The 144,179-nt window shown below is 39.7% G+C and overlaps 1 protein-coding gene and 1 long non-coding RNA gene across 7 annotated transcripts; both read right to left on the bottom strand.

The window, feature by feature from the left end:
- Nucleotides 1-28,051: 28,051 nt before the first annotated feature.
- ATL2 (atlastin GTPase 2) lies at nucleotides 28,052-71,189 on the bottom strand. 6 transcript variants are annotated; one of them, XM_016162523.2, is made up of 14 exons: nucleotides 71,042-71,189; nucleotides 54,639-54,883; nucleotides 42,907-43,041; nucleotides 42,543-42,647; nucleotides 39,636-39,686; nucleotides 39,268-39,324; nucleotides 37,758-37,850; nucleotides 35,484-35,622; nucleotides 34,568-34,695; nucleotides 33,443-33,499; nucleotides 32,463-32,534; nucleotides 31,387-31,818; nucleotides 29,864-29,878; nucleotides 28,052-29,765 (listed from the first exon to the last, which is right to left on the bottom strand). In XM_016162523.2, exons 1-14 carry the CDS (start codon nucleotides 71,157-71,159, stop codon nucleotides 29,658-29,660), a joined length of 1,755 nt encoding a protein of 584 aa, XP_016018009.1. In that variant the 5' UTR covers nucleotides 71,160-71,189; the 3' UTR covers nucleotides 28,052-29,657. The 6 variants fall into 6 exon arrangements, with proteins under 6 accessions (XP_016018009.1, XP_016018012.1, XP_016018010.1 ...); XM_016162526.2 differs by lacking the exon at nucleotides 71,042-71,189 and adding an exon at nucleotides 70,510-70,704; XM_016162524.2 differs by lacking the exon at nucleotides 29,864-29,878 and having other exon boundaries at nucleotides 28,052-29,276.
- On the bottom strand, nucleotides 60,126-70,503 carry LOC118605152. The gene is made up of 2 exons (XR_004951944.1): nucleotides 70,051-70,503; nucleotides 60,126-60,318 (listed from the first exon to the last, which is right to left on the bottom strand). It is a non-coding gene; the product is annotated as an uncharacterized LOC118605152 (long non-coding RNA).
- Nucleotides 71,190-144,179: the final 72,990 nt, after the last annotated feature.

Consider the following 144,179-nt stretch of genomic DNA (forward strand, 5'->3'; position numbering starts at 1 on the left):
AATTTACCATCTAAATATTTTAACTGATCACCATGTTCATGGCTACAAAAGTATAACTTTCTTTAAAAAAAACATGCTAATTGTGCTATAAATATTTTATGCAGAATGCTTTTTTAATATAGACTCACTTTAGACTCTCAAAACCTTACGCATGCAAGGAAAGCAAACTGAAAGTAAGAGTCGCTAAGTTTACACTTATTTCTAAAGCTAATTTCAACCTCCCTAGTTTTCAACATTCATGCTATTGTCCAGACTACTAGATACTACAAAGTAGGATTTCCTAAGTCACATAGAGAACCTGGACTAAATTACTGCAGAGGGCTATGGGCCATTTCTAAGATTGTGGTTTGCTTCACTGTGTTTAAAGCAAAGGTTATTAGACACTAATGCTGCACAGATTTTCTAAATATTTCGTGTTGCCAATGGCAGAGCCAGATGCGAACCACATCAGGAGAGACATGCGTGACAGAGTTTTCCTAAATGCCCATGATGAATTATAATTTGCAAAGGGGAAAATTGCAACTGTGTGGTGCCAAGATAATTTCCTCCAAATACCACTCTCATCAGGTCATTTTTCTCCCCAGGGACAGTCAGGGCTCCTTTTTTGCGTGAAATGTAAAGACCTCAGTCGTCTCCCTGCCCTACCTTGAGACTATCTGAAAAGATCCCAGCACCCTAGGACAACCTCTTTCTTCTCTGCCTATATATTTTGCTCAGGTGGCTCCCTCTGTGATCCACAGAGCTCTAACATCCTCCCAAAACTGGCTCTAACCTCACCATTTTTAAGGAGACTTCCTCGCCCAGCCCCTCTTTATGCTGATCCAGTCCCTGGATTTGGCATTCTCTGTAGTTATCTATAGTTGCTATTATGGCTATTGGTGGTGGCTGCTGGAAAGTTGAGCATCAAATTTGTGGCCCCTTAAAGCGAGTGTGCAGAACCGACTCCCTGCTGTGCATTTTCTGCTCTTCCTCCCTTTCACTGTCACTCCACAGCCCACCCTTGATTTTGCTTTGCTTTTTCATTACCTCGTTCTATCTTATCTATTTTAACATGATATCTTAAATCCTTTCTGGATCAAAGTAGAATGTCAGTGTGATTCTTTGGGCTATATAACCATGTGCTTTTCTCTCAACACATGTCCTCTCTGAGTGTCTTAGCTCCCATTACTTTATATGCCCCACTGAGGGAAAAATTATCTTGAAAGCAAGTCATTGTCTTCTTTTCTAGTTTTTGGAATTAACATTTTCTTGTTCCTCCTTTGGTTAAAAGATTACACTTGCTAGACCCTTTGTATGTATTATCTGTAACCCAGAATTATCCCATGTCATACCTGAAAAACCACTTAATTAGAAAGGTTAAACAGTTGGCCCAATGTTACCCAGCCAATAAGGCAGAGCCAAGACTCAAACCTACGTCTACTTGATTCCAAATCCCTCGACTTTGTATCCCCGAAAAGTGTCCAGCGCCATGACAGGCACTCAGTAGCTGTACTAATTGATTGTTGAAGTATGACCAGGACAACTTGGTCCAGAATTGAATAAAACCCTGGAGGCAAAGCTACCAAAAGATCAACTTCCATAATTGGTACAAACTGGCTTCATAAAAAGACTGAAGAGATTCTAAATAGGTCAATCTGGAAAAAAACGGGTTAGACGTATTAAGGTAACCAATACTTCAGGCATGAGGCAAACATGATATTTGAAGTGTCATGTGCTAATGTCCAATTTTAGATATAGAGAAAAAAACGTATGGTGCACACTGGTCTGGATTTAAGTCCAGGGCAGACTGATTTAGCTGTACAGCCTTCACAGCAACTCTAGCCCAACTCCCGGGTTTCGATGAGGAAGGCCTTGGTGGTTAACTCCTGAGGGCCTCTCACAAAATGGGATAGACAGACTTTTTACATGTGAAACCAGAATACAGAATCTTTGTTCACTGAGAATGTCCACACGTTACCTTCTCTATAATACTTCCCCTAACTCCTCCTTGGTATTTTATGTTTATGTAATATTTACCACATGGTATTATAGTAAAGTGTCTATGTCTGTCTTCTCCACTAGACCAGCAGCTACTCAAGGACTATAATATAATCTTTTGAAAATATCACACACATGTCACTTCTCCCCAAACTATTCTAAATATTGGACCCAATTCCAATAAAAAGCCAAAGAGAATTGAGGAACTGACCAATAATTCTCAAATTTACGTGGAGCAGAAAAGACCCAAGAATAAACAAGGCATCGCTAAAGGGAAATATCAAGACTTCAGTGTTTTACCGGCACAGATATAGACAAATTGCCCTATAGAATAAACTACAGAACCTAGAAACAGAGAGAAAGAGAGAAAGGGAGTGGGTACTTGAAATATGACAGACAAGGTATTGTGGATCACTAAGAAAAAATATCATTAATAAATGATGTGGCACCAATTAGTTATCTAAATAGAGAAAAAAAAAAACCTGTGATTAGATCCTGTATTGCACTGTAGAGAAAAATCAAATGCTGGTGAATTTAAGACTTAGATGTAAAAGACAAATCTCTAAAATTTTTGAAGGTTATATAAGAATATCTTTAGGACCTCAGGGTGACAAAGGTTTCTTAAACAAAACACAAAATTATAAACTATGAAAGAAAAGATAATAAAAGTGATTACATTCAAATGAAGAATTCTGTCTAATAGACCCCATTGTGATCAGAGAGCCACATACCAGGAGAAGGTACTTGCAGTGTGTGTACCAATCAAACACACATAATAAGGATTTATTTTTAAGTTGTCAAAGTCCAATAAAAAATTAATAAATACAAAATTAAACAGCCCGATAGGAAAAAAATGGACAAAAGATAGGAACAGGAAGTTCACAGAGCAGGAAACGTGAGTGGCCCAGACATGCATGCAACAATATACAACCTCATTAGTAATCAGTAAACACAATTAAAACAATAATGAGATATTACTTTTCACCCATTGTTTGGCAAAAACTGAGAAGCCTTACACTGTGAAAGCCAAGGTGAAGGCGTGAGTCAACTGGAATTTTTCTAGTCTGTTGGCAGGAGTCTAAATTGTTACTATCACTTCGTAAAAAAATAAGTTGAGCATCCACATACTTATAGCCAATCTTTCTTATCTCCAAGAATAAAAGTGTCTCCAAAACCTGGCAGAAAGCCTGACAATTTGTTGGCCTTCAAAATGTTTGTTAACTGTATATTATGACATTCTCAATGGATTATCCACAAGGTGTCTCTAAAGTGGTAAAAGGTACTTTTCTCTCCTGGTTCAATGGCTTCAACACCACCACCACCCACCCACCCCACTCTCCCCCACACCAAAAAAAAAAAAAAAAAGATTCCTGGAAGCAAAGCAGAAGAAACTATCAGTCATATCATTAACAGGCATTCCCAGAACTCACACCTGCGGCACACGGAGAAGAGATCTGAGGGAAGGGAGGGTAGAGATCTCTACGGTGGCCATGGATGTATTTTCCAGCTGGTCCCAGCAGGCCAGCCTCGCGTGACTGACTTCTCTAGCTTAAGGTGTAGAATTCAGAAGAAAGGAGCCAACCCCTGTGAATGTGTGTTTGTTGCCTTCAAGGCGAGGAGTTGCCAGGATCGGTGGTTTGGCTGTGGGATGAGCAGTGGAAGCACTTTTGCTTCTATTATAGCTGCCTAACAGGCTGGCCGATCCTGGCAACTCCTCACCACATTGTGTTAGTAAGTTCTTGGCAATGCAAGCGGTTTCCATCTTACTTCACTGATGGTTTCCCTGAACTTCAGATTTCCCCAGTCCCTGGTTGTGTGTAGTAAAAGTTCCCTTAGGTATCATTATTCTTCCTCCCTTGGTTTTCCCAGATCTTCCCTATCACCAGAAGGCTGAGCCAGGGTCCTCATTTGTGGGGAATGTGCAGCCAGCCTCCTTCTGCAACTTCTGCTGGAAGAATGCTTAGCAAAAGCTCTTGAAGCAGAGCCATGGACATGGCCTCCCCTGAGTGAATCTAGGACCCATTGTCCCTTACCGTGCCCAGGTGGTTTTCTGAATTGCAGTTAACAGTGACCAAGATCTCTGCTTTCTGAAGTGCTCTGTGTTGACAGACCAAGAATTTCAAGTCCTCCCATCCAGAAACATAATATACCTACCCCTTTACTCGAATCTTTTCTATTCCTCAATAAAGTTTCTTGTTTTCTTCACCAAATACCATAGGTTTCTCAATAACTATATTCATAGGTGTATTTTATTTTAGGTGACTTGGGCCAACAATCTAAAAAAGGCAAAATAAATAGGCTGCTTCTGCTCCGAGATACCTACTGGCTGCTGGGGATTCTAATGATGACTTTAGCCAGAATGACGCCATTTAGTCTCCAAAAACAAACCACTTCTCACCCATGAAGAAGCACCAACTTCCTGGTGGCTGTGTGAAGACCAGACACTCACTTGTAATTTCTAGTTTGTACAGGTCTTCCCCAAGGGCCTGTAGAGAGGGCACTGCTCACCATAGCAGAAGCCTGGGTGTGGTTCCCCCACACTTGGGTAATGCCGGGAGCACACATGACCACCTGGGCTGGTCACTGTCCTTGGCCCAGGCTGCCTTACTTACTACACATAGAGGGGCTGTTGGCAGGTGACAGGAAAGGCATTATTTGCAGCTGAGCCCACTGGATTCCTGTCCTGAGAAATACCAGCTTCAGCCACCCATATATAAGGACTGATTTATGGGTTACGCATATGGTTGTGTTTCTTGCTAAACTGAGTTTTTAATTTCCAGCACATTTGGGCTTCAACTTCTGCACCTGGTTTTTCGGATCATTGATCCCCACGGTCCAGTAATATCCACCTCATAAGATTGTGGCGAGGCACGAACGACCTTGCCAAGAGCTGTGCAAATGTAATGTGTTACAATTTTACTCTCAGACTAATAATAAATATACCATAAACACTTTATGTCAAGATGACAGTATTTAGTCCTCACCTGCAGACAGACTATGAGAGATTCTGATAGCACTAGAAAGTGATGACAACAAAAAACGACAATAATACAAGTTCATATTTTTTGAACACATACTACATTCCAAGCAGTTTGCTAAGACCTTTATATGAAGTGTCTCATATAATGTTCAGGCAGGTTATATTACACATCCATTTTCATCCAAGGGGGGGAGGGGAACAAGTTTAGCAAGTTTTAAAAACTTTCCCAAGGTCACAAAGCTTCTAAGTGGCAGAGCTGGGATTCAAACTCAATACATCAAAAGACTTGGGCCTTGCTCCCAAGAAGCTTCCAAAGTATCATGAAGACATATTCACAAATAAGACATAGTCACAGAAAAAATAAATCAAATTTACAAATTTATAAATAAACAAAGTAATAGAAGGTATACCATAGATAGTAATTTTTTACATGTGATAAAAAACACTGAATACAGGAATGCAAGTTCCTTGGAAATCAATGGACTGTTTAATATTCAAGTAATAGTATCCTGATTTTTTTATTTATTTGATTCAGGTGCAACTTGAGAACTATAAATTTTTGCTTTTCATTTAATTTTTTCCTCCCTCAGCACATATCCATAAGGAATAAGTCTGTATAGTAGAAATATTTCATATACAACATGTATTGAATGATATCCTGAACATATCGTTGTAAGGCAATATTTATGAAAGACCAGTCTTTAGTTAATAGAGCACATGCTTCAAAACACTGGCTGCTTATGCCTAAACTTCTCAAACAGGAGAGCTACAGATTGATCCCAATTCTCTAGAAAATGCTTGACTTTTGTGTTTCTGTGATGACGACATCTAAAAAAAGTTAAACAAGCATGTTATGGATTATCCAGATGAATCATCTTCTGGATTACTCGTGATTACTGTCCATAATTGCTTAGATCTATGTTCTACAGTTCAATAGATTCATTCAGTGCTCACCACCAATATCTTTATTTTCCTGTCGTCTTGTAACTGAATGTACTTTTTTTTATATAGTAGATTCCTTAAGAAGTGCTCTGGAACTATATTCCTTAAGGTCTTGCATGTTCAGAATGGGAGGTTGCCTTTATAATTGGATGAAAGATTGGCTGGATAAAAAATCTGTAGGTCCCATTTTCTTTCCAGAAGGATTTTAGAGTTATATTGTTCCACTGTTTTCTAGCACTGAGTGTTGCTGTGGAGAAACCGAAGGTCATCCTGATTTACTCCTTATAAGTGAATTGGCTTTATTGCTTTGATGACCAAACACAACAAAGATTCTGCATAGTAAAATGTTTACAAAAGCAATTTTTAAAACTGAACCTAAAAGCGACAAATGAACAGGATAAACAGAGACTCATGGACATGGACAATGGACTAGTGGTTACCAGAAGGGAGGGGAGAAGGGGGAGGGAGAAAAAATTTAAAAATAAAATGTTAAAAAAATAAAAATAAAAGAAAATGAAGACAAAAATAATAATAATAGTAATAATAATATATGACAGATCTTGTATCAATTTTTTTAGAGCTCTTTAAACTAGATTACAAAACAAAACAACATCTAATTCTATAACATATATAAGAACATAACTAAAATTTAAAAACATTCAAGGAGGTTAATATAAAAGAATGTCAAAATGCCAAGCAGAAAGGAATAAAAAGTTTTGATTATTCACTTCAGACAATACTCAAAGGTGTCTTTATATATATTTGAAACACAGAATATTTATTAAGATGTGTTTACATGTTGACCATTTTAGTCAATTTTCTCTGGGACCCAGCTTAACTTTTTAGTAAGTACATTCAAGTCATTTATTTAAGGAAAGTTTTATTAAATTATGTCAATAAATTTCTCAACTGTCCCATTAATCTGATGATTGTCTCTTGGCCCTTCAATTATGCAAAAGTTGGATCTCCTTTCTCTATCTTCCATCATTTTCTCTCAACTATCTTTTTAATTCTCAAACTTAAGAAAAAAGATGTATTACCTTATTTCCATTTTAAAAATCATTTAATTTTTACTTTTTAAAAGATTGGTCTTTTTAAATAAAGATGGCTTTTTATGTACTTCATATGCTGAAGATGATACTATAGATAATGAAACTTAAAAATTCATATATCAATTCATAGAGGGACAAAACTCATTTTACAGAAGGGGAAATGGACGAGTCTTTAGGGTACACAGATTGGTGTGCTTTAACCTTTGAAGCCCTTTTTTTTCGTCTTGCTCAGATCTTTTTCATTTATATCTTCCACTCTATATTTGGCAGTGCCTGTTTTCCTTCATGTTTTTTTCCAATATAGCTCTAATTTCAATCATAGGGTTTTTTGGTTTTATTTTGTTTTTTAATTCTAGTTTGTGTGCTTCTTGGAAATGATAGATGTTTGGCAGCTTTCTCTATTTCTTCTAATGTATTTAGTGTATATAGATATTCTGTCTTCCCTCGAACCTTCTTTGGTAATTTGTATTATTCTTATTCACATTTCAGCAACTTTTGTTATTGCAGCATATCTCCTCTGATCTGCATCTCTGCTTTGGGCTCTCGATTTGATTATTTTTTAAATTAGTGCCAAAATGTTTTGTCATAATTTTTTAATAAGCCGGAGTTTTTAGAGAAGTTTTAGGTCCATAGCAAAACTCTGAGTGGAAAGTACAGAGACTTCCCATATACCCACTGCCCCAACCCCACGCACACAGCCTCTCTGTCTACCAATATCCCAAACCAGAATGGTACATTTATTACAATTAGTGAACCTACAATGACTCATCATTGTCACTCAAAGTTCATAGTTTTCATTAGGGTTCACATTCTACGGGTTTTGACAAAGGAATAATGATGTGTATCTACCACTACAGTATCATGCGGATCAGTTTCACTGCTACGAAAAGTTTTCTGTGCACCACCTATTCGTTCCCCCCTTGCCCCTGATCCCTGAGGTTCCAGCAATCACTCATCTTTCTACTGTCTCCATTGTTTTGCCTTTTCCAGAACATTATCTACTTGGAATCATGCAGTAAGTAACCTTTTCAGACTGGCTTCTTTTACATAGTAATAATATGCATTTAAGGTTCCTCCGTGTTTTTTCCTGGCTTGATAGTCCATTTCTTTTTAGCACTGAATATTATTCCATTGTTGAGATGTACCACAACTTATTTAACCATTCACCTATTGAAGGGCAGTTTGGTTGCTTCCAAGTTTTGGCAATTATGAATAAAGCTATTATAACATCTAGTTGCAGGTTTTCATACAGACATAAGTTTTCAGCTCATTCGTGTAAGTACCAAGAAGTGCAATTGCTGGATTGTACTGTATGAACATTTTTAGTTTTGTAAGAAACTGCCAAACTGCATTCCCTTTGCATTTCCATCAGCAAAGAATGAGAGTTCCTGTTGCTCTACATCCTCATCAGCATTTGGTGTTCTCGGTGTTTGGGATTTGGGCCATTCTAATACGTGTGTAGTGGTATCTTACTGTTGTTTTGATGTCATCATTTTTGTCAACTAGACTGCAACACTTTTTTTTTTGAAGGTTCTGCTTCATTTGATATCTGTTCTTCTCATTCCTTTCCTTCTTTCTTGACGTAACATCTTTGTATAGTGTAAAATCTTGTAATGGTTTCTTTTTTATTACTTTTTGTAGAAACTGGATCTAAGGAAAGGAAAAGCTAGGACAACCTATAATTCTTCTCTTATGCAGTCCTTCCTTACTCACCAGGAAGCCAAAGGTATAGAGTGTAGGTAGAATGTGTGCATATCAAGAAATAAAGTGAAAACAGCTGACTTAATTGCATACAGTGTTCCTACAGCCCTAGTAAAAACAAAATGCATATGCACATACTCATTATAAAATATGAATTGTGTAATTTCAATGATTATGCATAAAACTTAAATGTTCTTATAGTTAATCATTAAAACTGCCATTGCACAATATAAAGATGAAGGCTAAAATTCATGTTAATATTAAATATTAACCTTTTTTACTTAGAACATTCAACAGCAAATAAAAAAACATCAGGACAAGTCAAGAGAGAGTGATACCACAGGAGAAAGAAAAAAAGCCTTTAATACTTTTAATAGCACTTTTTCCCTGATTTTTGAACAATAGCTTTGCATTTTCATTTTACACTGGATCTGACAAATTAGGTAGCTGGACCTACACAGGAAGTAGCACTGAAAAGACCCTAGAGATTATCTAGCTTGATCCCTTCATCATACAAGGAAGATGGGTCCTAGAGAGGTGACATTTTATTTAGGAAATTAAAAGTGAAGAGCAGAATGGAAGGAACTTTCTCCATCTTCGGGCCTTGGGCAATGAACTGGGGTTTCACTGAAACATGCTAAATCCATGGGAATCCACACTTCTTCGACATATCCCTATCCAGGCTCTCTAGCACTCACACCCTCCTGTGATGATCCCAGGGTTCCCAAAGGCAGGTATGTCTCCAGGGTTGGGGAGCAGTGGAGCCCAAGCTCCCAGCATTCTTTGCAGCTGTTGCATATTTTGGTCCCATTCCCACTGTCCTGGATTCCCCCGCCAGGCATCACTCCTACACATTCAACAGCTAGACAAGATCCTACACCCCCACTGCCACCCAGCAGCCCTGGGCGTCTGGGGACTTTCAATGGACATGTGTTTTATTCTTGAGAACATCTGGCTTCTGATAAATCCACAACACTTTAAGAGTTTGGGAAATGCATTGTTAGAAGTGGGATTTAGGGAAGAAGAGAGACTCCTGATGGACTGTCCTAAATTTGCCTCCCTTGGATAAAATTTCTCCCTTCCTACGGAGACAGTATGGAAGGAGAAAAGAAGAGAACGCTAGAACTGAATTGGGAAAGAGGTGATCTCTTGTCCAACTGCTCTGCTAAAAATCCTTGCTATGAGACTTAGAAATGTTGATTTTAAAAGATGTAACAATTTTTTCCAAGGCAACTGATTGAATAACACATATAACAAGAGGGGTTTTTTTTTTTTATAAGATGTCATGTCATCTGATATTCTAGCCAGCACCGTGCGCGCGCGCGCGCACACACACACACACACACACACACACAGAGTATTTTCCCTTCTTCAGGGACTGAGAAGAAAATCGACATTTTCTCAACTTACAGTGAGATAATTTTACCCTCCCCGACATTCCTAGAGCCCAAAGCATTCCAAAACACAGCAAAGCGATGTTTAAGAGGACACCATGTACCGTTTCAGGATTTTGAAGTCCGCTCTGCCTTCGCTCCACCTATATTAAAAACTCTGGACGGACATTTTCTTCAAATAACATGTTTTCTGGAAGTGCTTTGTGTTTCCTGAAAAGTACTTTCTTTTTCTTTTCAAATAAAGCTGTTCGGCACAGGCTATAGCTAGCCGTGGAGCGAAGGGATGGGGACTGTGGGGACTGGCCTCTGCCCAGGGACCACCACACCCTCGCCCAGCTTTCATGCTGCCCAAGCTTTCTCGGGGCACTTTCTTTCCGGCCACAACCGGCCCGCAGGTTGTAAGCCCCCCCCCCCCCCCGCAAAAAATCAAAAAACAAAAAAACGCAACCTCTGGCTTCTGCGCTTCTGCACTGTGGGGGCTGCTTCAGGCGCCACCCTCCGACCCTCTGGCCCTGCGCAGACCCCACCCCTCAGGCACAGCCCTCCCAGCTGACGCTCCTTGTTAGCTGGATTCTCTCTTTCCCCTGGTTCCTGGGTGCTGGACTTTTAGTTTCTCATTTTCCTGAGATTTATCACCAGGACTCAGAATTTGGTCTTCCTGCCCAGTTCTCCCCTTGCTCTTGCAAGAACCAATGTAAATGCACCAATCCAGGCCCTCATCGTCACTCTGGAGAGCCGGGGCCCTCCCTGGAGCATGGAAGCAAGGACTGGATTCTACCACATTATCTTGCTCTTGTGTTCCTTTCTCCCACTGAACTAGAACTCAGAGACAATGTTTTATTTTTCTATGCTTCCCCCTTCCACCCAAAGGCCTCATGCAGGACTGGTATGTAGGCACACATTAGGGGTCCAGTAGCAGATGGATGTATAAATTCAAGTTCTCTGCCACAAGCACAGCATTCTTTGTTAACACACCTGCACCAAAAACTCCCTAAACATATGTAGTAGTAACTTTGATTTCAGCTCAATAAATGTCTTCCGGTTGTGCTCTCACAAACCCTCCTCCATCACTGCGAAGGCCATAGGGAGGTGGTCGCACTCGTGAGATCTGAGACATCACATGGGCTGCTCTGCCCAGCTGTAGGGCACTAGGGGCTGTTGTTGAGCTTTGAACAAATCCCAGGATTATTTATAATTGAAAATCAGGCTCCAAGAGCCTTTATAGCCATGAAGGAGTTTATTATTCTCCACCCCCCACGTGCTTTCCCTCTGTCCTCTCGCCTTGCCCTCTGGCCTGACATCCCGCCGCACTCACAGCAGGCTCTCCGGCTCTCTCTGGCCTCAAAGCACCTGTGCTTGGCAAGCAGACGCCTTCTCACCGGGTTTGTTCCAGGAGTCAGAATCCCAGACCACCCTGCACACACCACACATACCCTTCAGACTGGGACGAAGCATCAAAGAGTGAGAATGGCCAGCTGAGGCGGAAACTGGGCGTGACTGACTTATTCCAGGCTTATCTCAGCAGGTTGCCTGCAGAAGTGAGGAGAAATGGAGGCCTCTGTGAGTGCCTTGGTGGGAATTTAGTCCTGTTTCCAACCCATGGGACCATTCCCCTCCCCTCTCTCCTCCACACTCTCGGCCTGAGCCTGTCCCCTCCCCAAACACAGCATGCTCTTAGACGTCTAACCGGCACAAGCTGAAGCCAGGTGACTAAGAAAGAGAAATAACAAAGAGCATTAGAGCTGGAGAGCCTGAAAAAGACCTTGTAAGCTAATGAATGCAAAAATATTTTAGTTGTAGAGCCTTTTCTTCAAAAGGACCTTACCAGAAAACCCAATGAGCAAAACCGATAAAACAGGACAGCCCACACTTGTGCTCTCCACTTTCGCTTCTACTAGGCCAAGGTGTTTCGTTTCACTCTCCTTCCTCAGCTCCCTTCCATTCCAGAGGCACCTGGCATGTCAGAGCGTAGCTATGTTGTGCCATCAGGCAGCCTGCTCTTGCCCATCCAGGAATGGTGTTTACGGAAAGTTGTAGAAGACAGGCATATTGATGAGCATGTTAGTCAGAATCTCTTTCTTGCAATTGGTGGAAATCCAACATAAACAAGCTTCATTAAAATGAGGCTTTATTTGAAGGATACTGGAGCATTCACACGTGTATCTGGACTCTCAGTGCCTAGAATTGGGCCTTAGTGCTGTGAAGATCCCTCTCTCTCTCTGTTTCTCCTCTCTCCTTATCTCTACTTGCCTTTATTCTCCCCAAGAGAAATGAGTTTTCTCTGTGCGACTGAAAACATTGCCTCTGGAACCCTAGAAGCCCATCCTTCCTTCCAATCTTCCTGAATTAAGATATCCTGACCCCTCGCTTTTCTGAGACCAATCCTCAGAAAGTCCTCTGATTGGCTCACATTCTATCATGTGCCCATCCCTGAACCAATCACTGTAGCCCGAGGATTAGACACATGCTTACACTATGGCCATGAGCAGGAAGTTCTGGGATTGACAGCACCTCAGAACCACAAGAAAAGAGGACTAAACTGTGAGAAGTACTTCCTCAAACAATCGGGAGCTCCTATTAGGTTAAAGATGGTGACTAGCACAGGTTCTTAACATTTTGTCAAACACTCTCTTAGAAACAATGCCCTTACCTAAAAGGAATGATCTCTGTGAGTTCAACTACAAGCATTAGAGACTGGGCAAGGAGAACCTTGCAGAGACCCTCAGACCACCCACAGAGGGAGCCATCTACACTCCCTCCCTACACAACCAGAGCTAAACCCAAGCTGGGAGCACGTGTGTTGCTTTTCCTTTTAAACTGAATTCACTTGTGCAAGTGAGCAAGGGAGAGTGTATCGGTTCAGTGGTGCAATAAATAACTTCTCATTATGAGAAATGTGATGCCTCAGTCCACTAAGCCATTTATTTGGGAACCATAATCTGACATTACAGAAGCTTTTCTTGTGAGACCAGAGATATCTGAGCCACTTTCTTTTTCAAACGACTTCAGCTAATGGCTTTCCCTGCTATTAGTGGCGTGAGTCCAAGTTATCTTTGATTTGTGGTCACTTGATTAGGTCCTGAAAGGGGAGGTTCGGCTTTGCAAGGAGGAATAATTGCCTGGGAACATTCAATTCCTGTGGAGTTGGAGGAACCACAAATCTGGAGGAACTTAAACTTCTCCGGAAAGATGAAAACATTTGTAAAGTCTTCTCACTTCCATGCTGGCCCCTTCCTCACTCTGACAGCTCACTTCGGCCCTCTCTGCCTCTCCAATTTTCCTGACACCGGAACGTTTTCTTAGAAAGTAGAGGGGATCTTCTCAGATCTTACTACACAAAACCAGAAGCCATTCAGAAAATGATCCAGCTGCGCAGCCTGGCTAACGGGTCACACCACCATGTCCTTAGGCAAAACACCAGTCCTCGGAGTACACCTGAAACTCTGCCTGTGGATTTCAAACTCTGGCTCCAGCTGCTGTAGAGCAAATAGAGTGGGAGGGCAACAGTGTGTGTGTGTGTGGGGGGGGGCGCTCAATAGACATTATCTAACTAAGAGGAAGAGAGACATCATTTTGTATAGTAAAATGGCATGACCACCTGCCTGCTTCTGGGCTAACCCATAGGCCATATCAGGAGTCTTCAGTACCATCTGATCTAAAGGAGAATGGCAGGCGTGAGCAATTCTGTGCTAAGCGCACCTCCCGATTGGGAGAAAGACACCAACGGGACATTTGTGTTGACATTGGAAACCCAGCTTCATTCTCAGAACCCTAACAATCAGAGGTTATCGCAGGCCTGGAAGGGACTTTTTCTTTTTAATAACTTGATTTGGGAATAATTTTAGATTTACAGAAAAGTTGCAAATATAGTCCAGAGTTCCCTTTCATATACTTTTCACCCACTTTCCACTGATGTTAACATCGCTCATTACCATGCTACATTTGTCAAAATTAGGAAATTGACACATACAATACCATCAAGTAAACTCCAGACAGAATCCAGATTTCACCGTTTTTTCCACTAATGAATGTTCCAGAACCCCACATGGCATTCAGTCAGCGTGTCTCCCTAGTCTCCTCTGACCTGTGACAGTTATTCAGTCTTCCCTTGTTTATCATGACCTTTTCGAGGAGTACTAGTCAGACATTTCATAGAATATCCCTCGATTAGAGTGGTCTGATGTCTCAGCATAGACCGAGGTTCTGGGTTTGAGAAAGAATACCCAGGGGCGAAGTGCCCGGGAGGGAGTCTTTTCAGAGATCAGGTAGCTTAGAAGTTACAAACTGATCTGCCTTCAAATCGTTTTTGTCTATTCTATTTGTATTTTTAAGGAATTTTGAGCTAAACTTTCTCAATTCAGATTTCCGGTTTTCCTAAAAAATAAAAAGAGCTGGTGTCTGCAGAATTCCACAGCAGAGGTGGGTGCTGAGAGGTGGTGGTTCCCTGGGGGGTGCCCCAGTGCTGTGGCCTCCCCAGTTCTGAGGCTCGGCATCAGCTGCCACTGATCATCATGGCCACAGTGTTGATTTTCTTACAGTAAAGAAGTGTCTTCTATATTTTTACCACAACAGAAATGAACCCAGAAGTCTCCATGCTTCAAGAGTAAGTAAGAAAGCAAGAGTAAAAAAATAAGGTAAGCTGAATCTCAAGGAAACTACATTTATCCTATTAACAGGAAAGGGAGTGAAGGCACACTCAGAAAACTGCATGTGATTCTCCGTGATTACTGTCCACATGGCACAGTCCTCACTGCTTATTTGGCAGCAGAAAGGAAGTTTATGGGTCAAGAGGGAAGCCAATTATAAGGGAAGTGGGTAGATGAAGGGGTAGAATGGTGAAAACTTCGCCTGCCCAGACTGCCTCTTAAAACCCTTCCCCAAGCCAAATTTATGTCATTGCCCGAGGATGGCCCCATCACCTATCTGGACACGGCCAACCAGTAGGGTCTGCACAGATGGGCAGGGATTTCTAATACTGACCATCCCACCTCAGGAGAGGACCTGAGAGCAGATAGAGGGTCTTCCATGTCCTTCATGTCCTCCCTAACATACGGGCCTGCTAGAGGCACTGCAAGGATCTGATTCCTCGCTATGCCCCACCCCTGCTGTCTGTGAGTCAGACATCCCCTGTCACATGGGCTAGAATCCTGAGCCCCAACCTCCCCGACCCCAGACCAAGTGATGACGGGTTTCCTAGCTCCTCTTCATCATCATCCACCTCCCCTTTCCCATCCCACCCCATCATCTCAGCCTTGAAGGCCTCAGGATCTATAGAATGTCACATCAGGTGTTGAGGTGGTGACCAAGCCAAATCTCCAAGTCTCCAAGCATCTCGTTAATGCTATGTGTCCTACACAATGCATCACTAGTGAAAACCTGGTGGGGTGGGGTCCTCAGGTGAAAGGAGTAAGCACTGGACCAGGAGTCAGAGGATCTGGATCCGGTCTCGATTCCAGTGCTGTGCAATGCCAGGCACATCACCAGCCTCTCTGAGACTGAGTTATCTCAGCAATCAAATCAAGTGACATTTTTAACTGCCTTGCTAATCTCGTTTCTGTGATGTGTAAAGACAATGAAGCCACTGAATAAGCTTCCTGACTTGTTCCCTTCACTCTCAAGCCTGAGTTATATCCTTCCCTATAGGTCCATAGCAGCCCTACTTTCTCCATCAATGCACTTACACCACATTCGCTGCTTGTTTGTTAACCCTGCACCCCTACTACTAATAGGATTGTCTTGAGGACGACATACTCATGCTAGGGCCTATTACAGTAACACCTATTCTAGTACTTGGTATAGGATATGTCCCTAAATGTTTGTTGAATGACCAAATTAATCAAGCAAGCAAGAAGATAACATAGAGCATATAAAAGTGCTTTGTAAACTATTCAGGCTTTATCTAAATATGAAGGGCTAGAGTTGGTACCCGGGTACTTCTTAGATAGCTGACCTAGCCTAACCAGCCATCCTCTCAGAGGATCTATTCTGGCCCACAGCCAATGCTTATTACCTGACCTAGCCTTCTGGTCAAAGGTGATTGGACCAGAGGTTGACACCTGACTTAAATCTGTCAATCTATTGGCTGTCAGGCCACCAGCCAGACTCTTCCAATCTTTTAAACTGTCACAGAGATTAAAAAAAAAAAAAATCATGAGATGAAGTGATTGAACTGCAATGTTGTGTAGACCCATGACTGGGGTAGCCACATTGGTTCTTTGCAAGCACCAGAAGCCACCCAAGAGAGATGACAGAGGTTATCTAGACCTTAGAACTGGAAAGGGAAATGTCAGTTCCCAACATTCTGGTTGCATTTCCAGTCTGCCTGAACTCTGTGTCTTCTGCTTGGATGTTTGAGAGAGTTGTCCTTGACACAGTATAATAAGTCCCTCTTTGCTTAGTTGGGGATGGGGTGGGGGTTGGAATATCTGTTCTGTATACCCAAATAATCTTTCATTTAGGTACTGGGAAAACAAGGCAGTCTCTTACTAACAAGCACACACTTACCTACGGGGAGAAGGAAAAGAACTCCCATAAGGGCTGAAGCATGAACACTTATCTGAGGCGGAGATAGGTCAGAGGACTCTTCTCTGGCCCAGGACAGACAGCTGATGATGGGAATGGTACCTCCCTGAGAAGACTTAAAGATGCTTCTCTCAGAGGGGCAGAGGAGGTTGAGCCATAAGTCAAAGAAAAAAAGCCTGGCGTGCTACTGCTGGAGTGGAGGGCCAAGAGTTAGTGGCCAGACCAAGAGGCCTCCTAGGACCCTCTGTGGAGATTGGCTGGCTCTGAAGGGCTAGGAATCCACCAAATCAGTAGAACGCCAAGCTCACAGTAGGCAAAAGTGCAAACAAATCACATGAGCCAAGTGATGAAACCAGGAGAAAGAAACAGCCAACTTTGGGCCTAGCCAGTCGGATCCTAGTGAGAAAGATTCCTCATCCAGAAACTTTAACTCGAATGGTGTTTGTCATAAGATTATGAAACACTGTGGAATTTGTGGTTCCTGTAATTTGTCTGCCTCAGAGGAGCTAATGTTTATTGATTTTCTTTTGCAAGAGGCAGAATCATCAATTTGGTTTGCCAGTATTGAAAGTTCTCAGGTTTCTGGAAGAAGCTTGAACCAAAAGAACTGAAATAGGCATTTCTACATTGGTTTTATTTTTAATCACTGAGCGTGTGATAACAGCCTTCACAAACATCGAAAATCGTGTTCTTTTTTAAAACCTCAGAAGTTGAAAATGATGGAAGAAAATAAGTATTTATTGACTACTGAGCATGTGTCAGGCACTGAGTTAGGCCCCTTTGTAAGACAGGAGTGAATTTAATCCTTTCAGGACCTCCAAAAATTATTGTACTCATTTCTCTGAAGAGAAAACTGAAATATAAAGAAGCAAGATAGCTTACTCCACATCTCACAGCTAATACGGAGCCAAATAGAATCTGCTCCATGTCCGTCTGTCTCAAGTTCCTGATCTTCCTGTGGCACATCCTGCCTCTCTGTGACAAGCTTCCCTTGGGGCCTTACAAAGAAAAGAAAAATACTTTGGCTGGTTGTTGAGTCCCCACTCCTGGCCTTCTAGCCTTATGCGATAGTCGTGGGAAAGGAATGAGGGAAAACGTCGAAACCTCAAATTTTAACTAATATTATCCTTTTATTAATGTCATTTTTAGATTTATAGTATTAATCCATTTGTAATTTATTTTTGAGAAAAATGTGACTTGAAGGTCTGGCTTTACTCTTGTCTTAATGGATGCCCATATATACCAGTACAATGTTTTTAAAGCATCCTTTTCCCACTAAATCGAAAATGACCCTATCATTCATTTTGTTTCTATTTTTTTGGGGTGTACCCCTGACTCTTCTTCTTTCTACCAGTCTATTCAAGCACCAACTCCCTACTGTCTAAATTTCGTAGGTTTGTTTTAAGTTTTACTTCCTGGTAAAGCAAGTCACCTTTCTTAATTCCTCCCAGACATTTATTCTTCTGTAGGAACATTAACATCTTTTCATCTATTCCCTGCCACTCACCCAAAATAAGCACTTTTGTTACAATTAAATTTTATTAAATATGTATGTTATATAGAATATTAATGAGAATTGACATTGTAAATTAAATATTATGTTGCACAAGCATAGCATGTATCGCCATTTATTCAATCTGGCCTTCTGTCCCTTAATATAATTTTATAGTTTATATATATATATATATATATATATATATATATATATATCTTCTACCCCTCTCATTAGATTTATTCCAAAGTATTTTGTAGTTTTTGTGTATGTTAAGAATGGGATTTTTTTTTATTTCTAACTGGATACACTCCTTTAGAGAAAAGTTATTGACTTTTTTGTTTATCATATTCAGTCACCTTATTAAATTCTTCTCTTCATTTTAGTAGTTTTTTAAAGTCGCTAAATTCTGAATATTTATATTTCCACAAAAAAAAATAATTTGTTTTTTCTCTAACATTTTACATATTGTATAATCCTACATTATTTGAAACTTCCAAAACAGTATTAAATACCAGTTATAATAGTCAACGATATTTGTTCCTGGTTTTCAAGTCGTTTCACTATTTCATTGTTCGATATAGTCATTATCATGTTTAAAAAGGTTTATTCTGTCTGTCCCTAATTTACATGGAGTTTTTATTAGTAACTGTTGCTATATTATATCAAAAGCCTTTTACCATCTGCTGTTATAATAATATAGTTTCTTCACTTTTAATCTAATATAGGAAATTTTTCTGTAAGTTTACAAATCTTAAACTACCTTTACATAACTGAAACAAACATGTATTCATTTCCTTTCCTCCTTTTTATAACTTTCTGTTGGATTTTGCTTACCAATTTTTGTTTAATGTTTTAGCTTCCATATTCGTAAGGGAAATTGTCTAGTTTTCTTTTATTTCTATCTTTATCAAGTTTTGATATTAATATTACTTAGGTGCTTTTCCACCTTTTTTCTATAGCTTACCATAGTTCAAATAATAACCTGCCATAGTTTCATGGATGCCGGCATGAAACTCCTAGATCAGAGACAAAAGACAGTTCATTTTTCACAACAAAAGCAGCAGTGAGAGATAAGAATTTTTGTGCCAATATCCTAAGCTTCGAATCCCACAAGGCAACGTGAACAGGACCAGATGTCACCTGCATGTTTAGTGGTTGGATTACACAAGAGAAATCTCAAGTAAAGGAACCTGATTGTTTTATAATTATGGTCATTAAGCATTCCTGCTCTTTGCTCCAGAGCGAGACACACTATCTCCTAAGGTTGAAACAAACCTGCCCTTTACTATGAAGGAAACCACTATCTCTGTCTTCCACAGTCATTTACTATATAAACATCCTCGAAAAGAGTTCAGAAGAAGGAACAGTCAGTAGTTCACTCACAGGTGTACAAAAAAGATGAAGGACTCATGGAGAATTATTTCCCAACAATGGATGAATGAAGCAAAAAAAGTCAAAATATTAGTAGTTGTTAATTCTTAGTCAATGGATACAGGAGCCATTACATTATTTCCTTTTTCTATATTTTTTAAGCATCTGCCTCCTCACCCCTTATAAAAAGAGAGAAAAAGAAACAAGAGCTGTCTAGTAATAAAATGGCTGCCTCAAGATTTGGTGAGTGCTCCAACCAGATGTGAGTGAGTTCCCTTTCGAGACATTATAGAATTCCTGAATCGGTTGGTGGAGCTAAGTAGGGTCCTTCTAATTCAAAGATCTACAATGTTGGATTGCAAGTGTGAAGGCATTTCAAAGTTCCTTAGCTATTTCTATCCATTACCTCTGCATTTTAATATATTAATAGGTAGACCAGGGACAGATTCTCTCTCACATACACACACACACACTTCCCAAACAACTCATGGCTAAGATTATGCATGTTTCTTAATCTCTTTGGTCTTTTTTTCATAAGGCCGATGGGAAAACGGTTACTTATGCGCTGAAAGCATTGGTATATGAAGAATGTCATGGGCACCGGACGGTCAATGGTGAGCAAATAAACATGACCCCCTTCCACAGAACTTACTATCTAATGGGGAAGACAAATAATTCAACAAAATAATGAGATGTGATGTGCTCTCAGATTCACTAGAAATTGACTTAGTCTCCTCCCCTTCCACATCTACTAAACCGCTAACTCTCTAGGAAGCCGTAGCCAGAGAGAGCCGATGCCATTTTCCTATGTTTGTCCCACAGAGAACAATAGAACAGGAGGGCTGGGGGGGAAAACATAGATTAACAAAAAAGCCAACAAAATACTGGTTGGCAAAATCTGTCTACTCAGGTAACTCTCTTCTCTCTAGTTCAGATTTTCCTTTTCATAAGAAATTCCAATACTAGTTTTATATTTCAAATGGCTACTTATTGCTTTAAAGCACCCAGAAAACCTAAAATAGCATTAAAAAGTCCCACATCAGAATATTCTCTTGAGGTCTTTGTCCAAAATGCAACACCCCACATCCCTGGTCCTTTCCTGTCCCCTGTATGTCTGATGCCATTTCTCATGGCCTGAACAGTATGTCACATACACACACACGACATTTGCTTTCTCAACATTTCTAAAATTTTTTCTTATTTATTCTGAAAGGCTGAGGATGTAGACAGGCTACTATTGCTGAAGTAGGAACAAGATTAGCAAATGAGCCTCATGGTCGGTCTCTTTTACCTATTCTCTTAGCAACGATAAAAACTCAGCTACAGTTTAATTTAAGCAAACATCTAAATGAAATTAAAAATTTATAGAGAATATTAAATTAATATTAAATCCATTGAATAGTCTCTATTCGAAAGCAAAATGTGAGAGAGAGTAGAATTCCTTTACTTAACAAGCTTCCTTCACTATTCCAGAAAAATTTGGCTTTTTCACAGATCCTATAGCAGGAGCACCTAAAACTGGATAAGAAATGAAGAAAATGCAAAATGAATTTCTAGTTCCCTTCTGAAGCTGAACTGAATGATAATTTTAATCCGCTGCATTTGAAATGCTAGGCTGTCACAAATGATTTTGAAAGATGGACTTCATCTGCCCCCTGCTGTATTCTAGGTAAATGACAAGACTTCCTAATTAAGTCTCAGGAGAGACTTGGCCCAGACTAACATCCCTTTCTAGATGCACAGGCTATGTCCAAATAGATGGTGCCTGTGGTTTACTACTGCATCCCAGAAGGTAGCACAGTTGGAATACATCAGGTACTCACTGTATATGTGCCAAATGAGTTACCATGCAGGTAAGGAAGGTGTGCTCATATACTGTTGTGTAGGCATAATAATACCAAAAGCATACAGCCCAAGAAAGAAAACAATGTAAAATTTTGTAATTCTCCGTTAAGTGTTTGAAATAAATCAGTGGAAATTGGACGTGCCTGACATCCTCTAATAATTCCACTGGGCTAAAAGATATAACAAAATTGGAATATCTAGACCGATGTCTAAAAATAGATCCTCTGTTACTGCCAAGAAATGAATCTTTGAGAGTTGAGGATCTAAAAGCCATGAGGGGTAAATATATATATAATTGTCTCCAAGATGGCAGAACTAGTTGAGAGATCATAAAGTTCTTTATGTCTGTCATCTTTCATCCCTTTCTCCTGAGACCCCTGCTGCTACCAGCCCTTCAGTGATTATCTGTATATCTCTTAAGGATTAATGAATGCAAGGATAGGAAAGATATGCATTGTCTTTAGCTGAGGTGGATTCATTTACTGAATATGAAAGAAATCACACTGGGGTAGAGATTTCTACATATGACAGATGTACCTATGCACCTACCCTGGAGAAGCTTAGGCTTCAATAAGGAGTCAACAAGTATTAAGTGCCAATGGATAAGATACAACAAGTGTGCAGGAGAGAAATGTTCCCACCAGGGGAATCTTTTTACCAGTTGAGACTGACAGTCTCTTGAAACACAATTCAACAAGCAAATGAAACGATTTTAGTGGAGGAAAATGATCCTGGGTGATAAGAAAAAATAGAACTGGTGCCACATGAGACAGGCAGAAAGGAATGCTAGGAATTATAAATTGCCTGTTTAATGCTGAAAGCCTCAGAGGGCTGGAGCAATCCTTGGAGAAGTAGAGGGCTACCACGAGTTCAAATCCCTCAGGAATAAATATTTTGTTCGCTCTACCAGGTAAAGCCAGACAAAGTTGTGGCTGAGGGCAAAAGGAACATGGAATGGGTAAATATCCCATTCACCTATTATTATTTTAAGGCCTCATTTTTCTCCTTCTTTAGTGAGTTATGTGCATAACTCATTTCTCCAATTATTCTCTATAGCCTGTGTTGATTCCTTGTACAATTTATCCATAGTTTACAGAGTATGAAGGTGGTACTATGTTTAAATTAACATGAGTATCACACCGAAATCCTGAATTTACATCTGACTGTGATAACTTGAAATCTTGGGCTTCCCTTTTTTGAGGAGAGAGTAGCATATTTGGTATAAAAGATAGTCACATTGTGTTAGGCAGATTGGAGGTTTAAGGATGGAAGAAGGATGTGTGTCGATGTTGGGGAGCCAGAGGGTAAACTGATGCGAACAATCCCCTACCCCAGATCTTTCAAACACTCTCTCCTCACTATTAATTCCTCAAGTATAAATGCTGCCTCCCTCATACAGAATAACTTTTTTAAAGGAAATTGAAATTGTGAATACAACAAGTGTATTAAATTTTACCCATGAGATATACATACAAGACTTTGTTTTGGAAGTGAATTTACCAAGAAAATGGTAAAGGTCCCCGTGGCTCTTTTTCTGGGCTGGAAGTAGCAAAGGCAGCTTGGTTATGAAGTCAGTGGTGACGGAGGCTGGAGTACTACAGCTGCTATAGCAGATCCCACTTATCCACAGAGGATACCTTCCAAGACCTCTAGTGGAGGCCTGAAACCAGATAGTACCAAACCATATATATACTGTTTTTTCCTATACATACATACCCATGATAAAGCTTAATTTATAAATTAGGCACAGTAAGAGATTAACAATAATAACTAATAATAAAATAGAACTATAACAATGCACACTGTAATAAAAATAATGTGGTCTCTCTCTCAAAGTATCTTATTGTACGGTGTTCACCTTTGTTGTGATGATGTGAGATGACAAAAGGCTTATGTGATGAGATGAAGTGAGGTGAATGGATAGGCATTGTGATGTGGCCCTAGGCTACTACTGACTTGACAATACATCAGAAGGATCATCTGCTTTAGGTGATCCTGGATCATTAAGTTATGATGACACCAATGGTTGAATGCTGGGAGCAGACTGTCGATGGTTGGGGAAATTGAATATTTTTGGACTGCAGTTGACCCAGGTATCTGAAACCGCAGAAAACGAAACTGAGGATAAGGGGGGACTACTGCCCTTTCTTGGTCTGTCCAAATGCATTTTTTTTTTTTTTTTTTTTTTTGTCTTCACCTTGCAAAACTCTGCCAGGGCAGGAAGCAAGATTGAAGCAGAAAGTTACTGAGCCAATAGCATGTTTCCTTGGTTCCTACATCTATCATTACAACTATATGAAGAATGAAAAGCTATTCCGAAATGCAATTTTGTTTGTGGTGGGAAGAAAGGAAGGGTACAAAGAGGGTTCTTTCATTTGATACTAAAAATGCCCTGTTAAAATCTAGAGCGACTTAATCTAGATGTGCAATTCTGAAATGATTAAAAGGTAAATGGATCACTTAATTTTTGAGGAAATCAGTGATGTCTAGAGTTTGTGCCACACAACGGGTATGAATAAGAAGTGCAAATTCTTATAGTGGATTGTCAGGGACTTTGGCTATCGTATGAAAATATTTACAAGACAGCTGGGGAAATGTAGATACTTTCTTGCTATTTAATATTAGTGATATTTTATTCTTTTAAAAGTCATGGGTATTGTGATTGCTAAAAAGAAGAGTCCTAATGTTTCAGAGATACATACTGAGGTATTTATAAATGAAATGATATAATACCTGAGATTTCCTTCAAAATAACTGAGTCGGGGTGGGGAGAGAGGAGTCGGAGTGTATAGATGAAACCAGATTGACTATGTGCTAATAATTACTTGTTGGGTGATGGGTACACAGCAGTTCACTATAGTGTTATTTGAAAATCTTTGATGTTTGAAAATCTTTAAACATCCCATTAAAGACTTTTTCAATAAGTATTCATTTGATCTACGCCTGGCACTACACTTCCTCAATCAAGAAAAACACAGTCCGTATGTCCAAATATGCACCAACAGTACGAACAACCCAGAGATGAAATCTTGATGTTTATTCAACATTACGGCTGTTTGCAGACACCTGAGTCAACTTCCATAGGAAATGCCACTGGAGGCAAATCAATGGAAGGTGGCCCGAGTTCTGCCTTCTTAATTTCTTTCTCTTCCCTCAAGCTCCTGCTTCACCCATTCTTCTTCCTGCTCAACCTATATTGTTCTTGAAAGATGTTAAAATTTTAATGTATGGACAGTATCTTTCTAAACATCAGAGGGTAGCTGCCAAATATTTAAGTATAGTTGACATAACACTGTTCTTTCCAATATTAATTTTAATCACTTCTCAAGGCCCCTCCAAGTTTGTGACATGGGGATGTTTACATGACTGTTCACTGTGGTAGAGATATGCAATTACTTCATCCAGTAGCCGTGACAAACAACTTAAATATGTTTAAAAGGAGTGTTTACAGTTTGACAATTCAGGTAATAATAGTGTGTTCTGACTCTACCAAGCACCAGGAGCTAGAAACATGATGGTGAACAGAGCATTCTTGCCCTTTAAAAGCTAACATACTAATACAGGAAGACACATAATTGTACATAAACAAATATTAGGACTGGATGCAAAAAATAGGGTAATACAATAGAGCCACTGGAGTAGCTGCTTTAATTAGATTGGTCAGGAGAGGTCTATCTGAGGAGGTTAACATTCGAGATGAGATCTGAGTAAGAAAGAAGATCTGGTGAAAGAATGTTCCTGGCAGAACTGAGTGAGCCGAGAAGATAGGCTGTGTGTTTAAAGAAAGGGTCAGTGTGGCTGGAGCACAGTGAATGAGAGAAAAGGAAGATGAGATCATAGAGATATGCAAGGGCCAGCTTCTCATCAACCATGGTAAAGAATCTGAGTTTTATTCCAGTAGCAAGGGAAAATCACTGACGAATTTGAAGCATCGAAGAAAGACGTATGCTCTGATTTACTCTTCAGAGTTAAGAGCATACTGGCCACTTTGGCGGGGAAACAGGAGGGTAAGCAGACCAGTTTGGTCTGCTGAGAGGTCATGGTGTGGTAGCAGGCAGCTAGTGAGCAGTCAGATTCCGGATATTTTCTGAAAGAGAGCCAGTGGGCTTACAAATGGGTTGAATATGAGCATAAGAGAAAAAGAAGAATCAAAAATAATGTCTAGATTTTTGACTGAGACAAAGAAAACTGGTGAGTGTACTGAACAGGGGCTGGGTGAGAATCAGTAGTTCTGCTCTGGTAAAAATCTGAAATGTACATATAAATGGAAATATTGCACAGATACAGAAGTCTGGGTGGGAGATATAAATGTACTAGTCATCAGTGTAAAAATGTTTATGGATCATCCAACAAAGGACACTGAGGAGAGACCAGTGATGTTAAAAAAAAAAAAAAAAAAGGTGGTATGGTCAGCTCTATCAAATGCTGCTGAGTACCGATATCAGATTTGTGGTAATGCAATTTATGGTATTTTAGTCAAACGAGGTATTTACCTCTGAGGTGTACAATCAAAGAGACAAGAAAAATTTCACTTCCTGCTTCATAGAATGTTCTCTGTGTAATAATATGGGTGATTCTCACCTTCTTTCAGTATTAATCTTTTCTCCAGCTTTTAGTGTTTTCCAGAATGCAGCCAAGACAGAACCATCAACTGGAGTTAGGCACATTACTCAGATATCTGTGTCTGAAACTCCATCCAATTTAAACCCCTAGAGGTGTGCAGCAGAGCCCTGGGTTTGAAGCCCAAGATACCTGTGACACTCTTTTAGGGTTTCCTACCCATCTCATAGGACTGTTGTATGAAAAGTGCTAACATATGCGGAAGTGCTTTATTGAGCTATGCAAAGGCTGTGGTCCTCTCTCTTAAGCCTTTATATATACAACTTTAGGGACTTCTGACCTACTCTACTGCTAGCTTTGGCTCTGAAGAGCTACAAAAGTCACAAACCTACAAGAACGTAATAGGAGTCTGTACTGTACTCAAGTATGTCAAAGGTAGATAAATTTCTCAGCCTACGTGCCAGCAAATTGCAAATCTGAAGGAGAAATCCCAGAATCTCATCTTAAATTTAGGAAGAAAAGTGGCAATTCTCTGTCCTGCTTGGAAAGGCCCTAACTTAGCTTTGTTTGCCCAGGAGATAGCTGGATGATTCCTCAAAGTTCTCTACGACAGAGGCTCCAGGCTGAATCCAAATAAGATAGCCATGTGATTAGCAAACGCTGGCCAAGGGAAGAGCCACCAGAGGCACAGCTGCTGGCTCTCCAAGGTGATTTTCATCATCACCCCACAACTATGACACAAATGGAAAAGCATTTAAGTCACAGATCAACTCTGGTCACAGCACTGCAATTCAGGCCACGAAAAACTGCTGAAACCTAAAAGTGTGCAAGAGGCACAAGCAACAAAGGCTTGCAGACAAGCAGCTAGTGTAAAAAGCCAATATCCTAAAAGACTAAGCAACTGCTTAGAAACTTTCCAAAAGGCCATTTCGAATATTTATATGGTCTACCACCAATGGCAACATCACAGTTTTCTGAAATTTTATGGTATATTTGTAATAGGTTCTTAACCCAATTAAAACTAAATCTTTTTTTAAAATTCCATAGTGATGAAACAATGTACACTAAGACCAACAGCACTTATACCTCCTGCAAGGGTGAGGTCCCTAACCTGACCAATTCTGGAAGTAAAAAAACTAAAGCTGGCCCAGCTCGGAGTTCTCTGAAAATATAACCCATAAAAGTGAAATACAGTGATTCAATTCTATGAAAATATTTTCACTGAAGCAGAGATGACTATCTTCATGAGAAATACGTAAAGCATGCTCAACGGCAGGATCACAAATGACTGCCCCTTCCACAAAAGTAAATTTAATTAGGAAGGTCAATTATTTGTCCTCGAGTATTTTTCTAAAATCCTCCCTTGTTAAAAAACTGTTACCACAGAAAATATACTAACAACAAAGATATTCAGTCAACAGTTTTGAGTTGTCTTTAATCCCTTTTATTGTTGCTTCTTGCTCAACAAGGCTCAGAATCTGCCAGGTGAAACCTAAGTGCTTCCTTGGATCCTTTAGAGAAGTCTATATTCTTTGGAGAAAAATACATCCTTTCCAACAAGAAATACTAAGAAATCCAATGGTCTAGATTTCGCAACTCTTAGGAAAAAAAAAAAAAAAAGGTAAGCTATATGTCTTTCAGAATTGCTATTATACAACAAACTTTTTATTTTTTCATTCGTAAAAACAGTCCACAGCATTCATAAAACAGGGTGGTAGAAGAAATAAAGAGACACTTTCAAGTGGATTTTTTATGTTTAAGAACAGTTGAGTTGGTAGCAATTTAATACAGATGGAAACAAGTACAGTCCATATAAAAACAGGAGTTGAAGGGGGGGAGAAGGGAGATATCAACCAAAGTAAATTTAGAGCTTTCAGGCATGCAACTCAACATCTGAATTTTCTTCACTTAAAAACCAAACTAGTGCTTTAATAGGTGTTCATAAAGGCTACAAAAGTATTGCAAAAATGTCAGCCTTACATATACCACACAAAAAGAAAAAAATATAGCCCCAGCTACACCTAGGCTAATCACAAGTTTTCCCTCACAAAGAGAGACACAGAGAAATAACTTTTTACAAGCTTAGCTCCAAGGTACAATACCTTAGAGCTCTCACTTGGGAGTGTCCTGCTCATGCTCTTTTCAGTATAAACAAATATGATTTATGTAATGGAATACATACTTGAAGAATTCCTTAAAAAAGAATCACGAGTTTCATTTTATATATACAACAAATTTTTAATTATGTACTGAAAATAAATTACAGGAAATAACTTTAAAATGCAACAGAGGACAGTCACGATAAACATTCCCATTGAATTCCCGGGGGGTAGGGGTGAGATTGCAGTGCTCAAGATAAATATCACAAATATATCAAAAACTTCAAATTGTCTATGCATTCACACACTGACATGAGCCACAAACGTTCCTTCACAGAGACTGTACTTATTAGCCTACCACAGAACCAGATTTTGCCATAAACTACAAAACTTTTCATACAAAATTGTTATTTATATATTTATAATTCATATACATGCCCTATCTGTGATTTTAGAAAATAAAAGCTACGCAACTGTACAGACACTCTTAACTCATAGCTGTAGGCAATATTTTTGGATGGAATTTTTCCCCCAATAAAATTAATGGCATATTTTATGTACATGAAGGCTAAACTGTATAAATGACAGTTCAGTTTCCCAGATATGCATCTCCTTTTAGGGCAGGTTTATAAATTTAAAAAGGCAAGACAAATGTACACCTCAGAATCACTTTCTCAGCTACAAGAGTTGTCATGTAATTTCTGTGAAGTTTCTGATACATGCGTTTTATGTAATACTGGTACTGAAGGCAGTAAAGCAATATATACTTTTAATGTAGTGGCTCAATAAAGGCTTCAATGTCATTCCAATCTGATTCTTTATACAGTGATTCATAACTTCTCTAAAAATTAAAATTTCAACGGGATACTGTGTTAGACTCTAAATAGATTTCTTAAAATATTTCCCTGAAATATCCTTTTACATAAGACAAATTTTACTAACATTAGATTAAGTAAAAAGAAAAACAAAGAATTAAACATGGCACAAATGTGCATGATAAACTAATGCTCCTCAGCCAATCTCCATGCCTTAGGAGCCATGAACAGAATGTTTAAAACCAACAAACAATTTTCACACTCTGTGGCAGCCATCTGTGAAGCCAGTTATACTAAACTACTTCTACAGTTGATTGTAAACTTTGGTTTATTTTTATTTGAGTTCTCATTGTACAGCAAGCATGAAAAAAAGGGAGAGTGAAGTCCATGAGGAGATGAACTGTCAGTCTGTCTTTAATCGGGCATGATGAGACACCTGGTCAGTCAGGCCTGCTTTGATAGAGTTTGTTACAGACTGCCTTATGTTTTCCTCCATCAAATTATCACCCAGGGGCTTCAATACCTGTGGTATGAGAAATGTGCAAAACAAATAAAAACATGAGGTAAAAAAAGAGTTACATATAAAAATAGATATAAAAATTCAATCCAAAGCAATGAAGAAAATAACCAGGAATGTGGGAAATAAAAAGATGCTTCTCCCAAAAAGTTATGATGCTACAAATAATGCAGTTAGACAATTTTTATAATGCAACAAAAATCACTTTCCTCTTATTCAAACCATTTACAATTCCTATGAGATGGATGTGCAATTCCATACCCTATATGCAGCATCAAATCTGGTATGTACACAGCATTTATGCAGACCGGCCCAGACGGTCCTGCTTATTGTCCTACATGTATAAGTGTGAACACTTCAGATAGAGAAAAAAGCTTAAAATACTGTCTAATTTTTCTTCTTGTTATTGTTGGATGACAGTCTCTGTCGCTGTGCTGATGAAAGAGCACGATGAACCATTCGACGTCTAGTAACTTCAAACAGTTTGGAAAACACCTAAAACATGGAGTGATTTGTTAGGAGAATGACTCAAGAGTGCCTTGAAGTTAAAGAGTTTAAGACTATAAGAATTTGAGACTTTGTAGGTTCCTCACCTTCCTGGGACTCCTCTGAAGCAAAAGAAAAGAGAAATGCAAAAAAATTTAGACAAGATATGTTGACACAGATCTTCTCTGACTAGTGAGCACCTGACTTCAACTATACTGAAAATAATTTCACATGCTTTATATTCTTCCAGCTAATTGTTTTGTAATAATGACATCTCTAAAATCCTAGAATCAATGCTGTACAGATGACTGGTTTTCAAATGAAAACACTGTACAATTACTGAAATTCATGTTGCAAAAAATTAGTAATGATCCAAAATTTTAAAGTAGATATTTTTTTTAAAAAGTGAGTTTGTGACAGCTTTTAATCCATCTTCTATTAGAAGATACCAAAGGAATATGAAGAGGTTTTTGAGATAAAAATTTAAATTTTACAAATATCCAAGCACAAGCTTGCAAATCAGATCTGAATAAATAAGAGCATTTCTATAAAGAATAGAAACGAAATCCAAATATATATAGTGGGTCACTCTATAAAGTAATAATGATGTTATTACAAGAAAAGTTAACATCCAATTAACTTTCTTCAAAAAATGACTTCATCAGTCTTTGAATTTAAAGCCCAAACATTGGACCTGCATAGTCTAGATATTCAAATAAGCCCAATTCTTCACTAGCCCAGAAATGGTATCTGAAAATGTCTATTATACTGTCCACCAGTAATAACTGTAGCTTTCACTCTGGTCCTTGACATGATGCTCAAGTTGTTCATGGTGATCATTTTAAGACAACTTCCTTAAGTGCAATTTTCTGAACACAGGCAATTCCAACACACAGCTGGCCAACACAAAACACGGCTTTCCTTAGTAGATACTGTCAGGCCCAACTTTGATTTCTGGTTTGAGGTAAAGGGTTATGATGTGACTTCTGGTTGAAGTAAAGATTATGATTAAGAGAAGCTGGTTCTCTGTAGCACTTTGCTTTGTTCATTAGTATTTCCATTGTACAGAGGTCCTACAAAGTTTTTTTGGTGTAAGAAATTTTTACAGGATTGTTCCTTGCAGTACATCAGTAAATCACTACTATCTTCATGGAAGGTAACGAAGACCTGAATATCATCTGATATTTTTCCTGGAATATAAGTATGCATTGCTTTTTCCCAATATTAGTAAGAAATTTCTTTTGCTTTCCTAAAACATGCACTTCCCAACTTCTTTTTCTTACCTTCATAACTCTTTCACCAACTATATTTTCTTTTCTCAAAGAAAAAAATCCTTAGTCTCACCCTATCCATTGTCTACTATAGTCAAGGCCTACAATTAAGAATCTACCCAAAGGATATTACAGATTTAAGCCAACCAAAGCACTCTATAATTATGACTTTAAATAAATAAAAAAAAATCACTCTCCTGTTATATTTTATATTCAGATTACACATCCAAACAAAACAGAAAACATCCTTTTGACATTCCTCATACAAGGGAAAAGTAGGTGTGCAAATACTGTGTGCAGGGGAGGGGGAGTCACAGGGATGAAATTAGTCACTGAAAAACCAAAAGATAGATACCAACCTGTTCCCATAGTGTTTCAGCAATCTGATCAATCATTGTTCCAATTTCTCTGAACTCCCCAGAGTATTTAACATATGCCCAAGTACAAAGAGATGTCAGTGCTAACCCCATGACAAGGTTACACAAGACAGCTATAGAGTTTAGGCCAACGAAGCCAGTCAGTCCTGAGATTATATACATAGCAAACATGACTGCAAAGAGTGTGGCAGGGGTACGAGCAGCATAGAAGATATTTTTGCCATCATTGTGCTTTATAAAATTTGCATAGGTTTCTTCAATTTCAGCTTCAAGCTGGTCCTGATAACGACGGCAGAATTCATCTCCACCCATTTTTTTTACTGAACGGAACTGTTTAATCGCCACTTCCTTGAGATCCAAGTGTTTTCGCTCCAAATCTGAAGGTGCAATGTAAGGCTTGTCCCCACCACATACCTGCACAGACATGATTACAGTAAGACAGATTACATGCTAGAAATAATTCATAATTCAAGTATGAATTATTTCTCAAAGTTTTCAGTTTTAAGAAGTCAAATCACCTACATGGTTCAGTTTTAAACTTGTTCATAATACCTCATACATAATCAGAACCTATTTATATCTTGAATGCTTAACTGGCTCAGGCAAAATAAATTTCCAAATATGACTAATAAAAGATAGAAAAATTACACTGCAATTTGTACCTTTCACCTGACCAACCAATACACCCTAAGATACAAAAGACTGCTGACAAGAGAGTGAGTAAAAGATAATACAGAAAAGGTACTTTAATGTTTAAGTTAGCAAGCCAAGCATAGAAACTGCTACTGGCCTTTACCCTAATGTTATTTACATCAGAAACTACTAACAGCACTCTGAATCATGTATTAAAAAATATTTCAGTATGGTTCATGTAATAATCTACCACCCAAATCCTGCACTCTAACCATGTGAACCTAGTTTATTTCCAGCAGAGATGATAAAAGGGCATCAGGGAGTGACTGAACATAATGCTTAAGGAGCACGAAACAGTTCAATTATTTTAAATATAAAAATCTTCTATCTCACTCTAGTGTCAAATTTAAATTTTGGTTACAAACCTGTTCCATACTTTTGCAATAAATCTCTCTTGCTCCTGCTACTGCAGCAAGATTATTAGCTTCAGCTGTTGCCTAAAAAATAAAATACGTGCCAATTTTATGCAAAAATTACATGACAACCCCATACTTTCTGATTAACACAGTAAGTTACGTACAATGAACAAGTCTGAAAATGAACCAGAGAAAATATTATCGACATCCTGTTCTTTCCAATGGAAGGGAACACCAGTATAAAGAATAATTACTTCTAATAGGACTACCTAATTTTGTTTTGCTTAAGTTTGTTAAAATGGGTTTGTAGAAAATACCAGACATGCTCAGAAATTATAGAGAATAAAATAGCTACCCCCCTAAAACGTCTCCAGATGAAAAGAATCAAGAATAACCCATATGGTTCTCTCTCATAATCAGCATTACACAAGAGACATTTTTAAAGCCACAACAGCTTAGTGGGTGACTTTCATGAAAAAAATACTGTTAAATCACTGTAAAATTGAAAAACTGCCCAAGGTAGCATTATCTTTAAAAATATGAACTAGATTAAAATAACACTGTCCCCAAAAAAGATATTTTTAAAAAAGAAAAAACCCACATTCATTAGAAACAACTCTAAATCATTCATACCAAGAGAAAATAAGCCTATTTCAAACACTATTCACTGTCAAAGACTCAGAGAACAGAAGAAGCGTGGTTCAGAGAGGCCCATATTAAGCTATCTTCTGCAACACAAATTTTCATGCACTTTTTTGAACAGCTGAAGGGACTGAGAATTCTTATTTCTGGTGGCCTATATGTGTGCAAGGTCTTCAATCTGTAGTTACAAAAAAATCACATAAAAACTTCAGGACCCATGACATGTATTGCCTTAAATATCTAAAATTTATTTGCATGCAAAGAAGTACCACCCTATTTCCATCGCAATCTCTAAAGCAAGGATTTTTCTCCTTCATAAATAAATAAGTATACAATGCACACACTACCTGAAGCATGGACTTTGGATGTGGAAGTTCCTCTCCTTGATAAATTTTAATGTAAGCCTAAAAATAACAGAAGATCCATTATATTGGTAGTTTATGCAATCTGGCTCTACAACCCCAAAGAAAGAAAAATCATTAAATAAAAAAACGATTCACACTATTAAAAGAAATGTCTAGGCTTTAAAAATTATCCACTTTCATTTCAACAAAATTAATCCTATGCTCGACACTAAATGCATGTTGCTAAATAAAAACCTAGAGAAATGATTCTAAATACAATTACATAAAAGTTCTATCTCATATTTAAAAGTTACATATCAAATGTCTGTAATACTCCCTTACTGCCAATGTTTCAACTAAATATGTTAGATTCATATGTTCAGTATTTTACTTTGACTAGCTTAAATTATATTTCAGTTCAAGAAAAAATTTACATACTTGTGGTTTAAGAGTCAGAAAGCAAGATAGGAGTTTACAGTAAGTCCATGTTGGAATCTTTCATCTGAACTTCCTACTGACTCTAAATTCATTACAAAGAGAGTATGAAAATAATCAAGGATCCATAAAATGATCAAAAATATACCCTTAGGCACTCTATTTTCCCTTCTACCTATCTATAACTACTACGAATAAATAAAACCATTTATAAGGGTCATGCTCTGGCAATCAAGCTATAAGGACTAGAGAAGTGCAAAGGATAAAAAAAATATATGAATAATTTACTTAAGCTTAGAAACCAGTTTTCAACTGCTCTTATCAAGTCCTCAGAACTATAAGAGAAGGCTTTTGTGAGAATTCATGATGCAGAACTATGCTCCCAATACCTATTATCGTTCACAAATGATACAAATGTATTGCAATAATATGCTGAATGGTGCTCTTCTCTCCACATCACAGCTGAAGAACAAGTAGGATATTTCTGTAAACAAATGCAATCCCTATCTAGAAGATAAAAGTTGTCTGCTACTCTTAAATATCCTTTACTATTGACATACTCAGTTCAAGGCAGAAAAATAAATTATACATTTTATTCTTTTGTTTTAAAATAAAGATAACTACATATACATGAGTTTTAAGTCAGCTGTATTTCTAACTTAGACAAAGTCATTTAATGTTAAGTTTTCCTACCTTAAAGTATTCTACAAGATCTCTACAAGTGACTTTAGAGCCACTTATCTCTTTTTCTACCAAATTTTCAGGGGCAAGCAGCAATGGAACCAGATTTCGAAGCTCTCGTTTAAAGTCTTCATCAATATCTAGTGGACATGAAGTTAGTCAACATATTAGTCCAAAAAAAAAAAAGTAAAGAAGTCCCCATTGGTAAGAGTTCATAAAATTTTGTTTCATGAAATAAGAGTTCATTGTATCTATTACTTATGTATTCATTTTAAAAAGTCATCCGAACATATCATTATCTCCTAGAAAAATATATAATCCTCCCTACTCTACTACCCCATTTCACCTCATCCCCCAAGAATTCTTTCGGCTCAAATAATAAATAAAACAAATTGTGAACTACCCAAACAAATCCCACAGTAAGTATTTACTAGACTATCCTTTTCAGAAAGCAAATAATTCATGAAATTGTATTAAATTTTAATACTAGGTTTTGTTTTTCCAGCCATACTGTAAAGTTTCATCAATCCTCAAGCCTTTTACCATCGTGCTCAAAATAATCAAAAACATACACAAAAAATTATACTGTCACCTGTGAGAGGCTTAGATCTGATTACATCGATACAGCAGATCAGTAAAGCTTTTTAGCAGAAAGTAATCAGATGAAATAAAGAAGTGTTCTCAGCCTTTAGAATTTTAAGACATCAGTGCTGAGCAACAGACCACATTATAAAATATGTTAATATGCTAGCTGTTTGCAAAAAACAACAATGGAAAGCTAGAAAGACCACAAAGAGCTTTACAATCACATTAACAAGGCATCAAAATGTCCTCCAGAATAAGACAGAAAATTTAAGAATCCATGTATTTAAAAACTTTCAGCCCCTAAAAAATAAGTTCTGACTTTAGTAAGAATGGGAATTCCCACCTTTCAATCTCCCATCAAAACTAGGATTAGTTGCAACTTTAAGACCAGGATGTGGTAAAAGGAAGCAACCAAGATTTGAGAAACAATTGTGAATGTGCTTCCTTACATTCTGTAGCTCTTCATGTTGATTTTGTTTTACCTGAGGGCAGAAGGAGACAGAATGAAGGTGCAAACAGGAGAAAAAAAATTTTTAAAGAAAACATACTCACATACATGCCTTCACACTTAACTCAAATGCTACTCCAGATAGGTGTTTTTTGACAATATAAAATTTTACTATAGACCCACTTCTGACCACTCTGGTAAGACCCCACTTTGTCTTAAACCAGAAAAGATGTTTTTCTCCTGTTAGCTGCCAAGGATACAAAAATAATAATTAATAATTAATCGTATCTAACACCAGAATAACAAGTTGTGGTTGTGATACAAACTAGATAATTAAGAATTTGCCTTTAAAGTACTTATAATGCTTAAGAGAAAGACAAAGTATTAATTTGTCTACAAACAAAAAGGTCAGCCCCTGAGCAAAATAACAGCTTAGGTAAAAACATCCCAGTGCAGTCTAAAGAACCTTAGAAATTTTTAGGATTTCAGCACTCACTCCAAATGATTATTTATGATTAATGCTAGTTACCAGTGTTTGGGGAAGAGAGATTACTATGTATTTTCTGGGGAAAAAAAAATCCTATATTTAGATTTTTAATAACTACTTATCTCAATATACTCTTCTAAAGATTCTGATCAAAAACCATTTTAAAAAACACACACCATTCATAATTAACAAAACCTGGAAACTACCTAGATCTCCATCAAGAGTAGAATGGAAAAATCTTTGTGTATTCATGCAATTGAATACTGCATAACAAGAAGAATAAATGAACTAAACTATATGCAATATGGATTCGTCTTAGAAACATACTATTGGGCAAAAGAAGCTAAACAAAAATGAATACATACTGCATATAATTCCTTTCATAAAAAGTATAAAAACAAATCCTGTTAGAGATCAAGATAGTAGTAGAGGGTTTGAGGGGATCGGTGGATGGAGGTGGGTGCTTCTGGGTGCTGGTTTCATGGCTAAGTTCAATTTGTACAAATTCATTAAGCTGCGCACCTATAATTTTATCGCTTTCCTGTATCACTTCAATATTTTATTAAAAACCTTCCTGTCTTTAAAGTACATAATTATGAGTTTAGTTAGTATGCCTGATGTGCAATGTGTTAATTTCTCTGAACAAACCAGAGAAAACTCTTGACGACTAAAATTATCTGACAGTAAGCTCTGGAAATGCCTTTCAAATAATACAAGAAAGAGGAATTGGTCTTAATTTCACTTTAGGAGTAATAAAATTGTTTTACCCCAGGTCTCTCAATGTGGTTGAGAAACTAAGTGCATCATCACATAGGCAAATGAAATTTTATTAACCTAAAGAGAGAACCCTCCTATTTATGCATAAAGGAACTGTGTATGTGAGTAGATGGGTAGTATTTAAACCATCTGAGGGTTTCCCAAGTACTTCCATGGGAGGGTACCTTTAGAAATAAAGGATCATGTTAGTGAGGTTATTTTCCAGGAATGCCTCAGTGTGGAATATTGCATAGGACAGAAGTCTGGATATTTAGGTTCTGCTCCTAGTTATCAATAATCAGTTAAGTGACCAAAGGCAAGTCATTTTTCTAAGTTCCAGTTTTGTTTTACATATCTATCTATCTATATATACATATAGATATGTAAATATATATGTGTGTGTGTATATATGTATATATAGATACAGGTACACAGATATAAAAGAAAGAAGGCTGAACTAGATGACGTTTAAGATTCCTTTTCTAGCTGTATTCACTGTCATTCTGAGATAATATTCCTTGGAGAGAGGGTTTCACATCATCTATGTGCAGTGCATGCATGTTTTATTATTCAGTCTCTCCCAAATGTTCAGAAGCTCAGCTGGACCAGTAAGAGACATGCATGCAATCTAAGTAGGTCAAAAAGATTAGTCTCCTTCAAATTTGTATCCTTTAAATGTTGATTTACCGAGGAGACAGTTAACTCTTAAGAGAAATATTTGTTCCTTAATTTCTGTTTGAGGACACTGTCTCAGGCAGGTGTGCAACCAATTTACTTTTCATCAAATATATATGGAGTCCTTTGGGCTAACCCAGGATACTCAATTTATTCCAATAACATTTAGAGATTGGTAGTTTAAGCTATGGTCTAGGCAGCCCACTCCTTCACCTGGCTTGGTGTTTATGCTCTAAGAAACGGGGGCTTACCTGCAATCTCTTTTCAAGGAATTGTTTTCCACCTTCTAAACCATATGAATGTTCATAAGGATAACTCCAATCTCGAATCAAAAACATTAATGTCTATAGACAGAAAAAAAAATCATTTCTTACAAAATTTTACCAAAAAAATCATTACTTTAATAATTGAAGCCTTCCTTACTCCCCTAAACAATCCTTATCAAAAGATACAGTAACAAAATGGTCAATACTGCTTTAGTTGTATCAAGGACCTGCCTAAACCAACAACACTCCAAGCCCCCGTACCAAGCAATTGCCTCCATTTGCAAACCGCTCACTATGTAGTCACCACAAGCAATACATGATTTTTTTTAATGAACAAAAGGTATATCAGGGCATACAGATCATAATTTTAAGTCAAAGCTATATAACTAGAAGAATCGCTAACCTAATTCTAGACCAGCTAATTCTTTTCACAGAATTTTTTATTCATATAGGCTTAGGTTTCCCAACCTCAACACTACTGACATTTTGAGCCAGGGAATTCTTAGTTGTGCATGGCTGTCCTGTGAACTGTTGGATATTGAACAGAATTTCTGGTCTCTATGTACGAGATGCCAATATCATTAATGCCCCCTCAAAAAATAAAAAATAAACTATGACAACCAAAAATGTCTCCAGACACTGGCAAAATAACCCCAGTTCAGGAAAACTGAAATAGGCAAAATAGAGTATATTTCACCCATACACACAAAATGAAGCCATAACCTGCCCAAGTATTTCATAAAAGTGATCCTTTGAGACAGATAAGACTGGGGCAAAATCAACATAAACCCACCAACACTAAGAATCACCAGCAATGCTATGACACAGGAAGAACATCACATACCGACTAGCAAACAGGGTGGAGTCACTCTCTCCTGCTATAAAACTGACCAAATAGTACTAGTGTCAACTTATAAATTAGCTTTGTTTTTTTTTTTTTACCTCCGTCGTGAAAAAACACTACAAAAGCAAGTAAAGCTTCTAAAATAACTCCACCCAGGTTAATTTCTCACTTTATATTCTATATCTAGCATTTAAAAGGAATAAAAAAACATGGGGGAAGAGAGGCTAGAAGGAGTCGGAGACCTATAAATTCTGGAACTTTCTATATGAAACCAAAATAAAGAGTAACCGCAATAACTTCTACTTGTAATATACCACAAACAAGAAACCTAGTATTTTATAGTTTATCACATTAAAAGATATATAAGTGACTGTCCTAAGTTTTGAAATTAAATAACATTTAATTAAGAGAAATATTAGTAAGCTCTTAATCTAAAGTATTAAGAACCGATACATATTCATTTGTTCTATTTCCTGTCCTATAGCCTTCTACTGATATGTTGGTGATGACACTACTGTAAATCAGTATCAACTCTGCTAAATCTGTTGCTAAAAATGAGTTTGTTGTAATAGCTCACATCTTCAGAGTTACAAGATGAGGTGGTTTGATAGCTTTTCATAAGTAACTTTTAAAAAATAATAAATTACTTACCTGAAAGGGTTTCTGGTAGATTTCTTCCATTGCAAGTCTGCCATACTCTGTAAATAACTATTAAGTCAAGTTATTTAAAATAATGCCCCAAAAGAGACTGAAAGAAGACATCTGCAAGGCTGTTCTATATCAGACCACTAGATGTCAGAACCTTCAAATCATTTGAAAGCCAGGCATTTTAATTTTCTAACAGACTAGGTATATATTAACATTTAGTAAGTTTAATTAATAAAAAGTTAAGTCATACATCAGTTTAAAATTATAATATTCAATATGCCTCTTATAATATTATAGGCTTCTAGGTATAAAGTGACAATAAAGCAGAAATTAAATTTTCAATACTTTGGCATATATTGACACATACGTACTTGCAAGTGTTGAAGATCATCTTCTTGAATATTCTGAGACAAATTATATACCTGTTAAAACCAAATATTGTTGTTATTAGTGTTTTATTTTAAATATTCAGCAATGTATAACTTTACTTGTGGAATTGAAGGATATTTTATATCTCGGCACAAATGAATCACTTAGCCACTATTTTAACCAGTGGCACATGGAAAAGAGATTCTTTTTTTCCCTGAGAGTCCAGATAAAGCATTAAGAGGGAAGCAGTAGTAATAAGCTATAAAATTCATGAATATACACATATGGAGCCTAAAAAGTGGCAGACATTAAAAAAAAAAAAGGATATTATGTAATAAGTTTTTCTCCTTCTCAAAGTTACTTTAATGTTATAAAATAGTCATTTTAAGTGAAGTTTCCACATTATTTTTCTAAGTCAATGAATGTGAGGGGCATAACTCTACAAAGTTAAATCCCTCACTGATATACTCACAGTTATATAGTTTATAGTTAATTTAGTGGGTGATTCTAATATGGTTCTTTTTACTTAATTTTAAATTTAAATTCATCAGTCCAAACTATATGAAAATTTTACCAGCCTGTGGTAACTGAAAAAAAAATCACAGTAGGTGGCACTCTTGCCCTTTCCAGAATTTTTTAGGATGCTTTCCAAGGCACCCAGACCAGAGCTGACAATGTAAAGTCTAAGAACTCTAAAGGAAGGAAAACTGGAGGAAAGATTCACTAGATCCTGTCCTTCTGGCTCAGATCTTTAAAAGGCGACCTAGAGAAAAGGGGTGTCCACAGATGTCACCTCTGCTAAGAAATAACTTACGTCTAAGAAAATAAGGTCATTCCAAAGATAGAACAATTTGTTCTAACAGCAAATAAGTGTTAATCTAGCTAAATCACTTGGAGATCAAGAATATAAACAGTATGGCCAATATAGGTCAGCAAAATTGAAACAACATTCTCAGCTGACAAACTCCTGAGTACTTAAAAAGTAATTAATGACTGAGGTGATTAAACTCTAGATTTAAGCTTAAAACCTTAAAGCATAACCAACCTGTTTTTAACCATATAGACCTTCACTTTTAGAAACGAGGTCCAGATACTTTCGTTGTCAGAACCAGGTTGCAAATAGCAATGAGCGAAGACGATTTGTTTTTTCAGATCATTACTACTTAGCATACCACATTGTACTAAGAGGTGCTCAACAGATGTTGAATAATTGTATGTTGAAATAAATGACAAGAGTAATCAATCTATCACTGATCTATCAGAGAGCTTATGTAAGGAAGATGAGAAGTGTAACCTCAAAGATGAAAGCAATAAAAAATCATTTTAATCTCTGTGATTACAGTTTACCAAGCACTTTCTTATACATTACCTCATCTAGAGCTCATTTCTGACTGCACACAACCACCATGTGTGATATAGGCAAGATGGGTAAAATTCTCATTTTACAAATAAGAAAGCTGAGTGGCCTTAAGTGGTTGTCCAAACCAACCACTATCATAAAGTTGAATAAACAAGAGAATACCGAGGTACAGGTTTTAAGACAAGGAACTCCCACATTATAATTTGAGTCAAGCCACAACAAGCCAGCTAATCTGAAGGCTATAATGTAATAATATAACACAAATATGTGGCTTCTTGTGGCCTTAAGAGAATGGCAGTTCTACCACTTTGCAAAAGCAGAGAAAAAGAGGTAGAACGAAATGGAGAAAAGAGACTTTAAGAGTCCCCAATAGCATCATTCAGTTGATAGTGACAAATATTCCAGCCTTATAATAAACAGAAGCTAGGCAGAAAAGTACTCCTCTTTTACCTTATAATATCCAAAACTTCTTTCCATTCTGACAGCTAGACATATCACACTGAGAAAGGAGGAAATGGAAACTTAACAGATTGGTCTATCTTCCAGATATTACTGGTAAGCAGTACAAAACTTCCAACCAAGACACCGTGACAATATAACCTATAATCTACCACCGAGAAGAAATATTTCTTATGTCAGGATGAGCACATACTTTTTTTATATTTGCAAATATACTTCTTGATTCATTATCACCAGCTGAGCCTAACCACCATTCTTTAGTAATTCATATTTCAGCCAGAGGATTTAACCACAGATGATCTCAGAAATTTACAAAATGAAATTTGGTTTAACTCAGTCCAATTAGTCTAAATTATACAGAAAAGAGATGGCCTAGCCTAAAGAGACTGAACTTTATGGAATACCAAATACAATTAGATAAGGTATAAGATAAGGGAAAAACAGAAGAAATTTTACCCTTTCTAAATAAAACAGGTAATTTAAGTTCTTAGTTTATTATAAAAACATTGCTTAGGTTTCCCTAGTTAAATATGAATTAATTCTTATGCCTCTATCTCCATTAATTCAAATAATCAAGTACTAGATGTCATAAAGATCAAGTAGAAAACTATGTGGGGGTTTTTTGTTGGCTGGTTGGTTGGTTTAGCCAAAAATAAAGATAAACCTTTATACTTTATTGTATCTGGCAGCCACATGATTGAATTTAATTAAGAATAACATGTAAATTACCCGAGGGTAAGGGGAAGAGGAAAATAAAAAATAAAATGTTAAAAATAAATAAAAATAAAATTGCTTAAAAAAAAATAACAACATATAATACCTTTCCTTAAAGGAAAAAAAAAAAAAAGCATTAGATACTACTATGAAAAACCAAAGGTACTGGCTATTCATTTACTGCTTTCTTAGTAAACACTCAAAGTCTGAAATTTCACATTGTGAGAACAAAAAGCATGAAATGTAAATGACCAGTATGAAATGTAAACAGCTCTAATTTTAATCCTTTTCTTTCTTCAATCAAAAGGCATTTTGAGGAACAGCAAAGGTATTAGATTTATCTGAACTGATCATACTACAGCATCTCACATCTCACCTGGACAGAGCTAGTCATAGTGCTCAGAGCAAACACCGTTGCACAGTCTTTGATAGTTGACTGGCTATCAAAGGCACCCTGGGTATCCATTAGCAACACGGCCACCTAGGAATTTAAAAGTTTAAAATACTAAGTAAAATATCCACCAATAATAAAGAAATCAAATATAAAATGAAAACTTCCAAAATCCATAATTAAGAGAAGTACTCTAAGTTAACTATCTCACACATTTTCACATAAGAATCTATATTTATTATAGTTAGACATTAATAGTTCTGTGTTGTTTTAACCTTTAATACCAGAAAAGAGTTCAAGAAAGAACTGGAAGAAAAACATAGCAAAAAAAGTGTAAACAGAAATTTACTTTCGTTCCATTAGGTCTGTCGATCACAAACACTTCATTCCAGACTTGTATCCCTGTTGTTTCTCTTTCGCAACCACCTCGCCATGTAAAGCCAGTCAAAGGTTCATTGTTTCCACCAATCCAACTTTGGGAATCCTGGTGAAGTCAAGCATAAACGTAGAATAAAACACAAAAAATTAAGAACTAAAAAAGGAATTTAAGAAATCACCCATTCTTTATTTTGCAGATGAAGAAGGTAAATTCAGTGAGATACAATACATTGTAACATTACACAAGTAGTTAAAAAAGCAGTCCCCAATCTGAGGTGATTTGTCTTAGAGACAAATCTGCTCATATTATGTCTCTTCATGCTTCTAGATAAGTGGGTTCACATCTACTTTTCCCCATGTTGGAAAAATTTCCTATAATGTTTAGAAATCATAAAAAATAGATATACCATCTATTTTGACATCGTTTATACAGATAAGCAAAACTAAGTTCCAGACAGAATGGCTGTCAAAAACAGCATTGCTCTTAGAATAGCTTATACTAAAATGTTTTCACACTGCCTTAATTTTCTCTTTAAAAAACATCGACTTTAAAAATAACAAGACTTGTTTGGAACCTGATTCAAACAATTCAACTATAAAAAAGTCTTTTTCAAAACCAAAAGGGAACCTGAACTCAGAATAGGTATTATATTAGATGGTGTTAAATCAGGATAAAGTTGATCTTTTGGTAATAATGGTATTGTGCTTGTGTTAAAAAATAATAGAATCCTTATCTGTTAAATATGCAAGTATTTATGGCGAAAGGATATGTCTGGCATTTGCATAAAAACATTCCAGCAAAAAAAAACAGAAAAGTAAGAAAGAAAGAAAAAAAGAATCAAAGAGCAGGGAGGAAAACATATAAAACAAGATGTTGACAGGTACACTGGGGTTCATTGTACTATTATTCTATTTTGTTTAAAATTTTCCATAATGAAATGTTCTAAAACCACAAGGTTACAATTAAGTATTATGAAATAATATAAAAATTAAAATACCGTAAGGTAATTTATCTAGGAAATTAAATCTGGGACATAATAAATGAGTAACTTTCACAAATATCAAGATCCCTATTCTTTAGCATACTTAAAGCCTACATACTTTTTATTCAAAGTACTCCACAGGAAAATTCCTTTATTTCAAAAATACTTCTAATAAGCTTGGAAATGTAGCCCAAAACAGATAACGAAGCTCAAATTAGGGGTGGAAAAAAAATATTAGGGGAGAAACAATTTAAGAAAAGCAAATATAAGGTGAAGGGGGGAAAAAAGTGTTGTCCAGATCATCGCCTAATGTGAAAGTCAGCCTTAAACTTCAAACCACCCATCTCCAGGTTACCAATCCTATCAATTACAAAATTCTCTTGGATGCTCTTAACTTTTCAGTAGGCACACTTCACAGGCATCAAAGGATTAATGGTACCCCCGAGACCAGCCCAACAGTGGTCGTGCCCCTGCTGTATTTTGGATGTTCAATAGATCCCTCCAACCCTTCCTTCCCATACTGACTTAATTTTCTAAACAAATCATGCCACTATCCTGCTAAAAAGTCATCTGTGGCTCCCCATTACCTATAGGACTATCTAAAGATCTGTTACATATAATCCACCTTTAATTTACTTTTTCTATCTCTGCCCCTGATAATCCACATAAGTCTCTCCAGCACACGCCCACACACCACTTACTGTTTCTACCATACCAAACCCTATTCCTCAATAGATATGATTAGCATATCAATATCTATACCTTTGTTCCACCCCTGTTCTCTGCTTAGACTGAGCAGGCAGTCAAGAAACTCCATCTTTTCTGAAATCTTAAAGCCTATTACTAACACTGCAGGTGGTTATTTTTATATAGCTTTGCATTGCAGTTCTTGTGGCTATGAACTCCATCTTCACTTACTGACCTGCTCCTACCGAAGTGCCTTGCCCTGTTCCAGCCTCTCACATGTGGCATTTCATTCCCCAACAATGTCAAAAGTGGTATTTAATGAACTGATTATTAAAAGGTCCACCGCTACACAAATAATTTTTTTTAAATCTACCCTGTTAGAGAAATGCTTTTATTCTATATTTTACCTATTTATCTTGTTTCTCTAACTCCCCATAAGTTCCATGAAGAAGGAAACTGTTTTATTGTTTTGTTTTCTCAAAACATAGTGCCTGGCTTTCAGTAGGTACTCAAAATACTTGTTCAATAAATGAATACCTTTAGAATTTTCATTCTTAAACTTCACTGTGTTCCTTTTTGAGCATGGGTAAGATATGGGAAAAAAATATGACCCTTTTATTATTCCTAAAAATAATACAATTACATGGACAAGACAGTAAAAATAAACTTTAAAAAGTATAGATGACTGAAATCATAGGCAAGCACATTTGTTAACCTCCTCTCTCCAAAAGAAACTTTAAAAAGAACAGGTATATCATTTTTTAAAAACTCTCCTGACTATATTATCATCTCTTCTTAGTCTATCCTTTAATAAGAATGTTTAAAAAACACTAAATTGATTAGTCAATAAAACAATGAAACGGTAAATCAGAGAACTGAGATGATCAAAACTAACAAGTTTTGATATTTCAAAACCTGAAGAAGTTTCCTATTTCTCTAATATAATGAACACTGATAATTGTCATAAAATACATTTGCATTTAACAAATATCTATTGAAGACCTACCATGTTACTGTTCTAGGCTCTAAGGATATAGCCATGAACAAGAACAAACAATCTGGCCCTCAAGGGGCAGTCTAGTGAATTCTAGAAGCAGTCTCACTGTAACAGATACTATTTGCTGTCATAAGTAAAAGTAAATCTAGACTTGAAAAACAGTAATCTGGTCCCATTTCCTACTGTGGGGACCAAAAAAAAAGCCTTAAATATTGAAATTCCAAAAATAACCCTATCCCCCCAAGAAAATAAAAAGGGACAAAGAAGATTCTTACAGAACAAATCTCAATTGCAAAAGGCAATCTGAAAACACCTGAACTGTAAATGTAGTCAAATATTATATAGAGAATAAACATAAGCTTACCAATGTAATAAAATTACCAACAATAAAGAACTCCTACCTACTCTAAATAGTAAGATACAAGCTCTTATTTTGCCATAAGAAAGATAACATTCCCTATCAACAAAGTGAAAGAAGAGCTAAGTAAACTTTAAACAGAGCTGGTGGTCCAGCCACAGGTCTATATGTATCAAAGCACACAGAGCTCCTTCTGCTTGCGGACCTGACCGTCAACAACAGGCAGGTTAGAAGAATAAAGGCCCATCCAGAAGCCATAATAACTCACCACAGCCAGGAGGAAAAAAACCAAAAAGTTTGAAATTAAAGATCCAAGTAACAGTACAATAAAAAAGGATACCCTTCACAATTGTAAGGCATTCCCCACAAAAATACCACAGATGAAACTCTTAACCTATATCAAACTAGTACCTAACTCAGGAGGTAGATTATTAACACTCGACGCCCTAATTCATGGATAGAATGAGTAGTATACATACTCTGACCACCAAGCATAATTTAGTATTTTCATCTGACTATGTAAAAACCCTGCTGAGTCCCAGAAAAAAATTAAGAAACATTAGACCCCCATATCCAACTCCTCTCTTTGGGGGCTAGACAAATAGATGGTATTATGACTAACTCAAGTCACAAACTCAAAGGACAACTCTATCAATTTAGGGACACACTGAAAACAAATAATTTTAAAGGGTTCTGGTTAAAAGATGTCCTTGACTTGCAGACATTACTAAGAGAAATAAGCCAGACATAAAATAACAAATATTATATGATTCTCCTTATAACGGGTACCTACTCAAACTCACAGAGACAGAAAGTAGAATGGTGACTTCTAGGGACTGGGAGAAGAGGGTAATAGGGAGTTTAATGGGTACAGAGTTTCAGTTTGGAAATATGAAAAAGTTAAGGAGATAAATTGGTGGTAATGGTTGCACAATAACATGAATGTACTTAATTCTACTAAACTATACATTTAAAAATGGCTAAAATAGTAAACTTTGTTATGCATTTTTAACTACGATCTTTCTCAAAAAGTATAGTTGAGTGCTAAGAGAAAGGGGAAACAATTCTAGTTATTTAATTAAGGCTTGACATGGCGATTTGACTTTATAATCTTCCACTGGACTTACAGCTTCAATTATCCCATGTAAAAAATCCAAGTCATCACATTCTTCCTCACAAGAAAAAAGCTGAACTGAAAACGAATGACTTTTCTTTCTTAAATCAGAAAATTGAGGTTACTGCATAAACTATCACCCCAAAATCTGGAGAGAGAGAAGAATACAAAGAATCACAAGCTGAGGTCAATTTACCAGGAACGGAAACTACTAGACCAATTGTAAGGAACATTTTAATGGTAAACTGGACAAATTGCTGGAAGCTGAGGGACTAGCTTAATAGTTAAGAACTCCTGGAGGCTCAGTCTTAGCAGACCTCCACTTTCCTGAGTTTTACCTTTAGAATGTCCCTCCCCAAGTTTCTCAGAGAAATATATGATAAAATTTCTCTGGCAAGGGGTGGGGAACAGTAACCATCTTTAAATACACCCAGGGAAAAGTAACCACTTTGAATTACATACACCCACAGCAGTCTCAATAATAAAGGCCTTCCTCCAAGGTAGACTACCTTACCCGAGCTTTATCTGACCCTGGGAAAGGGCAACTCCAGCCCCTTCTAGCCTGTCTATCTCATGTAAAGGGAAGGGAAAAAAATAGCTAAGGAACACTTCTGAAGGTCATTGTCCAGGGACTCAGGACCACTTTAAAAACTAAGATTTAACCATAAAATGATAAAATGCTTCCTATCCTCCACACCTTACCACCACATCAACAGGGCTCCAATATAATGACAGTGGATTACAACTGAGAAAGCTGCAAGACACAGATGATATTTAAAGGTTTCTTTAAGAAACCCAAAGACAATGGGGGAAGGAGAGGAAACTGAAGTCTCTGGAACCTACAGCTACAGAAAACATTAAACACAACTCACCTCCTAGCTAGATGAACATAAAACTTCACATTTAAAGCCTAATTCTTCAGTTCCTATTAACTGATAGCTCATGTCTAGCTTTCAACAAAAAAATTATAAGCCATGCCGAGAAGAAGAAAAAAAAAACAGACTAATGAGATAAGGTAGCATCGGTAAAGACTCAGATGAGACATAGATTTTGAAATATCAGATAGTAATTTTAAAATAACTAGGATTAATATATTAAGAATCCTAATGGAAAAAAAAGAAGACAACATGCAAAAATAGTTGTTATAACTGAGCTATGGAAATTCTAAGAAAGACTCAAAAGAAAATGCCAGATATCGAAAACACTGTAATAGAAATAAAGAATCCCTGTGATGCACTTATTCACAGACTGGACACAACCAAGAAAGAAACAAAGAACTTGAGGACATAGAAATAAAAACTTCCCAAAATGAAATGCATAGAGAAAAAAAGATTAAGAATAACAGATCATCCAAGAACTGTGGGACAATCACAAAAGGCATAATATTGGTATAATGAAAATAAGAGAAGGAATAAAAGAAACATCAAATGTAATAATGGCTGAAAAAAGGTCAGAAAACACCAAATGGTATAAATACCAAAATATCTACACCAGGCATATCAGTCTAGCTTCAAAATAACAAAGACAAAAGGAATCCCGAAAGAAACGTGAGACGAAAAACACTTTACCTATAGAGGAACAAAGATAAAAATTACTCTGGACTCCCATCAAAAACCACACAAATGAGAAGAGAGTGAAGCAAAACATTTCAAGTGCTGAAAGAAAAAATGCCAGCAACCTAAAATTCTGTATCCAGCGAAGTTATCCTATAAAAGTGAAGGAACTGAAATAAAGACTTCCTCTGACAAAAGCTGAGGGAGGTTGTCGCCAGTACATACATCTTTGCAAGAAATGTTAAATGACCTCAAAGGGAAAGAAAATAATATAGGCCAGAAATGCAGACATATATATGTAACAAGAGTGCCAGAGAAAGACTAAGAAGGTAAAATAAAACCTTTTATCCTTCTTATTCTTAATTGACTGAAGAGACAACTGTGTGTTCAAAGTACTAATAGTGACAATGTATTGGGTGATCACATATACAGATAAGGGAAATCAGCTACAGCAATGTTATAAAGGACAGAAAGAAGGCATTGGGAATACTCTGTCATAAGGCACCTGAGCTAGTATTTTAGAGTAGTATTATTCTAAAGTAAAATTAGATTAGCTGTAAATGTATATTGCAAACTCCAAGCAACTACTAAAAACAATTTTTTAAAGAAGTATAACAGATATTCTAAGAGAGGATAGACAATGAAATCATGTAAAATGCTCAAGTAAAGCTAATAAAGACAGAAAAAGAGAAGCTAAAAAAGGAAACAAAAAGTACAACAAACAAAATAGTTGCAAATGTGAGATATTAATCCAACTATATCACTTTAGATGTGCATGATCTAAATAAACCACTTAAAAGACATAAACTATTAAAATGAATTTTAAAAGAAGACCCAACTATTTGTTGTCTACCAAAAAAAGTTTAAATATAAAGACAGATAGCTTTAAAGAAACAAAATGGAGGAAGGTGTACCATGCAACCACTAATCAAATGAAAGCTAGAGTTGCTATATTAAATTCAACCAGAGCTGACTTCAGAACAAAGAAATTATCAGGATAAAGAGTGATCTTACATATGATAATGGAGTCAATTCTTAAAAAAAAAAACTTAACAATCCTTAATGTATATGCACCTAACAACAAAGCATCAAAATATGTGAGGCAAAAACTAAACTACAAGGAGAAATAGACAAATCCACTATACTTGTAGACTTCAATACTTCTCAATCAGTAACTGACCCAAACAGTTGGAAAATCAGTAAGTATACAGTTGAACTGAACACCACCAGCAATCAAATGAATTTAATTGGAATTACAGAATATTTCATCCTACTGCAGAACATTCTCAAATTCTCACAGAATATTCACCAAAATAGGTGAATGGGCCTTAAAACAAATTTAAAGGAACAGGTTATATGAACTATTCTCTCAGATCACTATAGAATTAAACTAGAAACCGATAATATTGTGGCTGGAAATAAATTGGGGCTGGAAAACCCCAAGTAATTGAAGTTTAAACAATACACTTCTAAATAACAAATGGGTCAAAGAAGAAGCCTCAAGAGAAATATTTTTAAATACTTTGAACTAAAACAAAACAAAAATAAAACTTATGAAAATGTATAAAATGCAGCAAAAGTAATGCTTAGAGAGAAATTTATAGCACTGGGTACACACATCAGGAAAGATCTAAAACCAATCACCCAAATTTCCACCTTAGGAAACTAGAAAAAAAAAGAGCAATATAACATAAAGCAAGCAGAATAAAATTAGAGAAGCCAATAAAACTGAAAAGAAGAAAACAGGATATCAACAGAAAAAAAAAATCAATGAAATCAAAAGCTGATCCTTTGAAAAGATCAATAATATTGATTTGAGAGAGAGAAAAAACAAACTAATAAAAATATCAGAAATCAAAAAAGAGTCCAAACTAATTCCATGACATCAAAGAGATAAACAACTCTATGTCTGTGATTTTGGTAACTTAGTTGAAAGACAAACCACCAATATCACACACACACAAAATAGATCATCTGAATAGGCTTATATCTACTAAAGAAATTTAATCATTAATAATCTTCTAAAAATGGTAACCAAGACCAGAGAGCTTCACTCATAAAGTCTACCAAATATTTAGGGAAGAAATAACACAATTTCTCTATAATTTCTTCCAGGAAATAGAAGCAGAGGGAACACTTCCTAACTTGTTCTGTAAGGCTGGCATTATCCTAATATCAAAATCAGCTAAAGGACATTACAAGTAAGAAAAACTATAGACCAACGTATCTCATGAACAAAGATGCAAAATTACTCAACAAAATTAGCAAATTGAAACCAACAACATATGAAAAGAATTATACACCACAACTAAGTGTGATTTATTCCAGGGATGCAGGGCAGACTCAATATTCAAAAAATTAATACAGTAATCCAGCACATCAACCAGCTAAAAAAAATCACATGATCTTGTCAAATGATGTAAAAAAAAAAGCATTTTACAAAATTCAACATCCATTCATGATTAAAAATATATAAAAATAAAAATAAATAAAATTTTTAAAAAAAATCTCATAGCAGACCAGGAATAGAGAGGAACTTCCAGAAGTTAAAATTTGTAGAATTTTTAAAAATCTACAAAAGAAATCCTATAGCTAACATCATACATAGTAATGAGTACCAAGATTTTGTCTCCCTAAACATTAGGAAAAAAGATGCCCACTCTTATCACTTTTACTAAACACTATACTGTAAGTTCTAGCCAGAACAATTAGCTGAGAAAGAAAGATAAAAGGTTCTCAGATTGGAAAAGAAGTGAAACTATCTCTATTTACAGATGACATGATCTTGTATATAGAAAACAAAAAACCCACTAAAAAACTAATGGAAAAATTTTAAATCAATCAGATTGGAAAAGAAGTGAAACTATATTTACAGATGACATGATCTTGTATATAGAAAACTAAAAAACCCACTAAAAAACTACTGGAACTAATAAATAAGTTGAGCAAGACTGGGAGATACAAGATGAATACACAAAAATCAAATGGAAAAATTTTAAATCAATTGTATTTCTGTAGACTTGCAATGAATAATATGAAAATAAAACTTTAAAAACTTCATTTATAATAGCATAAAAAATAAATTTAACAAAAGTGTTAAACAGACTCTGCAAACTATAAAACATTTCTGAGAGAAATTAAACATCTAAATAAATAGGAAAGCATCTCATGTTCATGGATTAGGGCACTTAAAATTAATATGGCAATACTACTCAAATTGAACTTTCAGATTCAACCCAATCACCAACAAAATCTCAGTTAACTTCCCATAGAAACTGACAAGGTAAATCTTATATTCATATTAAACTGCAAGGGACCTAGAAAAGACAATCCTGAAAAGGAAGAACAAAATAAGAGGACTCTCGCTTCCTGATTTGAAAATTGACTACAAGTAACAGTAATCAAGACAGTATAAGTACTGATATAAGAATAGACATACAGAGATCACTGAAACAGAATTGAGAGCCCAGAAATAAATTCGTGTACCTATGATCAGCTAATTTTCAATGAGGGTGCCAAGACCATTCAACAGGGAAAGAAAAGTCTTCCCAACAAATGGTGCTGGGACACCTGAAGAGGCACATACAAAGAATGAAGCTGGAACTTTACCTAATATTATTATTTATGTCAATGTATTATTATATAAAATTAGTAATACATTATACATATTAATATAATTATAGCATTACTCACAATCTGAAAGGTGGAAACAACCTCTATGTCCATTAACTAATGAATAAATAAAATTGGACATATCTAAACAATAGAATATTATTGTCTTTAAAAAAGAATGAAGTACCAATAATGCTACAACATAAATGAACCTTTAAAACATTATGCTAAGTGAAAGAAACCAGTCACAAAAGACCACATATATTATTGCCTACCTTCTTCAGCTAGCATCCCACCTTTGCAGGCATATAAGTTAATGAAATAAATTCAAAACTATCCCACTGTTATTTCTTCTTTCATCTCCCAGGAAGAACATGACCTATTACTCAGTAGAAACATGTTATCCCCCAAAAAGTAGAGGCATTTTATCCGCAAAATCAGATATTATTTAATGCAATTTTAAATTAAGAGAATTAACATTAAATTACTTACATCAGAAATTCTATTTGGAAACCTTATGAGTGAAAATTAATAAAGATATTTCACCCTAGAAGCTACTAACTAGGTATGTAACCTCACTCAGGCCCTCATAACTTTTCTGTGACTTCAGTGTCTCCCTCCAGGAGAGGAGGAATTCTGGTAGCTCAGAGTTCAAATACATGACACATATGTGGGCTGCTATCCATCTTTGAAAAGCCACTACTAATTGATCAGAGATGGAATCAAAAATCCTACTTGAGGTGAAACTTATCTGTCATTGCTAGACAAGTGAGACGAGCTTCTTTCTCCTTTTAACATTCTACTCTCTGTGACCTACTTGGAATCAAATACACATTTGCAGTGAACAGGTCAGACACAGATAGATACAATACACACAAACTAACTTAAGGAGTCAAAACCTCAAAATACAAGAATTCTTCATCACCTTTAAATGTACAGTGTTCTTTTAAAAGAAAATGCCTATATATGTCTCTATTTCAGATGTGAAACTCTGGGAGAAAAAATAAAATGTAATGGAAAAACTTTAAAATACTGTATCTTTCTCAATTTCCAATATACGTAAAATAGTGTTCTTTAATATGAACTATATTCTTAATAATACTCAGACATACTGGGACACTCCTAAAAAGATCCCTATGAAAAGAACTTTATGAAAAGCGTCCTAGAAAAACAACTGGAAATGTTTACCTTACTACTTAACTCAAGGCAGATCATACCTAGTTACAGGTTTACATAGAACTCATAAAGGTGAGCACCCTGACAGATATTTAGACAATTACATAATTCTGTCAGAGTGTTAGTTCTAGCATCTTCATGTGGCTTCTAAATGTCCAAAGCCCCCTGTAAAGCCATTCCCATTATGTGGCTCCACTCCAAATTTCCAATTCCTTCTTGGTCCCTATCAAACTCCTATTCCCTCGGCCTAACTTTTAACCGTTAGAAAAACATTCTGATTCAAGTGAAAAATTTTTTTGCTTTTTTCAAGGGGAAAAAGTCAAAATCAGGGAGGGCGAGGGAAATAATAATTACATTAAAAGAGGAAGGTTCATTGACCAAAATAGAAAATAAGTGCTTAGTATGGGCCAATTATTATGCTAGGTGCAGGAGATATGATAATCAAGATAAGGCCCACTTCTGACAGAGGTTAAAATAGCCAGACAAAAAATAAGTGACTAAAGTTGTGTCAAAAACAAAAAACAAAAAAAAAGGAGCACCAATGAAACATATAACCTGTGCCATGAGAGTTGGGATAAGGACATAACATAGTCTTAGACATTGAGAAAGGCCTCCTATGAAAATATTAGCCAAGGATACAGCAATGTTTGAGAAATAAGACACGTTCAAGGAACTACAAAAACTACCATATACCTGACGAAGCCAAGAAATGAGGCTAACATGGAAAGCCATGGAAGCCACTATAAGGAACTGGTAATGATTTATTTCAAAAATTAAGAGTCACTGAAGGTGACTTAATTGAGGTGCACAGATATACTTTCATGAAGGGCTCTCAAGCAGCCTACTTCACCTATGGTTGCAAAAGTGATCAAGGGGAAGGTATGAGGAAATAACAGAAAGGGAGAGATAAATAGTACTTCAGAGACTTTAGAGTATACTCAGACATCTTGGATTAGAACTACAATGCTTGAAATATAGATGCTCAATCATATGTATCAATATGTACTATATGCAAAAAGGAATTATGAAGATGAAGAAGAATCAAGAGCTCAAAAAAACTTACTGTCTTAACTTAGAAGTCTTATCAAGAAATTTTTTTAAAAAAACAAAAAATTAAAAATTTTTTTAATTAAAAAAATAGCTCTTATTGTTTTTTGTCTATGTTTTAAAATAAGGTTGGTTGGTTGTTTTTAACTGGGTTCAATTTAAAAGACACTATTCACCTTGTTATACATATATCTAAGCATGAAGTCCAGTAGAAATGATTTCCCTTTACGAAAAGCTCCTGCCACGGATACCACTACTATGTTAAGATCGCGAATGTGCTCCTGTAGCAATATCTGCTCCAAAGCTTCTTCATCGAGCTCAAAGTTATGGTCATCTTCATGAGCAAGAACAATCTGTACTGGACATGGTTTCTTCATAACCTCATCAGAGTTTACTAGGTCATCATCTTCATAATTCTCACCTAGGATTTAAAAAAGAGAGAGAAACTCATTACTTTAATTCCTGCATTATAAACTTTTCCTAAAGGATCACGACTAAAGCAAAATTTCAAAAAACTTCCCACCCCACGCCCAGACCCCCAAGCACTGTTCAAGTATATATTGGATTTCTCATTCCCTCTGTAATAGGACCAAGAATATCAGTACAATTTCCCACTAGATAAACAGATAAGCGGCAATACTAAATATAGCCTCTATCTCAATTAAGTCTTTAAGAACTATGAACAGTAGCTGTAAACAAGTGCTTAGTATGGGCCAATTATTATGCTAGTGTATGCACACAGAAACAAGTTGGAGGTGGGGGGAGGATCAATTTCATCTAATAATTCAGATTCCAATTTTCCTTGTAGGCATGACCTGGAAATTATTCCAAGTTACAAAGATTAAAACATATATTTGAAATGTAGACATTTTTCATTCTGAAATTTAAAGAGCTATGTTAAGGCCCTAAGAAGTCTCCAAAAATGATACTTATGATAAAGCTAACAAGTCTCTAATTTAATAAGAGTAACCAATGGTACAGCTTCTCATATTAAAGCAAAGCACAGGATTAGTGTTTTAGTGGAAGATACAAGAATGGTCAGTGAGGAAGGTAGTTATAGCTTAGAGTTTCACCTGCCTCTGGGGCTCTTTATCACCAAACACCATAGCTACCACTTAAAAATTACATAGCTCCCCAAACAGCTACAGAAACCCTTCCTTTGTTCACCCAGCACACCAGAAGGTAATATTTATAGAAGAACCTTACTAAATAGTGATACCTGTAGAACATGTAACAGCAGAGACAAATTCCTAAAGTTGAAATTTCTGTTAAAAAAAAAAAAACTAATAGCTAATTTTAGAGGCTATGTAACATATCTGGCTTTCTTCCTTGCTTGATCCCATGTAGCAACAAGTTATTCCTGGGGAACTTATTCTCTCCACATCAACATTTTTAAGAGACTGATTCCTTGAGCCTGTCTACTAAGTGTCAGTTTCTAATCTAAGGAACATATAGTATCTACTTTGTTCATTGCAATGATAGTTCCTGTCTTTTCCAGGAGACAGCTGGTTCACTGAGGAGTGGCACATTAGTCAACAGTGCAATAATACCTTATCCACAAAACCACTATTCTCAAAGATTACATAACCATATTAATACATTTTAAATCTCTTTACAGAAAAAAAATCTAGCTTATTTGATTTGAAAAGACTTTGCCTCTATATCACAAGGCACTTTTAACTATGCGGAGCAAAACCAACACTACTTCAAACTGTGCTACAAATGGTGACAAATACAATCTAAAGAGCAATTACAAGAGAGAATCTTTTAAAGGAAAGCAATCAATATTTAATTCAAGAGAATATTATCACCGCCTCTTCCAATGGTATACAGATATATAGCCAGGTACACCATTTGAATGCACAAAAAAAGTAAATGCATCAGTAAAGCCAATAAAGAAAGAGCAATACATAATTTCAAAGCAAACTTGACCTAATGGTCAGAATTTCACTCAAAGTACTTCAACAACAGAGCACTTTACAAGTGGAAAAGCAAGGAATCATTGAAGAAAAATTTTTTCTGGCATTTGTTGGTCACAGTTTTAGAGCATCAACAAGGAAAATTTGACAGTAACAACTATGGATATAATTACAAGGTCTTTAAAATAACGTAGACCTCCTATGCTTGTTAAAGCAAATTCTACGAGGGAAAGGAGGTATACTGACTTGTGCTTTATCTTGCTCTTAGGAGAGCCTTAGAAGAGGCTCTAAGAAACCTCAATTAATCCAGCCAATCTAGTTTATGAAGAAAAATTCCTTAAAAGGTTATATTAGTATTAAGCATAAAATAATTACTAAATAACAATATATGCATATTAGATATCTAGTTTATGTTCTTCATAAATATCTGTAAAATATCTCATTCTTTTCATTTATCTTCAAGATCAAGTATGATACAGAATAAAACAGATTTCTTAAAACAAAATCCCAATTAGAAATAACACACACTTATAAGAACTAAATATCTGACTTAACACTGTTTATCCAGGAATCAATTAAAGAGTATCTAAGGTCCTGCAGAAATAGAATCCAAGTAGTCTTCACTACCTAAAAATGTGGACTTCAAAAGGCAGCAATGCACAAATGATTACTTAAGACTACTGGATCATAAGCTGATGGGATAGAGTATAACTCCAATCAGTCTTAACATCAAAAAAACACATTTTGTGACCCCTGATTTGATGCATTAGGAAGGACCAGACACCACCAATGATTTACTTCTGGAGAAAATTTTTTTAAAATATGTATCTGATTAAGCCTCCAGATCTAGAAATTGGGAGGGGCAGAAGAGTGCCATGGAGATCCAAAAATAAAATGTTTACAATACATACAAGACAAAGTCAACCGATTGCAAAATTCTGCGCCTATCCAACCATATATCTCAACCCTCTTCCCCAGAAATACAGTTCTAAACACACATTGATTCTTACCTCCTAAAATCTAATATCAAAACCAGACAGACATTACAAGATAACAAAACTACAGACCAACATACCTTAGGACAGACATAAAAATCATTCATCAAAATCCAGTATTCAGAATATATAAAGAACTCCTACAACTCAATAAGAACAATTCCATTTTAAAATGGGAGATTTTAACAGATATTTCAAAGATATATAAATGGTCAATAAGCACATGAAAATATGCTCAACACCATTAGATGTTAGAGAAATATAAATTAATACCACAATGACATACACTACACACTCACCAGAATAGCTAAAATTTATAAGAATGACAAAAGAGTTTGTTCAGAGGAACTGGCACTTACATATTTCTGATGAGGATATAAAATGATACCACCACTTTGAAAAACGTTTTGGCAATATCCTACATACCTATATAAAGTTAAACATACGCTTAACCATATAATCGCAATCATATTCTTAGGTACTTAGAAGAGAAATTAAACATACGACAACAAGACTTGAACACAAATGTTCATAGCAGCTTTATTCATAATGGCCATACACGGAAAACAACTTAAATGTGTTCATTTATTGGAAAATGAATGAACTGTGTTAAATCCATACAATGAATTACTACTTGGCAATGAAAAGAAACGAATTACTAAAATACACAACACAGATAAATCTAAAAAGCATTGTAAGTAAAAGAAGTCACACGCAAAATATTATACTGTCTGATTCAATGCTAGAAAAAGTAAATCTGTAGTAACAGAAACCATATCAGTACTTGCCAGGAGCTGAAGGTAAGAAGAGAATTGATGAGTGCTATGGACTAAATGTTTGTGTGTCCCCAAATTCACAGGCTGAAGCCCAAATCCCCAAAGTGATGGTATTTGGAGGTGCTATCTTCAGGGGATAATCTGGTTATGAGGGTGGAACCTCACGTACAGGATTAACGAGAGACTTGAGAGAGATGATCTCTACCATAGTAGGATACAGCAAGAAGATAGCCATCTGCAAACTGAAAAGAGGGCTCTTACTAGATAGACACCATATCTCTGGCACCTTAATCTTGGACTTCCCAGTCTCCATAACTGAGAAATAAATGTGTGTGTTTTTTAAGTCACCAATTTATGGTAATTTGTTATAGCAGCTGAAGCTACAGAACTATAAAGGGAACTTTTTGAGATGATGGAAATGTTCTACATCATGATTGTGGTGATGGTGGTGGTTATAAAATTATACATGTATCAAAACTCATCAAACCATACTCAAAAATCAGTGGACTTTATGTAAATTATTTCAGTAGGGTAGATAAATCTGAAAAAATCAAATCCAACCTATTCCCCTTGGCACCTCTCATTTATTAAATGAGAGGATAAAGCAATACAACCAATTCATTAATCCATTTCCAGGGGAAAGAAAATATTCTAATTAGTATTGTCCCTTGATAATTGCCAAAGAAGGTTATACTCCAATCTGATGAAAAACTAGGGCTGTCCATCAATTCTGACACTGTTCCAATTAATTTTTAAATATTTTCTCTTGACCTAAATTCAGGACCTGCAAAACATAATTTTGAATGTCTCTAATGGTGACAAATTTACTCCTTTTTGAATGAATTCCTGTGAATCCAGTACTTCATCATGCCAAAATATTTTGCTTAAAAAATAAATAGGTATTATGAAGTTACTAATACTTCTTAAAAACTTGAGAGACAGCTTTTTACATTGAAAAGGGACTTTTTTACTCCAACAAGTGTTTAAAGTTTAAGCATCAATAGAATATGCATATGCTCCCTAAAATACATGTCAAGACACGAGGACATTTAAGTTTTAGTACAGCAGGTCCTCAAACAACATCACTTCATTTAACATCATTTCATCGTAACATTGATGAAAAAAAAAAAAGTCAGTTCTGGGTCAGAGTCACTGTCTATGTGGAGTTTGCACATTCATCCCATGTCAGCATGGGTTTTCTCCGGGTATGCCAATTTCTTCCCATATCCCAAAGATGTGCATGTTAGGTGAATCTATGTGTCTACATTGTCCCAGTCTGAGTGAGTGTGGGTGTGGATGAGTGCACCCTCTAACAGAAGGATGTCCTGTCCACGGTTGGTTCATGCCTTGTGCCCTGAGCTGCTGGGATAGGTTCCAGCCACCATCAACTTTGAACTGGAATAAGTGAATTAGAAAATAATAATCTTTTTATTAATCTCTTTTAAATGCACATCTAGCTCACATTTATTTCAATGTTTAATACCAGAAGTATTAAGTCTTTCTTTAGAAGTTTGGTGATGCTTCTGTGACCATAAATGTGCTATAGAAACTTAATTCTTGTATTAAATAGCCTATGGTTAAGTGTGGTTTCGCTATAAGTCATTTCACTATAGTTCCATGAACCTATTGATGTTGAGGACTTACTGTATTTAAAAATAAATCTAATATATCACTCACAGGGGTTTTGGACATTATGTAGCCAAATGCATAATAGAAATAAGGAAATTATAAGGAAAATACATGACTAGACCACTACTGAAGGACCAGGTCTTATTACTTTAGTGTTATATCCTCAATAGCAGCGCTTCTCAAAACTTTTAGCATGCATATGAATAACCTGAGGATCTTGTTAAAATGCATATGCTGATTCAGTGAATCCAGGGTAGAGGCTGAAACTGCATATTTAGACCTCCAACATAAAACCAACACTCAGGAAATAACAGAGAACCAAGGATCACAATATTTTACAGGTATTTAGTATGCCAATTTCATTTATTTTATTGCATGTAGTTTCTAGTGATGTTAAAGTTAACACAGAAGAAAGTTTTCAAGCTCAACTATAATCTTCCATTCTTCATGAGACTGCTAATACTCTTTGAGATACAACCACTCCACTCCATTCTAACTACTGAGGATCCTGAAGAGGCATTGTACAGACATCCATACCTTAAAAAAGTAAATGTAAAAAATATTTTAATATGTTGACATGATAGACATCTATGGTTGAAAGTACTGATCTGCAGTCGTAACAGTCACCTGGGAGAGCTTTTATAGCAGTGCTGGGCTCTCCTCCCCCTGCCCCAGACAGATGCAGCCTAGAATAATATTGACAAAGACACAAATTTGGACTTCATTAAAGTATTTTTCTTAAGGAGAAGAAGAGCTATTAGCCAATCAGAAAATCCAAAAACAACCAAAAAAAAGGTTTTAACTATTTGTTCCTATAAAATGTTAAGAACTTATAAAGAACAAAAGGCAAAACGGAAAAAAAAATAACTCATAAAGCTAAACTTTCTCATATAAAGCTGGAACCACAATGCAAACTACAAAAATAAAGACTTTTGAAGACTTCTGAAGAGGATGTATTAACAACATCAGATATTAGATAATGTGGGGGAGGAAGAAATTTTACTCTGCCCTTCTAGGTTCTTCCAGCTGGTATAATAATTAAATCGACAGGATACAAATTAACAAGAGAAAATAAATTTAATTTTGTGTGTACATATAAGAACCCCACGTACATGAGGTTCAGAGACATAAAAATAAAATGAGCAATGTATGGCATCCTGAGCCAAGAAATGATGCCTTGGGGCTTCAGGAGAGGAAGGTCACTGGTAGGATGATAAAAAGAACAGAAGTTCAGTAATTAGAAGTCTGCCCTGGCCCACAGGTAGGTCATAAAATGTTCTCTCTCGTAATAACTCTTACTATGGGGAAGGACTCTAATGTAGATTCTTCTAGGTAGCCGAGGGCCAGAAGTTTTCTCCTGGACCCACAGGGTCTCAACTGCCTTTGGCTCAAAATAATCCACAGGCCAAAGTGACACATCTTGGGGAGGCCTGTTCTGAACTCTTTCAAATACCTTTGCCCCATTAACTTTGCCCCTTTGGCCAATAAAACCATGCAAAATCGCTAAGCTTTAAAAATGTTTTTAAGAGTATATAAGACAGTTCGTCTCCTTTCTTCATTACTATCAAATCAGGAGATAAACATAAAGTTGTTTTCGTATAAGATTTGCATACTATTTTACATTTGAAATCTATTGTTTCCATAGTAACCAGCACTGATGTAACAGAATTTTGCTGTTCCCATTTAAAGAATACTGAGTCATAAAAATACTTTATGCATTTATCTAAATAGAAGAAAAATGTAAAATAGATTACAAATGTATACATTCAAAAGTATTTTCCCAACGCTTATTATCAAGTATTAACAAGTATTAAAGCATATACTTGAATATAAGTGTACTTAGAGATAAAATTTCAACTGAAATTCATTTAAATTAGAAATTTTAAATGAGATTGATATTTAAGAAGTCAATTTTGTTGGTTAGTTAAGAGATGCTAAAAGGAATAACGGCTCAGGGGACTCTAAGCAACAAGAAATTCAGAAGAATTTTATAAGGTTCTGCAACTTCACAGTCCTCAAAAAAGGTCTCTATTTTCTTCTACAGGGAAGTCTTGCAAATAAATCTCATCCAAGGGGTCTTACATCTGCTCTTAATGTACTTTTTTGTTTGTTTATATTGGTGGGGGGCGGGGAGATGTACTTTCATTCTGTGGTCCAAGTTTTTAAAGAATTAGAGGAGGACAGTGAGGCTCAGATTAAGCAATCTGCAAGGACATACATTTAGTAAGTAACCAAATAAGGATATACACCCAGGTCTTTGTAATAGTCAAATCCATCATCTTCCAACTATGCCAAATGGACATGTTAGTTGAATAATTCAAAACTAAATTCTTATGTGCTCCAGATTTTCAGAAAACTGAAGTTACCAAAAATACAATTTGTTAACAAAAACGAGAGGAGTATATTTCTCATCTTTGTAACAAATCTTGGCATACAGCTATTTTTCCCTTTATTTTATCCAAAAATTTCCTTGTCAAAACTTAATCATTTATATATATAGTCAACACATCATTTATACATTCCCCTAACATTTGGGAAAAGTTTTTTTTTCTTCATAAGCTTTCCTGGAGGCAAGTTTTAAGGTGTAGACTTTCAAAATATAAGATGGAATAAAATTATATTTGCCCGTCTTTGGTAAGATATGCATACATGTTTACATGCAAATAAATATGCAACTCATTGTTTCATATTTATTGAAACAATGCTTGGTACACCTATTACAATGTGACATAAATAAATGAGGACGATCTCCCACCTTACCTACTTCAAGTCAGTAATTAAAGAGCAAAGCACTATTCTAGATACTAGATGAGTACAATTTGCTAATAATAGTCCTAACTCTCAAGATTCTAACAGGAACAAGATTAAAAGAACAGTAAAAGAAAGTGTTACATTAGGTTATTTAAATGAGAGTCATTAATGAAGACATCCGGGAGAATGCTGAATCCCTCTGAGCCCTGAAAACAAGATTAAGGCTAACTTTAAAAGTTTAGGTTAGGAGTGCTGGGCATTATCCTGAGGAGAGCCATGGAAAAATTTGAAGCAGAGAAGTGATTGGATCAAAGCTGTGTTGCAGAGTTAAACTGAAAGTGATGGGTAAGTAAGAAGTATAATGAAAATCTAAAAACAGGGAAATCAGATATTAAGGCAACTAGAAGAGACTGAGTATTAGGTGAGGAGCCCAAAGTCAGGAGGTGACAGTAAAAATGGAAAGTGATGAGAGCTAGCTAATTCTTCAACATCCTTCTTTGGACTATGCAACAGATAACACTAAATTATTCCATATTTTTTATAAGGCATTCTGTTTTCTTACAAGCCTTTCTAAAGCAACAATGCACTAAAATTTCCACTTTCAAAAGTTATTTTTGATACGGTGACTACAAAGTTTTGTAACACACAGATCAGAAATCCATCAAACCCAGAGGTTTCCTTGACTCAGCCAAACAATTTAAACATTCCCTTTTTGACCCAAAAATTAACTCTGTGGAAATTTAAAAGATATTAAACCCATAGAACTATTGAAATTTATTAAAACCAGTTAGGAGTCATAAAAAAATATATACACACAAGGAACCAAGTTTAAATTCAGAATAGCGTTTTGATGATGTATCTCAACAGATATCTATGAGCCAAGGCCCTGGAAATAAAGGCATTAAGAGTTGCCACAACTCTCTACCTCGGGTGACTCGTTAAAGTAGCAATTTAAAAAAAAGAAAGAAAATTAAAGTATACACCCAAATCCCAAACTTGGCTCAAGACAGGCAAACTGCCTACTAAAAGAACAGCTGTAAAAAGGGAATAGTGCCAAAAACAGACAAGCATCCTTCCAGCTAGATAAAATGTGACTAATTTGAAGAAGAAAAACAAAAACAAAAAAAAAAAACCAGAAGGGATAAGAAAGTCAGAGGTCCTCTGTATACTCTCCTTTTCTCCTTTTCTCTAGTTTGGCAATTTTAGAGTATATGTCAGGATTTCTTGTGGCAGATAAATATACATGCTCAAAAACAAGGGGCAGGGGAAACATATCTCCATAGTTTTTAAAGAAGTCACATTTGGAACTATTCAGGCAATTTTTCCAATTCTTTGCTGTATTTGGCCACAGAAAAACAATCCATACTCCTTTTTAAACAAACATGGTCCAGCACCATTTGATCTTTCAATTGCCTCTAATTACTTTTAATACTTTTTTAAGTATCCCTTTTAGAAAAATTCTTAGGAGGGACAAGGGTTCAGACTCTTGTAAAAAGCTTACTAACATACTGCCTATTTTATTTCTAAACATGTGATATATCCTGCACTGTTCTCAAAAAACCACTCATTCTTCAAGACCTGACAAAGACCATCTATCTCCTCCATGAAGTCGTTCGCACCAACACGAGCAGGCAGTAATTTCTACTTCTAAAATTATAAACTTAATAAACTTTTCTCACAAACATGCATAAAGTCTAACAAGGGTCCCCAACATTTCTGGCACCAGGAACCTGTGCTCCTATGAGAATCTAATGCCTGATCATCTGAGGTAGAACTGAGGCAATGATGCTAGCACTGGGGAGTGGCTGCAAATACAGATGAAGCTTTGCTTGCTTGCTTGCCCGCCCACCACCCACCTCCTGCTGTGTGGTCTGGTTCCTAAGAGGCCCCGGACCAGTACCTGTCCACAGGCCAGGGATTGGGGAATCCCTACTCTATCTGATCTCCCATCTACATGAAAGCATGGAACAAGGATCTGTTCCACACTTTTCTACAGTAGGTGTTCATGACAAGCAACCCAAAAACCCTTTTATAAGCCAGGTGCTCAATATGTCAAATGATAACATCAAGGGAAAAAAGCTAGTTGTTTAAGTATGGTCCTCTATCTTCCTGCCCTTCTTCACCTTTTTTATTACCCGAAAAAACTAGTCCCAGCCCCTTCAGATTTTCCTTTACCCTGAAGAGAAGAGATGATAACTTTCTTTGTTCACTCAATACATGTCAAGTGCTTTTAAGACATTATTTTTTTCCCCGCTCTTTAATTCCTCACCCCCCAATTCCACCCCTGACCTATGGATGTTGCTGTTTACCCTTAAGAACTGGAGCTCTTAAATGAGATTCACATTCGGTTACCATATTAAAATTTCAACATCAACTGTAATCAAATAAATGCAAATGAAACGGTAAGATCCCTACTTTTACCTAGTTGACATTTATTTTTAAATAACACCCACTTGTAAACAAAGATATTTGTAAACAAGCACAAACCAAACCCTAATGGGTGACAGAATAAATGGGTACAACCCTTCTGAATAGACACGATGATGTGTATCTTCAGTTTTGAAAATGTGCATGCCATTTGACCCAGAAATCTACTTTTAAGACCTTATCCTGAAGGTCAAGATTTATCTACAAAGATGTTCAACCAGCATTATTCACAAGAAATAACCCCATATCCAAAATGACGATTAGTTAAGTACTCAAAAAATCATGCTATAGAGATTAATCACATAGGCAAATACAATATAAAATGAAAAAGTAAATTACAAAATTACAATAAGATCCTAATTTAGGAAAAATTAAATTATGCATTTAAAAAAGGATATAAACTAAAAGATGTCCATTAAAACATTAGCAGTGGTTACCACTAATTGGTATGATTTTTACTTTCTTTACTTTCTTCCTTTTCATTTTGTGTTTTCCACGTGTCTACAAAGATATACTGCTTTTCAAATAAAAAAAATAAAACTTTCCCAACAAAGTATGAATTACCATTTTACTCCTAGTAAGAAAAGAGCTGTGAGTTTAGCTATAACTTAAAGGCAGTAAACTTCTATTTTAACATCTAGTTGTGAGACATTTGGCATGAGCCACACTGAACCTTCCCTAGACACTACAGCCTACTTTAGATAGAATTTTGTGAGAAACGGTATCCAAGTGCACTGCCGTTTTCCTGCAATAAAAACCCTCTAACTCTAAACAAAAAATTTATATAGCCAGTTCATATCATCATATCTATTTTAAAATAAAGTGCTGATGAAAAAAAACACCAATTTTCTGAAGATCTGATTAATAATGGTCTTCAAAAAACCTAAGAACAAGGATGATTTTCCTGTCAAAATTTCTGACTTACTCAAAAACCATCCCCCTCATTCCAATAAAAGTGAACTTAATCCAACTTTTAATATCTCATAAACCCATTTATTCAAATATGAAAAGAACAGTGTGTTTCGTATGCCAATTTCACCTCCTATAAAGAGTTTCTTCTTTATGGAAGGCTTTAAAGCTTCTAAAGTACCTTCATAGTTTTTTATCTATTTAATAAAAAAAAAAAAATTTAAGATCTTAAGTTTGTAGGGTTCTCTTAACCACCAGGAAGGAAAAAATATTATCATTGAGCTAGTTTTAAAAATCCAAGCTTCTATTCTAAATGCATTCTGAAGGTCACAGGAAGTTTATAGAACTCAAAAGTAAGTCTTTAGTTAAAATAAGTATGTTCTGACCATTCACCATGGCTCTACTGAAATGATTACAATAAGGGGGGAGGGCTTTTTATGGATTCACAAATTAGGTGTTTAGTCAATCATTTTTTTTAAGCATTCTTGTGTGTAACAGATCCAAGTTAGATTTTTGCATGTTTACTGTCTGAAAAGCCAATGCACCCTACTTGGAAAATGCCAAGGCCTTAACTAAAAAATTAATTCATATTGAATCCTATAACTGAAATAAACAATTTCAGACTATTTTGCCACATGATTAATTGATTCTCTAAAATGAAAGTTTATTTAAATGAAGATAGCTGAAAAGCATGAAGGTATTTTTTTTTTATTAAAACTGAAAAGGCCTTTAAGTCACCTACTTTAGAAATTTTTAGTTCAAAATCTCATCTTAGATAACCACACATTATAGTAGTAACTACCATCAACAGAATGTTTTCCACTGGATAAGTATTTTTATCACATTTAATACAATAACCCGAATCACGAATGCATTACCAGCATTTTACAAATAAAATTAAAAATTTACCCATCGACCTTGCCCAAACTAAACCTTTGTCCACATTACAGGAAAAAAAATTAGAAGAGACTTTCTGGTCACAAACATATACATACAAATAATAACACAAGTAGTCAAAATGGCACTTCTTACATATATATTACTGTCTTTCTTACAGACAGCTTTACAATTTACAAAACACTTGTGTCCTGTCATCTCATCTTTTCCTACAACAGTCCTGTTACAGGATTATTATCACTACTATATGTGAGGGGCTTCAAGGCTGAGTTTAAGTGAAGTCACTCAGCTTTTGATTCCTCATTCATTGTCCAATAACCTAACTTGATCCTCTGTGAGTAAAAAAACATTGTCCCCACAATCTGAGTATTACGCAATAAAAAGATGAAATGTACTAGAGATCTTAGATAAGCATCTTTCATCAGTTACCTATTACACCATCAAATTATTAAGAGTTACTGGTTATTTTGATGCCAATGATAGAAATACAAGTTGTACCAATAATTTTTATTAAGCTGGTACATTAGCAAGGAAATATCCTAGATTCTACCTGTACTGGCCAGGTAACTAAAACCAGTCAGTCAGAAGTGCATATCATCTCCTTGGGAATATAGAGAATGTATAAATTAGTTTTTCATGACTTAACAGTTGTTTCTAACACATATTATCTACCCATAAAACCAACTACTGTACAGCCGCCGTCTGTGCTTCAGAGTAGGTAGTCAGGGTGGCTACCTACATACACGCATTTCTAAAAAATCTACCCAAGTTTAGCAAATATGTGTACACCCATATACGCAGAGATATGTTTACCAATAACTTGAAAGATCATTTGTAAAGTAGTTATGTTGGTTTTGTACTTCTGAACACTTCATGCTTCTCCATGTCCAAAACAGGCAAAACTGTTCTACGTTATTACTTCTACTCCTTTCTATACCATCTACCTTTTCCCTTCCTACTTTAAAATGACCCACTCTACTTAGTGACTTGCCCCATTTTTACTTTTTAAATGCCCCAATTTTCTCGTTAGTATGATTTCAGACTTCATTCATCCAACAAAGTTGTACCTAGTCATCTCGAATTACATGTTGTGATAATTATAAATGAAGAAAGACCCCTCCAAGTCTGGTGAGTGAGGAGTAGTAAGGGTGCCTGAGTAGTTTCTGTGGTTGTAGACAAGTCACAAACAACTCTTCCAACTTAATTCCCTCATAGGAAGTTTTAGGAAATAAAAATCAAAGCAAGATGTTCAAAGTGCTTTATAAAATAGCAAGTATTACTGCCATTATATTTTCAGGTTTGATGCTTTTTTCTGCTATACATTTTTAAAGCAATGAAGAAAGCCCTCAACTATTTTAATGAATGATATAGGTAATGAGGAGTAAAGAATAAGAAAACGTCTATGAGTAAGGAATTCATTGGGGGATCAAATTCAGTTATTCTATATTCACAACTATCTTCCTTAGGTTAAGTAATGCCCAATAACGTAAATAACATACCTGGACTTCAAAACTCCAATGTGGCTACAAAGACTACAGTACCACATTTTTTAAACAAGAAAGAAAAAAAGGACGCTGCCTCCCTGCACCCACCCCCGAGAAAGCCCCCTTCTATAAAGCTGAATATCGTCATCATACACACAAAAAATTTAACTTTTATTTACATCCCTAATATATGTGACTTATAACTTGGAGAGCCTGCCAAAAGGCTTTGCTTTCACTTGTGTGTCAACAGGTCTTCCAATTAAGCATAAACAATTTTTTAAAGGTATACTGCTACTAAGTCTCACAATTTTAAAAATGTCTTGATCTACAGCATCAAACTAGGTGAAAGTCTTCCAGGTACTCTCTCTTAGCAGCTGCTTAATATGAAACAGATGGAAAAAGCAATATTTTGGAAAGGTTCTAACAATTTCAAGAATGTTATTTTCACTTGTGAATATTTAAAAACTTAAGCCTAAAGTTAAAACAATGCAGCAAAATAAAAAAGAATCCCAAAATAGGTGCACTTGACTTAAAGGCAGAAGCTCATTTTAACTCACAGTTTATCTTCCATATAATAAATATCTCTTTACTGTATAAGGCAGCTCCTTCTTCCCCAAATAAAAGATTTCAAAAGACTTGATTAAATAGATTTAATCCCATTCAGATTCCTATCATCCTACAAAGTCATTAAAATATGAGTGTGTTAGTGCCTTATAAAGACCCTACATCCCTAAAATGGATAAGCATTTCTCTTAAGAGACACAAAGCATCTTCCAAAGACTAAACTACTGGAGTGGTGAGAGCCCAACTTAGCTCTTCAACTTCACTTATCCAGAAAGCAGAGGGAGACAAAGAGTTTCTACACAGAAAAAAAAAACAGATGAGTCCCCTACTCATTCACAGTCTGTTTTCTCTTACCTTACACACAAATTTTAACAAGTTTATTTGGTTTTTAATGTAGTAATGGGTGACTCACCACAAATCAGCAGGGAGAGGGGCTGTTTTAGGCAGTTATTTGATAAGAATGACTATCAAGTGAAGTTTAACTACAGAAATAAAAAAAAAAAGACTAAAATCTGTAAATAGCAGACAGAGCATTTTAATAAGTGGTGAGTCCTATTTATCAAGTCTTAAGAATTGTATCTCTTCTCAATGTACCACAGCATAAAAATGTTAATAACCATGACTGAGTCATAAAGTTATGTATGCTTCTCCTGATTAGGCAGGTATATAAAATACTTTGAAACTACATCTAAAATGGTAATCTTAAAAAGAATAAATTAGATAGATTAGACAGATTAGACAGATAGATAAGCACACTCATGCCTAAGAGTCCAAAAGAGTTCATCAATCCATCAGCATTCCAAAACAATTACTTGAGAATTCAACCAGAAGACAATAAGGCAAAACTTCTCTGATAGTATTTTTTTCTATGTAAACAGTTCGGTCAAGTGCTTTAGTTGGCAGGCAATAATAAAAGAAGCTCTATTTCCTGTTCTCTTTCCCCTTACCAAAACTCTACAGTTTGTCATCACCTCTGATATATGTTCAACACGTCCAGAGGCTACCATGAATGATGAAGTACAGTTCACATAAACTTTTCTATTAAAGTGAGTCTTCATGGTTAATACTTTATCAAAATGTTTTATATTTCATCTCACAAAATCAGATTGTGGAGAGAATTCTGAAAAATACAAGTTAATATTTAGTGTGTTAACAAACTTTTATGTATGCCATGGCTGTACTCGCCTAACCGTAAGCTTTTACTACTTATAAGCTAAGCCTCTGAAAAACTTTATACCTTTAAATATCATCAAAATTCTCAATCAGGACTTCATGCATTCGTTCAGTTCACACGACGGTAAAAGATCAAATGCTAAACTCCTAAAAATAGGGGTGTTATCAGTGAAAAGAACACACAACACTCCACTGCCGAAGCAAATGCGTCTTCGAGAGGGCAGAGGCGCTCCTTGTACACGTACAGTAAGAACTCAATTCAGCAAAACCTGGGAACGAAGAATCAGGTGACTTCACACCACAGGCACTTTCTTTCTGATCCAGCCTTACTACGGTCTGAGTGGCTAGTAAACAGCTCATAACCCCAGTTTGACAACTAAACCTGGACTCGCATCTCGGCCTCGCGCAACTCTCGCAAATGGGTTCGGGGCCCGAGAGGCCACAGAACGCAAGCGCCCGGGCACAAGCCGTGGCCTGCGGACTGCGGTTCCCTCCTGGAAGGTTGTCTGGAAAGATTTCCGACCTGGCAGCGAGACGTCTGCTCCCCCCGCGCGCTCCGCGTCCTCCTTTGCGGGGCCCATCATGTCCTGGTTACCCCTTCCTCCCTTTCCGCGCGAAGGACAGAGAGCAGCGAGTGCCCGCTGGGTGACAGGTCGTCCTGCCGAGTCCGGAGGTCCCCGGGACGGAGCCGCAGGCGACCTCCCCGTGCCCAGGTCTGCGGCCCCGGCTCAAGGCCGCCCCCACAGGTCGGGGCGGACGCAGCGGCAGCCACGCGGCGGACAGGCAGGGGGCCGGGCGCCGGGCGCAGACGTGCGCGCCGCCCGTTCACCCGACAGCTGCGGGCGCCGCGGCCCGCAGCGCGCCCTTTGAGGCCGCGCGCGGCAGGAGCACGGGGCGCGCCGGGGACTAGGCCCGTCGGCCAGACGCGGCGGCAGGAGGAGAGCTGAGCCAGCCGCGGACGACGACCCCGCCGCCTGCGGCCGCTGCCCGCGATCCGAGTGACCCGCGCCCTCTCCCCACCCGGGACCTGCGGCCTCCGCCCCGCTGGCCCGTACCTAAGAAGGTCGTGGACGAGACGTGGTTAACGCCGGTGCTTGGGTCGCTGGTCCGCCGCCGGCGCCGCAGCCCCTGGTGCGGCTGCTGCCTCCGCGATACCTCGTCCCCCTCCGCCATCTTGTACCGATTTAAAATTAACTCCCCACTGACGTCAAACGCCGCCGCCGCTTTATCAACCTCCCGGGAGCCGGTGGGGCGCCCGACGGGTCCTAGCGCCGCCCGCAGCCGGCTCCTCCTTGTCCTCCCTGAGCCCTCCCTTGTCCCGCCCATCCGCGCCCGCGCTCCGCCTCTACCCTGCCGGCCTGCTCTTCAGTTTTCCTGGCCTTTCACTTCTGGGAGGAATTGAGGTGCGATCCCACAGCCACCGTCTCACACCCCTACCGCCCTGAGAGCAGTACCACATCCCGTTAGCTCTTGGCTGATGTGTGTAAACGCAGAAGAGATCTCCAGAGAACCAAGTCCCTCCTTCCCAATTCAGTAACACAATTTACTGCTCTTCTCCATAATCATTGACTCGTGCCCTGCACAGGAGGTTGCTTTCGCACTTCTACACTTTTTACCCCTCCTTTTTCTCCGCAGCTGTTGCTCTCCTGCCTCCCTACCACCTCCCCGCTCCTGAGCTATTGCTTGTGCCTTGCTTTTCCTTTTGATATTTCCTAGCACAAGTCCTTAATGCTTCCCCTCCAGAGACCATCTTATGGTTTGTTTGCAATAGCTCCTCTCCCCCTAACTTCTAAACTGTACATACCCTTGCCCTCCAGCTCCTTACTCCTTGCAGGGCCAAGCCAGAAACCACTCTAATAAGAAAATGAATTGTAGCAGGTCCTTTTCTAACTATGATGAACTCTCTTGTAGGGATTCAGTGACACCCTGTAGAAAGTTAAGGACACTTTTAAAAATAAATAACCTGTGAAGGCCACTCCGAAACATGGTCCCTATTCTTTTAGATTTTTACCATAGCAGCAGCTGCGTTAGAAATTCCTTTTCATTGGTAAAGACGTGTCCAGGTGTCCAAATCATTGTCTTGTCCAGGTCTTCTCACAAGTCTAAAATTCACGACCTTCATCTTTCATGATCTCTAGAAAAGCATTGATGTCATCGAAGCTTGCAGGGTGCCATTCTAAAGGTTTTTTTTTGTTGGGCTGTTTATTCACCTGTTTTTCTGTCTTTGCGAAAAGGAATTTGGAGCTCCTGCTGGACTTCCTAACACCAGACATCCTGGTTCAATGCCTCTGGGGCAAACTAAGCCCCAAGCCATAAACCTTGCTTGATGATACATTTCCTTTCATAATCTCCCTATGTGGCATCTATTTAATTTTGTCCACAGTCTGCTTAATGCAAGGTCTCATCTTGAGCATGAGAGAATATACAAAGATGTGTATTTTTGCCATCAAAGAATAAACTTCCAGTTAAAATCAGCAGTTAACTTACCGCTGAGCACGCCCCATCAGGGACCTCGCCCTCCCCCACAGAGAGTTAAGACTGCACTACTAGCCAATTGACCTCCTAATTGGTGTGCTTTCTACTGTAGTAGTTCTGCCTTATCCACAGGGACATATTCCAAGCCCCCTTGTATGGAAACTGTGGATAGCACTCAACCTTATATACACTATGTTTTTTCCTATACATACATATCTATTTATAAATCAGCCACAGTAAAATATAATAATACTAATAAAATAGGACAAGTATAACAATATTCTATAATAAAAGTGATGTGAATGGCTTTGGGGCCATTAAATAAAATAAGGGGTACTTGAATATAAGCTCCGCAATACTGTAACAGTCAATTTGATAACTAAGATGTGCTACTAAGTGATTTACCAATGGGAAGCATATATGGTGCACATTTGCAGGACAAAGGGAGGCTTCTTGCCCCAAGTGGGACAGTATGAGATTTCATCACACTTCTCAGAATGGCAGGCAATTTAACATTTGTGAGTTGTTTATTTCTGGAATTTTTATTTTAATTTTTTCTGACCCAGTTGACTGCAGGTAACTGAAACTGTGGAAAGTGAAAGTCAGTAAGGGAGGGACTACTGTATTAGACACTGTTTATTTCATAGGTTATTACTACTGTGTTCAGGTCAGGTCCACAGCTGTAGACTCCATGGAATATAGAGAAGTCAAATGCAAGTATGGTTAAGAGATTAAGCTTTGGTCCATAGTCATCTGAACTCCATATCTGTAAAAGGCCTTTGTCCATTTTCCCCAGTCAGTTATCACTCTTCAATTTCTTATCACAGTGAAACCTCTGTGTTACTAGGGTTCTCCCTTCTGTCTCCTCCCCTCTATACCTAGCAAGTCCTTGTGAAGTCTTTCTCCAGCTCACCTCCTCTCCATCCTCTCAGCCTCCTTCTTGATTCAAGCCCCATTATCTCCCACTAGACATTATTGTAACAATCTTCCGCTGCTTGCCCTTCTCCTGTGGATCCTACACAGCCACTGGCTTGAGTTTTGTTAGATGCAAATCTGATCATGTGATTTCCCTGCTCAGGATAAGTCCAAACTCTTCAGAATAGTTGACAAGACCTTTTATGATTTGGGCCCAACCTACGTACCTGGCCTTATTTATTCCTTCATTCTTTCATTTAACAAATACATTTTGACACTGGTGTGGCTGCTGAAGAGACAAGAAATGAACAAGACAGACGAAGTTGGTTTTCTTGCTTTTTGTCTCTTTCCACACCCCACACACATACCTCTCCACCACAAAAAGTGAGGTGCAGGTGCTCAAAGATCTATCTTCTTCAGGGCATATCTCCAGCACCTAAACCAGTGCCTAGTACAGAGCAGGGCCCACAGAAACATCTGTGGATATGAATGAATGAATGAATGAATGAATCACATTTTTCATTCTACCACTGATTCACCTAATGTTTCTAAACTTTCAGGTCCTCATTCTTTATAACTAAATAACAGGATTCTTATGCAATCAAATCGAATAATGTATTGAGAATGTTTTCTTAACTGTAAAATAGCTAACAATTATGGACTATTTACTGTTCCAGGCACTGTTCGAAATACTTTATACATGTTAAGTCATTTAATCCTTACAACAATTCTAAGAGATAAATGCTATTGTTATTCTCATCTTACAGGTATAGAAACTGAGGCACTAAGAGGTTAAAAAAAAAAACTTGCCTATGTGGCAGGATTGGCATTTGAAAGCAGGCAATCTGGGTCCAGAGTTTATGCTTATATCCACCATTATCGATGTTCAACTTGTTATATAGATTGTGAATTCCTAAAGGGCAGAATCCACAGTAGGTACTTTGACATTCTGCCTTCAGTAAGTGTAAATTGTATTAAAAGCTATTTCTGGCAAACAAACAACTTAAAAATTTTTTTAATCCTATTAATAAATGGACAAGAGACATTCACAAACAATTCAACAAAAAAGAATTATAAAACTGGACCTTAAACTATAAAATAATGTTTAGATTTGCTAATAAGAAAAATGAAAATTAAAACAACACCGAGATACCATTTCTCATCCATCAGGTTGGCAAAACTTCAAAACCTTACAATGAAATCCTGTTGGCAGGGATGCATGGGGAAACAATCACTCTCATACACTGCATTCTCACCGAGAATGCAAAATGCTATAACCCCAATGGAGAAGAATTCGCCAATATCCAACAAACTTCATTCACACTCACACTTCAACCTGTCAATCTCACTTCCAGGCATTAACTGAAGCTACGACTCTGATAATACAAAAACATACATTTGTACAAGGTTATTCACTGCAGCATTATTTGCAATTGCAAAATATTGGCAACTATCTAAATAAGCATAAGTTATCGGTTAAACTATCTTAAGTACTCATGGTGTAACACTTGGTAGCTGTAAAAAAAAAAAAAAAATGGAGAGGAAGATCTGTATGAACTGACATGGAGTGATGTCCCAAAGATACTAAGGAAATAAACAACAACAACAACAAATGAGCATATGTAGTATGATACCTTTTGTGCAAGAAAGTGAAATAAGAAAATGTACATATATCTACTTAGTCATCCAAAAAGAAACTCAGGTTAAACAGACAACTCCCTCCAAGGAGTAGGGCGTGGGGGGATAATATAGAAGGAAGACAGAATGGAGTGACACTCTTTTGTGCAGTGTTGACTTTTTTAAAAAGGGGCTCCTGCTGGCCACATTTGAATCATGTTCTACATGATAAAAAATAATAATAATAACATCAATGAGCTTGGGAAGTGTAAGCTAAAATTGAAAAAAAAAAAACAACTAAATAATGACCTTAATGGTATTTTAAATGAATAACATAACCTCACTGAAGAGGAAAAAAGAGAGCCAACTAATCCGAGTAATTTACAAACATAGTATTAAACTATAAATATTTCTCAAACTTGGTTAGGTTGGAAGGAGAACAATAATTCTGAACCTATTTTAGATATACTATAGAATTGAACAAGCAAGTAACCTTCTTGATATTGTTAAGAGCCAGAGTTCTCAAAGGGGAAGAAGGGATATACAAATAATGAAAGGGGGAAAGCAAAATGAACCCTATGGGATGAATTAACTTGGAGGTATTGATATGGACCCAAGATTTCTAAAATATGTGTATGTGTATGCTTAAGTTATATGTATGCAAGTATAAATATGCATGTGTACAGATGTTTACATGGATTGTATACATGGTTTGTATACATGGATATATTTCTTAGCTCTGTCCACAGAAAAGAACTATAAGCAAAGACACCCAGATAGCAACAATTATACCTAGTGCCCAGTCTTGGTCTCTAATACCACTCCCTACTAAACAGAAACTTGTGTCCTTAGAGAAATGGCTGATTCTAGAGCTGGAGCAGGATGGGTACAAGGTGATCCATGAACAATATTTTTGTGGTAGAAATTAAGGAGAGACTCAAAATTATAATGGGACATGTCACAAAGACACATAAGTCAGCTTAAAGGGGCTTCCACTGGTTGAATTTGGAACAATACAATTTGAGCACCAAAACAACTAAGAAAAATAAATCTTTGAGAAAATAAGAATCTATGTCTATACCAATGATGATAGATGACAGGTAAATGATAGATAGATAGATAGTAGATGATAGTACAGATATGAGGGGGGGATTCTTGTTTATAGTAGAATGGTGAGGGTCAACTGCTAAATATGGAGAAAATGCTAGAGTTGCAAAGTCATCAATTTATAACCATGGTAATAGAAACCGGTTCAGACAAGAATCATCAATAGATGCTAAATCTGGAAGGTGGGGGGCGGGGAGACTTGATGAATAGCAGAATATTTGTATGTGTTAGTTTCTCCAGCCCCCTGCCCCTGCATTTGCTTATTGATTGCAAGGGGAAAATGGAAACCATACCATGTAGGAATCAGACAATACCTTGACTAGGTGATTAACAAAGAGGCAGATGGACAGCATGTGCCTCCAGAAGTAATGCCCTGAAAGTACTTCAGTCTGAAATGAACCTAACAATGAAGGAACCTAAGTACTTCAGTCTGATATGAACCTAACAATGAGGGAATCTAAGACAAATCTAAAATAATAAATATTCTCTTTTAACACACACACACATGAAAGGAGGATGTATTCTTCAAAAACAATGTCATAAAAGACAAGGAAAAGCTGTAGAAATGTTCTAAATCAAAGGAGGCTCAGAGACACAACAACTAACTGCAATGTCTGGTCCTAGATGGGATCCTCTGCTGGAGCGGGAAATGCTATAAAAGACATTATGAAATCCATTGGCAAAATTGGAATATGGATGGTAAAGAAAAGTGTCACATCAATATTAAGCTATCTGAAGTTGATAATTGTATTATAGGCATGTAACAGCATATTTCTATTTATATAAAATATATACTGGAGTATTTTAGGGGAAAAGGCCAGGATATATGTAACTTTCTCTCAAATGGTTTAGAAAATTTTGTCCTAACAAAATACAGTGGCAAACTAAAAGCAAATCTCAAAATAGGTGCATTTGACTTAAGGCCAGAATCTCATTTTTACTGATGGAGCACTTGTGAGCTTGACCCAATCACTGGCATCTCTTGGTGGACTCTGCAGGCTCCTCTTATTGACCTCAGGAGGCTAGACATGGGTACATGCATCTAGAACACAACCATGTGTGTCTCATACTGAGAAGTGTGGGCATCTTGAAATGCAGTTGCTCCATCTGGAACATTGTGGGCAGATGGGTTTCCACCTGAGCTTGCTGCTTAGTATTAGGTGTCCATTTTTTTCTAGAGCAAAGGATGACTGTCCTTCATGAAGGCAAGAGGGAAATAATGACCCTTTCAACCCATATTTATCCTCAGAGGTAATGACTTGAATGGGATATGTGACCATCAGTATCACTTAGTGAAAAGAATATAAATTTTGGAGTTGAGACCCCAGCTCTACTGATTAGTTTTATGACCTCGAGAAAGTTAATTAACTTCTCTAATCCTGTTTCCTCTGTTGTAAAGGTCTCTTCCTAACATTTTTGTCAAGATGATTACAGATAACATAGATAAAATATTTAGCCCAGTCACTGGCACATGACAATAAATGAGAGCCATCATGATTATTGCTCCAATCAAGTCTAAGAAGAGATTGAAGAACAGGAGCATAATTAAAAATAATATCTATTTGTAATTTCATTTAATCTTCAAAGTATCTCTGTGAGGCAAAAGATTATTAGCATCTTCAGCCTTTTACAGAAGAAGAAACTGGGACTTTAAAAGGTGACATAATTTTCCCAAGGCCACACGACTAGTAAACCGAGGAGATGAGATTAAATGCAGTTCTGTCTGCCTCCAGAGTCTACATTCTTAACCATGCATGTCCAGAAAACACACAGGTCTTGAGGCTAGGCACTGAAAACTCTATAATCATTAGAACCATTTACAAAGATGACTAAAGAGCTAGAAACAGCTTCTAGGAGTCCTGGAGACTGTTTCAGATAACTGGAGTGGAGGTAAACACTCAAGTCCAGGACAAGGGCATGTATGAACACCTGGACGCAATGGGAGCTTCTACTTGAACAATGAACTTCTGAATTCACAGGTATCTTGAAGTCACTACAATAGATCAATAGTGTGGGAGCAACAAAATTCCAAATCTGAGGACTGGACTTGCTTGAGTACATTTCAAAAAGTAAATAGAGACTGGTTTTGAAATTAAGACCAGCATGCAAAAGAACGCTGGCAGAGACTGGGAACTATATCATATTCTATAACATTTTTCCAAAAATAATGACGGCATGAATGTAGCCACCAGGTTTCAGAAAATGTGCTTGTAGCTTGAAGGCAACATTGTCATGTGCTTTCAACTCCTCTGAGAACAGGGTAGTAAATGATGTCCACCCCAGACAGCTTATCTGGACATATGTAATGTCCTCCCCATCACTCTCCCATTCTCAGGAATGCCTTTGAGATCAGTGGGGAATCTGTGCTCCACAGGAGGAAGTGCATATCTTAGCCTCTTTTAAGCTAAAGACGATATGTATATGGGCCTTATTACATCAACATATTTTGTTGATAACTGGAGAAAAGCCAAATTTTTCTTTTTTTTCTCACACCCAACCTTAATTCCAAATTCCCCAAAACTGACTGGCTAGGTAGCAAGCAAAACACTACACCTTGACAATGCCCTTTGACTTAATTGTAAGTAACCTGTTTAACCCTTGGATTCACAGCCACTAGAGTGATTTTATCATTATATTTTGACGGTTCTCTCTGCACCTTACCTCAAACGCTCCCCCCAGATCCATGCCTTTTCTCCCCTCCTTCAATATTCTTGAGTTCTGTCTCCGAATATAAATATTTAGAATGTGAGTTCCTTCTATTCCCCATAATAGTTCTTCACTCAAAGTGAGATATCAGCCGGGTAATGCCACTGCCACCTTATTGCCTGGCAAGTATTTATCTTTCAATCTTGTTCTGATCACCATCCAAGAAAATGAGATATCATAATATATAATGAAATGATTTGAAGGTATTATGTTTTGGGGTAATTCATTATACACCAATAGGCAGCCAGAATGCATGCATATGGTGTAACACCGATGTATAAACATATATATGTGGTAAAAGTGTAAACAAACATATAGCAATGACGAACACTGATTTCAGGATAGTGTATCATTTGGTAACATTACTTGTTTGCTTCTGGTGTCTAGAGCAGGGATTATTAATTTGGTCTTGTTTTGTTTTATTTGAAAGTAATACAAATGATAAATGGCATTTGCTTTCAGGACATGTTCCCACAGGCCTGCTGAAATATCCACCCATGGTCATTATATATTAGACTATTGGCCATGGAGCTCCCATCAGGAGAAGATCTGGGATTTGTGAGGCCTAAAGCATCTGCAAATTCAGGGAACTTCTTTAAGAAAGTACATTATGAATCAAAATTAGACGCGAAAGCAAATACTTATTTAGTATGAGAAAGTAAGTCCCCCAAAATCACAAATTCTATGAAACTAACACCACAAACATACAAAAATATATATATTTTTTATTGATTAAATTTATGGCACACCTCTCTAATACTTTTTTCTCACTTTCCTGGCTGCAGAGTCTTTGTTTGGCTCTTCATGTTAAACCAATTTTAAAGAGAAAACAGAAAGCAGATTTCATTTTTCCTCTAGTGCAATTAACAAAGTTTTTTATTCATGGCTTAGAAAAATCTCTTTCAGCTTCATAACAAATTAGTGTTGATGTCATGTAAACTTTTAGGATTATTGTCAGATTTGGGGTATTCTCTATCAGGACTTTTTTGTGTAGGAGCTTCAGATTTTAGGGCATATTGAGTTTTCTTTTCAGTGACTAATTTCAAATACACTTTGAATTGAAAATACATGGGCATTTATAATTGTATTGCTGCATAGATTCTCAACAGGAGAGAAATTCCATTTTTAATCATCATTGATGAAGACAAAATCCTATTCTTACAGTTTTACCCATCTAGTGATTGGAAGAATTTTCCATAGACTAGTTTCTGGCTCCATACTTTTCAAACATTATTTCCCCTCCAAACACCACATATATACTGAGGGTGCTGGGCACTGTAGGACACTTTTACCTCTGACTTTGTACATGCTCCTATTACCTTTGAGTCTGCAATAGAGACCAAAGTTACTTCTGCTCCTCTAAGGCCTTACATCCGGGAAGCCAATGTTAAATATTTTGAAGGGAAAACAGAAGGCAGAGGGGTTTTGTGACTCTCTCCTGCATTTGGAACTCAAGGAGGGAACTGCTCCACAGAGTGATGTTGCTCCTATGAAAAATGGTCACAGATGAAAAACAATGGCGCATGAGGGTTATGTGGGAATGGGCCTTAGTTATGCCTTCTGGGCTTCCCTCGGCTGGGCTTGGAGGTCACCACATGCACAGCAGAGGACTAAGAAGATAGGTGAATTGGGAACCAGAGATCATCATTATTAGAACAGTAGTCAACTTGACCCAGGAACTGGATGGACATTGTAGGTGTGATTCAGACAGGTATGCCACAGCAAAGTGACTGAATCAGCAAACAAACAAACAAACAAACAAAAAAGAGTGCGGTGTTCTGGAAATGCCACAGAACAAAGCACAGGCAGATCAGCTCCAACTCCACAGATGAATGTAAGGTCCCCAGGGAGCAGGTTAGTCTCAGAACCTCATAGCGGAGCCAGCGAGCACCCCTCTAAGAGCCCTGGGCACCAGACTTGTATCCCAGGCCACCTTCCCCTGCCAAGTGGTGGCCTAAGTGGTGGTCCACTCTGTCTGAAACGCTGATCGTTTTACTTTCATTCTAGGAGGGAACAGAAACAATGGAGCTTAAGACACCGGAGTCAGATGTTTAAGTCACAAGGGAAGATCCCTGAAATCTGCTACCAAGACTTAGAACAACATCAAACATCAGATACTTGTGTCTGGTAATTTATATTAGCATAATAACATAAATTTATATGTATATTATATTACTTTTTTAAAGTTAAGCTTCACAATACTTTTAAAACAGAGATCCTATTATCTCCATTTCAAAACAGGAAACCTGAAGCCAAGAAAAATTAAATAATTTGCCAAAGGCTACTCAGCTTATAAAATAGGGGAACTCCACTTTGAATCCACAGGTAGAATGCAGTTCACACTTGAAGTGGCTACATTCTGTTTTCCTGGAGCAGCTTAAGGAGCTCCAGGTGAATGATACCAAGAGCTCCTTGGGGTTGGGCTGACCATCCCTCACCATAAGTCCCTTTCTTGTCACCATGTGACATCAGTGGCAGATCTCAGTAGATAAAGTCACCACTGCTCCAGTGTATTAAGTGTAGTCTGCTTCTTGACTCCAACACCCAAGCTGTTTTGGCAGAGGATCACGTGTTTTTGCAGAAGCGTTGCCTGTCAGCTATCACTACTCTGCGCATACCTTATTGGGCCATCGTGGCGGCAGCCAACCACGCCCTCCATCTTGTACGCATCTTATATCCATTCCAGAAGCCTGTGGGGCACCTTAAAGCCATGCTCACTCACAGCACAACCAAGTGTTGCGTATTTCAATCCATGGAAATTCATTCTTAGAAATAACCACACTTGCTATGGATAACCTAGAAACTGCAGCATCAAGGGCTCCAGATTGCAATTCTGACACTGTGTTAAGAACCCTTGAAAATGTATTTAACCTTAATGTACCTTCATTTCCACAGAGCTGAAGAAGGTACAACATACCACTAGCACATATAAGCCAGTTGGTTTGTTTTTTCTTGAGCAAGTATTCATGTTCAATGCACTTCTCTGCCCAGTCTTGCCATCTCCCCCAATGCCTCTTTTCCCTTGGCATCTGCTTCTCTCAGAGCTCTTGAGGACAGAGCCATATCCTTGCTGGTGCTGACAGTGCCCAGGGAGAGAGCTAGGATTTGTGCCAATCGTGCAGACTGCTGATGCTTCTAGAGCCTCTGGTCCACTGGGTCCCACAGCTGAGAAGTTTCCATACAAGGGCAGTGAGATCAGCCTCCCATCAGCCCTGCCACTTGGTTCTCAGCAGTTCTCCTTGTGCCTAAAGATTCTCAAATCTCTCCTGAATAGAGACTTTGCAGTTTCTTCCTCTCACCTTTTGCTGGGAATGCCTCAAAGTCTCTTGAATTTTTCTGTTTCTAATTTTGCCCCTCTAACCAAGGCTCTCCAGCAGCTTCCAAGAGGACAGGCAAGGAACAAATGCTAGTCCTCTCCTCTACCATTTACCTCTCCGGCTCTACTCTCAACGATTCCTACCAGCCCTAAACACCAAGGGCACTGGATGTTTGTTTGACCAACCAGCACAAAACAATGCTCATTAGTGATAACAATGTTAACAAAGCTGAAAGGGACTTGAAGAAGAAATATTGTCCTCGTTAGCTATATTTTGGCCCCAGTTCAGTAAAGCGAAATTGCCCTGTAACAAATGTTAAAAAGCAAATACTTAGGAATTTCATAATAGATTAAATATTTTCCTCCCATTCTTATTTTACATACGCAAACCCCAAAATGTGCATGTCCATCTGAAAAACAGCATTTTTAGATTTTAGCTCATGAGCATATTAAAATCATGACCAACAGCAAGCTATATCCTGTATTGGGACTCTTTCCTCATATACATTAATGTTTTCTTTTATTTCATCCTTAGTTGATGGTGACTGATAGGATTTATCAAACTCAGGACAATTAATTAAAAAATATGGGCAGTTCACCCTGATTGTAGGTGGAGGACTTGTTCTTCACTAGATAAGCAAGTTAGTTCTCACGACAAAAGTTACAATTGTATAAAAGGACACAAAAATCTTTCAGTCTAATACTTTAACAAGGAACACTATAACAGTGGTTTTAATATATCTTTCATAATGCTTGCTGAGAACTGAGGAGCTAGTTGCTATTCCATGGAGAGATTGATACATGATATATGGCTATTTCCCAAAATTAAGTCAGGAGAACTCTAGGAAACCACTGAAATTCCAGGTCTGTACACAGATGTTCTGGGGAGAATGGAAGGAAAACAGCAGGCCTTTAGTGAAAGACAGGAAAAGGGATATTATGGGACAAAGAAGCTAGTTGTAAGCCGTCCAGAATGGGAAAGAGAGACTAAGAGTTATGAAGTTAAGAGTTATGAAGGTGAGGAAATGCCCATCATGGGTGAAGAAGGAGCAAAGAAAAATTAGGCAACTAAAATTCAGGAACCAGAAAAAAGAGAATAAGTGGAATGTATTAGAGTCCCATACGAGTCTGGGGAATCTGTATCCGCTTACTGACTAATGGTGTTCCTCACGAGAAAGGAAATGAAGAGTTAGAAGATCTTGGTTTCTAGTCCACCCTCTCCAACATCCACTGAAGCAATCTGGGAAGCTATTCTCCTCCTGGGCAGCAGGGAAGGGGAGAAGTATGCAGACAACAAAGTGGAAGGGAAATATAAAGAGTAATAGCAGCAAATATTTTAATAGAGAAGAGACTTGGGAGGTGCTGCTGGAGAGACTCAAGAGTAAATGCAGGATCTGCCATGAGCTGGGGATCTATCTAGTAGACCGAGCCTCAGAGGGTCTGCATTGGACATGCAAATAGTGATCATAGATCCATAGGCATAGATTCTTTGATAATTTAGATCATTTGCAGTTCAATGAGCATGGGTGATAATATCTACGACCATGTCTGATTCTCCAGGCAGTGTACCTCAGGATATGATGTTGGCGTTGGGCACAAGCTGCCAATTCACTACAATGCCCAAGATGGCTCTCCTCTCTGGCCAGTGAGCCCTCCCATCACACCTGACGGCCTTCAGCAGATTCCTCCACACATAGACAGCTGAAACCTGCAGAGGCCTCTTTTTTGAGCAGAAAGGGCAACATTAAAACTCATAGGCTGCTTTTAGTTAACTCCTTGAGGACGTAATCTAATTTAGAGGGAAAGCTAGGTTAGTTCAATATTCTAAGTGGAATAATAATTGATAGTACATTAGGATGCTTTAGGCTAAAAATAACAGAAACTCCAACCAGGAAAGCCATCAACAAGCATGAGAATGTAGCAATATCTCATGTAACAGTAATTTCAAAGGCAGAATGTTTTCAGGGTTGGTTAATTCACTGTTCAATAGCATCATTAAGACATCTGGTGGTGGGGGAATTCCCCAGTTTTCTACTTTTCCTTTCTCTACAGGTTGACTATGGTCCACAGAGTTATCTTCCATAGTTGCAAACTGGTTGCCTACGTTATAAACACCCCATAATAACACAACAGTGTAAGCAAAAGACAGTCGTTTCTTGCTTGAATCTCCTTTCATCAGAAGGAAGATCTCCCATAGACTTTCTCTCAATCTCGTTGCTCAGAATTGCTACACGTACAAATTTCTAAACTAATCTCTGAGTTTATGGCCTCTGGCAACCCAATCAAAAGGAAAATGGACTTGCTATGATTGATTTAATGTAATCAAGATCCATCTTGCTTTGGGCTCAAACCAGCTTTCCCGGAAGCACATAAGTTAGTTGTCTTTTTTCTGAACAAAGTTGGGATATTATTAGCAAGGGAAGAGGGAGGAGTGGTTGATGAAGAGGCCACTCGTAGTGGTTGTTAGAGATCAGAACATGGAGCATGACTTCCAAATACGCCCTGACCTACCAGCTCCTCCTCTTCTGTTCCAACAATCCACTTGACATATGGAAAATGAACCCACGCCCACCCCTTTAAATTTGAGCATAACTGAAATAATGAAGGCTCTTCCACAATAGGTCGGGAGCAGTCTGAAAGCCCTGAGACCCAGTCGAGAATTGTACAATTACCAGAGAAATTAATGTGAATCATAGGCAGCTTATGTTGAAACATACCACCTATTGAGAAGCATAAGTTATGTCATCAGTGGTAAAAAAAAAAAAAAGGGCCTTCTACTTCCCAGTAAGTATTAGTCATGTACAGTTCCTATTTGTCCCTTGACATGGGATGTTTATAAAGTTCTTGGATTTTTATGAGGCCTCGTTATGTGGTTGAAAAGTCTGTTTATGTTATCGTCACATGCATTCTTATAATATAATCCTCTATAACAGGGGTTCCCAACCCCTGGGTTACAGACTGAGACTGGTCAGTCACCTGTTAGAAACCAGGTTGCACAGCAGGAGGTGAGCTATGGGTGGGTGAGCTAGAGAAGCTTCATCTGTATTTGCAGCCGCTCCCCAGCGCTAGCATCATCACCTTAGGGCCACCTCAGATCACCAGGCATTAGATTCTCAGAGGAACACCAGTCCCCGGTGCCAAAAAGTTTGGAGACCACTGCTCTATAACTCGCAGTGACTTGAATAAGTTGGGTTTTTCCCACCAGAAAATTAGTTTAACCTGGATGTTTGGAACCTGAAGATTTATTTTGATTCTCACATAATTGGCCTACAGAGTGATTTTTTTCACTTTGAATTAATTACAAGCATTTAAAAGGCAAGAAATTACACACTTTATAAAAAAAAAAAACTTAGATTTCTGGCTTTTCTTGAAAAATCGGGAGATCTGATCACCTGGGCTAGACTACCCACATAGTCACTGTTGTCTGAAGCTGACTGACGAGTGGATCCCTCTTTGGAAGGAAAACAGATTTTCCAGCTTTCCACAGACCCCATTTCTTATTCGTGCTGCCTACTTAGTCCGCCCCAAGCATTTGACCTTACGGCTCCTGGCTACCTAATCAAAAATACCCGTGGAGTTGTCTACTGGATCTGAGTTTAATAAACCCAAGACACGCAACCAGTTCAAGTTATCTTGAGACCAAAAAGCAAATATTTTTACGAAGGACGAGACATATGTGTATGTGGAATACGATCTCCTATCAGGAAATCTGAAACATGAGGTCCATCCCCAGAGGAAAAGCATTTTGAAACTCAGCCCTCTTCCCTCTCCCCACAAATCCTGGGAAGCTGGCCAGCCCTGATAAGAGAGAAAGGGGAGAGACTCAAACATCTCATTGTTTTTTGGTGTAGTCTACAACAATCACTGTGTCGCAGGAGGCCCTGGAGCACTAGATCTGATTACCTGCTGATGATCATTTCAGCTTGCAGGACAAGTTTGTTCCCATTAGTGGCTGTATACAATTACTATCTGATATTCTTTGGGGATTGTACCATGATATTCTTTTCAGGGATTTTTCATTTCTTTCACCATCCCCTACACACACACACACACACACACACACACACACACACACTATTTTGACATTGACATGCTTGACTGCAGGTGGCCCAAATGGAGTCTGCAAACTGGCTCAGTTTTATTGGCACTTTATACCTGTTTCTCAACATCCACATTTTCTTCCTTCTCTAATCCCCACCTCATGACCAAGCCCATTAAAACCCATCTTCCTCGCTGAATGTCAAAGTCCAAAACCGAGGGAAAGGAGGGCTAAGAGTGGGGGTGGGGGTAGATATTTCACCTGTTATTTTTAGTCTAAGTGCATAATTCTAAATTAAATCAGAACTTTAAAATGTCATAATTTAACATCTCAGGATCTCAGTCCAGAAATAGCCAATATTTAATATGAACAAAAATGTGCATAGCATATTGAAATGGGCAACTGAGTACTGATTCTTTAACTGATGAGATGACAAAAATAATTTTAAAAATTAGGACAGATAAAAAAAATAGCAAAAAGAAAAAGAGAAACAAGTATCCTAGAGATTACCGTGGCCTTTGGAGAAATTTCTATTAAACTAGATGTAGCCATAGAGAAATCAGGTTAGTGTAATAAGATCAGACATTTTGAGTCCAAAGCACCCCTTCAAGCATGGAAGGACACAAACAATGCTCTCTCCTGACAACCCAGGGTAAGATAGTCTTCTGTCTGTTCCATTTTCTGGTGGACTAAGGTACAGCCTCAGAAATATCCTGTTGCAAATAGACAGGCTCATTCTATCTAAAGAGTTTTCACACTTGGAATGTAGGCTCCAGAGGAACATGAAGGACATTTTCTAGAATTTCTCTCTCCTGATCCTTTTATAATCTTAGGAAGTGCCTGAAATAGAGTGATCAGGCATGAAACTATGAACAGAGAAATAGTCCATAGATCTTGGTGGTTTTATCTCCATCATTTAATTCAGCCCAATTCAATCAGAAGTTACTGGATACCTACTCTATGCCAAGCACCTATGAAAGAAGCCTACAACAAAGCCTTTGACCTCAAGAAGCTTGCCGTCTTACAGGGTGGGCTGAACCTGTACATATGAAGGAATTAGAGAACACCACCAGACAAGAATATAATTGAGCATTAAACCTGATCTAACTTCAACTTAATCTCAGTTTCATTATGTACCATTCCACAAATCTATGTACTAAATTCATTAAAATTTAAATATGTTAAAACCCATCATGGGCCACAGTCCAGCACTGCTAAAATGAGAAGATAAATAATACCAAGTGTTAACCAGAATGTGAAGCATTTGGAGCTCTCATAGACCAATGACAAGAGAATAAATTGGTAAAACCATTTGGGAAAACTCTTTGGCAGTGTCTGTGAATGTCAGTATATCCTATGATCCAGCAATTCTACTCTCAGATTTATACCCAAATTAAATCCGTATTTTCACAAGAAGATCAGTCATAGCACTATTCGTAATAGCCCCAAACTGGAAATAACCTAAATGATCATCAGTAGTCGAATAGATATGTGGCATATTCAGGCAATAAGCTACTACGGAGCAGTGAGAGAAGACAAACGGCCACTCTATGCAACAATATGGATGAGTCTCACCAACATAACGTGGAGCAAAAGGAGCCAGACAAGAAAAGATGACAACATACTATATAATTCCATTTGTTTAAAGTTCAAAAGCAGGTAAAACTCGTCTATTGTGGTAGAACTCAGGATGGTGATTACCTTTGTTCAGGGAGGGTAGTTATTGGGATGAGAGGCAAGATGAGGACTCTGGCCATGACCTATGTCTTGATCTGAGAGCTGATTACATGAGTGTGTTCACTTGGAGGACAATCATTGAATTCTGTATGATTTGCACACTTTTCTATGTAATTCGTCAAAAAAATCAATATGAGTCACATTTAAGTAATACAAATACATTAATATTTCCTAAATATTCCTGTTAATAAAAGCCCAGAAGATTTGTAGAAATTGACTTCCAACAGTCATTTATTAAGACCAGAAATTTCAATCTTCTGAACACCCCGTTCTGTCACTGGTTTTCTAGACAATTTTAGAAAAACATTACTTCTAATACCTACCTCTAGTTTAAGAAATATCAAGTTTGGCTTTCATTCTTTAGTCACCATCTAAGAGATTTTACTTTAAGGGTTAAATATGCAAAATTGCCCAGCAGTGGATTCTTTTGACATTAAATCTAACTGAAAATTTAAGTGCCACATCATTTTCACAATTGGTAACAAAATTCTGCACACAGGGAATCTGTTGTTGTTACCCACACCTAATCATTATTACTATATAATAATTAGCCTGATTCTCTGCAGAACCCACAGGTGACAGTTGGGCCATCTTCCATAAACCTTTATGTAGAAGCCAGGCTCTCTTTTCTCTTCTCTCAGAGGATAGGGAGAAGTGATTTCTCATTCCTTACATGGGCAGATTCTTTTGTTCTGAGGAGCTGAAAGAAGTAACAAATCTTAGGGGTATGGACCAGAAGGGAAAGAGAGTTGGTCTTAATGGAAGGAGACCTGATGCTGTCCCTTATTAGCTGGAAAATTTTAGACAAGTCGTCCCAACCCCCCTGAATTTCAATTTACTCATAACAATCTCTCTCCTACTTACTTCATTGAGTTGTTTTGAGGTGGAAGTGAGATTGTATGTGTGAAAGTTTTTTGAAACTAGAAAGTGACTAGGAGGTTTCTTTAGACTGAGTGACCAAGAATGGCCTCTCTGAGGTGGCCATTTGATCTGTGTCCTGAATGTAACAATGAAGTTCTGGGGAAAGAGCGTTAACAGGCAGAGGGAACAGCAGATGCACAGGTGCCGAAGTAGAAAGGAGCTTGACATGTATGGGGACCAGACAGAGCCAGTGTGGCTGGAGCCGGGAGAGAGGTGAGAGGTGGTCAGAAAGGCAGGTGGCAGCTAGACCACGGAAGATGTCGTGAGTCATGCTAGGAGCAGGGTCATTTAGGGAAAGAGTATAGGTAGAAAAGGGCACAGAACTAGGGTTTGTTTATAGAGGAGAAAAAAAGGGCAACAAAAGGCTTCTCCTAGGGTAATAGCTGTGAAATCATAAAATCAGGCTGTACTTCTGCCTTGAAATATTTTGGAAGGTTCCAGAGGTGCTCCACTGTGAAGCTAATCAAGTGTAAGCGTCAGAGCGCCTCACTCGTACAAGGATCTTCCAAGGCCATGGGGAGGAGGTGCTACCCCAATGCAGTCTTATAATCAAATTTTGTATTCTTTTTCTTTAAAAGATATCCCTAAATTTGCCCCTAACTCTGAACATATCCAAATGCCATTATACATTTCTAGAATCAGAGCATTAGCAACAAGTCAGGACCTGAAGGTTTGTAAATATGCCTCCTTTTGATTACCTTGGTGTCCGCCTGTCCAGCCCAGGAAGTCTGAGATCATATTTCTGTGGGCAGCCCTGCTCCTTTCTCTTTTCCTCACTAGGCCCTGGAGTCATACTTTCCACAGTCTGGCCCCAGCCGCCCTTTCCAGGCTCATGTCTTATGGCTCCTCCAAGCTTTCCCCCTTCTGTGCAAAGCTCTGTCAATGTGTTTCTCTTCTGGAAAAAATCCTCTCCTGGCTCCATATTTTTGCACATGCTGTTCCTCGTGACTTGAATGCTCTTCTCCCTCTTCTGTCAAACTCTTCCTGAATGCTCTGTAAAACTGAAGTCTTCTAGTCCTCCTCCTCTGATTACTGCTCCCGCAACACTGTGCATCACTGGATTAAGGCACCAATCTCATTGTCTCAGAGGTCTCATTTCCATGTCTGTCCTCCCCCGCCGCCCACCCCAGAGTGGACCAGTGAATTCCCCGAGGACATGTTCCGTTCATTCTGTTCTCCTGCATTCTTTTGCCCCATCCCAGTACCTAGCACAACATCAAGTAGTGAATCGGTAGACAGCAATCTCCTAAATACTTAGCAGGAGAGAACACGGGTGTTTGAGGGAACTTCTAGTTTTGTCAACATACCTCCAAGCCTGTGACACATTTATTTTTATTTTAATTTTTATAGAAGCATCAGTCCCTGCAAGTCCAATGCCTAGTACATGCTAGGTGTTCAACAAGTGATTGTCAACTGCATGGTTGTACACTGCCCGATGCAAGGCACGGCTGTGGACCTGGTTGGAGACATCCCACTTGTGGGGGATCTCACATCCCAGTGCAAGGAGGAGCATAACAGTTGCCAGAAACAAAAATAAGTAAATAAAATGACTTCAAATAGTGGTAAGTGTTACGAAGACCATTTTAGAAGAACTATAGGTGGGGGAAAGGAGCTACTTTGGATGGGGCATCGGCGACCACCACTCTGAGTAACTGATGAATAAATCTTGTCTTCGGGGTTTGCTCAACAAACGAGAAATAAATTGTCTGGCTCCCTAAGGGGGTATGGGTTTGGAGAGGAGGCAGATCTGGCTTGGTGGGGGCTTATTCCCCCTGAAAACTTTTCCTGCCGTCCTGCAGAAGGAGCAAAGCTTTCCCAGAGCAGTCACAGGCCATTTGTCAGGCCGCTGGATTGTTGAGCTGGCCTCAGTGTTTACTAAACAAACCACTGTGATTATCCTGTCAAGATCTGAAAGAGAAAGACAAAAAACCTGAACATAAATACAAGGCCACCTATTCAATTAAAGCCGCAAACCAGGGCAACTAAAAGGCTGAATATAAAATAGTCAGGGAGAGTTTTAATAAAAGTGAGTTACATAATTTGAGACTTGCTTGCGACTCAAACAAAGGCATTCTTATCTCAAGGTTAAAGAAAGGAATTAAGACTAGCAGCAGTTTTCAAGCACTTTTCCTATAAACTTCCTTGCCAGCAACGAGGCTCAGCCTTGGGAATGAGCGGTGACAGAAGCCCCTACAGCGAGCCATTTCTTTTGGTTAATTGGGACATATTCTGGACAAGGAGTGAATCCCTCTTGGTGGTAGAATCACAGAGCTTTCAAGATTTTTACCATTTCACAGTGCAAGAACTTTCCAGTTGAAAGCAACCTCTGAAACCGTGTGGCCAACCCCATCCTGCTACGGATAAGAAACCCCAGAGGTCACCCAGCCGGTTACTACGGGACAGGGGCTAGAACCCTTGACGTCCAGGCCAGTGCCACTACCACTTCACTACACTGCCTGCACCTGCACACACGTCCACAGACCTGCAGCTGGCCACTGATAGCTGAGGAGACACAGGGCACGCCACGCCAACAAACTCGCCGAGGCTCACCCCAACCTTCCCACCTGAAGCTTTCTCCTTTCCTCCTTTCTTCTTCTCCTCTCTTCTTTCTCCCCCTTTTACTTCTTTAACCTGGCTAGTCCTCAACCCACTGGCGCATGGAGGCACCCTTAGGCATTGTTAATAGGGCACACTTTAATGCCCAACAGCTTTCAATAAGAAACAAAGTCCCAACAGTGACATGCTTGGAAATAGCACCTTCCTGACCTCCCCCAGATAGTAATTTGGAGGCAGTCCGGTTATGTCAAAAGGAAACTAGAGCTCCTCACACCACCTCCTCAGGGAGCAGCAGTCCATTCCTGGCGTCCATCGCCCTAGCAGGGGATTCTTCCTTAGCAGAACCTACATTTGTTGTGCTCTGTCTGGTTCTATCCTCGTTGGAGACATACGGCACTAGTCACATCCTCTGTGTCCTCTCTTTTGTTACAGACAAAGGGGAAGTAAAAAGGAAAACCCAAATGCTGCTCAGAAATCCTGACTTACAAAAATGGAAAAGGGCTACCACTGAACCCATGCCAATAGGTGAGTGGCTTATAGCTTTAAATACAGCCGAATGTGGTCCAAGCTGGTTCTGTGAACAACAAAGTGGTTCTTTTGTTTGGGAGACCTGCTGGGCCAGGTTAAACTAAGTGGCAGGCTCCTGCAGGGTTGATAGGCTCCCAGGAGTGTTGGGATTACCCAACCTCTAGCTGGAAGAACAGGCAGAACTGGCAGGCTTCCTGGAACAGAGCAAGGCCTTGGGAGAGCATTTTCCCTACAACTCTGCCAGCATCCCTAAACATTCTGGCTCTAGATCTGGGGACGTTAAACAACAAAATGATAGCTCTGAAATTTATTTTGCCACTCCAAAGAAAAGTGTAAGACTCCCCACGGGCTCTAGAATGTTTGAAGCATTGTTTTGAATAACTGGCTTTTCCAAAACCCTGCCAAAACAGCAAAATGTGCCAGAAAGAATGAAAATTTGCATTTCTGGGGACCAAGTCCCCCACACTGCCCCTTTCTCTTTGCTGAGCAGCCTGTAGTCTTAAATTTGCATCAAAACAAATGGCACCAGCACCAAACTGGGTGGCTGTTGCTGGGTTGTTCTGCTTTTTTTCCCGTCATCTTATTTAGAGAGCAATAAGACCTTTTCGTTCAAAACTTTCGGCTCCCTCCAAGTGGAATGGTCTTTTAGATCCAGCATCTTTTGGGATAACGGGTCAGAGAGAAGGCACGTGTTGAAATTTCTAGTGTTGCTAGAAATTAAATTCCAAGAATGAAGTCTTCCCAAGGTCTTCTTCTTTCAGAGGCAAACCCCTACAGTGAGTCAGCCAGGGGGCAGGGGTGCTTACCACAGGGAAAGGGCTGCTTCCTCATTATCATCCAAGGGCCGGGCTTGATGACTTCTGACTTTTGGAAACTAACATCCACCTCTACTGAGTGTAGCCATAGGAAAGAGCTGGAGAATCTCTCCCTGGTGCCTCCTGCATGAACGGCATTGAAAACATCATATGAGACCCTCTCTATGAAGCTCCTCAGGAGAAATTTCATTCTGGTCATAATACCAAGGAGAGACATACATCTCTGGAACAATTATGCTACTTTCTGGGATTTTGTGCACTCTTGCAAGCGATCTTCAGAACTAGCCATATATTTTGGATGGATCTTGAATTCCTGATTCTCTCAGGGCTGTCCCAGGAAAACTGCCCGCCCAGACCCTCCAATTCCAGAGGACACCTCGTGGACAGCCAACCCAGACCCAGAGCAAAACCCTGTATTGGAGTTTCTGTGGACATATCATTTATTCATTAGCAAATATTTCCTATGACGAATATGTATACAGTACCTACTATGTGTCAGAGGATATGGCCATCAACACGACAGGCAAAATTTTTTGTTTTCAGAGTTTGCAATCTAGTAAATTTACCCTGAATCCACTTGAATTTGCAGATGACATTGACAGGCAGCTAAGGTGGAAACCTCGGAAAAAAACCAGAGCACCAAAAAAAAACAACATAAAAAGCTGACCTGAGCTAGAGTGAATAGAAAGACACTGAGAAAGAGTAAAAGGGCTATATTTCTGTTGGCTATATAATCTTGGACAAGCGACTCAACCTCTGAGTCTCAGTTGCAGCATCTGAAAAATGACACCACAAAGGCTTAGAGTGAGAAACTAGTGAGATCATGTTGATTAAGCTCTTAATACATATTGATAAATGTCATGAATGTGCTCAATGATCAGTAGCTCTTATTATTTTATTCATCATGCAAGGAGTGCTGAGGAGAGAAAGGCTCTTGGCATGGGCATTGTGGCCACATAACCTGTTTCAATCTGATCAGCATTAGAAAAACATGTGGAGAGAACAGAGGTTACTACGGGTCAGGCCCATGATGTCACCCGAAGTCATTATTTCCTACAAAAACTTTTTTCTCTTACATTTTAATCATTTCTAATCACGATCCCTATGTGCCCCCTCTTTTTAGGTAAGAAGATAACTAACCCTCTTTGTCCCTTCCATTATTACTGCTGAGAATGGTTTCTATAGTCTTGATCTGGGACGATGTTTTAGAGTTAGCACAGATAGAAAGCCCAGGCCTTCTAACTCGCATCACATGTTTGGGTATTCTTTGTTTTGAGGAAAGGAAAAAATCAATTTGTTTTTCTTTGTTTCCTTTTGGCAGCAGCAAGCAGTGTCACATGCCACAGGCAAAGGTCTAAACGACATGCTTTCTAACTTTGGAGTTCCTTGCAACTGGCTTTCCAGTCATTACTTCCTTAAAGTTCCTAGTCATACGTCTCATTAAACGTAACATCTAAGTGACTGTTGGTCGCAGCTCTGGACATAGACTTCAGGGGCGCACAAAAAGGACAGTTAGGAAAGTTCCAAAGATGTGGTTTCTTCCTTGGCTCTCATGTCAGCTTCAGTGGCTGGCCCGCTTCCATTTCCGGGAATTGATCTTCATTGTACAACAAAGACCACATTTCAAATCAAGATCCTAAAATCTCAGGATCTTGAAAACCCAGTCTTCCTACTTCTGTGCTTCATTGTACCCAGCAGCCCTGACCCACGCCCATTCATCCATCCCTCCCCACGCCTTCGTGACCCTGAAGAACCTTCTCCAAGGCCAAGTAGAGTGCAGCTCTATAAACAAAGTGGTGAGAGGGAAAACCTACATGACCCACGCCCATCCCCATCCCCCAGGAGTGGAGAGACGCTTAAAAAGAAATGAACTTACTCTATGAAAGCAAAGAAAGGCTAGGAGATGATGGAAAAATAGCATGCCCCTAGTAATTTCTACTCATGCAAGATGAGCAGGCCAGTGACATAAATAGAAGAGGGACAACTCTCAAGCCCTCAAGCCTGAGTTCTCCATAGACCTTATAACACAAATGAGCTAATCATGGCATGTCCTCTTTCAGCAAACAGGCCAGCCAAGGCTCTTTCAGCTGGCCGAGCTTGGATACCTGGGAGCAGAGGACCTGAGAGGTTAAAAGCAAACTCTCTGAAAGAAGTGCTCTTCTCAATGAAGCCATTCAGCCCTTTCAGTGTCCAACTGTCCCAAAATTCAGCAGAGCTGTTCGGTCTGCAGAAACAAAGGCAAAGGGGCAGCATAATTCCAACCAAATGACCTGCAGTTACCTTCAGGGCATTGGTAAGCACCTCAACCCATTGCTGATGAAAACATGAATGAAGGAAAATCACTGGGCATAAACTGCAGCGTTTAGGACTTAGAGTTAGCAGCACCTATTGACACGGTTTTTGGAGAGAAGAAAAAAATGTTTTTAGAAACCTACTCTATCATTGTTCCGTACCATAAATTCAAGAACCACCCCCCTTACCTCTCTTATCTCCTCAGCCTTGCCACTTATGCACCATTGAGTGGTCGTCATCAATTCATTCTGGTAGAGTGATAAGGAAGAATGCTCTTGTTTCTGTGATAAAGTTTGTGTTTTCTTTTTTTCATGCTCATATAGCCATGAGCCTAGGAGATTTATCAATTTATTACTTATGCCAATTTTGGAAGTTTGCAACTTTGAATCCAGCCAGTGATATTTGCTATTGTACAAATCTAGCAAGCCAGTGTAGAAAACTCAAGAGAGAAAACATACATATTCTCTTTGACTGAATTACTCAAGTCGGCACCATCCCATCTCATAGACCAATTGTTCGTTTAATCGTAATGTTTTATAGCCACATGACGCTTCAGGGAGAGCTTACGAAGCATGTTCTCATCTGTATCTCCTGACCCTCCCAACAGTCCTCTGCAGTGTTCTTGGCCGGTGTTATCACAGAGCCAGAACAGGGCTCTAGCTCCAACCACTTCCTTGTCTGATGTTCTTGGGCAATTTCACTTAAACTCTGAACCTCAGTGTTCTCTTCTGCATAAAGGAGCTGAAACACCCAGAGATGGGTGAGATTAGCAAGCTTTAGCTTCCGGCCCCACAACTTGGACAGGCTGCGAACCTGATTTTAAATTTAGTTTTCTGTCCTCTTACTTAAAATTATCCAAATTGTCATAAGCTTCAGGACCCACAAAACCTAGATCAGTCTCCTAATAATAGCTGCCCAATCTATTTCCAGAGAGCCAGAATACGACCGGCATCTCTATGGCTTCAGCTCAGCCAAATGGTCCCTGTTGATCACCATTCATCATACAGAATGTAGTAGGTACATTCTGTCGGTGCCCCTCCTGGATGAATCCAAAGGGATCACAGCTGGCGCTTTCTCCAGAGAGTTGCCCTTTGCTGCCTGAGAGCCCCTTGTCCTGGAGGTTGTACCACTAACCTCATCTGGGGCAGCCAATCAATGTCTGATTGATGGGGAGCGGCCCCCCTCCCTGTGCAAAAGGCTATACCCCTGTCTCAAGTTCTGTGGTGTAATCCATGCTCCTCGAGATCAGACCGAAGCTCGACTCTAGCTCAGATGACATCCTTGTTTAGCTTCTTCCTTTGTCTTATTCTGCTTACTTCCTTTCTCCTAGAGCATTGCCCCACCAAGATACATGCACCTGAATTCCCACCTGGGGCTCAGCTTCTAGCGTACCCAATCTAAGACATAGAATTATAAGAGAAGTGTCATTTATTTCCTATATTAAAGCCTGTCTGGTCCAATTCCAAACACAGTCAAAAAGCCATGAGCCTCTGAGACTCACTGCAGCTGATGCTCAAGTTACTACTGTAGGCTCTGGAGATGTGTATAATTGCTTTATAACCAGGATCCTATTCTGAGGCCCATCCTGGGACCTGAGCAAAGTCAAAAGATTAAGAGTTATAAGTACCTTTGGAATTAGAAAGGTAAAGGGGATGATGCTGTGTATTTAATAAAACCCTACACTGTGGCTATCCCATTCTTAGTGTCCACTCTAAAGCCTTTGCTTTGAATGTTAGGAAGGAGACCAAAAAAGGAGAAAAGAATGATCAGTGGCACCATGTCTCTTTTGAACTTTTTTTCTCTTCTTTCTTTCTTTTTTTTTTTTTTTGTAGTTTCTACCTGTGGGAGATTTATAACTAGTTCTACAGCCCTGTTGAATAGAAGAAGAATTCAGGCCTTCCAGTATTGCCTATCATTTTAGAGAAAGACAGACTTTAGGAATAAAGAGATTTAGATTCTGTCTCACCTCTAACTTGGTTTGTGACTTTAAATGAATTGTCACTTTTTACTGCTACCATGTGTAACATGGAAATTTATTTTCAACCCCACAAAGAGCAAAGTGTCTCTGAGAAGAATCATCATAATGGCAAGACCACCATTCATAAGAGAAACATAATTTTAAATTTTTGAAAAGATACACAAGAAATTCTTCATGAAATAAATAAAATGTGAGGCAGGAAGGGAATATTCATTTCACAAGAGCTTGCTCCCCAAGACTCTTGGCCCTGAGGGATCTAGAGATAACTAGTCTATTACTTCCTTCCACAAAAGAGACAGGTAAAGGCTTTGCAGGCAAATTGTGAAGATCTAGGTCCAAATCCAGGAGCATCATTCAAGGGAAAGAACAGGTAGGCCTGATGAGCTTAGGCAGACACATTCCAGAATCCGGTTATCAGAGGTTAGAAAAGTCCAGTTAGAAGACTGGAGACCAAAGAAGCAAGGGCCCGGGGATCTCACCCAGGCAAGGCTCCTAGTACCCACCATGGAACTCATCAGAACCATGCATTTTCTGAGCCAGCGGCTTCCTGTAGATGTCCTTGGAACTGATCTCAGTATGTGGGCAGCCCTGAACTTGAGTGGGGAACAAAATAACAGGATTAATTATGTGACCTTGGTCGACTTAGTTGACTTCCATTTCCTTATTTATAATAGTTCCTCCTTTGTCCATCTTTCGAGGCTGGTGTCAGATTCCATCTAAGGCAGTACTGTATGAAATTGCTTTGTAAACTATAAAGTAACAACTGAATATAAGACAGTGGTATTTCTGATAGATAAAGAAATAAAGAGAAAAGAAAGCTCTTTATTATAGGAGTTCCAAGATCTGTAAGCTCATTCTGCCTGAACTCTGAGCTGATGTGAGACTAGGCTTGCAATGCATGTGGAGTTTTCCCTGCTGTTGAGAGAGAGCTAGAAAGAGTTCCATGCCCAGTGTCCAGTGTTCCTGGCAAGAATGAAACTGCCTTTGACTGTCCAAAGAAGTGTGGAGCTATAGTCTCCCTATCACAAGTCACCACATATGGTCTATCTATCTGTCTGTCTTCTGACATGATTTCTGAGTCTAATTTCCTCTCCAGCTCCCTACTGGGATCATGGTCCATCCTTGAACCCTGGTCCAATTGGCTGGGGCCCTGTTCATTTTAGTTTCTTCCCCAGGACAGAAGGGTCCTTGGATAAATACGTTGGATACACATAGAGCATCCAAATTCTCCTTAGAAATCCCACCCTGTGCCTCAACTGCTCAACCAGATAAAGTGCCCCACAGACCAGACCCAGCCTAGATTAGACTCAGCTCCACACCTCGAACTTAGTGGTTTGGACCACGGGTTCTACACATGGGGGAGGAAATAGTCTGCAGCCATTTCTGCCCAACTACTTCCCATTCACCCCCAATGCAACGTCAGTTGCAACTCTCTCCCTCCTTCCCATAATGATGGTTTCTAATACCTTTCTCTAAATATATCAGCAAAAGTAAGACAAGTACAAGATAAAAGGCTCAAAAGAAATATGAAGCATGTACTTTTAAAATTTTCATTCTTCAAAGAAAGAATCAAAGATAATTAAAATATTAGTGAAAGGAGCACAGGTAAATTAGAATTATACTTACATATTTGTTAAATTATAAATTAATGTGCTGCCTTGAAGCGGGGGAGGAGGGGGCGGGAACTTCTTGCTTAAACAACTTAGCTGATTAAAATGATCAAGTTTGCAGAACTTTGAATGCCCGTGTAATAAATACACCTTGTATGTATTACACAGATTATAGATGATTTTATGTTGTATACTTTGTTGATGTGCTAGGTAATCTTTAAAAAAGCACAAAGAAGATATTAAGCTTTTAGGCCAAACAGAGTGAGATTGCTTTTGGTCCTCATCTAATGGTTTGCAAACATGACTTGTGATAACTGTTTCTCTGCTGGACCAGTTAGGAGTGGACTGTGGGTGGCCAAATGAGAGTGGAGTGTCCCTCAAAATATTATTCTTGGAGCAAAGGAGAGCAATCCTAGAAGTTTTACCTTGAGACCCCTAGCTCCAGATCAGGTTGATTGTAAACCAAGCAGCAGTTGATGAAAGTAGGCTCAGCGGCTCAGATTAAACACTTGAGGGGCAAAGTGGAAAGACAGAAGTGGGAGCAGAGACAGGGGCTGGAGCAGCTTTGGATAAAATCTCTGTGGCCTTGGCATGACCAGGGAGGGAGCCATTTAGGCATTAAATGAGTCTGGATATCTCCCTTCCCCCTGTATGAGAAGGTCATTTCTGTTTTTGATGCTAGTTCACATGCTGCTCAGCAGCCGGAGAACAGATAATGACTTTCTCCTGGTCATAACTCATCTCTAAAATTTACCATTCTTGCAGCATCAAGAATAAGAGCAGCCCCAAACTTAGAATATCTAAGCAGCCGGACTTACACTGTATTTTCTTTAGTGGGAATGCGCTACTTCTTTTGCCTTGACTATAAAGTAATGTGGTTTACCATTTTTGTCAAGTCTGGTAAATAAAGCAGGTAAAGACAATTTGGAACTCAAAATTATATAGTCTGTCTGGTGTGAGTGTGCAGGGCCCCTGGCTAGGGTGGCTCCCAGGGGTTTTGCTGGAGCTGGCTAATTATTAACCTGGAGAGCAGAAAGCACATTTTCTCAGAGAGCGAAGGTGACCAAGAGAGTTCAAGAGGAAGGGGGACCGTCATGGGGCTCAAAAGCTCCATCCTCCTGTGGCTTCCTTTCAAAGGATAAGCTCCAATCACCACTGAGTGTCCAGATTGCCAGCAGGGTCAATCTGGCTGTTTGACCCATGGTCAGTTTTTCTCACCCGGAATAGTCCCTGCCCTCCCTATGGCTGGGAACTGCCTCCTCATCCATAGACAGCTCATTACTCCCCACTAACCTGCCTTCTGCAGTTGACCATCCCCTCCTTGGGCCACTGTAGTGGCTTCAGCACCACTTTATTAGACTCGCCTATTTTAGGAGTCTGTAAATCCCTACAGGCAGAGATGACTATGTCTTCTCAGTCTCATATTTCCACCGCCCAGCACTGAGGTTGGCACATGATAGATACTTAACAAATGTTTATTGAATCAAATCGAATTGAAATTCAGTGTGACTCTGAAGTAACAAGCCATTTTCTGTTTCTCGTTCAACTCACAAATAGTGTGAGAAGGAAAATGAAGTAATACATGCATATCATCCCCAGATAAATTACTTTAAAGGACAACTTCCATGCTGTCCTTTATTTAGATATGCAAATGTCCTTAATTTTGGCTATGCAAATTCTCTGACAGTGTACATGGTGGTAAAACCAAATCTGTCTCCTCGGTTTATAGTCACACTTTAGAGTCAGGATAACATTTCGTTGACTTTACTCATAAGTGGTTGTAAGAGAAGTGTTTACTCTGGTTAATCAAATAAAGAACTATCATAAAATAAACAAACAAACAAACAAACAAACAGAGATCTTGATCCTGGGCCCCGCCTTTTCCACTCACTACCTTCTATGGACTTTGGGCAAGTCACTTCACTTTAATTCCTTAAGCTATGGAATGTAGATTATAAACTTTTCTTGTTTAAAATACTGTCCAAATTGGAAATTGATCTGCCAATGTAAGGTCTTATTAGGCATATAACCAATTTCTCAAGAATGAATCTCAAATATATTTAACCCAAAAATGTATTAAGCAAATATCATATCTTTCTTTGATGATTCAGAAGGCACTTTGGCAAGTGCCTTTGCACCATAAATTTGTGTCATTTCATAAATACCAGCTATTAGAAAGTTCCGTTTGATAGAACGGTACATAAGCCAACTTTAAAATAATATTATATTATTTTTTAATTGACACCCACGGAACAATCTAATGAAGTTATCACCAAAACAACTTGAAGGTTTTATGAGTTAAATGCATAGTTATAGCTGGAAAGGTTTGTTCCAACTTTGTAGGTTTAATGCCATTTGCTGGTCCTGAGTGGGTTTGGAAAGATGTCAGGCATTACAATGTGTGGTCAGTGATTCACACCCAAATCATTGTTTTCAGGCAGAGAATCAAACATTTGGGCAATTGGCCTTGTAAACTTCTTATTTACAGGGAGGTTAAGCAGCCTTTGGGATTACTCATCCAAAGAGAATTTTAAAGGCTTTCATTGACTACAGGTCGGAAAATTCCTGTTTACCACAGTGACACAGAAACTGCATTCTAGGAAAAACACCAGTCTGTCTCTAGACATTCTGGAAACCATGTATTGCGGTGAACATTACTTTATAAAGAAGTAGTCTGGGCCTATTAAAAGTTAAAACATCTATTTACCTATTTATACATTAATATTTAACAGCTCTGTCATGCTTTTGATGGCTTTAAAAACAACAAAAAACCCACACAACTCTGAGGAAAGGGCAGATCTTATTATTCTAAAAGGATCCAAATAATCCCAATGGCCTGAATTCAGATTGTACTCAAAGTTCGCAGCATTTCCAACTGTCTGTTTAAAAAGTATGTATGCATGTTATTTCATTTTATATATATTTGAAGCCCTCATGGTTGCTTTAATTTATACACTTGAAGAAAAATTTCTTGAATCTCATTCTCTTGATCAATGTGTCATTTTGTCCTTTTTTTTTTTTACCATCAGCACACTGAGTCAATGAAAAGTTATTGAATGGCAGATGTGAATACACAATACTTTTGCTGGATTTTGGTTCACTATATCACTATTCTAATAAAGCCAACCCTGTTGAATTAAAAAAAAAAATGATCTAGGAATGGAGCAAAAGCTGTATACCAAAGCTAGAAGTTGAGTCTAATCAAAACACATCCACAATCAGAAGATTCCATCTGTAATTTTGTTCAGAGATGGAGCCAGAAAGAAAAAAGTGGAAGATTGTTCCTGGTGTAAGGACTGAACACTAATATCTCTAGAGAAATAAAACCAGATTTGGTAAAGTGGGGAGGGCAAAAGAATTGAATGAAAGAGAGATTGAAGCTGGGAAAGGACTAAAAACGAGACTGAGAAATCAAAAACCATGGTACAGAGGAAAGAGAAGCTACTGGAGGGACTTTGAGAGTGAAGATGAACAAGTATCATGCTAGGATCATGCTTCTCAAGTGAGGTTTGTGCAGCATCAGGCTCACCTGGGGCTTATGAGACATGCAGATGCCCAGGCCCCACCGCAGACCTACTTATCTGTAATCTGCATTTTAGCAGGATCCCTGGGGTATTGGATGCACAGTAAATTTAGCCCTAATTTTTTTTTTAGGGCCCTTGATACCTCATATCCTCCTTCTATCTATTCTCCTTTTCCTTGTCCTCTTCACTTTTCATCATCTTCTTCCTCAAATTCAAAAAAAAAAAAATGAGTCATATGTGAAAATCAATATCTACTTGCCTCTACTTGGTCCTAATTCAAATACTCATATGCAACTCCACTTGGTTCTCACTCAAAGCACAAGTCAGCCTCTCAGTTCATAGACATATCAATAATATAGTAACATTGGGCCCCAGAAAAATAGCCACCAAGAGTTCACCCCAACAAGATCTAAATTTGTGTCATTTATTTATACAGAGCTCTATGTGTACACAGTGCTTTGTAGGGGAACATGCCAAGAAAAGAATACAATCACTGCCCTTTACAAAATATTTTTCTTTTTTGCTCACAGCCCTAGGGAATAGCCAGGGTGGGAATGGAATTATGAAATCTTTGGACCAAAATATGTGAAATGAATAGAAGGAAGCCAAAGGTACTTGTTAGGGCCTCCAGAACTCTCTAAGAAAACAAGCAATACTTTCCCAAACAATATACATGAGCAGATTTTCGCTGCATGTGGAAATAAGCCCACAATTATCTCTCTTCTCTCACACACACACACACACACACACACACACACACACACACACACACAGAAAGGAAACCTAAAGGCATTTTGATCAAAGATATCCATTTAAAAGTAAATTTCTAAAAGGAAATTTAAAAATAAAAAATATTTAATGATATAAAAAGCAGTTAAATAAGAGACAACCATATGATAAAATATTATATAGCCACTCGGATCAGGATTTCAACAATATTTAGTGCAAAACATTCACAATAAATGGCAAAACAACATCTTAAAAACTTCATATTCAGCAACATCTCACTATTCTTAAATATAAAAAGGGTAACTAAATATATGTACCAAAATGTTAATAGTCTATATCTCCGAAAGCGATATTATAAGTGATTTAAATTTTATTCTCTGTACTTCTCTATTTTTTTCAACTAGTATGGACACATATAACCACTTGTTCTCCTTTCTCTCTATTGCCTTACTGAAGTCCACTTAATTAGTTCTCCCAATCCAGAAGAAGGGGTTCAGAAGCATGGTGCGTCTCTTCATCTGAAAAATCACACTGGCTCTATACATTGAGAAGAGGGGATGGCAGGACCGGAAAGAGATCAGAATGAGGAAATTTAACAACTTCCCAAGTTCTCCTACATCAGGCCCTCAACGTGAGATTTTGAGACTTCATTTAGAATGTTTTGATTTTCCAAACACATCCATTATTGATTGATAAGAAAACACATTCTAAAGTCCAAAAACAGCTTTTGCACTATGTGGAAGCTTAAGAGTGGGAAGAATTTTAAAGACCATCTAACTCACTAGTTCTCAATCTTGATGTACATCAGAGTTACCTGGAAAGCTTGAAAAAATATTAATGCCAGGGTCTTACCCTCAGAGATTCTGATTTTATTGGTCCAGGACACGGTCTGGATTTTCTTACAGCTCCCATGGTGACTTAATGCGAAACACTAATCACTACCACTCTAATCCCGATTTCATTGTCACCCCACTGACGTGAGTTCCCATCAGTCTAGCTAGTGTGTCCAGCAGTAGCCGACTCTGTCACTGGCTTCTGGAGTCTGACCAGGTACTTGCCCATTGTCAAAATAGTCACCTGACCATAATTAACTGTAAGGTGAGCAGCCATGTTCCATCACTGTGGAAGAAGAGGAGGGCCACTTTTGGTGGACAAGTGCCAGTCCTGACCACATAAGTATTCTTTCACAGACAAACAAACAGACTCAAGTGCTTTGCCTAAGAACTCTCAGGTGATTGGGTTGAGATTCTTACTCTAACATCTCAGTCTTTCAACTTCACTAGAGGATAAAATATCTGATGCATTTAAAATATATATATTTGTTTAAATTTTGGAATAATTTTAGATTTATAGAAAATTTGCAGAGATAGCTGAAAAAGCTCCTGTATCACCTTCACCCAGCTGCTCCTGATATTAATATCTTACTTAACCAGGGTGCATTTATCAAAACTAAGACATCAACATGGGTACATTATCATTAACTATAGACTTTATTCGGATTTCACCAGTCTTTCCACTAACATCCTTTTGTCTGTTCCAAGATCCCGTATCGAACACAGAAAATGTCACAGAATAGTTATCAAGCATCCTCCCTTTGCGAGAGAGGCTGAGACATGCAGCTCAGAAGAGGTGGTACCCTACTTGAGCCTGGAGGGATGTGTAGCTATTTCATAGCAGACAAGGTTAAGGCAAGCATCCCTGATCTAGTAATATCCACTATGGCTCAGTATGTGCTAACTGCCCCAAGAATTTGTAGTTCACACTGGACAAAGGCTGTAAAGCTCTAATTGTGGACTCTGAGACCAGAGAGGACCATGAGGTCGAGCATTTCCATACACGAGAGAGAAGATATGCCATGGCCTGAAGTCACTCTCCCTGCCCTGCACACTGAGAACAATGCAAAGCCATGCCAATTCCTGCAACTACTTCTCAAGTCAAAGGAACAAAAAGATCAAATTAAATATTTAGACTTGCTGCTTCTCAGGATTCTCTCCAGGGGTCACCTTCACCCCGAGGCTCCATGAGTGGTGCAGCAGGTAGTAGCGCGCGCAAACCACAGCCAGGAGAGGGAAAAGCTGAGCTTTCCTCATCGCTGCTTCCACCTTCCTAGGGGGTCTCTACTTTCAAGATCACTGGTCTTGGAGCTGGCTCAGGTGCCTAAGGCAGGCTAAGACTGGCATATTAGCATTCAAACTCTATTTAACTTGGAATGAATTTTAGACTTACTCTTAGGCTAGGATAGAACTTTTCCTCTTCCCTAGCCCCTCCCTCTTTCTGCCTCAGAGCCAGGTCTAGGGTGACACAAATGAGAGGCATAGGGCACAAAATTTAAGGAGACCCATGCATGAACTCAAAAATGAGCACCTCCTTCAATTTTTCACCCTGGGCCCTTTGTTTGCCTCACCCCTATCCCAGCCTAGTTACCTTCTCCCTATCTACCACCCACTCCTCCCACCTATCATCACAATGATTTAGCACTGACGAAATGAAAAGGGGTCAACAAAACCCCCAAATGTCTAACTTCCCCCAACTTACAACTAATACAGTTTTAAATGTCCCAACTTCCAGCTTTGAAACAGGACGAAATAGAAGAGTCCTCCCAGCATCCCCCTGGTGAGGGCTCAGGTTCGGCCGATCAGGGAACCCTGGACTCAGTCCCTTAATGGGTGGTCCTAAGTGAGGCACCCTCTGCTCTCCCCTTCTACCGAATCTGTAAATTAGAAGTTTAGGGGTTTAGAAAGATGAAAGATTCTAGAGTTCCTGAGAGTTCTGACTTTGACATGGAAAACCAGAAAGAAGTGGGAGAGCAGGCAAGTGGTCCAGAGACGGCAACTTGACAGAAAAGAGCAGAATTTTGCTGATCGCTGTTTATTGCTCTGGCTTATTGGATGCGGTGGACATCCAAGCAGGGCTATCAGCTCAGAATTGCCCCCCTAAACACTTCAGTCCTAATTTTCTCATATGAAAAATAAAGGATTTGAATTACTAAATGTTCTCAACCCTTATGACACATTATCTTCATGAGGGAGCTTTAAAAACACCAGTGCCTGAGCCACCCCACCCCCACACTCTGGAGGTGCTCTTTCACGAGTCAGGCCTGGCCAGCAGCACTTTTAAAAACTCCTCAGGTGGTTCTAACATGTTGCTGTGTTTGCAAACCTCTGTGATAGGTGAGAGCTAAGACTCCACCTCTAACATTCTATGATCCTGAGAAATGATAGGTAACTGGTTTTGACTTGGCTTCTCTGGACAGAACCCTGTTCAAGTGCTCCCATCAAAATAACTGCAAATTAAAAAAATAAATAAATAAAAGTTAAGGGCTTCTAATTAAGACTCCGGCCCCCCGGCAACAAGAAGTTGGGGAAAAGACAGCCATGATGACAGGGTTAATGAGTAAATTTTCAAGTTGCTCCAGAGGCTGATACCCACTGTGGCAGCTGAAAAGACAAAGTTAAGTTGCCTCACATGCTCAGAAGCCAGTGGGCCCGGCCCCGGGCCATGGCCCCGCTGCCCTAAGGGTTATGTAATTGCCAAGTTGCCCCCCAGAGATGTGCAAGACCTTGGCAACTGGCAACTTCAGCCTGACCTACTGAGAGGACCCAAATGACAATTAAACTAGAGATCACCTGGGTCTGACAAGGTAAATGGCCAACCTGGGCTGCAAGGAGCAGCAAACGAACAGGAGATGGCTGTCCGGTAGCTTTTAGGGCCAAAGTAAACTGGTCACAGGCTGGAGTGTGACCAAAAAGTCCACAGAAGATTGGGCAACAGTTAATCTCGGGACTGAAGTTCCAGGGCAGAGGTACATTTAGTCCTTCACAGTAGATAGTCCCAATACAGCAATCTCTTATCCAGAACATAGTTTTTATTCCTTTCCTACTTTTTCTTACTTTCCTCTGGACTTTCCATGTGTACCATGGATGCTAAGTGCTGTGAACACCAACAGATGCTTTTAGAAAGACCACCTTCTCAAGGCCTACTCTGAGGAGTCTTCCAGTGGCCTGGGGCAGAGAGTTCTCAATCTCAGCTATACATTGGAGTTAGCTGGTCTAGAGCGGGGTCTGGGCATCAGCATATTTTCAAGCCTTCCAGGTGATTTTAGTGTGCAGCCAAGAGTGAGAAGCACCAGGCTACGCTATGCCTGCCTCAGGTGAGGAGGTGGTGTGACCAATTTGGGGGGAGCCATGGCGAGGATGTTGGGGGAGTCACGGAGGACCAAGACATGGCGATCTGGCAAGTTTCCATAAGTCACGTACTGATGCCTTTGAAAGCCAATGCCATTATTCGGTCTCACCCATCTATCTATTCACTCACCAATCGTCACAGCAGTTGGGTTTCAGGGAAATACAGATGAGTGAAACCCAGTTCCTGCCCTCAGGGAGGACACTGTCCAGTAGGGGAGACAGACAGTAATGTAATTGTATAATAGAAATTTGTCATGAACAACATACATAGTCAATAACTAAGGCCCAAAAGATGTCCCAGTCTGTGGGTGATGGGCAGGCTCAGCCCACTGTCCAGCATGCTGGGAAGAGGCAGAAACTAAAATATTCAATGAGAGCTTGGAAGGTGGGCCTGGGAGAGGGGAGAGGCAGGTATTCCTGGTCTCTCTGGGCTTACTCTCTAAAGCCTATATCCCAAGAAGCCTGGGGAGTAGGTGCATCCAGGATTGCTCCACTGGACAACTCTAGGGGGCACCACATATGTTGTAGTTTATTAAATCATGGCCTGCTAGAGTTGTGCACCAAATTGGCCTTGCCAGTGGTGGTGAAGGAGCCTGGCTCTGACGAGGGAGGCCCAAGAAGGGTAGACTTGGAGGTGACTCTGCCGTTAGACAGGAAAGCCCCTGTAAGGAGACATGGGATCAGGGCCTGTGGCTCTGAGAGCTGCCAGGTCTAGAAGCCAGGCAGAGGTTTCTCTATTTACTTTCCTATTCTCCTGGAGTTTTCAGTGGGCTAGAATTAACAGGTGTGTGGCCACCCTTTTGGCTGGTGTTCTACCCAGATACCAGCATTCCCTGGGGTCAGGGTATTTGTAGCACCTCCAGAACTGCAGGGGTAGTCGCTGCAGCATAGGCAGTGGTGACCAGAGTGATGAGGTCCCATGAGACCTCACCACTGAAAGATATCAGATAGAAGAGAACCCAGAAAAGGGATTCGAGGTTCTGCCGCAATCCCAGTGGAGATGTGCAGCCAGTGGGCTTTGGCTTTAACTGTTAATGTGACCTCATCTGTACCCACGACCTAGTGAGGCCTGGGGGAATGTGGAGGTCAGCTGAGGATGTTCAAATGATATTTACGTGCTGCATGAGAAACTAAAGACTTGTATGGGCAAGGGGAAGCCCAGAAGGGAATGATCTCCCTGGGCAAAGGGTCAAGAGAGTCAGGAAAAGCCCTTCAGTGACACACTCTGAGTTGAGTCTTAAAGAATGAGTAGAGTTCAGCCAAGTGGACTGAGAGAAGCAGCCCAGGCAGGGACAGCACGCACACAGATATAAGGGGCAATCCAGACAGAGGGCTGAATGCACACAGGTAGAAGAGCCTTCTGTGATCTAGGAACTGTCTGTGGCCGGGGCCTGGGATCCGAGGCTCAGAGAGGTAGGTAGGGCCACATTGGGATGAAGGCAAGTGCACACCAGCTTAGAAGTGTGGATCTTGTCTTGTAGTGGATGAGGACGCCCAAAGAATTCTAATCAGGATTGTGGCGTAATCTGATGGGTGGAAAGATTCATCCAGCAGCTGCATGACACTGTGGCCAGGTGCAGGGAAGACCTTGAGTATATCAAGAAACATTCTTTGAAACCGTGCCACATCCTGATTTGAGAGGAAAAGAGAAGTGGGTTTCTGTTGAACCACTGACCACCTGCTGTTTCTCTGTAGCTGACAGAGGAGTTGGCCGCTGTCTCTATTGCATTCTTTACTGCTCACTACCATAAAACAAAGGATGTCTTTCCATTTCCAGGCAGTGCAAAAACCTTGTCTTCCTTCCCTCTGAATCAGCTTATAAAATAATACCTATCTCTACAATCAAGGACAGAGCAAAAGAAGTTCAGCTTTGAACTTTGGGGTTCTGCTTCCCACATGGGAAGTGAGGGCTCACTGAGTGCCTCATCCACCTCCCACTAGCTCACTTTGACTTTCCTTTGATGGTCAAACCTGGTTTTCGGGATCCCCAGAGTGATTCCCATCACTGTTCAGGTCAACCTGCTGCCTCCTTCCACACAAGGAAGCAGCATGGAGCCCCTGGGTTTGTTGATTCAGTGACCATTTCTATACTTTATTTGCTCAGAACAGGATAAAACAAACAAAACTTTTTATGTGAAGACAGTAGATGCTCAGACACCATGCCTGATGAAGTGAATGTCAGAGAGAAGAATTATTTATTCAACTGGCTTGATTAGTGAGTGCCAGACAGCTATTAGAATAAAAATCATGTTTTTGAGCAACTATGTCTATTTTTGTCCTGGTGAGCCTCCACAAGAGCCCAGATAATGCTTGTTATCTTCACCCACACCAGCCAAATGTTTGGATAAATAAAGATGTTGTATGAAATTCCCTATCTGTCACTTTGAACACAAATCGACACAGCATGGAACACTATTTGACTGTGTTCCATTTCATGGCTGTGCGGTTTCCATGGCAGGACAAAGGGTAAGGAGATGGCTTCCTGGGCCTGAGGATCCCGCAAGAATGTTTGCTGAACGTGCCGCCCTCCTCTTTGCCGTCTCTGTGTGCACACACCAGGACCTTCCCAAGTTCATCGTACATTAGGTAACCGAATCCTTGAATAGTTGCTAGCACTGTTTTAATCTACATAGATTAAATCTACATAGGTAATCTATGTAGATTAAAACAATGGTTTTAATCTATATATACACAGGTCAGTGTACATCAATGAAAGTGAACCTTTTAATAAAAGGGAGTCTTAGACACCCCAGTCTCATTGTCAGAACTTTCTTAGACTGTCTACTTTGTTTTCTACCTGGCTCTGACCCCTTGCTCCATATTGGTTGCCAGCTTATCCAAGACTCTGGGCTTTTGCGTCTTGTCCCTGGTTCCCTGGAGAATATAATCTAATTCTGTTTCCTTGTTTTCGATGCTCAGCACTGGGCTTGCACTACCCGAGAGTTCCCCTGTGACCACACCCCAGCATAGGGACACCAGTGAGACACTCACTGGGCAAGTTCTAGTTTCCCACATGGAAAGTTGGACAAAAATGGAAGATAAGTCAGCTGTAACAACCAGAGGGCAGTTACTGGGGCCTCTGTAGGATCCCACCTCATTCAGATATCCAACTACAATACGGAGAACAAAAAGGAACCAACCCATTTACCAGTCAGGCTTCACAGACTAACGAGCCACACTAAGGTAGACCCACTTTTTGAAAAGCAGCCACAAACAGATGGGGCATTAACATGTTCTCTTGATGAGAGATTTCCTATTCATCCATTTGAGGCTTTACATGCAGTTGCCCACACTGAGGTGGACTTAGCACCTAGCGGTCACCTTTTATTTCCCCCCAAATCATTCTCCTTGTGAAACTAGGGGCCAATCGCTATTCAGAGGATTTGGGATGGAGCTGATGAATTGTTAGAACCAAACTCAAACAAGCTTAAGCAAAGAAAAGATTGTATTAGATGGATACAAGGGACATTTATAGGATCCAAGGAAGAATCAAAGAAACCAGTCTTAAGAGAGACTAAGTGCAGCTGGGCCTCACACAACTAAAACCAGGGTATCATGTCTGACAGTCTCTGCTTCTCCCTATAGGAGATCAAGTCCCTATTGCTCTCTGAGGTCCAGCTTTCTCCCTGTGTTGGAAAATCCAGCCACCAACAACTCCCAACTATTTCATATTGCAGCTTCATCCACTGGAGAGAGGACCTCCGGCCCACTCTCTTCCAGGCTGCCATCCTAAATCTTCAGAAGGAGTCCATTGGTCTAGTTTGTAACATGACTGCTTCCACTGCAGCCCCTTGATGGGGGTGGGGGCACAGCATGGCAAGGCGTGACAGTCCCACAAAGAAGGGAATTGCCACAATTGATCAGAATAAGTGGGGGTTATTATTTCATCTTGTTTTTGAGCTCTACCAATCCCAGCCCCATCAGCAAAACAAGAATTTCCCAAAGTATCCTAGCTATTTCGAAAGACAGATAATCCACTCTTTATATAATTCACTTGTAAAATCCTTGCCAATTATTGGCTTCTAATATAGAGGATTCCTTTTCTATCACTATCTAATGGAGAAAAAAAAAAGTAAGCTATTTATTCTGAAGAGTCTCTGTGTCTTAGACAAAGGCCTTGCTCTCTATTCTGGATGAGGCCAATCCTTGACAAAAGGCAGTATGACAAAGAGGTTAAGCTCAGAGATGCTGGGGTTAATTAAGGCCTGAGTTCAATTGCCTGCTCCAACATTTACAGCTATATGAAACAGCTATAGTCCAGTTTTACCATCCATGAATGAGAACAATTGATACCCATCTCTTGTTACTGATGTGATGATGATTTGAGACAATGCATGAAAAGCGCCTAGCACAGTGCCTGGCACACAAAAGGCTTCCATGACACTGGATAGATTTGGTCTTCAGCAGTGTCTCTTTCTGATGTCTTCCCCTGCTACCACTCCTTGGGGTATTCAGGGCTCTGCCTCCAGCCTTGCTCCCCAAATCTTCCTCCTCCATATGATTTTCTGAGGGATTATTATGAAATATAACCACCCTATCCAATTTATAAACCTTCCCGGCTCATTAAAACCATTGAAATAAAGTCGAACTTTTTATCATGGGTCCTAAGGCAACTCTCAATTTGGACCCTGACTACCTCTCTCATCTCACCTTGTCTATTCCGAGCTCTCATCACACTAGATCACATACTGTCGCCCAGATATGCCCTGTTCTTTTACCACAGGGTCCCCTCTTCCTGCGGTGGTTTTCCCCTGGCTATCTCCCCCGAGCCTAGCTAACTGGTTTTCAAGATTTGTGTAATCGGAGATTCGCAGAAACTTTTGCTGACCCCAACACCCATTCTGAATTAGTATGTTTCGCTTGGCTCTGTATATATGTGGGTGTACCTCTATAAAAGTCCTTATTACACTGTATTTACTTGCCTTTGCTATTAAATTCTCAGTTTCTCAAGAGCAAGACTGCATCTGCAACACCAAACACAGAGCCTGGCATAAAGGAGACGTTCAATAAAGTGTGATGCCTAAAACACCAGTGCCATCACTGTGAAACCATGTGCATGGAAGGGATGCAGATGACACGGTCCTTCTCTCCAGAGGTCTAAGTGAGCCAGCTGGGCACACAGCCCATGACCTTGGCCACAACAATTCACTTCTATCTGCTCCACCAGAAACAGAATCCAGCATTTTATACGAAATAATGAATTTTCACGCTGGAAATCTACTTACAAAGTCCCTATTTCTTGTGATCTTGGTCAAAATACTTAACTTTATATTCCTTGCCTATAAACAGGGTTTATCATACTTGGCTAGAGAGAATAAATGAGACAATGTCTACAAAATATAAAAGTATCATTAAAATTTTTTCCACGTGTCATTGTCATGGTTACTGTTAGGAGATGGCGAATAGCCCAATCTCTAAGCCAAAGTTAGTTCTCGTTTCTAAATATCTAATCATTGTCTATTATAAGATAATGCTGGTCATCATTGTGTTTTCCTCTTGTTTGAGTATTGTACCTCAAGTGGAAACCTGGATATACATTTTACACCCCTCATGACTTTCAGCCTTTACAGTATTCCCTGGAGCCTAACTATGGGACCAGGTCACAAAGCAAAACTTCTTTAATGAGCTCCTCTCAGCACAATCAGCAAAGAACAACCCTTGGATAGCATCTAGCCTGTCCTTACACAGATTTCTATGCTTTCACAGCTCAGCCTGTAATGAGAGGAGTAAGAAAAAGGAAAAGCTGAAATTTACTGGGAAAATAGGGTTGCATTATTTACCTGTAAGGGTTATAAATTGGGTTTTAACAACACATACATTAAACATTGCTAAGCTTCTTCCCACTTCTAATTATTAACAGAGGAACTCATGGTAATTATCATCTGGCAATACCATTCAAATAGTGCCCAACTCTAAAGGTGAACTAAGTCCTCAGGACAGGTAATATTGAGCAGGAATGTCAAAGCATGTAGTATAGGCCATAAATTTATCATTTGAATGACCCAGCCCAGGAAGGGGGCACCACAGCCTCATTAGGATTTGCACATTTCTAAACTTTGTTCTGTTACTAACAGTGTGATTTGTGGATAGCATCCTCTAGGTAACCAGCATACGGGAGCCAGAATGTAAGCCTGAGGTGGAGTGGAAGTCAGAAGGCCTCCTTCATTGCACGAACACTTAGCAAGCACTCTGAATACCTGGCGTAGCAGCAGGTCCATTAAGTTCCTGGCCCCGAGGAGGAAGATGGATAAACCACTGTGATAAGGGCAGTTCCAAGCATTCACACAGGCCCAGGAGGGCTCAGAGAAAGGAGTGGCTGATTCTTCCTGGGGACATTGGAAGGGCATCTTTGAGCCCACGGCTTTTAAGCTAAGTCTTGAGAAGCTCCAGTGGCTGGGAAGTGAGGAAAGTTCATTCCAGGTGAAAGAGAAAAGCAAACTCTGCTGAACATCTGCTCATGGGAGCCAAAGTGGACCCCTCAGAGTGTGGGCCAGGAAAGGTGGTTGTTAACCTCAAAGGCAAGCCAAACAAGAAGAGCCGGAGAAGAGTGCCAGCCAAGCCCTTTCAGAGAGCTGGGAGGTCATTGCCAACAAAGTGCAGGTCAGGTGGCAACGGAGTCAAAACATCAGAGGCCGGCAGAGCAGGAAGAGAGAGGAGACCCAGAAGAGACCCACGCTCCTATTTACCAGGGGCAGCCATTTGATTGATTGGCCTGGTTTAAAAATGAGGGATCTGAGCAGACACATGTCCAGGCACAGAAGCAGATGGTAATTATCATCAGTTTGGGGATCAGTGAGGATTCAGCAGAACAGGAGCACATGTTCTTGGGAATGCAAAGAGGCTGGAGGATAGTCTGAAAATTGGGGCAACAGCCAATCATGGTAGATCCTTTCTGTTAGCTAAAGAATGTGAACTTCACCTTGTGGTCAATAGAAAACATGGCATTTTAAGCTGCAGAGTGATACAGAGTTACTCGAAGGGTAGTAAACACCCACCGCACCCACCTACTCCACCCCACCCCAACCTACTCCCCACCTCAGAACATCCTGGATGCTTGCTTACAATAAATAAGCATCGTTTTAGCCATACCCTAGACCCATTGAATTTGTATTCAACAGGGAGACCTAGTACTCTGTATTTTTTACCTATCTCTCCCTGGTAATTTGGAGGTACACTAGAGTCTGCAAGTGGTCACCCAGGCAAGAGAGAATAGGGCCTGCGCTGAAGGGGTGACTAATAAAGAAACATGTAAGCAAAGACCCTGTCACACAAAGTAGGACACAGTAAGTATTTATGAGACAATAAATGAAGGAATAGAATAAAGACAGGTTTTAGAGACTGATGGGATAAAGGGAGGTCAACTCCAAAGTCTAAGGGAGACCCATGTGACATTGCCATTTTTGTGGGTCAAAATCGGATGAATACCGGCAGTTCATACAGTTCAATTTCATAATGAAATCAATAAAAAGCTATGCCCTTATCATTTAAATTTTTTCTCAGTGTAGTAGTATGTCACTCATTCTAAATAACCAGTGGGGACTGCAAGGGGTGACCAGAGGGGCTTTCGCTCCCTTCTGTAATCTCTATGCCAGTCTATAGAGGGTTCAAAAAAATTGGGGCTGATCAAGGAAAAAGAGATGACCACTAAAGACTGTAATTTATAAGCTTTATTGAGGAGAGCTTGGACAGGTTTGCATGAGAGGGAAAGACTGTCCAGAGGCTTACGGTGAGGGGGCGACTGTCCAGAGGAGAGGAGGGCATGAGGAGGGGGGAATCTAAGAGGGATCTTACATGTCTAGGTGATGTCAGCAGCACCGAGGGGAATCTCTCGGTTGGAAAACTCCAAAGGGCCATAGCCCATTGAGGCCATATAACCACATGGCTTTATCTCATCAATGACCAGCAAATGCTAAGTGAGATTTCCCTAGGTACGCAAAGCAGGCAGGCTCTAAATGGCTAAAAACATCTGTTTGTTTCGCTATTTTAAAATAATCATATGTGTAAAAATTTGAGTTTGGGGCCAATATGCTTTTGAGCTAATGGGTCCAGCCTAGAGTAAATAAATAAACCGTTTAGGAGCCAGTACACAGAAGTCATCTTTGGCTCATTTATATAACATAGTCCTGGCCTGAATGACCCCAGCTCCATTCCTCCCACTTCCCCTGTCCCACACATTGGGGCAGGAAGTCACCCCTGTCACTGAGTGATAGCCAATGGGAGACACGGACAGAAGACAGGAGAAAGGGAGAAGCTGGGGGTATTTCTCATCCTCCTTTCTTTCTTGGGCTACACTGATAGCAGCGGTGACCTTGTCTTTGAGGTGACCCACGCCTCTGAGCTCTGGGAATGCACCTCGTCCCTCCATTGCTCTTCCAAGCTAAGGATGACAGTGACATCCAACTATTACTAATCTTCCAGGCGTCTGTCTCCTTGTCTCCAGCTGCTTTCTCAGTTTCATCTACCCCCTGCGTAACTAGTTTCTCCTATTCGATTCTCTCTATTTAAATATTCTGGGTAATTTCCAATTTCCTGGTTGAACCCTGAATGACATAATTTCTTAGTTCTCCTCAAACCTTCAAATCATGATAATAATAGGGAAATTCTTTAACATAGACAACTGATATTTTCACGATCTTATGTAAAACGTGAATAATGACATTTTATGTAATGTGAATAAATTTTATAAAAATATTTAATAATGTGAATAAATTTTATTAAAACATTTTTTTCTCTATTTTTATCTATCGAAATACAATCTAAGGAATAGGGTATTGGCAGCCTCACAGGTGATAAGGCCCCAAGTCTGCACACCATTGCACCCTCCCCTAAGCCCTCCCGCTGAAATCCTGAAGCTACCCTGTTCACAGAGATCGTTCTTCATGTGGAGACATAGCCCATGACCTCACTCTTCAATGCTGCAGGGAGGAGAAGGGTGAGACCGGTCGCCTCCAATCTAGTAAGGACAAAGCTGTGATTCAGAGAGGGCACTGCAGACAAAAGAAAAGGGTATTACGGAAAGTAACTTCACAGGGTGATCTGATCATAAATGCCTAACTGGGCAGGTCATTGTGGGTAGTCACGTCCAGACATGTAACTTTTTAAATAAAATGTTTATCTTTGCCCAAGCAAGCCCTGGCCTTCATTTTGGTACATCTAAGTTGACACGCCTTTGAAATAAGCATAACCAGCCTCAGGAAAGCAAATAATCCTGTTAACTATTCTGTAATCCAATCCCTGCCTTGTTTTCTCTCACCTCCATGTAAGCTTCCTTACTTATTTCCCTCCTTAATTTCAAAGGTATAAAAGAAACTGCAAAACTGTCATTCTCCGGAGCATTTGAGATCTTGCTTTCCAGCAACTGTCATCAGTTTGACTCAAATAAAATTTTATAGAAGTTCTTTACAGGTTTAGTCGTTTCTTATGTTGACCAAACTAGCTTTTCTAGGCTCTATAGTACCTCAATAGTTGGGAATTTAACAATCGCTGGGGAATTCTCTGACTCCTAAACTTGGCCAGCCTTACTTAGTCATCCACCATCCACTTTTATAGTTTCTTCCTAAGACAAGGAAAACCAGTAAAATCACCTGTGGTCCTATAACCCAGAGATACTTCCTATTAACAACACCTCGGTATATCTCGATTTCATTTTGTTTTGTTTTGTTTTGTTTTTCCTGTAAGTATACAATGGTTCTTTTTATAAATAAGAAATTGGTCTAGGATCTTTTTTTTTTTAAGTTGGTATATTGTGAACCTTTTCTCTAATCTATTAAAAAGCTTCTGCATTATAATTATTAATGATGCATAGTGTTCTAGAAGATATGGATGCCTTAACCATTTGATTTACCAGTCCCCTTAACTTTCTTACATTTCCCTGGAATAAAATCCTTGTTGTGCATTCCCTTAATAATGTCTTCAGTATAGATGTCTAGAAGTGGAATTTCTTGAGCAGAAAGTATGCACATTTTAATACTTATGGCGATTTTGCCAAATAGCTACAGGGAGGTTTGTGTTTTGTTTTGTTTTTAGTTGCTTTTTAAGATTTTGGCTTTTTCAAATAACAAACACCAATGCTAGTATGATACAAGAAAAAAACAATTAAATTATCATTTCTGGAAGGCAAGGAAATTAGTATATTTATCCTGGTACCCTTCATAGTATCTACCCACCACAGTGCAATCAATAAATGTCAAATTTGAAAAAAAAAAAGATTCACAAGAGTTTTTTCAACCCCTGTGAATTATTTTCATAAAATAAAGACAGATGAAGCTTTATAATGTTTAGTCCGGTGGTTCTCACCCTAACTACATGTTAGAATCACCTAGGGAAATTTTCAAAGTTATAGGATCCTGGACCCCATCCAGGACCAATTAAATCGGAACCTTAGAAGGAGGCAGGCAGTCAGCATCAATCCATTTCCAAAGCTCCCTCCAAGGATTCCAGTGTGCAGTCAAGGTTAGGAACCGAGAAGTGGCAGATAACTGAGAAAGGAAAAGTGGTTTCGTTCCTTCTCCTTAATCATCATGGAGAACATAAAATCATAGCTATGCGAAAACTCGGCGATTTGGGAACTGTAAGGACTCAAGGCTGATTTCATGGTATTTAATCCAAGAGCCGGTTTAATACCTTTTAAAGGCAGTGTGTTTCCCTCTGCCCCTAAAGTGCTAAGCTTTCACGAAAACCCTATTTTTTCATTATCCCTATATGGAAACCAGGACACAACAGATGGCAGGATAATGGATTGTGTCTGCTCAAGTTAGAGCTGCTTTTATTTGCAAGACATCGAATTCATATTGACTGCAGGGACAGGCTGACATGATTTATTCCAAATGAAAATGAAGCCATCACGGGCTGTCTTTGCTCATTACCGTAAGACAGAGAGTCTCATCTGTGATCAGGACACACTGGAGTGCTAGTAACAGAAACTGTTTGCAGAGGCTGCAAAAGGCAACTCTTGTTCTGTGACTCAATGTTGGAGAATCTCCATATGCCCAACCAACCGCCTGAATTTCACAGCAGTGAGGGAGAGTCCCTCTGCCCCAGATCAGTGAGGAATGCACAAGGAAAGCACCACTCCTATTCATTTTTTTAATCATTAACGCTTCAATTATATGTTCCTACATGTGCTCTCGAAGTGCAGCATGACATTTTGAAAAGAAAACACAGCAGATGCAGCCCATTCATTCCTGAAAGAAATTATCTCTCATGACGTGAAAACAGCCCCCAACCCCAAGCCCCTCAAGATCCCTCTTTAGCTTAACAGCGTGACATCGGCAGGGAGATTTTCTGCTGCCAGAATTGCTCCTAACTTCTTTTCTAGGCTGGTTTGCAGAAAATCACAGCACAAGGAGAAGAGAGAGGGCAGAAAGAGAAGCAGCAGAGGAAAGAGCAGGAAAGGCTGAGCGACCAGCAGAGCTGAGCCCCCATAGCCAGGCAGGCGGACACCACCCCGCGCTGACCTGAGACTGCTTAGCGACCTATCAAGAAGGGTCAGTGACGTGGAATGGCCCCTAGAAAACTTCTGGTTCAGAACTCCCAATCTGCAGATGAGAAAACAAGGCCAGAGGAAGAACTGATTTGCCCAGGGCCATGCAGTGACAAGTTTAGGATTCGAGACTCCTGATTCTCAGATTCCTCTGCTTTGCCTCATCAGTAGTTTTCAAGTTTAAAAACTTACTTAAAAACCGTGCCTAGTCCCACCCCTCCACTCCAGAGATCCTGGTTTAATTGACCTGGGGTGGTACCTGGACATGGGGAATTTTACAGCCACCCGGGTGATGATGGTCTTATATGCAGCTGGGCCTGAGTAAAAATATAAATATAAATAATATTAATATAAGTATAAAAGTATAAGTATAAATATAAATGTAAATGTAAAAATATATAAATGGAAATATATATAAATATAAATATATATAAATTGGCAGCGATTAACACTGTATGGGAAGGATGAGGGAGGTGGTGTTTGAGTTCATGTTTAAAGGATAAATATGAGTTCCCTGAGAGGATAAGACACAGAATGGTTTTCCAGAGAGAGGGAACAGCATGTGCAAAGGCCTGAGGCACGAAACCACACAGCATGTTTGTAGTTTGGAGTATCAACAGCAGGGTGCAAGATGGGAGCAGTGGACACAGAGCTAGGGAGCTAGACAGGGGCTGGATCCCAAAGGACCTTATAGTATAAGCCATTCTGAGAGTTGGGGATTACCCCGAAATGACAGAGAACCACCAAGATATGTCAGGCAGAAAGCTGACAAACTTGCATTTTAGGAAAATAATGCTAATGGCGGTATGGATAATGATTTAGAAGGGGAAGGAGCCAGAGGCAGGGAGACCATTGGAGAGGGAGCCAAAGAGATGATGACAGCCTGAATGGATTAGGCAGTGGTAACAAGGACTGAGAGACAGGGAAGACCCAAATTCTGACCTCTCACCCCGAATGACTACATTTCAAAGATGGAGTTCATAGGATGAGGTGGTTGATTGGCCAGGGGCTGATAAAGTCTGATTCCAACCTAACTTCTCCCCTCTCCCCTTCATATACTCTGAACTGAACAACTCACTCCCCACTTCCTTTGATTCTGCTGGTCCCTCAGCCTAGGATGCACAATCCCTCTCTCATCTCCAAATGTCCAAATAAGATGTGTCCTTTAGATCTCAAATCAGGGCTGCTTTCTTTGAAATTCTGGTTTTCACATGAAGGAAGGAGTAAAGTTCAGCAAGTTCACACTCCATGTTCTCCAGAATAGGTCACTGCATCTTGCCTGCTGAGAAGTCCTCCTTCTCATCGACTAGGTAAATGACTATTCCTTCAAAACTCCGCTAAAAGTCAACTGTTCTGGGAAGATGTCCTTGGCACCTGTGGACATGGGTTGTGTCCCCGTGGCACCTTTGGATTCTTCTGTCAGTATTTAGAGAATTGTTCCATGTTGTCAATAATCAATGCTTTATCTATGCTTTTCCCCCCTGGAGTAAATAAGCTCTTTTGAAAGAAAGGGGTGCCTTGTTCTTATTCTTCGTGCATCTCTTGTCCTAACACAGTGCACAGAAGAAAGATATTTGATGAAAGTTTGTTGAATAAATGAATGTTGAAGTCTGAATTCCTGAAATCTAGGGAAATGCCTCCAGCAATGATGATGCTGATGCTTACAGGATGCTGCCCTGGAACAGATCTAACTTGCCGGAATCATTTGGAGCCTGAATGTGAAGTATTATACTGAGGAACTACACCCATGTAATTTGAACCAGTCTGCAGATCAGTCTATAAAACCACCTTGAGTCTGAGAACTGCTTCTAGGGCATTCTCTCAGAGGACCCTGCAGCAGTGGCAGGGAGTGGGAAGCCTGCCCTGCCCAGAAAAAGTGAGGCTTATTCTTGTCATTTGGGCTCTTTTCCTAGGGTTAGTCCCTCTCCCAACTTCCTCAGGTGACTAGTATCTTCAAGAAGCATCTCCTCCTCCAGGAATTTTGGGCCTTTGCTAGGCGTTTTGAAGAAACTCCTGATTAATTGAACTCTTAAGGGCTGCACCCAGCAGTTGCTATCTTAATACTCCCACAGGATCACCTTTTTAAAGTGCTGCAAGATTCATGGGAATTTCAGATGCTATAGCAACTCAAAGGAAAAAAAAGGTGTGTATGAGAGTCCTTCCGGCTCCCCTTGAGCCACACGTCAGGGCAAAGAGATCCAGATCCCGACAACTGGCAACTGAAGGAATAGACCTCGGAACAGCACAGCAGTCAGAATTCTGCTTGAGGGCGGCACTGCTGAAACTAAAAGGAATGATTTTATCTGGAGCAATCGTTCTGCAAAATTGTCCCCTTGTGGTGACTGTGTAGTTCAGGTTAAAGCTTGTTTGGTGGGGCTGGGGGTGAAGTAAGGGGTGGAGAGATTGGTAGGAAGGAAAGGAAGGGAAGCCCCTCGGTGTGCATGGGGGAGGTTTACCAGGTGCTCTGCTGATGCGGGGTGGGGGCGGGGAGTGGGGGAGGTGCTGGGAACGAACACCTTCCAAGCAGGCTGCTGCACGTCTTCCTGGGAACCTGAGGGTGTGTAACAGGCAGCACAATTTCCCCTGCATCTTTGGTTCCGCGGAAGCCTCCTGGCTGTTCTCCAGGACACGCAATTGCTGCAGGAGTCGATGTACAGGTTGGCCCAGGACAGGACAGGTAGGCAGCTCAGCCCTTCATCTCTCTCAGGCAAGTTCAGACTGGAGATCCTCACTTCAGGACTGCAGGTTCACTTGGAAATGAAGCCAGTAGAACGTCCCAGACAGGAAAACCTCTCTTCCTCAGAGACTGTCGGCTTTAAATCACCTAGAGGAATTGTGTGGTGGAGGCCCAGCTCCATACTCGCAAAGCAGCTGTGAAGAAAGGGTACGGTGATTTCACACAGAGGGCAAGAACACGCCATCCACATCCCAAGTGTTTCTGTAGCACCCGTTGCCCAGATGGATGGGTGGGCTCTCTCCAGGATAACGCATGGAAAATTCCAGAATTTGTTCTCCATCGGCCTGCCCAATCTCATACTATTCTTTAAGGCCAGATTCTTTTTAGACCTTAGGTTTAACCTCCAGCAATATTAGATTAGGTTCTCAATGTAGACCATTTAGATTTTTAGTGAAAAACATCAATCATCTCTTCGGATTTTACATCTTGCACTCTGATTCTAGAAGAAAGTTCTTAACCTCTGTCTCTCCAGATCTCGCTGTTGAGCCTCAGAACATTCAGATTAGCCCCTAGGGTAGAGTTTTGAGTGGATCCAAGGTCTAATCCAGCATTTCCTCACTTTTCAAAGGCATGGTCCATCCAATAGAAAAGCCATTTTCCAAATGGACTTGAAGCTTCCTCCCAGGTATTTCTGGTTTGATTTGACAAACATTTGCTAAATACCTGTTATGCGCCAGGCACTTTGCTAGGCACTGGCAATACAAAAAAGAGTAGGACTAGAGAGAGGAAATAGCAACCAGAAGGTCCTTTTGTCAGCTGAGAGTGGAGGACTGACTATAAAGTGTGACATTGACTCTGTGAGACAGGTTTAACTAGAAGCTCTTAAATTGTTTATGTCATCAGATTTTTCTAGGTTTCACTTCCCACCTTCTCTGCTGTTAGTCTTATGGGCGATGTTGTCCCAGAGACAACTAAGCCAAATTCTGTTGTGGTTTTCCTCCTAGTACAATACACATCTTTGAGCATGGGAGAGAAGGAGGTACCAGGACACACAGATGGCCAAGTCCCCCCAGGCATTTCCCCTGTAGTTGGCAGTGCCACCATCTCGGTTTGTTTATCTGTTCAAAACCTACGACTGCAGTCTCCATGGCCTGCCTTCTCCCTGTAGAAGGGTTTGGGAATAACGACTGTGCTGAGGGGCCACCACTTCGGAGGGGCGGCCGAACCAATGCAGCTGAAGGTACCCTGCAGCTGCGCCTTTAAAAGAATGACGCCAGGAGCTGAGTTCATCATCCACTGAGCTCAGAGTGGGGAAGGTGTGGTCTCTGCTTCTTAACATTTTTTCTTGTGCTGCCGGAGTCTGAAGATTGGAGGAATTATTGCAAAACAGCTCACCTCCCCATTCCCTCACGCAACACAGAAAGATTGGAGCAAATATCAAAGTCTAAAGAGTCATTACACTCAGAGTGAGAGTAATAAATAGACGTTTTCACTTTCTTCCTTTACAACCGGTTTCGGTCCTTGGGTCCTCTACACCTAGATTAGGGCACTTATTCTGGGCAGTTCCAGAAACCAATGAGAGCCATTTGCCACTAGTGTTTGAACTACACATTGTTCTCCACAGCTCTTCACGGCCACTGTGTTTGTGATAATGAAGAGTTAGCCGAATTGTTCATCCTCAGAACTTGGCCTTGGACCTTGGTGTAAAGCTCAGTTCTGCCAGTACTAGCAATGTGTTCCTGGGCAAGTTAATCTCTCCAAGTCTTAGTAGTTTCCTCATCTGTAAAATGAAGTTAACAATAGTACCTAGTTCATGGAATTGATTGATATGATGATTGAAGCAGAGAGCACATGTAAGGAGTGTAGCACACATGTAGCACATAATTGGTGATCAACACTAATGTGCCGTTGGTCTGGGATGGGAAGGGCATCATATCCCTTTGAGAGCCATTCTCTATTAACCAGGAAGATTAAGAACACAATAATTTTGCCTATTAAAGTCCCCATACCTTTTCCCCCCTATTTAGCCCTTACCTTATTCTTTCTTGGTTGTCTGCCTACTGATCCCACAAAAAATGTAAAGCTCATTGAGGACACAGATTATGACCCAGTGGTCAGCAGAATCTTTCTATGTTAGCAGATAGCCCATAAATATTTGTGCATGGCTGCATGAACATTTTTTCAACTGACTAGTTGCTGTGACTTCTGATTCTTATGGGTATCAGTACCCAGGAAATACAATATATAGTTGAAGAATGGGGAGATTTAATGGGTTTAATATTTACTAACATTTTCCCTTGCCTGCCACCTGTTTTTTTGTGTGTGTTTTGTGTTGTTTTTTTGAAGCATTGAAGCCAAACTTTTTAGATCTGGTTACTTTGCATGACTGGATTAGACTGCAGAGAAAAATTTTGCAAAGCAAAAAAGATATATCACACCAATTTGCATCTCAATTTCTGTTCCATTCAAAAGCCACAAATGCCCCCAGCAATAATCATGTGCAAGGCAAAGAAATTAAGAACTTTGGCTGGGAAGACATTAAAGGAGTCTCTGGAGCGTAGTAAAAGATATATCTGAGGGTGTATCTTTTCCCTGGATTTCTTTCTGGCCCCAGCCACAGACTCCGAAGAGAACAAGAACTCACAGAGAAGGTTCCTCTTGAATAATGAGAGAAGACATTAAAAATCTTGTTACAGATCGCTGCTTGGTGCTTTGGATTAGTTATATATAGGTCAGATCATGTCTCTGTGCACCGTGGTACATACAAAGCATCGCTCCTGATCACAACAAAATCCCTATAATTCCCTATAATATAGTTTCTAAGGCACAGAGTTCCTCAGTAATAAAAACCTGCAATGCCCTAATGCCCCAGGAGTTCTCCCTAGCCCCTTCATCAGCATTCTGAGGAAGGTCTCCTGTGCTTCTCCCTTCTGGTCTCTCCCATCATAGTGTTAATGAGAACCTTGGGAAGGCGGGTGGTGAATAATATAAGTAGGTTATTATAGCCCAGGGTTTTGTATTAAAAGAGGCTCCTGTTTGATAAAGAAACAAAAGCCCTCGGCTGACATGTAATGACTCTGAGAGAATCAGAATTCCAGAAAGAGAATCCAGAGTAGGGCTTTGTTTGTTTGTTTTTGTTCTAGTAGAGTAATAAGACTTGGGGACGGTTCCTCAATGCCACGTCTGGACTTATTGTTTGGGGGAGAAATACCCCACCAACACTGTGATGAAACTTCTCCTCTCATCAGGGAGGGTGTCTGTCTTCAGTAAAGCCTCGAAGCCTGTAACCAAGGCTTCGCCTGCCCAGGGAGCATGGCTGAGTGGTTGCTATTTCTATTTTTGAAAGTCATGTCCTCTGAGAAGCCCTGTCCAGCTGGGTGGCCCCACCCAGCTTGGTGGCCCAGGTCACCCCAGGAAGCTCTAAGCCTCCACCTGCCAGAATACAAGGCACCCACATAGCCCAGCGTTTCCCTTCAAATACCTTGTGCATAGTCTCCACGATTAGACTGTGTCTGACAGGTGTTTTCAGTGGGGAGGAGGGGGAGGATTAGAAAGTACAGCCATCTGTAAATACTCCATAGTACTGGGTCCCCTTTACCAAGCCCCCGCCTCCTTCATACGCACCCTCCTAGTGAGACCTCAGATATGCTGATCAAAAGTGCAACCTGCTCAGCCCCCTGCACCCTCCCGCACTCCCTAGCTCCTGTTGCTGCTTTATTTTCCTCTACAGAACCGATTACCTTTGATGTAATTTACTTTTTATTTATATGTTTACCACCTCCTTGTCTATTATGGTCTACTTTATTCACTGTATTCTCAGTACCAAGAACAATGTGTGGCACATAGTAGGCACTCAGTGCACATGTGTTTTGAATCAAGATCCACCAACGGCCAACTGCTTTGCATTTAACACAGCCTCCAAGCCGACCTCGTAAATGAATGTTGGCCCCTGGGGGAAACTAAGTGCCCTCCCCAGAAATAGCTTGGGTCACTCTCTGCCCTCAGAGAAATGCTGCTCTCTCAGAGAGTGTTTTATGGCTGCTAGTGGGTAGAGTCACTGCCTGGTTAAAAGTCTCAAAATATGTGGTTTGTTTTCTTCTATTTCTTTCTTAAGTCCAAATTGGCAAAAGAGCCAGACCCTGCTCTCTTCCCCTTTCCTTCTCCCTGTCGGACTTGTTTCTGTCAAGAAATCTGCAGAAAGAAATCAATCTTGGTCTAAAGCTGATCTCCCTGAATAATGGCTGGCACCCCACTCCTTATTCTCACCGGGGGAAGTGGCTCAAGAAGTCATGAGTCTTAATTGAACAACAGAAATCCAAACTGGCCATTTAGTAGCTATGTAGCTTGGCCCTCTCCTCTCCAGCCTCCAGTACGTATCGTCAAGCTTTTGTCACCCCTGATTCCTTGACTGCCTTAGCATCCTCTGGTACCTGATACCCACCCTGCTCTCACCTGCTTCATTGTACTCCTGTCTGGCCTCTTGCCTTATACTTCCTCCTTGGCTGTCCCAAGAACTCTTCTCAAGGAACCTTGACCTCAAAACGAGCAAAGTTCCCTTCACACCTAGAGAGAGGTGGTGATTGCACCACATTGTAAATGCAGTATATGCTACTGAATTTTCTACTTTAAAATAGTTCATTGTATTTAGGTGAATTTCACCTCAAAAAAAAAAACAAAACAAAACAAAAAAAAACCCTTTCACCCTAAACTGGTTTTGTTCACTCCATTCTCTTACTATAGCCATCACCAAAGCCTGGTGCTCCCTTGAATGAATATACCATATCTCCTGATACACCTTCTCTCTATCTTCTTTTACCACCTTTTCCTACTCAATAAAAATTTTTAATATGAAGTCCACGAATATCCCAAAGAGGGCTGTGAACTCCCTGAAAATATTTGCAAAACTGTAAACATGATACAAAGCACTAAAAAAATTTTAAAGGAGTCTGTGATTTCTAAAACTACTAATGTAAAATACTTTTTTTTAAATCGAGGGAGAAATTGATGTATATTTGTGTATATATATGCATAGGATATACCTAGAGCAGTAGTTCTCAAACTCCAGCATGCTCCAGAATCATCAGGAAGGCTTGTTAAGATTTCTGGGCCCCATCCTCAAATTCTTCTTCACTATGTTTGGGGTGTGGCTTGAGAATTTGCATTTCTAACAAGTCCGCAGGTGATTATGGTGCTACTAGTCCAGGGACCACGTGGCTCTTATGAGGTACATAAAAACAGTTCATATGATTGCCTCCAGGGAGTGGGGACCATGTTCGCTGGGAGCAAGGGTAGAGGGAATTTTCATTATGCACCCTTTTGTATCTTTTGAATTTATATCTGTGTGAATGTATTACTCAGAAACAAACTGGAAAATGAAAAAAAAAGGCAAAGAAAAATATTATTACTGTAAACCTGTGTTATCACTCACTCCACTGAGAAGGGAGAAAGACCAGCTTTCTTTACATTCCTAGTGACTCTTCCAGAAAGTCATTACCTTCTCTCTCTCTCTCTCTCTCTCTCTCTCTCTCTCTCTCTCTCTCTTTCTCATTTGTATGCTGTACATCCACTCTATGTTACTTTATTCAAATTACCCCTGCTGCTAGGTACCAAAACCCATTTATACCTTCCAAGAAAAAAGCCTTCTCATGTTTGCGTTTTTTCCTCTCAGGCCCACAGGATGCATCCATCGTTCTAAGAGGCTTTCAGTAGTTATCAAAACCATCTATCTCTTAACCTCACATGTCCTCAACCCCGAGGAACTTCACAAATCCCCCTCTCCTGTCCACAGCAGCCCCAGACACCAAGGACTCATCTCATTGCCAGCACCTCTTGAATTCAGCATTGATCATGGAATTTAATATATGGTATAACTTTGATCATGATGTTTTTTTTCAGCTGACCTGCCAAATTCCAGTCTCTTTCATACTAACACTCAATGTTCTTGTGATTGTGTTAATCCACTGCTAAAAATTTTTCAATAGCTCCCCGATCACCTTAGGAGCAAAAAATAAATTCATTAGTTTGGATTTCAAAGTCCCTTCACAGTGTAGGCCCTAATCTATATTTCCAGCCTTATTTCTTATGAAGCCTCCCCTAGACTCAATCTACTTGCCACTCCCCAGACATATCAGATACCTCCCCACCTCTGCTACTACCTCTCTGCCTGCAATTCTACCCATCTTCCGAAGTCTGTATCAAATATTGGGTGCATTCTATTGTCCCTGTTGAACTGCATGTTCTTGAAGACAAATATATTGTCATATGTTTTGTGTTTCTCGTAGCACTTTCCCCATAGTAAGGGAAGGAAAAGAAGCTGGCCTTTACTGAGTACTTCTCGTGTGCCAGAGACTGAAAGTCCTTTAACTATGTTGTCTCTTTAAATCTTAAGAGTGACTATTCAGTAGGAATTATATTCTAATCCATCGGTGATGAATTGGGGCTTGGTGGAGTGATCTCCCAAGAGCACAGAGCTAGCAATTGGTAGAGCCAAAATTTGAACCCAAGATATTCCTAAGAAATAAATTTGAGATAGGAATGCACAAAGAATTATTTATGCTCGCATAAGGTAAATCATAAAAGAAAGACAAATGGGAAAAAAATGAAAATTTCAGCCATATCCATTTTCTAAGAAAATAAAACAATAATGAAATACTGTTTACCACCAATCGAATTAAAAGTTATTACACATCCAATCATATGTTGGCAAATGTTGAGGAATGGGAACTTTTATACTACTGGTAGTATTAAAAATTGGATCATCTCTAGAAAGCAATCTGGCCATTAACAATGTGCAGAGCCTTTGACCTAATTAATTCCATTTCTATAAATATATCCTGAGGAAGCAGCAAGAGATGCATAAAGGCATGTATAATTAAAGACGTTTGCCTTGGCATGAAGAAACAGAAACACACTCAGTGTCCAACAATAAGCATTTATTAAATAGTCTGTGCCCACATTCACCACAGAAACTAGTATAGCAATTTAAGAAATCATATTATGTAAAGAAACTAAATGACATGGAAATGTGCTAATTATGTATTAAGTAAAAACACAAATCAAGTGACAAGACAGCATTGCAATATAATGCGACATGTTTAAAAGGTTGTGAATATAAAGTAACTTAAAGGATCTGTTCTAAAATGTTTAAGAGTGGTTATCTCTGAGTAGAATCATTGCAGGTGGACTTTATTTTCATTGTGCGTTTCAGTATTGTCAAACTTTCCATACTGAGTGATACTACCTTTATAAAAAAAAAAAATAGGGGAGAGGAGTTTGCATTGATATTAACTATGTTTCCTCCTATGAGAACAAACAAGACCCATCAGATGCGAAGCCTTCAGAAGGAGAATCCTCAGAGAGCACGGCCACTTGCCCACCCCTGAGATGCCACACCCTTGGGCTGGGCAAGATTCTGGTAACAGTGGGAAGTATGGGGGTGAAAACTCCTCACTCTAGTCTCCACTTCTGTTGCTGCTGCTGCTGCTGCTTGTCAGGACAGCACCCAAGGGCCTGAGAGAGGCATCATGGTGGCACCTAGCCCACCATGGCCAGGGCTCCAGCTTGGCCCTTCTAGAGACTTTGGTATAAAAATCTACCCAAACCAGTAGCTTTGGGCACAGACTCCAAGAGGAAGAGTGTGCACCCTGACCTTGGTCTTGGAATGCTGGGTGGTTTGTGGTTACTCACACCTCCTGAGGAGCGGGCAGGCTTGAGGCCAAGTGAGAGTAGAGTGTGGGAATGGGATGAGTCATAGGAGTGAAAACAAAACAAATTTTAAAAAGTATGGTTATCCAAACAGACTTAGTTGGAACAGAGGGTAGGAGTTGGCAGAGTGGGAGTGGAGATACAGACTGACTTCAGCTAACTTTGAGAGAAGACCAGTTTCTCCACCAGGGAACTGGACTTTCCTAGGTCTTGTGTAGCCCCCAGATCACACAGAACCATTGTTTAAAAAAGAAAAACAAACAAATTGTGGTTACAAGAAAATGCCCAATCCAAGAATCTACACGAGTCAGCCAGTCAGCTTCTCATGGTGACTTTTTAATATCTTCAAAACCCCTAATGTATTCACAGCCATTTTCCGAGGCAGACTAGCAGTGGTGTGGTCCTCAGATTTGAAAAACAAACAAACAAACAAACAAACAAGCAAACTGAGGAATTAAAGTCAAGTTCTGCAACTTGACCCATGATGAAAGATGACTCTAGAATCTATCACGTTGGTTGGTTTACTGCTCAGGTAAAGTTCTCAAGCTCTGTGAACTTCCATGTGGCAATATTTTTTTCCGCAGAGGCTGACGCTGTGGTTTGGCAGAAGGAGCACAGGATTTGGAAGAACTACCAGCTACCCAACTCTGCGACTATCTCACTACCATGCAAGTTTGAGTTCTAGCCCCACATTTCAGGGAGGCGATTAATCTCTTGAGCCATGGTTTCCTTGTATGTAAAGTGAAGAAGTTTATTCCTTCAACAAACACCTATCAAGCATCTACTATGTGTCAGATGCTGTAGTAGGCACTGGGGACTCACGGATAAGCCAGTTCCTGCCCTCACAGGGATCAGCAAACCATGGCCACAGTCTGTCTTTAACTCTGCAGTTAGAAGTGGTTTTCACACTTTTGAATTAATTTAAAAAAAATGTTTCAGGTATTTTGTAACTTGTGAAAATTATATAAAATTTCAAATGCAATGTCCACAAATAAAATGTTATTGGAACATAGTCCCATTCATTAGTTGATGTAGAGTCTGTGGATGCTTCCGCATTCCAATACTAGAGTTGAACAATTATAGCAGAGATTGTAGAGCCCACAAAGCTGCAAATATTCACTATCTGGTTCTTAACAGAAAAATAAACTGCTGTCCCTTGAACTAAAGGGAGGGGGAGGTCATCACAGACTCAGAAAAGTATTATGAAATTGAAAGGGTAGGGGTGGAATTTGTCCACGCTGTTATGAAGGTCGAAATAAAAATACTTGACTGCTCTGTCTTGCATTTTGTTAACTCCCATATCTGGAATGTCTCTAGATCCCACTAGGCTCTGAGTAGCAACCCAGTAATCCTAACAGGTGTATCCAGAACTTAACTGGCTCTTGCCTCCACCTACACGGCAAAGACAGTCCAGCCCCGCTCAGGTCCCATGAGTGCACCCAGAGTCTGGGGAGGAGACTTGTGAGCGCTCAGGCTGCCCTCTGGGAATGCACCTGTCATCTTGCCAAGGGCGCTTTTTCCATGACACCGAAAGCATAGGGGCCAGTGTGGAGTTACACTCCCTGCTCTCCTCGGGTCCAGAGAGATGCTTTGCTACACAGAGGCGAGAGGACAATGCTTCTCCTCTTCTCAGAGCCCCTGGGAGTTACTTTGGAATGAGAGCTGACAGCTGTGGCCTCCCTGAGGCCCTGCTCTGGCCTCCCTGAGGCCCTGAGGAAACAGTTCCTTCAGTTCCTTCCTGCCCCTCCCTCCCACTGGCCTCGGAGACAAGGTCAGTGTAAAACTCTCCCCCACTCCTCCTCTCCCCCACCTGTCTTCCCCTCCCCTTCCCCCATGCAAATGACTCATGAAACTGGGTGCCTGTATTGACTAAACAGGGTATACTTTAGTTTCGTCATCTGCTATGTAATCCATATGGTCCTGGTGGCATTTCCCAATCCACCTACCAGTCAGCCACCCAACTCCTTGTCCGCATCTCACCACAGCTGTCCTCTCACACACAAGTCCTCAGCCACGTATTTATTCACTTTGCTGGACTCAGGGTCCAGCGGTTCAGATAGTCAACCCCAGACTCCCTAGGCTCCTCCTGGTCGCTAGAGAGGGGCCAGGCAGATGTGTTAGCATATCAGGCCCAGCGTGCCTGCAAAGGAAGCTTTTGCCTCAGGCTGCCTGAAGGGCATGCTGCCCTCTCCGACCTTCAGTTTGTGCCCCTGACACCCACTTGCCTCTAGCCTGCCTCTGCCCCTGCCCCATGGGCTGAACCCCATCCCCTGACTCCTCCCCCAAGGAACTCTCATCTGCACAGGCTCTGACAGAGATGTCCTGCTGTGAAGGGTCCCGTTCCCTAGTTCTGTGCATCTCCTCCCACAAGGTCCCATTCCACCAAGCAGGACTCAGTACAACCATGACTGAACCTTGCCTGAGTCTCTCGTGCCCACTGGACCTGACATATGCGTGTCCAGGCTGAGTCAGCACCTTTAAGCATTCCCTCCCCACCCATGCATCCTGCCTCCCATTTTTAAAAAGCATCTTCAACTGTCCTCTTCAGCCCAGATGTTCTCGCCAGCTTGTATGGGACTGAGGGGTCAGTATGAACAACTCTGCTGCTCCCATGGACTAGCTTTGGTCTTTTCCAGGCTGGCTTCCTTCCTGCACCCTGAGGGACCCGTGCTACCGATGTCCCAGCGGCGCAGGGCCCAAATCCACTTAACTATGATGGCAGCTGGGGTCATGGCTTGGATCCAAGCTTTAGCAGAGCAGAACAAAAAGCGGGGAGACAGGTGGAAAATGCAACTGTTAACACACATCACCCTGTCTCGGGGTGGGCTCAGAAACTGGGGTGGGCCCAGACTAATGGGGCCGAGAAGACAGAGGGTGGAGGAGGGATGGCAGACCAGGCCTGCTCCCTTCAGCAGCGACGAGCGCTGAGCTGCACCTTTGAGAAGAGGCAACGTCTATGTTCGTGTCTGTGTCTTTAGAAAGACAAGAAAGCCAAGACAAGGGACAGAGGGAAATGTGCCTGTGGACTCCCTAGAGCTTAGCCAATCTCCCTGGCTTCTCTGCCCCTACTGCGGAGTATGAGGATGGACCCAGCCCTCTGCTGTCTCTCTGTCCTTCCTAATCCAAGATACGATTATATTAAGTAGATTAAAAGTATCTTTGACCAACTAAGGCCTCTAGATCGGTTTTGCAAGAGTCTGTGCTCATTTTAATTCGATTAGCAAACTTGGGATTGCTCACACTAATTTTTAATTCTCGAAAACAAAATGAAAATTGATGCAAAATTTTATGGGGAGCTTGTAAACTATGGTAGTGTTTGTCCCTACAGCAATGCCCTTAAAAAGCAAGCCACCAGAGGCTGGCGATCAGGCATGTTTCAAAAAAAAAAAAATGTTTTCGTTGAGTGGGAAGCTGGAGGGGTGACTTCCAAGATCTCCTCTAACTCTCAGCTTTTACGACACCAAATTGCAAGACAAGAAGAACCATCCAACAAAAGGGGTTTGAAAAAGATTTGACAACTTGTTTTCCCCAAAGCAAAGTGAGCCCAAACATTTCAAACTAGAGCTGTCAACCAAGAATGTGTTTGCAAACCAGACAGAATTTAAAATAAACTTCAGCTGGCAAATGGTAAACCTTCCCTAAAAAGGTAATCAGATGGTGAGCAACCCAACTTTGGAAGTGATACTAGGAAAGATTTCTACACCTTACACAATGCTTTCACCCTTTTAACTCCAAAAGGACCAGAACACTTGTTTGGGGGTCAAAAAATTCAAAGGGTAGGGTTTTGGCATCCTACTCAGCAGGCAGCCATGGGAAAGCCACAAGAAATGGAGCATGTCGTGGCAGATCTTAAAAGGAAAGCAAAACACACAAAATTCTGGAGATTATGGTACAGAAAGAAAGGGGTACAAAGTGGCCAAGCTGTGGCCCCAGGGCTATGTAAGCAGGAGGTCCTGGAAACAGCAGGACCCAGCTCAGTCCCCCTGTCGGTGCCCAGGGCAGGGGGACAGGTTTGTACCTTCCTCCTTTCTCCCTGAGGCCATTGCAGACCCGCGAGGCATCCTCGCGTTTAGAAAAGGTCTCATTCCTTTGGCTCCTGTCATTCATCCACACTTACCTCTACCTATTGTTGGTGTGGAGGGAGCTTTGGCTTTGGCTAAATACACTTTTTAATTTTTCTCGTTACAAAATAAATATACTTACAAAAGACTGCACATAACAGATGTATACGGTTTAAACAGTAACAATGGAAACCAAGCACTCACGACCTAGCATAAGGGATAAAATATTGCTGCTGCTTTGAATCTCCCTCCGTGCCTTTCACTTCCTAATTGTCTCGCTCTCCCTTCTTACCCCTCACCCCGGCAAGCCCCTGGCCTACCACGTGTTATTCACCCCTTCGCTTTTCTTCAGTTTCAATCCATTCGTAATGGATCCTTAACCACCATATCGTCGTCTAGTGGTGCCTGGTTTTGAACTTCATGTAATGAAACCATACTAATTATAGTCTTCTCGATTTGCTCATTATGCTTAATGGTATTTCTGAAATTCCTCCACGTTGATATGTGTGTGCTACGTGTCCATGTGTGTAGCTGAAGATCATTCGTTTCTCCGCTGTATAGGTTTCCAGTGTATGCATGTACCATGATTACTTCTCTATTCCATTATTTATAGATATCCGGATTATTTTCTTTTTTTTAGGTATTATAAACAAAGCTATTAAAAACATTCTTGAATACATCGCCTATGGAATATGATGAGGTTTTTCCCCTGAACCAGAGCTACCCAGAGTGTCGTCTGCAGACCCGCTGCTAATGCTAAACCGCCACCGTTTTACGAGGCAAGGACCTTGCACTAGAATGTAAAGCCGTTAAACACGCTGTGTAGCTCAACTGGCATTTTCATCACAGCAGGACTTTGTTGCACAGGAGCAGCTGATTCACAGTCTGGCACGAGCTCCCCGTGTCCTCCTCCCTCTGGTGATTTGCGAAGCACTCGGTGCCCTCACCTTCATCTACCAACGCCCAGGTCACCTCTCCCTAATCTGCGAAGACTTTGGCCCCTCACTCGGCCTCTCAGTGTTGCTCGGTAAAAATTTGAGCAACTACCTCAGGAGCTTCCACGTTCTTCCACGAACCCCTCCACCCCAGCTGGTTCGTCCAGGGTTGCAGGAAGCACTGGGAGTGTCAAAGTCCTTCCCAGGACTTTCTCGGTTTCATCCTGAAACCTGGAAAGGAGGTGAGTGTATCTCCAGCGCAAGAGCTGAGATGTATTCGCCAGGGCTGCAGCAACCTTCTTCTCTACCCTGGCAGGAAGCCGGGCTACAGCGGCAGGATGAAGCTGAGGCACAGAAGAAAAGAGCAGAACAAGAACAGGAGCGAGAATCGTCTAGCCCTTCCGCCCCGCTTCTGGGTTCTTGGGCCTGGCTGCGTCCTGTCCTTCTCACAGTGTCATTCAGCCCCAGCCCTGGCTGCTCCTGTTTGCCCACGCTGACTGGAATTGTGTTTTTATGTCTGGAAAGAAAACGAATATACCATACTTCGGCCCTCGTAAGCTGTAGAAAGCTGGAATCGAGGTTGAGCCTTAGACTGCAAAGCTGGTTTTTACGAATGTTTTAAAAGAACGATTGTCAATCCTTCACATTTGTGTTTGCGCAAACACCAAGCCGAACCCAAAACAAAACAGAAAACCCACGCGAATGGGAGATCTGAGGTCACCGTATTGTAGCAAGCATCATTCCTATCTTTCCTGCCACAGGTGTCAGTTTGGTTCTTGCTTGGGGTACACCCAGAACCATGTGTGCCTCATCTCAGATCTCATGTAAGGTCTGCCGAACCCTCTTTACCAGGGGTTTCTACCGTGGTACTCACCATTCGGAGTGTCATGTGACACCACCAGGAAGGCTGTTTTCCCATGTCCAAATATAACCCACATATCTGTGGAGGGAAAGTCAGCTAAATAGCAAAACTCCAAAAAGAATTTGTGATGGCAGCTGGGACAGCTGGGGAGATGCTAGATAAAATAAAAGACGGGAAGAAGTATTAAGAGAAAGAGCTCTAAGAAGTGGTGAGAATCTCCTGAGGAACATTCAATCTGGGAATAATTCTTTTAAAAGCCGGGGGATTGGTTGGGGAAGGGGGGGAGTTTAAATTATTTTGCCACGGAATCTAAAGCCTCCGGGCATTTCATCTGTCCTAGTTCAACCCGAAGGTGGACACAAAGCACAACGACAGTCACTGTCATGGTGCCTGGTGCAGACAGAACAGATCCGCAGGCCGCCCTGTCCCCCACCCCCACCCCCGGTGTTCTTGGGTCACCTGGCCACCGTCTGTTTTAGGGTCTCCCCAACTTGGGCATGCCCCTGTAGTAGATAATCGTGGTGCCCCGCCAGATTCTCTCAGACCTCTTTTGATTGGTTCTGTGCTCTCCCTCCAGTGTGTTTTCTCACTGTTTTACAGGACTGCTCCGGGGCCACTGACACCCATTTTGCATGCAGTTAGAAGAGCTGAAAGTAGCTGGAAATTTAACCCTCGATCCTGCGGCTCTTAACCAATGAACATGGGCGTGTGGGTGGGCACGAAAGTCCCGCTCTCACAGGTTAAGACAACTCTGTGTCTCCCACTGAATGCACGGAGCAGGTGTCTGAGAACTCTAAAGTGTTGAAAATAGCAGGTGAACCAGGGCAAAGATCAGAATTGAAAGCACCTCCGCACTGGTGGTAAGTTCGCCATTATTTTTTCCTCCAATATTTCTCAGCCCGAACTCAAAGCAGCTCAAAACTCAAACAGTGGGACACAGGCTATGAGAGCTCCAAGTGAGCTCTAGTTCTTGCTCAAAGCAGAAGAGGGAACCCCCAATACTCAGAGAGAATGAAGGAAATCTCCCTTTTACTGTTTTTCTTTTTTTCTTTCTCTCTTTCTGCTTCTCTCATGCCCCAGCCCTGAAGCAGTCCCATGGCTGCATTGCCTCATATATGGCACTTAACTCAAGGAATACTACCGATTAATATTGATGAATAAGATTTATTGAGCACTTGGCCCGGGACTTTCATCCCAAGCAGGGATGAATGATGTCAAAGCTGGAAGAGAGGCGTTGTTAGAGAAAGTCGCACTTCTTTTGAGAGTTTTAATTCTCAGCTCTCACTTGAGAGCATGTCACATTATTTTCCTTCCTCCCGCTCTTTTCTCCCTTCTTTCTCTCCCTCAACCAAAAGAAAGACAAGCATACATCTGAGACGCCACGTTTCGCAGGAGTTGAGGAAGAACGAGCCCCATTACTTCACCCTCAGCTTCAAGTCCATGACTGAGAACACTACTAAATAAGCCACAGTTAAGGAAAGCTGAGAGTGGGTAGAGAGAGCACTACACTTGGAATCAGAAGACCTGGATTCAAAGCGCAGTCACATCCCTCATTACTTAAGTGAGAGGGAACAAATAGCGCCTTGTCCTTCCAGACCTTTCAAGGCAACTCGGGCCAGACCCCTTTCCATGGGTGTTCGCTACACTCTGGAACTACAAGCTGTCCCCGAGAATGTTGTCAGGGTATCTCCAGTAGCAACAGGTTGCCACATCTCAATCAAGCTGCAGGAGAGGAGCAATTAGAAATGTCAGTTTCCCCTTATGGTGGTACCCACTTCTGTATTAATGGTTTTCTCAAACTCTCATCGCTCGGCTGGAGGTACACGGCAGGGAAGGAGAAGCACGCATCGCCCTGCCCACTGGTTAAGCAGCTCTCACCCATCTTTCTGTCACTTTCTCCTTCTCCTGTACACGGGATGAAGGTGGATGATGGGCTAGGGTTTTTGAGGATCTCTTTTAGCAAGTCCTAGCACCTCTCTTTAGGATACAGGGCTACATGCTACTTGTTCACTTGAAGTTCACTTGCTAAAACCAGGAGTATATTTAACATTCTGTCACACCAAGTTTTTACATCATGGAATAAATGTAATTTATGAGAATATAAAAAAAAATCTGAATTTCAAAATAATCTGCTTGCTCCTTTCTTACTCATTAGAAAGGACTCACTGTGGATCATTTTAATTTAGCTCAGTTAGCAGGAGCTCTGACAGCACTCCAAGAGGATGATTTTCATGGATCACAAAAGGTCTGGTCCTAACAGGGTAGAGATCACAGTGTCTATCAGAAATCTGTCCCCTTCTACTTGAGCACAGAGACAGGGAGCAAAGGAGTTTGCCCGCAGAGGAGAGGCCTGGAGGGTCCGTATGCCAATCAATGAACCATCTGCTGGCTGTCTCACTCCAATCACACACTAAGTTAAAATGCCTCAAAAATCTGACTTTTGTAAAACAATCATAATGCAGATGTTTTTCTTGATGTGCTTTGTTCAAGAAAGGAGGAATTAGACTCCCAGGATAAAAGACCCCTTTCACAATCCGAAGACAGAAAGGAAAGGAGGGAGGGGAGGAGGGAGAGAAGAAAGGAATCTAAACTATAACAGGGACAAAGGGAAATGAACATGATGAAGAAAATAAACCCCAAGGACGTAACAGAACTCCTTGTCTTGATATGCCCTGTAATTTCATATGCCATCTCAAATCTTTCCTGAAAACCCCATCTTCATCTGATTTTTAATGCATTTCGGATACACTTAAAATTCTCACCTAAGATCTAAAAGGCTATTATTAATAATGCATTCTACTTCTATCATACTTTATATTTTTCAAAGTGTTTTATTGCTTTAGAGTTTCGCAACCACCTTGTGGGGTAGATAGGACACGTAACTAAGGCTCAGAGATGTTTAGTGAATTATCCAAGATCACACAGCCAGGTAATAATATCAGACCCCAAACCAGAGGTCAGAAACTCTCATGCCTCTTCCAAAGTTATTTTCTCTCCAGTGTGCTGCCTAGGATCACTTCTCAGACAATGCCAAAGACGATTCAAATGGTGTGACTTAGAATGTAATGTGTGTGTGTGTGTGTGTGTGTGTGTGTGTGTGTGTGAGAGAGAGAGAGAGAGAGAGAGAGAGAGAGAGAGAGAGAGAGAGAGAGAGAGAGAAAGAGAGAGAGAGAGAGAGAGAGAAGATTTATTATTTTTGTAACCATCGGTCACTGTAAAAAATGTTTGAAAACTCTGCTTTAAGGAATAATATCTAACCAAACCTCCAGCTGTTACAGTTAAATGCTTTTATATGTCCCCACAGATGTAAAATAATGCGAAAGAACAAACAAACATTTTTTGATGCAGTGAACAAAATTTGTGCCTATTTTAGTAAAGATACAATTAACCAGAATGCTCAGGGAGTTTAAATATCCTGGTTAATTGAATCTCTGTTTATTGAGGACAAATTGAAAACCCTGTCAAGACACAGAATCAATCAACTTTGTAAGTGGAAATCAGTTTTCACCAACTCCCTCACTCTACCACCTGCAGAAGCTGAGGCCAGAGGAGGAAGTGGCTTGTCCTGGGCCCTGGGGCCAGCTGCGGGCAAAGCCAAAACCCAGGTTCACAGATCGCCTGCTCAAGGCTCCTGTGAGACTGAGCTGAATCTCAGTGAAATCATCCATCACCCTTGGGGTTGCTTCTTAAAATAAAATGCCAGCTTTCAGCTTGTCTTTGCAATTTGCTTTTCCTCACAGGTCAGTGCAGTGGATTTACAGAATTCAGGCAAACACCAAGGATCTGCCGGTAACATCAAAAGGTTGGAGTGGTCAAGCCCTCCCCAACCCTCTCTCTCTCTCTCTCTCTCTCTCTCTCTCAACAGAATTCATTTTTCTTTGTTTGCTCTGTTCTCATTTCTTCACATACATTATTAGTATTCTGGACACAAGGTAAGAGCCTTTTTTAAATGTATTTTTTATATATTGCTCGAAGCTGAAAGAGGCTGTTTTGTTCTTGGAACTCTCTAAACCATCATTCTGACCAGTCTGCTACTATTCCTACATGCAATCTATTATTTAATTCACTCCGTCATTGAAACTGAAATGCGTAGCACTGTCCTTCAGTGAAATATACTGTTCTGTGTGCACTATCTTTCAACGCACATACAGAAGCACTTACTGTTCATCAGGCACTCTACAAGGCACTAAGGATGAAGCAGGGAACAAAACAAAACAAAAAAATTCCTGTCCTTACAAAGCTCACATTCTAATAACAAACAAAATAAACAGACAATAAATAAATCGATAAGTAAGTATATGTATGTCAAATGGCAATAAGCGTAAAGGGCGGTAGCAGGATGTAGGAGACTAGGGATTGTGGGGCACTACTATTTTAGATGGATTTGGCAGGGAAGGCCTTGCTAATCAAGAAACAGAGAACTGAAGGAGGTAAGGAGAGTGAGGCATGTCACTCTTTGGGAAAAGAAAGTTCCTGGAAGATTAAAAAAAAAAAAAAAAGCAGTAAGTGGATAGCATTTTTGTAAGGCTGCAAATCTTTTTCATCAAGTACCAGTGATTTCCGATGTGTTAAATCTTCCTCACTAGCGACACAGTTCTAGAGGGTCGTAGATATTGACGTAAGGATAAGAGAGGTTTCATTGACTCATTCCATTGGCAAGCATATGTGCCAAGAAGGGATTCTGCAATGAAAGCTACAAATGACCCCATCCCTCAACCTTAGTGACCAATCAAAAAATTACTATCCACAACTGTCAGAGCTGTGATGGTAGCAAGAATATTGCGAAGGAAGAAGGTAACTACCCAAAAGCCTTCCTGGAATAAGGGAGGAGGAAGAAGGGGAATTTCAAGCAGAGGAAGTGGCAGGTGCAAAGGCACAGAACTAGGAGAGTGGATGCTGCATTCAGTGGTCCTCAAGTTGTTTGGTATGATTGGACAGCGAGTCTCAGGAAATGAGGGTAGAATTGGGCAAAACCATGGATGCCTCTCTATTCACTATAATACTATCAAAACTTTCTTGGTTGCAACCCAAAAAGCAGGATGGATTTGGGGGCATGGGAAAGATGAGAGGAAAAGCTCTAGAGGGGTAGATAGGAGTCACATCACAGAGTAACAAATTTTAACATTGGAAGCACAGGAACAATATAACTGGAATCGTCTTTTATAAAGTTTCCATTGATACCCAGAGGATGAAAAGCGGAAGAGACCAGAAGCAGGGGAATCAATGAAGAGGCGGAGAGGCTGACAGGTCCAGGGTAAGCCAGGTGAGCAAAGCAGATGGCCGGCCCTAGCAATTTACATAAGACACAGAACGAATGGGACGATATCGATAGCGATTGCAAGGGCAGGATCGACGTACATTGGTGACGGATTCGATACTGGGACGCTAGAACAAGTTAGGGGAAAAGGGAATTATTCTCTCATAGAAGACAGAGTGAGAAGATTAAAAATCTATATCAAAACTATATTCTGCAGGCTGTTGGGAGTTCCTCAAATGACACCATTAGAATAAGGACCATGATTATGATTTTCACAAATGACGGCTTTAACATAGTAGTCACAGGACTGGCCGATAAATTTTTTTTAGTAGATTCCTTCTAAAGAATATCGTAAAAGATAAGGTAAAATATAAAATAATATAGTTAATATCCCTTCCTTGGAGGCTGGACATTTACTCCTGCAGGGCGGCCACTACGGTAAACCACTTTGGACTCTTTTGGGGGAACTTCTTTCATGATTATATCCCCAAAGCTAGAAAAGTCTCATCTTTCTAGGAAAAATCTGATGTTTTTAAAAGATGAAATGTCATTTGCTATAATCAGGTCAGTGCTTGCCTGGGACAGGGTAGGCGGGCATAGGAAATTTTAGGGGGTGACGAATGTGTTTATTATTGGATTGTATCAGTGGTTTCATAAAAGTTAGAACTCATCAAAATGTACACTTAAATATGAGCGGTTTATTTATGTTAGTTATATCATGATAACACTGTTTTTAAAAAGTTTAAAAAGTGATGACTAAGGCTCATCATGCTGAGAAATAGCCCCTCATATATATTTTTTTAATTTTGCATTTTTAAAATTTAGTTTCAAGTATACAGTACATTGGTTAGACATCTATATGTTCATAAAATGATGCTCCCAATTGCTCCCTCCCTCCCTCCCCTGACCCTCCACCTAGTCAACATATTGATACTAACTTCATTCCCTATGCCATGCTCCCCATCCCTGTGACCATCCATCAGCTACTAATTTGTACTGCTTTAGCCTTTCACCCCATTCTCCCAGCCCCCCCAAACCCCCTCCCTTCTGTCTGACACCAAATTGTCCACTATATTTGTAAGTCTGTTTTTGATTAGTTTGTTCTTTTTATTCCTCAGATTCTGCATATAAGTGAAATCATGTAGTGTTTATCTTTCTCTGACTTAAATACCTTCTAAGTCAATCAAAGCAATATCTTTTTCCTTCCCCTTCCCTTTCATATGTAGGGATCTAGAACATACGTTTTTAAACTTCGCAAGTATGCCCCGTAATCTCAATTGAGATCCAATGACTTGGTGTCTTCTAGTTCTTCAACTCACACACTCCACTGGGGGCAGCTCTCGGGTCTCAGATCTCCCCATCCTCAAACATATTTTTCCCTTTGCTTAGCTCATACAGATAAAGGATCGAATACAAATAAATACTATTGAGCTAGGTGAAAAAGGTGACAGGATTAAGAACAGACTGGTAATTACAAAATAGCCACGGAGATGTAAAGTACAGTACAGGAAATATAGTTAATAATATTGTAAAAACTACATACAGCCCCAGGTAGGTAGGAGACTACTCAGGGGAATCACTTTTAAATTATATAAATGTCTAACCACTGTGCTGTATACCTGAAACTAATATAAAATAATACTGAATACTGACTCTAATTGAAAAATAAATAGATAGATAGATAGATAGATAGATAGATAGATAGATAGATAAGTTTTTTAAAACTGGAGTTTGGGTTTCAATAAGGGCCAGCCTAATTGAGCTGGGAATTCCAGAAATATTTCCTGCTGTCTCCCACCTCGCCCCACCCCACGCCCGCCAAATATCATTCTCTGACCAGTAGGCCAGTGTTTGAAAGATGACCATTAGAGGATTCATTCCTTTGGGTTAACCATTCCATTCTCCAAGAATCCCATTCGAAAGTAGAATTCTGGAGGGCAGGCCTGGATGGTGTGCCAAAAGGGAGAGACTGGAGGTCGCCAGGGCAGGCTGTGAGGACACCATGGTGTCCAAGGCCACTAGTAGAGGGAAGAGGAATCCAGAGAGGGGAGACAAGGCGCCACAGAGGACCTAAACCAAAGCTGCTTCCTCAGTTTTTAGTCATTTATTTATTCATTCAAAATGCCTTTATTGAGCACCAATATCCCCACCTTAATTCTACTTCCAGACTTGCATAGCTGTATAAAACAGGAAGTTTAGCTAAGTCAATAGGCAAGTTAAAAGTGCACTCCAACGTACGTCAACAGCAAGAGAACTGGTCTTTGAATCAGCAGTTGGTCCCACAATAACTCAAAAGGCAGGTGCTCGTATCACACCTTTAGCAGCACTTCGGAATTACGTAAGACAAACTATCGACAAATGGAAGTCTTAGGGACGCATTAAAAATATGAATGCAAAGCAGGTGGGGATAATATTAAAATAGTTCATCTAAATATAGTCTAATTCCACCCAGCAGCCAAACCCGATTAGGTTTCATGTTCATTTGGGTTCACAGTTTATCTGTAGCCTCCTTTGACTTTGTGGGGCCAACATTGGCAGGGAAAAGGGTCTCCTCCATGGTCTATATACTCAATCCCAACCTGGCCCATCAACCGAAGCTAAGCTGAATAACTTAGAGTTTTAGGGACCAAGAGGTAGAGCTGTCAGGAGCTGGAAAGGGTTTGAAGTGATTTAGAAGGGAAGTTAGTGTTTTAAATCCTCCTTTTGATTATCTTCCTTTAAGCAAACAAAGTTAGAACCACGGTGGGGTCATCTATAAAATTCTCAATCATTTGGCGTCTCCTGTGTGCCAGGCCCGGGGGACATAATGGAGAAAAAGGCAAGGCCCCTGAGTAGAGAAGGTCACAACCAACTGTAACCCAGCGCAATGTCCTAGAAGCAAAATCCATCCTCACAACCCATTCATGAGTCTGGCAAAGACAACTGCCCAGAAAATTCCACAGTTGAGGGGAGATCATTGGGATCAGACCCCTGTAAGGGGATTGTGTAGACAAGTTTCATGGCCCCTATCACCTCAGCCCTTTCTACAGAAACTGCCCCTGGCAAATGGCTGGGGCCAGGATCCAGAGTATTAGACTGTCTGACACTATGCTCAGGACATCCCCTCCACCATAACTGACCAGGGTGAGGGGCCTCTGCCCAGCTAGTGACCCAGGACCGAAAGACCTGTGTGAAAGGATGGGCTGGGCCTTTGCCTCTCTCAGGGCTATAACAAGAATTCGTGAAGCAGTTGGATATGATGTGAGATAGTTGCATTTTTCACCTAGTGCCATTTGCACCCTGGCTCTGTTGACTGTCTCTTTCTCCTAGCAATTTAGAGGAGGTCAAACAGAGGAGGTCATGAGTGGCCAGAGGCAAGAGGAAGTGGCCTAGGAAAGAAACAACAATGAGGAAGCCAAGGAAGATGCTGATGGGAGAGAAAGAAGCAGAAGCAGACAGAGAGGGTGGCTGTCCAGTGGAGGAGCCTGGAATGAAGGTCACCAGTGCCCACCATTAGGTCCCCAAGCCATATGGGAGCTGGAGCCACTCTCCAGGCCTCCTCCGTGAGTGACCCCAGGTGTGCCCTGTCTTGCATGGTTGTGAGATGCTCCCCATTGCTCTGCGAGGGGTGCTACACGCTCACCAAAACTCCCCCTACTTGAGCGTGCTCCAGGTTTCTGTTCCCCACCAATGAATGAGCCAAAAGGCAGTTTTGCAAGGGGCCCCTGCCCCTGCTGAGCACAAAAGGCTGGAGGCGTGATGCAGTCCTGGGAGACCAGTGAGGTCTTGACCTCACAGGACCCTTCCCTTTGGGAACCAAGAGGCTGAACCCACAGTCTGTTTCCCTGCTAGGCACTTAATTTTTGGTTTTTTAACAAGCATTTTGCCGAAGTTTAAAGGAAGCAATGTGGTATAATAGAAATAAAACTAGAGCAGGGGTCACAACTGCACACTTTTTAATTAGCTATTGAGATTGGCCCAGCGATTCAATGCTATGCCCTAGATTTCTCATCACGAATACAGGACAGATAATATTTGCCCTACCACCTGGAAGATTTTGTATGATCACATAAAAATAGGCATAAAAGCCTTGGGAAAGCATCTATAATAGCTATACTATTTCACAAAATGTAATTGAGGATGAGAGGTGTGAGGGGGCACCTCGTCTAGCAAAAGGAGTCACGACC

Source organism: Rousettus aegyptiacus, unplaced genomic scaffold (genome assembly GCF_014176215.1).
Source record: "Rousettus aegyptiacus isolate mRouAeg1 unplaced genomic scaffold, mRouAeg1.p scaffold_m13_p_7, whole genome shotgun sequence".
NCBI classification, from domain to species: domain Eukaryota; kingdom Metazoa; phylum Chordata; class Mammalia; order Chiroptera; family Pteropodidae; genus Rousettus; species Rousettus aegyptiacus.

Excerpts from the sequence above, each read along its gene's own strand:
- ATL2 (XM_016162523.2), bottom strand. The coding sequence starts at position 71,159 with ATGGCGGAGGGGGACGAGGTATCGCGGAGGCAGCAGCCGCACCAGGGG. Across the intron at positions 43,042-54,638 it reads TTAGATATATGTATAACAAG|GATTCCCAAAGTTGGATTGG; the intron begins GTGAATAGTGTC and ends TGACTTCACCAG. Across the intron at positions 42,648-42,906 it reads ACAGACCTAATGGAACGAAA|GTGGCCGTGTTGCTAATGGA; the intron begins GTAAATTTCTGT and ends TTAAATTCCTAG.